At 35.5% G+C, this 139844-nt stretch overlaps 23 protein-coding genes, 4 non-coding genes and 2 pseudogenes across 33 annotated transcripts; 13 read left to right on the top strand and 16 right to left on the bottom strand.

The window, feature by feature from the left end:
• Positions 1–5573: 5573 nt before the first annotated feature.
• LOC18022481 (60S acidic ribosomal protein P2-5) lies at positions 5574–6152 on the top strand. Its single transcript, XM_006405498.2, has one exon. It carries the CDS (start codon positions 5622–5624, stop codon positions 5961–5963), a length of 342 nt encoding a protein of 113 aa, XP_006405561.1. The 5' UTR covers positions 5574–5621; the 3' UTR covers positions 5964–6152.
• Positions 6153–7988: 1836 nt separating this feature from the next.
• LOC18022480 (serine/threonine-protein kinase D6PK) lies at positions 7989–9951 on the bottom strand. The gene is made up of 2 exons (XM_006405497.2): positions 9242–9951; positions 7989–8872 (listed from the first exon to the last, which is right to left on the bottom strand). The coding sequence occupies exons 1-2, from the start codon at positions 9889–9891 to the stop codon at positions 8014–8016; spliced, it is 1509 nt and encodes a 502-aa protein (XP_006405560.1). The 5' UTR covers positions 9892–9951; the 3' UTR covers positions 7989–8013.
• A 5131-nt stretch (positions 9952–15082) lies between these two features.
• LOC18022479 (thaumatin-like protein) lies at positions 15083–17016 on the top strand. Its single transcript, XM_006405496.2, has 4 exons — positions 15083–15166; positions 15244–15471; positions 15604–15830; positions 16639–17016. The coding sequence occupies exons 1-4, from the start codon at positions 15106–15108 to the stop codon at positions 16891–16893; spliced, it is 771 nt and encodes a 256-aa protein (XP_006405559.1). The 5' UTR covers positions 15083–15105; the 3' UTR covers positions 16894–17016.
• Positions 17017–30938: 13922 nt separating this feature from the next.
• Positions 30939–32165, bottom strand: LOC112088365 (protein FAR1-RELATED SEQUENCE 7-like). The gene has a single exon (XM_024158625.1). The coding sequence runs from the start codon at positions 32163–32165 to the stop codon at positions 30939–30941; it is 1227 nt and encodes a 408-aa protein (XP_024014393.1).
• Positions 32166–36249: 4084 nt separating this feature from the next.
• Positions 36250–42961, bottom strand: LOC18022477 (putative F-box protein At5g40050). The gene is given in 6 exon segments (XM_024158624.1): positions 36250–36347; positions 41463–41622; positions 41716–41865; positions 42387–42549; positions 42599–42903; positions 42905–42961. Coding segments are annotated over 6 exon segments (933 nt in total).
• Positions 42962–43446: 485 nt separating this feature from the next.
• LOC18022478 (agamous-like MADS-box protein AGL75) lies at positions 43447–44926 on the top strand. Its single transcript, XM_024158597.1, has one exon. The coding sequence runs from the start codon at positions 43692–43694 to the stop codon at positions 44910–44912; it is 1221 nt and encodes a 406-aa protein (XP_024014365.1). The 5' UTR covers positions 43447–43691; the 3' UTR covers positions 44913–44926.
• On the bottom strand, positions 44518–50183 carry LOC18022476 (annotated as a pseudogene).
• Positions 50184–51390: 1207 nt separating this feature from the next.
• On the top strand, positions 51391–52416 carry LOC112088363. Its single transcript, XM_024158623.1, has one exon. It carries the CDS (start codon positions 51391–51393, stop codon positions 52414–52416), a length of 1026 nt encoding a protein of 341 aa, XP_024014391.1.
• A 9657-nt stretch (positions 52417–62073) lies between these two features.
• On the bottom strand, positions 62074–63710 carry LOC112088362. The gene is made up of 3 exons (XM_024158622.1): positions 63459–63710; positions 62520–63398; positions 62074–62367 (listed from the first exon to the last, which is right to left on the bottom strand). The coding sequence occupies exons 1-3, from the start codon at positions 63708–63710 to the stop codon at positions 62074–62076; spliced, it is 1425 nt and encodes a 474-aa protein (XP_024014390.1).
• A 2228-nt stretch (positions 63711–65938) lies between these two features.
• On the top strand, positions 65939–66546 carry LOC112088361 (uncharacterized protein At1g43920, Chloroplastic-like). Its single transcript, XM_024158621.1, has 2 exons — positions 65939–66192; positions 66301–66546. The coding sequence occupies exons 1-2, from the start codon at positions 66031–66033 to the stop codon at positions 66544–66546; spliced, it is 408 nt and encodes a 135-aa protein (XP_024014389.1). The 5' UTR covers positions 65939–66030.
• Positions 66547–68451: 1905 nt separating this feature from the next.
• Positions 68452–69799, top strand: LOC18022475 (agamous-like MADS-box protein AGL75). The gene has a single exon (XM_024158821.1). The coding sequence runs from the start codon at positions 68487–68489 to the stop codon at positions 69621–69623; it is 1137 nt and encodes a 378-aa protein (XP_024014589.1). The 5' UTR covers positions 68452–68486; the 3' UTR covers positions 69624–69799.
• A 36-nt stretch (positions 69800–69835) lies between these two features.
• LOC18022474 lies at positions 69836–72364 on the bottom strand. Its single transcript, XM_006405491.2, has one exon. It carries the CDS (start codon positions 72329–72331, stop codon positions 69959–69961), a length of 2373 nt encoding a protein of 790 aa, XP_006405554.1. The 5' UTR covers positions 72332–72364; the 3' UTR covers positions 69836–69958.
• Positions 72365–72895: 531 nt separating this feature from the next.
• Positions 72896–75747, bottom strand: LOC18022473 (leucine--tRNA ligase, cytoplasmic). The gene is given in 2 exon segments (XM_024158620.1): positions 72896–73269; positions 73272–75747. Coding segments are annotated over 2 exon segments (2850 nt in total).
• A 654-nt stretch (positions 75748–76401) lies between these two features.
• On the bottom strand, positions 76402–78399 carry LOC18022472 (DNA-directed RNA polymerases II, IV and V subunit 6A). Its single transcript, XM_006405489.2, has 6 exons — positions 78252–78399; positions 77759–77792; positions 77509–77681; positions 76895–76946; positions 76739–76806; positions 76402–76636 (listed from the first exon to the last, which is right to left on the bottom strand). Exons 1-6 carry the CDS (start codon positions 78287–78289, stop codon positions 76567–76569), a joined length of 435 nt encoding a protein of 144 aa, XP_006405552.1. The 5' UTR covers positions 78290–78399; the 3' UTR covers positions 76402–76566.
• A 583-nt stretch (positions 78400–78982) lies between these two features.
• On the bottom strand, positions 78983–81727 carry LOC18022471 (mannose-1-phosphate guanyltransferase alpha). Of its 3 annotated transcripts, none has more exons than XM_006405488.2 (13): positions 81595–81727; positions 81397–81494; positions 81074–81174; positions 80908–80986; positions 80748–80808; positions 80620–80666; positions 80432–80524; positions 80254–80344; positions 79994–80153; positions 79762–79912; positions 79569–79661; positions 79370–79432; positions 78983–79284 (listed from the first exon to the last, which is right to left on the bottom strand). In XM_006405488.2, exons 1-13 carry the CDS (start codon positions 81644–81646, stop codon positions 79273–79275), a joined length of 1101 nt encoding a protein of 366 aa, XP_006405551.1. In that variant the 5' UTR covers positions 81647–81727; the 3' UTR covers positions 78983–79272. The 3 variants fall into 3 exon arrangements, with proteins under 3 accessions (XP_006405551.1, XP_024014566.1, XP_024014565.1); XM_024158798.1 differs by having other exon boundaries at positions 79370–79428; XM_024158797.1 differs by having other exon boundaries at positions 79370–79482; positions 79570–79661.
• Positions 81728–82168: 441 nt separating this feature from the next.
• LOC18022470 (anaphase-promoting complex subunit 2) lies at positions 82169–86738 on the top strand. The gene is made up of 16 exons (XM_006405487.2): positions 82169–82652; positions 82819–82890; positions 82992–83223; positions 83417–83682; positions 83798–83869; positions 83957–84201; positions 84313–84729; positions 84823–85024; positions 85129–85231; positions 85319–85401; positions 85507–85626; positions 85736–85824; positions 85910–85991; positions 86071–86247; positions 86343–86411; positions 86522–86738. Exons 1-16 carry the CDS (start codon positions 82422–82424, stop codon positions 86642–86644), a joined length of 2583 nt encoding a protein of 860 aa, XP_006405550.1. The 5' UTR covers positions 82169–82421; the 3' UTR covers positions 86645–86738.
• Positions 86739–87070: 332 nt separating this feature from the next.
• LOC112088762 lies at positions 87071–87138 on the top strand. The gene has a single exon (XR_002900699.1). It is a non-coding gene; the product is annotated as a small nucleolar RNA U49 (small nucleolar RNA).
• A 324-nt stretch (positions 87139–87462) lies between these two features.
• LOC112088760 lies at positions 87463–87612 on the top strand. Its single transcript, XR_002900697.1, has one exon. It is a non-coding gene; the product is annotated as a small nucleolar RNA snoR2/U65 (small nucleolar RNA).
• Positions 87613–87660: 48 nt separating this feature from the next.
• On the top strand, positions 87661–87741 carry LOC112088756. The gene has a single exon (XR_002900693.1). It is a non-coding gene; the product is annotated as a small nucleolar RNA snoZ7/snoR77 (small nucleolar RNA).
• A 65-nt stretch (positions 87742–87806) lies between these two features.
• LOC112088758 lies at positions 87807–87911 on the top strand. The gene has a single exon (XR_002900695.1). It is a non-coding gene; the product is annotated as a small nucleolar RNA Z43 (small nucleolar RNA).
• Positions 87912–89012: 1101 nt separating this feature from the next.
• Positions 89013–90130, bottom strand: LOC18022469 (putative methylesterase 19). The gene is made up of 3 exons (XM_006405486.2): positions 89745–90130; positions 89537–89674; positions 89013–89409 (listed from the first exon to the last, which is right to left on the bottom strand). Exons 1-3 carry the CDS (start codon positions 90111–90113, stop codon positions 89125–89127), a joined length of 792 nt encoding a protein of 263 aa, XP_006405549.1. The 5' UTR covers positions 90114–90130; the 3' UTR covers positions 89013–89124.
• Positions 90131–95465: 5335 nt separating this feature from the next.
• Positions 95466–96667, bottom strand: LOC112088360. The gene is made up of 5 exons (XM_024158619.1): positions 96530–96667; positions 96340–96413; positions 95774–95898; positions 95600–95690; positions 95466–95508 (listed from the first exon to the last, which is right to left on the bottom strand). The coding sequence occupies exons 1-5, from the start codon at positions 96665–96667 to the stop codon at positions 95466–95468; spliced, it is 471 nt and encodes a 156-aa protein (XP_024014387.1).
• Positions 96668–98906: 2239 nt separating this feature from the next.
• On the bottom strand, positions 98907–101333 carry LOC112088359 (ATP-dependent DNA helicase PIF1-like). Its single transcript, XM_024158618.1, has 4 exons — positions 101102–101333; positions 99620–100684; positions 99442–99540; positions 98907–99328 (listed from the first exon to the last, which is right to left on the bottom strand). Exons 1-4 carry the CDS (start codon positions 101331–101333, stop codon positions 98907–98909), a joined length of 1818 nt encoding a protein of 605 aa, XP_024014386.1.
• Positions 101334–101664: 331 nt separating this feature from the next.
• LOC112088358 lies at positions 101665–103944 on the bottom strand. The gene is made up of 4 exons (XM_024158617.1): positions 103758–103944; positions 103225–103321; positions 102168–103096; positions 101665–101996 (listed from the first exon to the last, which is right to left on the bottom strand). The coding sequence occupies exons 1-4, from the start codon at positions 103942–103944 to the stop codon at positions 101665–101667; spliced, it is 1545 nt and encodes a 514-aa protein (XP_024014385.1).
• Positions 103945–121312: 17368 nt separating this feature from the next.
• On the bottom strand, positions 121313–124915 carry LOC18022468 (CBL-interacting serine/threonine-protein kinase 24). Of its 2 annotated transcripts, none has more exons than XM_006405485.2 (14): positions 124789–124915; positions 124293–124498; positions 124150–124212; positions 123983–124054; positions 123792–123899; positions 123609–123683; positions 123310–123489; positions 123150–123239; positions 122921–123043; positions 122523–122642; positions 122166–122282; positions 121893–121949; positions 121722–121796; positions 121313–121623 (listed from the first exon to the last, which is right to left on the bottom strand). In XM_006405485.2, the coding sequence occupies exons 2-14, from the start codon at positions 124488–124490 to the stop codon at positions 121528–121530; spliced, it is 1374 nt and encodes a 457-aa protein (XP_006405548.1). In that variant the 5' UTR covers positions 124491–124498; positions 124789–124915; the 3' UTR covers positions 121313–121527. The 2 variants fall into 2 exon arrangements, with proteins under 2 accessions (XP_006405548.1, XP_024014795.1); XM_024159027.1 differs by having other exon boundaries at positions 124293–124508; positions 124789–124888.
• Positions 124916–125586: 671 nt separating this feature from the next.
• LOC18022467 lies at positions 125587–126354 on the bottom strand (annotated as a pseudogene).
• Positions 126355–129524: 3170 nt separating this feature from the next.
• Positions 129525–131076, bottom strand: LOC18022466 (putative F-box/LRR-repeat protein 9). Its single transcript, XM_006405483.2, has 2 exons — positions 130712–131076; positions 129525–130087 (listed from the first exon to the last, which is right to left on the bottom strand). The coding sequence occupies exons 1-2, from the start codon at positions 131002–131004 to the stop codon at positions 129661–129663; spliced, it is 720 nt and encodes a 239-aa protein (XP_006405546.1). The 5' UTR covers positions 131005–131076; the 3' UTR covers positions 129525–129660.
• A 123-nt stretch (positions 131077–131199) lies between these two features.
• On the top strand, positions 131200–133302 carry LOC18022407 (protein CREG1). Of its 4 annotated transcripts, none has more exons than XM_024159028.1 (7): positions 131200–131314; positions 131470–131671; positions 132242–132277; positions 132417–132615; positions 132705–132783; positions 132854–132971; positions 133095–133286. In XM_024159028.1, the coding sequence occupies exons 2-7, from the start codon at positions 131502–131504 to the stop codon at positions 133117–133119; spliced, it is 627 nt and encodes a 208-aa protein (XP_024014796.1). In that variant the 5' UTR covers positions 131200–131314; positions 131470–131501; the 3' UTR covers positions 133120–133286. The 4 variants fall into 4 exon arrangements, with proteins under 4 accessions (XP_024014796.1, XP_024014797.1, XP_006405545.1 ...); XM_024159029.1 differs by having other exon boundaries at positions 131228–131314; positions 131460–131671; XM_006405482.2 differs by having other exon boundaries at positions 131237–131671; positions 133095–133299.
• Positions 133303–137387: 4085 nt separating this feature from the next.
• Positions 137388–139316, top strand: LOC18022406 (ferredoxin-thioredoxin reductase catalytic chain, chloroplastic). The gene is made up of 6 exons (XM_006405480.2): positions 137388–137662; positions 137742–137854; positions 138244–138293; positions 138383–138454; positions 138892–138952; positions 139073–139316. Exons 1-6 carry the CDS (start codon positions 137566–137568, stop codon positions 139115–139117), a joined length of 438 nt encoding a protein of 145 aa, XP_006405543.1. The 5' UTR covers positions 137388–137565; the 3' UTR covers positions 139118–139316.
• Positions 139317–139844: the final 528 nt, after the last annotated feature.

Genomic DNA, 139844 nt, shown 5'->3' with positions numbered 1-139844 from the left:
AGTCCTTTATTTTGAGACAGGAGAAATACTTTTTATCTTTAAGTATAGTATGTGTCGTAGGACTATCGACTAGACATGTATCTCCATCCTGAATCTCAAATGATGACATAATCTGAATCAAAATATGCAAGAAAATGCATTAATAAATCAAAACATGGTTTTAAAAGTTATTTATATTAAGAAAAACCTTGTCTTGTTAACAAAAACATATTACATTTTTATTTAAAATTACATAGGGTTTTTCTTGTCTTCTTCGAGAAGATTTTACATTACATCGATATTAATCGCTTTATTTCCGTTGATTCTTCTGGATCAACTAGGAAATCAGCGATATCAAGATGAGTATAATCACTTATGCCATCAAAGGAAGTTCCAGCTTCATCAGAGATGAAATTGGTTTCAAAATTCTTTCCTTTATCATTTTCTTTGGCATCTTGTGATGCTCGATACAGATCGGCTAAATGTCTTGGTGTACGATATGTTTTTACCCAATGATTTTTCATGCCGCATCTGTAACAAGCAGTTTCCTTTTGCTTTCTTGCTTCTCGACCAAAATCATTTTGTCTTCCTCGTCCACGACCTCGTCCGCGACCGCGGTAACGGTTTCGACCGCGCCCGCGTCCGCGTTTGGTTCTATTATTTTGACTGGATGACGCAACATTCGCTTCTGGGAATGGCGATGATCCAGTTGGACGAGTTTGATAGTTTAACATCACGAGCTGATTATTTTGTTCAGCTACAAGGAGGACTTGCATCAACTCCGAGTAAGTGGTGTAACCTTTTGCCCGGTATTGTTGTTGCAGGATTACATTTCCAGGATGAAATGTTTGGAGAGTTTTTTTGATCATGTCGAAATCACTTACCTCCTGTCCACATAACATCATCCTGGAAGTAATTCCGAACATAACGGAATTATATTCACCAACACTTTTGTAATCCTGAAACCGGAGGTTTAACCACTCATGTTTGGCTTTTGGTAAGATCACATATTTCTGGTGATCAAACATATCTTTAAGAGATTGCCAAAGATCTGCAGGATTTTCTTTCATGATGTATTCTTCTTTTAAACTATTACCGATGTGGTGGAGCAAAAATATCATGGCTTTCGCCTTTTCTCATCTGATGTCGTTTCCGACTTATTGATGGTATCGAGAAGCTCGTTTCCTCTTAGATGCATTTTTGCACCTACTGCCCATGACATGTAATTTTTCCCAGACACATCAAGGACAGGGATTTCGAGCTTTGCCAAATTCGACATTATAACTGTATATAATTTTATCAAAAATAAACTTAGCAAACGTTAAGTTTAGAAATTTGTTTTTCGAGAAAAAACATGATAAAAAAAAATAATTCTCACACATAATAAAAGCATGAAATTTAAAATAATATAGGAGGCAGAGTCTTCCATATAATTTGAGGAGGCAGAGCTTACTATATTTTTTGAGGAGGCAGAGCCTACCATATAATTTTTTTTGAGGAAGCATAGCCTACCATATAATTTTGAGGAGGCAGAGCCTTCTACTCCATAAACATAATATCAAGGAGGAGGTTTAACCTTCTACTCCATATATATGATCTGAGGAGACATAGTCTACCATATGATCATATGATCGTGAAGGCATAGCCTATCTCAACGATCGATTCGGGAAAGGCTATCATCCCGTAAACTTTAATATAAATTTAATTAACGGGTTCGGGGAAGGCAGAGTCTATCATCCCGAAAATAATACGTAAACTTAAAATAAACATAAATTTAAATCATACCTCTTTAGGTATAAGAGCGAATCAAGAGACGCTCGTGCTGATAACGTGATAAAAACTTGAGTTTATATATTATATGATGAGATATATATTTTGTATGTATATATATATGTATATGTGTATTAAAGAAAAGAGGAGAGAATGAACAATCTCTTTTAATTATTGATTCCTTTTCACACACACGTTACTACAAGTGAAAGAGGGAGAGGTCTATTTATAACTGCATTGAGTCATTGAGTCGGTAAAACTATGTTGGTAAAAGTATGGATAATTACTACATATTATAATAGAACTATTATTTTAAGGGTTGTATATTATTACGTGACGCGTCGTATACTACTCACACAGCTATTCGACAGAGACAACAAAACATCAGAAGATCTCTGTTTTATAACCAAAAAATAATACGTTATAAAACAAATCATGCATCTCGTGATAGCTGTGAGGAATGTTTGTTTTCCATTAATTCTATTTTCCTAATTCCTGCTTAAATTATTGCCATTTGGCTAATTATTTTACATTTTTTTAAAAATAATTTTTTGAGAAATGAAAGATATTATACAAAAAGGAATAATATGATGGTTTCTTGCTTATCTGATTTATTTCTTCTTTTTTTATCTAATGCTCTTATCTGTTCTGATAAAATAATAAATATTATACGATTTCATTATTTATATAGATTTGATTGGAGGAAAAAAAAATATAGATTTGATTTTTTTAATAGGTTTTTAAAGAATCATTAAAACAAATCATTACAAATGAAGTTTTTGTAAACCTAAACTTAAGAAGTATTATAATCTTCTTGTTTAATATATATATATATATATATATATTTGGTCAATAGCCTCTTCTCCTAGAGCGAATTGGTTAGTCAAATCGGTGGAGAAATCATGTTTTCTGGGTAGACTTTAATGCTTTGTGCTAATGTACCCGCCTTTGTTTAATATAATATCTCAAGAAATTTATTTTAATACTAAATAATAAATACAGTTTGTTATAAGTTGCATTGGTGTAGAAGCTGTGCGATCAAATTCCAAACAAAATAATTCCTTTATTAATAATGGATACAATTTTGTTACAATACATTTCTATGCATTAAAAAAGGTTACTCTTTGTTTTCAGTTGAAATTACAGCTCAAGGTACATTGCAGAAATATAAAACAATTCATTAATCAATTGAATCAAGATAGGTGTATATGATATGGCTTTATGGAAGAGCTAAGGGTTTTCTTAGTCTAGTTTTGAAAGAGGACAAAACAGTCTTCACTGAAAATGGGAATATGTGTCCTGTCTCAGGCAGAACAGTAAAAAAGAGGATTCTTTCAGAATCTTACTTTAGGACCTATAGCTTCTCGATTCAGTAAAAATATTCAAAACTCAGTAAAAGAATGCCAAAAAGAGGGAAAGTGAGGGAACTATACTCTATAGAATATTAGAATCTGACCCTCTCCTTTATTTTTGCATTTCGTTTTCTTTGTTGCTACTATAAGTCTATACCACAAAATCAAGATTACCAAAGCTTAGACAAACAGAAAATGATTATATATATATATATATATACATATATATACATAGATTATTAAATTATTTTGTTTTGCTCCAATTTGTGATTCGGTAAAACAAAAAAAAAAAAATATAATAGAACTGAGACTGACACATGCTAAATATTATAAGCCATCAACAACAACAGCAACAAGTTAAGGAGAATTTGTTTTTGAAAACAGAGCAAACTTAAGTTATTGGTTGCTTTAGCAGAAGGGAACACAATCTCCACACTTTAATAAGTAAATTATAAATCAAACTATAAGAAAAAGACAAAGAATAGATAAACATATTAATTTCTTCATGAGTAAAAAAAAAAAAAGATAAGCATATTAACAAACAAAAAAAGACTAAAAAATTTGATAACGAGTTAACCTATTTAAAAACAAAACCTACGATATTTTCACATTTTACCAAACAAAAAAAAAAAAACCTACGATTCCCTTAGTATCTCTGCGACTCTGCCTCACCTTCATCTTCTTTATTCAGAAACAATATTCTAATTCAAAAACAAAGTGCAAGACTTCCACCTTCCAAAATATAAACTTAAGAATCTCCGGTTTTTCAGCTGTAACAATCATCAGATTGTGTATATGAATCTCTTCATAGCATTTATAGCTTCTCCTCAGAAATATAGCCCCACAATACAAACTCTCAACCGATTTGGGTGGTTTATACTCAATTTTTAGTAGACTTTTGCAGTTTCATCGGTGATCGTCGTGATGTCTCTGCTCTTCTGAAAGAAAACAAAAAAGCTTTTCAGTGAAGCAAACTTATTTCTCTTGCAAAGAAACTTTAACTAAAGTGGTCAAATTCTTTAAAGAGTCTTTACTCATCTAGGCATTAGAGAAAAAAAAATAAAATTTCGAAATAAGCTTTCACGTAAAACTAAAAATAAAATATTTTCTGTTGAAAAGCATTTTAAATATTAACGTACAACGAAGGAATGAAAGAAACAAAAATTATGAATAGATGTTGCAATAAAAATAAAAAATAACAAGAATTATGAGTGAGTAAAACACTACATAAGCCACTTTCAAATCAGATATGCACCTGTTATGAATAGGATCAGGTCCATTAGGAACTTTTCGCTTGCTAACGTGAAATGGATTCACATTTTTGTGAATTTGATGTGTGTTTTTACCGTGAAACCGAAAATTCTTGACCTTTTCCGTTGATAAAACCCTTGATGCAGAGTATGGTAAGATAGCTAAAAGAAGAAACAAAATAACACCCAAAGACACGAGAGCTCTCATTATTCCCATAAAATTTCTTCTTGCTGTTGTGTGTCCTACGAGTTAGTGGTGAACATACCAACCAAACCAAAGACACAAACAGAGCAGAAGATTCATGATGATTTCTGAAGTGTATATTGTCACATATATAGGTAGAGAGAGAGAGAGAGAGAGTTCTCTGGTAAAGAACAAGCACTTAGGTCATGTTTTATACACCTTGGAGAACAAATCTGTGATTGGTTCTATACTTCCATTTAAAGAAGAATCACACAAAGCAAAAGCATTGTCGACTATTTGTCTTAATATATGTACACGTAGACAATGAGAGAGAATGAGAGTAAGAGCTTTACGTGACATATAGGACCCATTAAGTAACTTTTGCTTTGTTTTGATTTGAGAATTTTTGTGCAGCCAAGCCATTGGGAATCTCACAAGCTCACTTAACTAAATTTATCTTAAGCCAACTTTAGAGGCAAAGGACAATATAACCTTTATGTGGCCTGATCTGAATATAATTTATTAACAATAATAAGGCTATTTCTTTGTTTAGCAATCTCTTAGATTGTTTGGAGCTTATCTAAAGTTATAACAATATTAGAAAATGAATTCATAAAACAAACCTGTCAAAAGAACCAATTGGACATTGAGGAGCTACAATAATTTTCTTCCTTGTTAAGTAACTATGTCCTGCTTAAAGCTATAACTAAAAAAACATTAAGTTAAACAAGTAACCAAAAAGTTTCAAACAGAAGTATATGTAAGTTGGAACATTTGTTTATTTGAAAGGCAATGTAAGTTTGAACAACAACACAATAAAAAAATAAAAAATAATGGGGAGATGTGCGTGAGGCCCATCAATAACCAAATGTACACCTATAATTACATGGGCTCTCTTTTTCTTATCTAATGGGCCTATAAACAAATTTAGAAAGGTTTCGTGTAGCCCACGTGATAGTTTTTTTTTGGTACGTGCCAAAACCCTAATCCCCCCTTAAATAGTGAAATTTCACGAAAACCCTAATCGCAGTCGATTTCCTTCTTTCATTTTTTTTGCAGACAGAAAAGAAAGAAGAAAAGAGAACAATGAAGGTTGTTGCGGCGTTCCTCCTTGCGAAACTTGGCGGCAATGAGAATCCATCAGTCGCTGATGTGAAGAAGATCTTGGAATCTGTTGGTGCAGAGATCGAGCAAGAGAAGATAGATCTGTTTTTCTCTCTGATTAAAGATCACGATGTGACTGAGCTGATCGCTGTTGGACGAGAGAAGATGGCTGCTCTTTCTTCCGGTGGTCCTGCGGTTGCGGTTGCGGCCGGAGGAGGCGGTGGCGCTGCTCCCGTGGTTGAGCCTGCGGCGGCTGAAGCTAAGAAGGAGGAGGAGAAGGAGGAGTCCGAAGACGACGGTGCAATGATGAGTCTCTTCGACTGATCATATGGTAGAAGATTTCGATCTTCGTATTATCTTCTCGTTTTTAATTGTTATATCTTCTTTCTTAATAACTTAGGGTTTCTGGATTTGTGTCGGTAATTCTAGAGATTTTGCAAGTGTTAAAGACTTGATTTTGGTGAGAATAATATTTGTTCTCTAGAACATTTATGCGTTTTATCGTGAATGACATATTCTCCAAATCTGCGATCGAAATATTTATTGAATAATGAAATTTTACATGGATTATGGAATTTAAACACTCATTGTTTTTACTTGAAATCGTTTGCACTGAATGGCATATCTTTCAAGTTGAATTTTGCATTGAAGACTTACAATTTCTATGGATCTTTGCTAGTGTTTATGAGGTTCTTCAATCCAAAATTATCCCCATCAACATTCGGAATGTTTGACTTGAAATTGTATGTCAGTGAATGACATATTCTACAAACATGTGATAATGACATTTGATATATGGTCTATCTAGGGATTTGCCTGCTTCCAAGACTTCCAAAGTTGTGTGAATAAACATATTCTTGTTTCTGAGATTCCTCAATCTCTAGTTTATTTCTTTGAACATTCATGCTTTTTACTAGAGATCGTATGCAGTGAATGACATATTGCACAAATAGGCGATTGATTTTTGTATGGAATAAGGACAATTTCTATGGATTATTTAGGTTTCCCCAGTGTTTAAGAGTTATGTGAACGAAGGTGTTTTGTTATGAGATTCTTTCATCCAATCTATACTCCTTTGAACAATCATGATTTTTTAGTTTTTACACTATAAATCTTATGTAGCGAATGACGATTTCTACAAATATGCCATCGAGTTTGTACAATTTCTATGAACTGCTTAGGGATAAGTGTTGTGCTTTTTAGTTCTTATTACTAGAAATTGTATATAGTGAATTACATATTCTACAAATCGGCGGTGGTATATATTTGTATCATATAATAACATTTTCATGGATTATTTAGGGATTTTGCCACTTTTAGAGACTTTAAGTTTAACCATCTTCTGTTTTCTGCATTATTTCTGAATTATGGTGTTCCTCAATCCAATTTCTTCCTTTGAATGCTCATGCTATTGACTAGAGTTCGTATCCGTGAGTTCCTACAAATTTGCGAACGAATTTTGTATTGAATCATGACATTTTCCATGAATTACCAATTATCAGTACTAACTTGCCAGTGTTAATTGTTAAAGGCATTTTTTTGTGCAACTTAGCCTCCTTTATTTCTGATGATGCTTCTCAATCGGTCATTCCAGTTTATTCCTTTGAATATTCATACTTTTTCTTTTACTTGAAATTAGTCGTATAACGTGAAGTACCTTTTCTACAAAATTTTATGATCGAAATTTACATGGAATATTTACATTTTGAATAGTAAATAACTAAATATATATAAGTTTGTGTAGATGCCTTGTGCCTTATCTAAAGCAAAAGCTTTTTCTTTCACCATTAGCGACCATGGCATAAAGAGGTAACGAGTCATTTTCTTTTTTTCTGTGTTGTCTCATTTCAGTTTTCTTTTCAGAAAATTTACATTCTCTGGGAAAAAGATTTTCGCATACGTACATACTCAGAGAATAACTGTAAAAATAAAAGTCGAATTTTGTGTGAAAAAGAATCTTTCATGCAAAAAGGTTTTTGTTTTGTCTTTATAAGAAAGCTTAAAAGCTAAAACATGGTAGAAAAAGATAAAATTTGATGTGGGGACTAAACATACATATCATCTGTAAGATAAAAGTTTGCAACTTTTAATTTTCACTTTTCTCGATTACACCACAAAAACTAATCCTTTTTTTCCCTGCAACAAAAGACTACATAGATTATGCTTTTTTCCTAAACCATTTCCCAAAATTTTGTTTTTCTCCAAAGCTTGAACCTTTATGAACATGAATGGATATAATCCATCAAAATTAATCAAACCATAACCTAACTGCAAATGCAAAATTGTTGCTTAATACAATGACTAAAAACCGAAACAACCTCTAAATAAAACAAATTCTTGGAGAAGCCGAATACATATACCATACATTTCTTCATCAGAAGAATTCAAAGTCTAAATAAGGACCTGATGAAGAATCTGATTGTTTTGAATGCTTGTCTTGTTGTTGAACTGATGATGACTTGAGGGTTTCATTTAGTATCGAAAGATCAATCGGTTTGGGTATTTCTGGTGGATTTGTGCTTCTGATCAGAGCCCAATTGACATTATCAAAGAAAGGATGTTGCTTTATCTCTGTAGCACCTTTCTTGAACCCTAATCTCTTCTTAGGATCTTTAGCAAGCAAACCTCGAATCAAATCCTTAGCTGCAAAACTTATAGACCCATCTGGAAACTTTAGAGGCTGCCCAACAACATTGAAGAGCGTTTCACGGTTTCCGTTTCCTTTAAATGGCGTTTTACCGGTTAACAACTCGTAGAGGAAGATACCAAAAGTCCACCAATCAACAGAGCTTCCATGACCATCTCCTCGTATGATCTCAGGAGCTAAATACTCGTGAGTTCCCACGAATGACATAGACCGAGCATCTGTTGGCTCAGCTATTAACATTGGGAGTGAATCAGAACCACCTTTTTCGGTTTTAGCCTTTCTTGGTTTGTTGTTGTTGAGGAAACGAGGCTTGAAGCATGATGGTTGGATACAGGCTACGGGTAATTTGCAGGATGAATCTACTATGCAAGAGGGTTGGATACAATAGGAAGCAATGTGACAAGAAGGTTGTGAAGTGGACTGAATTAGTGTAGGACTCACAAAACTCTGCAAGGAAAGATCGAAATCCGATAGCATAATGTGACCATCTTCTCTCACCATTACATTCTCTGGCTTCAAGTCTCTGTACACTACACCCATCATATGAAGATACTCTAGCGCAAGAAGTACTTCAGATGCATAAAACCTGCAAATTCAAGAACATAAGAAAACAGACAAAACAGAGGGTCCATTAGAATGTTTTCAGATTCTTAAAAGCTACACACAACAATCAAATCAATTTGATTTCACTATAGCCAAAACCAAAACACTGACATAGAGAGGATGGATTAAAATGCTAACGTTACATAGCACAGTCAAAGCAATTTGATTTCACTCTCAGACAAACCCAAAACATGCATGAAAAGACAAAACAGAGTTCTCATTACAATGTTAGTGTCTTCAGCTACACAGAATAGTCAAAGCTATTTCTGTCCAGATTACACTGACTCAGATTAGTTTCACTCTCAGACAAAAACCAAAAGCATGAAATTGAACGGCTTTAAAGCAAATTAACCTGGCGGCTTGCTCGGAGAAATGTTTTCCGGGCTGTTTTTGCCGGAGAATATGAAGATCTCCGCCGCTACAAAACTCCATAAGAAGACAAGAAAACTTCTCGGTCTCGAAATGCGAGTAAAGCGTTGGCAAGAAAGGATGATCTAGCAAACCAAGAATCTCTCTTTCGGTCTGAGCCCTAACCAATTTCTTCCTTCCGATCAACATTCCTTTGTCCATCACTTTCATGGCGAAAAAACATCCCATCTCTCTAAGCTCAGCTAAATACACACTCCCAATATCTCCACATCCCAATTTCTTCAACAGCCTGAAATGCCCTAAACCCAGATCCTCGTTTTTACTGCATTTCACGCTCTGAATCGCGTCCCATCGAAGATCGTTCCCTTTATGCGGCTTCGACGGAGAAAAGACCCTTTTGAAATTAGCCTCGTTCGCATCGAAAGATCGAGACTTTTCGAGATTAGCTTCACTGCTTACACTGTTACTGCTACAGAAACTTAAGCTGACACTGTTGTTGAGCCTAACGTCTTGAGAGCCATTACTGCTGGTTTTGAAGCTCTCGGATCCAGAAGCTGGGCTCGAATCAGCAGCATTATTGCAATTGGAGGAACAATCAGGTGAAGATTCGAGATTTGGAGTTTGTCTACTCATAACTAGAGAATAAGGTCGATGAATGAGAAGTGAAGAAGTGAGAAGTGTGAAGTGAGGAGAAAGGTGTTTCCTTTTTGAGAATCTATAGGTTTGTGTTGTGTTGTTGATGGTCAAGGCTCTGTGATGTGACTCGAGGTGGTCAAAGAGAGAGAAAGAAAGGATTTTGAAAACATTGAGATTGTTGAAGAAAAATGTGTTTAATTTATTTATCAAGGGGATTTTTCAAAATTTGAAACAGTGGTTTGATAAACTGTGTGTGTTGAGGGTAAAACCGAGATTTTCGTTATTAAGTAAATATAGTAATATACTAATGTGATTAACAAATAATTTTTCTGTTAAACCAATGAAGCCATTAGTGGATAATACTCGTATCGTGTGTCACGGTGAAGATTATGCAAAATAAAATAAGCAATTGCATAGTTCTAATTATATAAAGCATGGTATGGACATTAGAACTAGGAAAATATTCAAAACATAAAAATTTGGATTTTTATAAGTGAACATAACATTCAAAGCATGAGTTGTGGTATGGACATTAGAACTAGGAAAATATTCAAAACATAAAAATTTGGATATAACATTTAAAATTTCAAATACTAAATTTGAATATTTATTGGAAAAAAAAATACAAATACCATAATTTGAAAACATTGGATATTCTACACATATGATGTAAATACCACACGAAAAAAGTAAGTGAAAGTGAGACATGAAATGCAAAGTGATGCAATCTTTTGGTGAGGACAATAATGAAAATATTTTTATAAATAAATACGAAAATTGGAAATTGAAGAGAGAGAGGGTGAAGTTCACGAGGAGAGAACAGAAGTAGTTTTAGATTTTCTATAACATTAATCCAATTTAAACGCACAATTACCAATACCATTTTGGAATTTATTTATATAGATTTTCAACGTTTGTTTATGACGCCTCTATATTTCTTGTAAAAGAAGAAACTATGCAAGAAAGGCAAACAAAATAAACATAAATACATGATGATTATTTCATTTGGAAATTTGATTTAGATAATTTATTTGTAGAGTTATGCACAGATATTTGGTAAAGTTATGAATCAATTCCGTCGGCATAGTGAGTTACTGAGTTACATAGATACATTGTGGTCGTAACAAAAAAAGAAAAAAGATACTCACTGTGGTATCTTAAAGGCCGAAACCATAATCTTGATCAATTCAAAATTCTGAAAATCTGAATATAAAATTTATAGAGAACTTGTGTTTGTCATTTTCTGAGAATCAGGATAACATAGAGATAGGCGAAATAAATGCTTAAACCTAGCTTAGATGATCTAGTTAAGGAATGGATTCATCTTGTTAATTGAAGGACCAGAGTATTCCACCATGATTTCAAAAGGCTACACCTATTTCAGAACTCACTCCTTTATCACCAGAAAGAGAAATAAATACTAACTAGAGATTTAAACCCACGAAAGTAAACTAATGTCCAATTGTCACTCAACCAACTTCGATAACAACATCATAAAATGTCAAGAAACATTATGAATGTAAAATGTGGCTCAAGGCCAACGCCTATGACAAGTACCGTTATGAATTTAGGGATTAAAGTTTAACATTAATAATAGATAATTATGAAATAGCAATGACGCTTAGAAGTTAGTGGTTAAAAGTTGGTTGTTTTTTTTTTTTTTGTAACAAGGATCAGTTGGTTGTTTTATTGAAGGAAAATTTACTTGTTCCTTAAAGCTCATTTATTTGAAGGTCATCATAAAATCTTATAATCATATTATATATTTGTAATTGCAATACTAATACAAAACCATAATATTACTCATCATAATACTATTAACATACATATAAAATCAATTAAATTATTTATATTTATATTATTGAATAAATCAAACCTAAGTATATTTAAATTCGAAATTTTCAAATATCCATGATATTTGTATATGAGTTATACGTACAGCAAGTAAAAATCTAGACGTACAAATATATACATGTATGGGTAATGATTTTTTTTGGTTTGTTTGATTATTCGAATCAGACCTAAAAACATATATTATTAATTTTGTATGAAACCCACACACACCAGCAACCATGAGTCAGAATGTTTTGAGCCTGCCTCCATGAATCAGAATGTTTATTTTATTTCTGGTAATAACAGATTAATTATAATTTTCATGTCTAATTCCAAAAATGTGAAGTAGGAGTGGAAAAATTAGCTTTCTGATTATTTTTTAAAATATTATTAGCTCATAAATAATTAAATCTTTTAACATTTGCATGATTCCATTCAAATGACGCCATTGAAATCCTACAAATGACTCTGAAGATGAATACCTTCAGTTATATTCAGCCAAGTTATTTTTTTTTCTTTTTCTTTGTTTTAATAAATGTATGATGAGGCCATCTTAGAACGCTTCTATTTATTAATTAGTGTTATGTTATTATTTTAAATTTATGGTTAAATTGCTTTAATGCCTTATCTATTTCTCACAACCATTATATAGTTTATACTAAAATCAAATTAATATTTTAAATCTAATGATTTCTCGAAACAAACCTATAAAAAAAAAGTAGACACATCTTATCCTGCGCAGAGCGTGGATTATTACCTAGTTTATGTTTATAATATAAATTCTGGGGGTTTGAATCTAGATATTAACACAAAAATTACACTAATACAAACCACTAAACTATATGTTATGGTCAAATTCAGAGCCGATCCAAAGTTATATAAGCCTTAAGCACAATAAGAAAATGATGCTATTTTATCACAACTAATTGACACACCAAAAAAACTTATCTAACATTGATGCTCTTAAAATTTTTAATAAAATTTAGCTTTTAAAGCTGTTGCTTTGCATACAACCAAATGTTGTTACCTCAACTGAAAAAATATCAGAAACAAAACTTAGAAATTACATAATTGAGTGATACTTCACTATAAGAAAGATGTTGAACCTTTATGTTGTAAATATTTTATATCATATTTATGTCGAATTTACGACATTTTAAATATTCATCATAAATTCAATGTAAATATTAAACGTCGTAAATATGTCGTAACTTTTGAACAACTTTACGATGATTTTACGACGAAATATATATTCATCGTACAATCATTGCTAATGTTACATCGAACTTACGAAAAATTCTGTTTTGTGTTATATCAATGTAAATTCGATAGTATTTTACATCGTACTTACATCAATATGATTTTCATTGTTAAATTGATGTAATACAATTTTTGTTAATAAACCGATGTACAATTTCATTGAAAATGTATTGGTACCCAAAAAAATATTTTAATTGTATGTATGATAACATAATTTTTTTCAAACTACAAGAACACATCACCAGATGATTGAAAGTTTTATGTATGATTGGTTTGTGTATTTGATAAAGAATGGTTTTGTTTAAATTGTATGTATGATAACCTAAAAAAATTTCTTGTCATTTAGAAAAGTTTGATTTTTTAAAAAAGATTTAACTCTTACATCGATTTTACAATGTTCTGGTCAACATCGTCGTAAAATCGACTTAAAAGTCAAATATTCTTATAAAAAATAAAAAAAAAATTTAAACAACAAATAAAAGTTTAAGTTATCATATATACAACTTAAATAAAATCAGTCTTAAATAAATACACAAAGCAATCATATATAAACATTTCAATCAGAATTATCTGATGATATGTTTTTATCGTTTAAAAAAGTTTGACTTTTCTAAGAGGATTTGCATCGATTTTACAATGATCTAGTCAAAATTGTCATAAAATCGACGTAAAATTCAAATATCTTATATATATAATTTGCTCAACTCTATCCAGCTGAATGATACATCAGCAGTGAAGAGAGTGACACATGTCCGTTAAAAATATTAATAAAATAAATAATTAATCAAATTTAAAACAAATATATTAAAGAACATAAGTAAAAAAATGCAATAAAGAATATAAATAAATACTAATATATATATATATATTTATATTAGAATAAAATTTAAATGAAATTTAAATATATAAAAACTTAGAAATATTATACAATACAAGAATTTTTAAATGCACAATTCTATTTTTTTCTTCAAGTGATTTAAACTTCATTTTCAAACTAAAAATATAATTAACTTTTAATGCAAGTGAACAAAAATTATGAGATTGAATAAGTTAAGAAGTTTCAAATAATCTTATATAAATCTCCAACTAATAAAATTATAAAACACAAATAATATTTAATAAATCATCAAAGGGATAAAAGTTATTAAAAAAATAATAGTAAAAAAGAAAGATGTCCACATAAAAATATCATACATGTTTTTTTTTATTAAAAAAAATGAAATCAATATATATATATATATATATATATATATTAGTAAGATTCAAAATGGTAAATTGAGAAAGTTATATTAGTAAGATTTACAAGAATAAAAAGAATATGAAGATCTAGGAACAAATAAATATTCCTCTCTGATATTCAACGTATATTTTAAGTGAACTATTACGTTTTCATATAAAAATTAAAATAGTAGATTTTTAGTCCATTATTATCTTGAGAAAAAAATTAGACTATTTGACACAACTAGTGTAGAAGAGATTACAAATAATGTATCATCAAAAAGAAGTCGAATAAAATATAAATATTTTAAACGCTAAAACATTGATATTAAACATAAAACTTAATACAAATTTTAAAAATATAATATTTAAAATATAAAGTAAATCAAGACCCGCACATACGCGTAGATTCTCTCCTAGTTCTTATAAAAGTCAAATTTTTTGGGTTCTGAACTTGGATTTACAGGAATGCATGAACCTCGACCTATAACCTCTTAATCACAAAAAAAAAAAAGCATAAACAGTAAAACCAATATATAAAACCTTAAACATTTGTTTTTCGTGGCGTGATGTATGCTTGTAAATAAGCGTAGTTGTAAATTTCATAGTAGTTTTTCTATTCCAATTACCCAAAAAATACTCTTGCATTTTCATCGTCCCATTGATTTTCTTAAAAGGAACATTTACTAGTCAAAAGTTCTTTAATTCCATCGTAAGCGACACCAAATCTCTTGTCTTCAAAGATCAAACCTTGGCTCTATACATAATCCAATCTTAAAGCATAATTTAAGATCGATAACAACAAAAATGTTTGTAAGAAAAATCACATCTCTTGTAACTTATAAGTACTCCAAAATATATCATTTAATATGAAACGGTCAAGTTCCAACCAAAGTTCCAATGAGATTCCACTCTAGCTCGCTGTTCCAACTTTGCATTATATGGAGTTATATATTATTCGGTAAATTTTTTTCCTTTCTAAAGCCAAAATGTTGTTATATTTGACCTTATCTAGACTGATCAATATGCTATACATAGGTGAAGTAACATGTCATGGAGTAACATTTTATGTGCAAAATAAATGCTCATTTCCCATTTGGCCTGCTGTTGCACCCAACTCTGGCCATCCAGTTCTAGCATCCGGAGGATTTTACCTGCCATGCGGAGATACCAGACGCATTGATGTTCCTTGGGGTTGGAATGGTCGTGTTTGGGCTAGAACAGGTTGTGATTTTACTTCGAATTGGAATCAAGCTTGCGAAACAGGTAAGAATATTTTCTTCATTTATTCTATGTTTGTCTGAGTAATGACTTACAGAGGGGAATATTAGACTTGTTTTTTTTTAAACCACAAGGTTAGAATTATAGAATTTTGATGGTTTACAATGAATTCTCTAGGTGATTGTGATGGACGTTTGGAGTGTAACGGTTTGATTGGAAAACCTCCAGTGACCCTTATACAAATTGCGGTGCAAGCTGACAAATCCAAACCTAATTTCTATGATGTAAGCCTCGTCGACGGTTATAACCTCCCCGTCGCAGTGAATTCCAAACCCGTATCATCCAAATGCGTGGTCTTAGGTTGTCATAAAGATCTCATAACGACCTGTCCCGAAGAATTACAGGTGACATTTCAACTCTGGCTTTATTTTCAGAACCAGATTTAATTATTTAAATGCTCAAATCTCAAAAGGAATAACATTTTGAGAGTCAATCATTAGGTAGTTCTACTTATTACATCAAAGTGATGACCGTATTACGCAAATAAGACATTGTTTTTGCTAATTTTAATATAATAGATATGTTATGTTTGGGCGTGAAACAGATATCCTATCTTTTGAATTGTTCCATTTTCATTAAATCGATATACAAAATATAGGATATCCATTTTCATTAAACAGATATCCTATCTGATAAATTCTTATTTGCTTCAGATTTAGTAAAGTGTCCATTCTTCGAATATCCGTTAAAGTTTAGTTATCAATATGTTCGGTAATAATTATTAAAAAGATTAATTAGTTAAGATTATTTTTTGTTAAAAAATAGTTAAAAATAAATTACCATATTTATTTCAAATTTTAAGTATTAACGTTTTGTTTCTTTGTTTTATGATAAATGTAATAGTTATACAATTAAAGTAATAAACTTTCTTAAATTTAAAGATATAGAAAAATATGCAATTCATGTATATATGTTTATGCATTGTTTTTTTTTATTATTCATTAAGAAGAAACCATTACAAGCCATGGCTCTAAATGTTTATGCATTGTTTTTATATGTATATCAGTATATGGAACATAGAGGATATCCAAAGTTTAAGCTTTGAACATAGCGGATATCCAGCGTATAATGAATTTAGTGTTTTACTCTCTTTCGTACACTTACGGTCTATCTTATAAGTTTTGCTTAGATTTTTCACATTCATTTGTATAGGTTTTGAACAAAGAGGGACGAGTCGTGGCATGCAAGAGTGCATGCTTAGCGTTTGATAACGACAGGTTTTGCTGTCGGAATGCGTACGGAACGCCGGAAAAATGCAAAAGGACTACGTACTCTATGTTGTTTAAAGAAGCTTGCCCAAATTATTACAGTTATGCCTACGAGACACCTCCTCCTTTGGTCACTTGCTCCGCCAAAGAATATCTTATCACGTTTTGTCCTTCAAATTGGGGTCATAGTTCCACGTAAAACCAAAAAAAAAAAAAAAATCTAAGAAAACATTATTCAAACGAAACTATTTGTACTTGATTTGATCTATCATAAAGTATGATTGCGTACTCATGAACGTAAAAATTATTTATTTGTATAGTTCGCTAGCTTAAGTTTTGTGACTTATGACTTATCTTGTATTGGGCCTTAAACCTTGAATGTCCAAGTGCGTAATAAAGGAATGTGTTATGGACCGTTGATCATATATTTGTAAAATACGTTGTAAAAAATAAAAGTCGGGTTTAGTTAGACAAATTCCATTGCCAAAACAAAGTAAACTAACCCCTAGCAAAGTTAAATAAATCGAACCACACCAGACAAAAAATATACGAAACTCCATACGTTTCATATTTTTCTTTCTGACCGTTTCAAACTAAGTCGAAATCAATTGAAATAGAATATAGTATTGCATCGATTTCAATAAAAGAAGAGCAAAAAGCTCTAAAATAGAAATATGATTTCAGGATATTAAACATGGATATGGTAAAAAGATAACTAATATTATTCTCTTTCATTAACACAATACTGTATATGAAGTGGACACACAGTATACTATTGATTATTACATTAAAAAATAAATGAAGTATATAATGGAATACCCTTTGGTGGTTGATTTGTAATTATTGCATGAACATAAGTCCCTAATAAGGCTTAACATAAGAACTTAAAGGTTGACGTTAGTTAATGATAACTAATATGATGGAGTATACTATTCTAAACTTTATATAGCACTTGTTTTATATAATATACTAAACAGTATCACTTGGACAAGAGATATTAGGAGAGACCCCTTTTTTATTATAGTTTCTGCGTAATTAGAGTAACATCAAGTGTGTTAACCCCTGAAACGAACATATATGTAGACAATAACTACAACAAGAAACATACTGATAGCAACATAAGGAGGAGACATGGGCATAGAAGCTAAATAAGCAGAGATAACTATTAGTAAGAAGGAGAGACGATCTAAAAGGAAAGCCAGAGCTGGGCGTGTTCGGGGAAACACCGCGTTGGCCAAGAGGAAAAGAGAGAAAGCCGCCTGATTAAGGAAGCATTGGATTAGGAAGCTTGTACTAAGGTTTGGGCGTTCATACAACGAAGATGTGTAGCTTAGTCCACCAGCAAAGAAATAGTTTAGGACGCAAAAGCTTAGATTGTCTATCATGTGGAACTCATGTGGAAGTGGACCGTGTGGTGCTGGTTCCATTGCCACAAACTCATTCCTCCGATACCATGGAATCCTAATGGGAGGAGGTGGTGGTGGAAGTGAGTGGTCTGGCGACCGAAAATATCGCTGGATCAACGGAAATGGAATGGCTGGCCCCTGAGGCAGAGGATTCACGTTAAATTGTTGATCTGGTTGGATTGCGTGGTCTGGAGATGGAGGAACCCTCGCCGGAACCGGAGGGTTCACGGGGTTCTGACCCAGTGAAGGGGGGTGACGTGGAGACTGAGACGGAGGGCTCGGGCTACTGTGATGTTCTGGTTGCATTGGGTTGTGATTTGGTGGTGGTGTTGAATGACTCGCTCCGGGAATGGGAGCTAAGGCATTGAGTATCAGAAACATAAACAGAAAAATCATGTTTGAGGAAAATTTTGGAGACGATTAGGTTATGCCAAAATGGAAGGTTTTGGGTCTTCCTTTTCATTTTATTTTATAATTGAGGAAAGGTGTTCTGTAATAAGTGCACATTTCATTTTCTTGTAGACCCACATGCCACATCTCTCACTTTTTTTTTACGTTAAGTTATTCAATGGATATTCAATCTACACTGCCCTACTTAATATCTCTCTCTCTCTCTCTCTCTCTCTCTCATTCACACTTAATCATTGATAATTTTTTTTTGTTTCTGAAGAAAGATATATCAAATAGATTCTGAAGAGATATGGGTCTACGAAAGGATTTAGGGTAAGGAAATAAGGATGTAACACTAGTGTCAATATGAGTATATATATCGATGTTGTCTGTCCCTCGCCCTATATGTATAATCTGTATATAACCTTATTAATATTTTAATCGAAGTTTTCTGTTATCAATATATTTCTCGAAGTGTATATAAGTCTAAAAGTCTCTAAGGTGAGGAGAGACCCTAGTCACACGTGCCAAGTCTTCTGTGTGATAGCTGATGATGTGTAAATGACTAAGATATAATATCTTCTCTTCGATCTCTCCTCTTCTTAATTGCTCAATTAATATTAGTCAAATTGTTGTAACGGATATATTGGACATAGAGGAAGAGATCAAAAGCTCAAGATTCGTTCTGGTTCTCATGGATTCCGGGAAAACTTCCAGCAAAGAGTGTTAGAGACATATAAAGTCTTTCAGCTAGTACCAAAAACATAGTTACAGAACGGACTATGTTTGAAGAAAGTTTGGGTCTATAAGTGAAATTTTTGGGTCTTCCTTCTTCTTATTTTATAAAATGGGGGAAGGATCGATTTATTTGGTTTGGGAACTGGTTTATTCGGTTCGGTTAAGTAGCCATTCAACGCATATTTCACTTTCATGTAGACCCACATTCCCCACCTTGCCTTATGTCTCCAACCCTTTCTTATGTTTGTTTTTCAATACACACGGCCCTACTTGATATGCATGCCTCTTTCTCTCTCTTTCTCTCTCTTTTGTATCATTCTCTGATGGAAAATGAAGGTTATTGGGTCTTCCTTCTCTTTTTATAAAATGGGGGAAAGGATGTGCATGCAAGATTCTTTTTTGATCCTTTTGTCTTTCTAGAATCCGTTTTGACGTTTTTTTTTTTTTAAGATTAATTGTCATTTCTACTCGTCCTCGGATCCGTCCTCTGAAGAAAGACATATAGTCTGGAGAAATATAAGTCTACGATCGAGTGGATAAAGGGTATAAGGTAAGTCGGTGTTGGACCCAAATTATTACAAAGCCCAAAGGCTTTAAAATTTGGTCAAGTGTGAATAAAAATAAAGCCCTTCAAGGCAACTTAAAATGTGAGGAATTTCATTTTGTCCCACATCCAAGGATTGGAAAAATTTAGAGTCATATAAATATAGACACACACATGACATAGTTCAAAGTGTGTGAAGGAGAACCAAAGACCCCTCGCGCGCCGCCGCCGCCGAGCCGGTCTTGGATCTTGGGTCTTGGGTCTTGGGTCTTGGTGAATGTGGGCTTTCGGCTTGGGTCTTGGTGAATGTGGGCTTTCGGCTTGGGTCTTGGTGAATGTGGGCTTTCGGCTTGGGTCTTGGTGAATGTGGGCCTTTGGCCCAAATTGCTAAAGTTTTCGGTTCAAATTCTAAACAGAATCACGACATTAAACTACAGTCAAATGTCTATCCCAAAAATCACGCCAAGATTAACGCCCAAATCGCGTCATTAGCGCAAAATTAATCACGTCATTAACACGCTGATTAAGTGCGACGCTCCTCTCTCCTTCGCTATATATATTGACTTTTCCTCTTCCAATTTCCTCTTCAAAAAGGAAACTCCCAAAACCAAGTTTGTTGGGAAGTGCACCTATTGCAACAAGAAGGGCCACACCTCCAATGAATGTCGAAGCAGGCTGAGGGACAACAAAGGCCAAGCCAACTTGACTCAAGCTGATCTATGTGCAATGGTCACAGAAGTCAACATGGTTGAGCCAAACCCAAAAACGTGGTGGTATGATGCTGGTGCAACCACTCACATCTGCATGGACAAAGACCAGTTCTCAACCTACAAGAAATGCAAGAACAATGCGCACTTGTTGATGGGAAATGAGTCATACTCCAAGATTGAAGGCATAGGCAATGTGGTCTTAAAGATGACTTCGGGAAAAGAAGTCACCCTCACCAATGTGAAGCATGTGCCAAAAATGAGGAAAAACCTGATCTTTGGAACCATGATCAACAAGCACGGATTCGACGTCCGCATTGGATCTAACCAGCTGATTTTAAGGAAACATGGGGTTTTTATTGGGAAGGGTTATGTTAAGGAGGACTTAATCAAAATGTGTGTAATGACTGTCCTCAAAAATGATGTACCTTCTACCAGTTCAATTAATAAGAATGAATCTTCTTACTTGGTTGAGTCTTTTGATTTATGGCATGAACGATTAGGACATGTGAATTATAAATCTATACAAAGATTAATAAATTCGAACTTGATCCCCAAATGCAAAATAAGCAAAAATAAATGTGAGACATGCGTACAAGCAAAACTCACAAAAACTCCATCTCCTCATGTCAATCGAACTACCGAACCTCTAGGCCTCATACACACAAATTTGTGCGACTTAAAGTTAGTACAATCTAGAGGAGGTAAAAAGTATTTTGTAACTTTCATTGATGATTGTACAAGATACTGTTACATCTATTTACTAAGAAGTAAAGATGAAGTCTTGGAGAAATTCAAAGAATATAAAATCGAAGTTGAAAATCAACTCGGTAAAACTATTAAAATTGTTAGGAGTGATAGAGGAGGCGAATATGATGGTCCATTCAATGTTTTCTGTCTAGAAAAAGGCATTATACATCAGACCACCGCTCCCTACTCACCAGAATCTAATGGAATTGCGGAACGCAAAAATCGAACTCTTAAAGAGATGACGAATGCAATGTTGCAGGAATCTGGGCTACCCCAGAATCTGTGGGGGGAAGCAATTCTCACTACAAACTATATCCTCAACAAAATACCGCACAAAGTAACTGGCAAAACGCCATATGAACTATGGACAGGTAGAGTACCTTCGTACAAATACCTGAAAGTGTGGGGGTGCTTAGCAAAGGTCGCTGTGCCACCTCCTAAAAAGGTCACCATAGGACCAAAAACTGTTGATTGTATTTTCATTGGATATGCACGCAACAGTAGTGCTTATCGGTTTCTGGTTCACAAATCAGATGTACCGGATATTCAGGTGAATACAATAATGAAATCACGAAATGTTTCATTTTTTGAACACATTTTCCCGTGCAAGGATAGACAAAATCTAAAACGTCCTCGGGAAGTTGAGGCAACCACATCTGGGGTTCCTGCTTCAGAAGACGAAGAGATAGAACCTAGACGCAGCAAAAGAGCTCGTAAGGAAAAATCCTTCGGTCCTGAGTTCTTGATGGTCTTTCTCACCGAAAACGAACCAAGAACATTTACTGAAGCTATGTCCACTCCCGATGCACCTCTTTGGGAGGAAGCAGCCAATAGTGAGATGGATTCCATTAGACAGAATCATACTTATGAAATCACTGAGTTACCTGAAGGGTTTAAAGCTCTAGGGTGCAAATGGATCTTCAAAACGAAATTGAAGACCGATGGCTCAGTTGATAAATATAAGGCTAGACTTGTAGTGCAAGGATTCCGACAAAAAGAAGGTCTGGATTTCTTTGACACTTATTATCCAGTAACGAGAATAACTTCCATCAGAATGCTGATTGGAATTGCAGCCTTAAGAAATTTGGAAATCCACCAGATGGACGTCAAAACAGCCTGTCTAAACGGTGAATTAGATGAGGAAATCTATATGAAACAACCCGAAGGATTTGTAGTCCCGGGACAAGAACACAAAGTCTGTAGACTTGTGAAGTCGTTGTATGGACTTAAACAAGCACCAACACAATGGCATGCAAAATTTGACAATGCAATGATGTCAGATGGCTTCAGCATAAACGAATGTGATAAATGCATTTACATAAAAACGACCCCTAATGGATATATCCTACTATGTTTATATGTAGATGACATGTTAATTATTGGCAGCAATAATGACATAATCCAACAAACTAAGAATATGCTTAGTGCACAGTTTGACATGAAAGACATGGGTCTAGCAGATGTCATTCTTGGGGTACAAATCACAAGAACTTCTGATGGGATTACCTTGTCTCAAGCACATTATGCTGAAAAGATACTTGAACGGTTTAAAACCTATTCAAATGGAACTGCAAAAACTCCTGTTGACTCTCAACTTCACTTGACCAAAAACTCAGGTGAAGCAGTGTCACAAGTCGAGTATGCAAGAATAATTGGTAGCCTTATGTACTTAACCAATTGTACTAGACCTGATCTAGCACACGCGGTAAATGTACTTAGTCGCTATACAAGTAATCCAGGACACAAACACTGGAAAGCCATAACTAGAGTGTTAAATTACATTCGATACACTAAAAGTTACGGGCTGCACTATGGGAGAGAACCCGCAGTTTTGGAAGGATACAGTGATGCAAACTGGATATCTGACACCAAAAACTCGAAATCCACAAGTGGATATGTCTTTACCCTTGCTGGTGCAGCAGTCTCTTGGAAGTCTTCCAAACAAACTCTACTGGCCCGATCAACCATGGAGTCTTAATTTATAGCTTTAGACAAAGCTGCAGAGGAGGCCGAATGGCTCCGAAATTTCTTGGAAGATATTCCAATGTGGGAGAAACCAGTCCCGGCAATACGTGTACACTGTGATAGTCAATCAGCTATCGCTCGGGCACTGAATAATCTCTATAATGGTAAATCTCGTCACATAAGAAGGCGACATAAAACCATTAGAAGCTTGATCACAACCGGAGTAATCTCACTAGATTACATAAAATCAGCTGATAATCTAGCAGATCCATTCACTAAGGGTCTAGCTCGTGATCAAGTTCTCAAATCGTCAAAGGGAATGGGTTTAAAGCCTATGACTAAAGAGGTTGTTTGATGGAAACCCCACCTACATGACTGGAGATCCCAAGATGTATGGTTCAAAAGGGAAAACAAAATCAAACAAAATCTAACGCACTGAAAGACGTATAGTCTTAACCTAGGTCCCAAGATGATTGACAGTGCTTACATACAATCTTCATTGTATATCTACAAAGGATAAGCATAGCTTTTAATGATAAGACCATAGCTTTGATATATCAGTGAAGTTCAACACTTCTTAAATCAAAGACTACTGGCAAAATCACCTAGTGAGTGTGAAATGGGGCCGTTTCTAGGAGAATGAAAAAACAACAGGCTATATTTTCCAACTTCACTCATGATTAACCAGGCAAGTTCAAGGCCAAAATGAACACAATAGATAACTTCGTTCTACGAGAAAATGAAACTGAGTTGTATTTGTTGTCTCGGTTTACATCAAAATCCGGGTGGTTCAAAATCCGGGTGGTCTTGGGTCTTGGGTCTTGGTGAATGTGGGCCTTCGGCCCACAAAAGATGTTCATTTTGGGCCACGTTTTGGTCAACATTTCTGGCCCAAATTGCTAAAGTTTTCGGTTCAAATTCTTAACAGAATCACGACATTAAACTGCAGTCAAATGTCTATCCCGAAAATCACGCCAAGATTAACGCCCAAATCGCATCATTAGTGCAAAATTAATCACGTCATTAACACGCTGATTAAGTGCGACGCTCCTCTATCCTTCGCTATATATATCGACTTTTCCTCTTCCAATTTTTATCGCTCTCTACAGAAAATTTACTGAGAAAAAATATTCACATTTTCCTTCAAATCTCTCGCGTCTCTTTTCTTCTTTCAAGAGTAAGTGTCCGAGAGTATATCGTAGAATATCAGTTGTCACATTCTATAATCGGGTGCTGCGATTATACGAATACTAGTGGTTGTATCATGGGATTCATTATCTCATCCAACCGCCACACTGCGGGAGATATTTTGAATTAAGGAAAGAGATCATCTCGCCTCCACTTCTCGTTTTTCTTTAATCCGCCTTTATAAAACGTTTTTCTGTATCTCAAATCGTTTTCTTACATTGCAATATTTGTCTCCTCTAAATTTACTTCCTACAGTCGGGTTCCTGTGCTAGACAGATATTTGATTTGACTTTTACGACTTTAGCCAGAATTTTGTGAGAGTTCAATAATGACATCAACCTATAGAGATTTAACGATGGGTCAAAATGCATGATCCGATATCTTTTTTTGATAATACTTGTTTCAAATATTCTACCATAGGTACATTTAATGTATTTATAAATATAACATCTAATATTAAATATACTTTTTTATATAAATTTTCATTACAATAGATTTTGTAATAATTTGTATCCATGAGAAAGTGTAGATAACTCATTTTGATTTGTATATTTATTTTTACGATTTTTTCCTGCAATACAGACTAAATACTTACCATAATAAAATAACTTTCAACTAACTCAAACAAGATGTCGCCGAAGGATTGAATCTTGCACGAAAAAGTTATACTCTCCCGCTGATAGGTTTAGACAAGGGTTTGTTGTTCCCATGGATCTGTTGGACTTTATGGACCTCTAGAAACCAAAAAAATCTTCAATGATCGGACCTTCTCGGAAGCAGAGGTGGTCCTCAAAGCAATTTTGGATGCCCGAGAGTGGCTTGATGCTCAATCAATCATCCAACCTGCAAAGCCGATCACAGATCCGGAAGCCCCACCTAAAATTTAACTTGTACATGAGGGCTTCATCACCTGCTGCACAGACGCCGCTTGGACTCCCCAATCGGAAGCAGTAGGATTAGGCTGGACTTTCTCCGGAAGCCAGCATCCTCAATCGGAACACTCTACATCACTCCTGAATGTAGCTTCTCCTCTCATGGCGGAAGCTCTTGCAATCAGGTCTGCACTGTTCCAAGCAAAATCTTTGTTTTTCAACAGAGTAGTTATCAACTCCGATTCTCAACAGCTCATCAAAGCTATCCGATCTAAGTTAGCGATACCATCGATCCATGGTTTGATCTCTGATATCTTCATTAGCTCTTTAGACTTCGATGCTATCGATTTTCGTTTATTCCCAGAGCAGTAAATGATTTAGCTGACTCTCTGGTGTGATCTCTGATTTAGCTGAATTTGGGCTTTTAAAATTCTATAAGAATGGGTAGCACAAAACAAAAAAAAAATATTGTTTAACTCATTTATTATAATTCAACCCAAAAAATAAAAATGATTCCATATATGGACCAATGTATTTTTAAAAATTCGACCCCAAAAAATATGCAATATATTATCGTAATTTATAACAATAATTATTTTTTACAAAATAACTGCTTTCACAAAATTATTTTACTTAATTGAAGATGAAAAAATTTCTTTTGCGCTGTAGCGTGGTTCCTAAAACTACCATGATAAAATAACTTTAAACAAACTCATCTGTTACTTGTCTGTCTAATAGTCTTAGAATGATTACTATTTCAAGTTTTTAATAAATTATTCAAAAAAAAAATTCATTTTTTTGGTCTATTTATTCTAACTTCTAAGTATAGATTTCTCTAACAGTTTAAATGTTTGAGATCGTATAAAAAAAGTAAAAAAAGGGATAGAAAATTGTAGTAGTATACTAGAAAACTAGAAGAAGAGCTAAATATTGGTACAATGAGTGAAGGTTCGCAATTTTGTGGAAACTACATATAATATGTTTAGAGCATACCTTTTTTTTCTGTTCTATATGTCCACTAGATTTTACCCCGTGCATCCGCACGGGAATTATTTTTAATCAAAATTTGTAATATAAACTATGTTTTCTTTATTGATATAATATTCCTAATAAGTAACAAAATTTTATTTTTGTGTTTAAATATAATTTGTTTTTTTAATTTTTTTATACGATCTCAAACGATGCAGAGGAAAAAGACGAGGAGGAAGCAGATGATGAAGAAGAGGAGGAAGCAGTGGAAGATGAAGAGGAGGAAGCAGATGATGAAGGACAGGAAGCGACAGATGGGATTGCGGCAGAAGAGGTAGGTGAGGACATGAACGATGGGGAAGAAGATGACCAGGTATGTACTGTATTCATGTACTCTTTGGTGTGAATTGACATCCGATCTTGTTTGATTGATCCTGTAGTTTAGTATTTAGGACAACCGGTACAACAGGAACAATAAAACTGTAATTTTGATCAATTAATATTTAGGACAACAGGGACAACTAATGGTAAATGTATTCAAATTGTAGGATCCCATTTCCTCTAGCTTGCCGATGCAACCTGAGAAGCTTTTCTTTAACCCAACCGAGTTAGGCAAAGCTTGCAAGATAGTAACTAGGTGTTCTGTAACGGGTGTTGTTCAGAAGATAGAGACAATGCCAGAAGAGGCAAAATGGTTTAAAACACACCCTCAATTCAGGCACATATTTCATATGCCCAAGGAGCCGAATCACATGACTCAAGGTCTGTGGATGCTCCTCCTCCATACTGCTAAAACCGGGAAGGAAAGTGAGTGCTAGTTTGTTGTAAACGGTGTTCCCATCCGTTACTCATTGAGAGAGCATGCGCTCCTCTGTGGGTTAGACTGCCATGAGTACCCTAGAAAGTATAAGGATTTGGGGGGTTGGAGCTTTGTTGAGAGACAGTTTGGAAGGAAGAAGGCAATAACAGTGAAGGATGTGGAAGAGAGGCTTGAGGCAATGGAGACCTCAGAAGATAAGAAAAAGATGGCAGTACTCTTTTTCTTAAGCAAAGTTGTCAAAGCCAACTCTAAGGCTAATGGTAGCATAGAGTCCTTCTTGCTTCGACTTGTGAATGATCTAAGGCTGTGTAAGAAATTTCCTTGGGGGCGCTACACGTATGATAATTGCATCAAGGAGATACAGCGTGTGATGAGGAAGCTTAAAGGGAGCGTGAAAGCGAAAGGACAATCATACAGCTTTGCGGGTTTCATAGTTCCTTTAGAGGTATGTGTTATTAATGAGTTTTCAGGTATTTGGTATTGTGATATTGAGTTGTTGATACTGTGATTTTCTATGTAGATTATGGCGTTCGAATGTATTCCTGAGCTTCGACGGAGATGCCGAGAAGTTGTGCCTGCAAATGGAGACTGTCCACGCATGTGCAAGGGGAAGTTTTCTGAGATATGCATGAGAGGGTTTCCTTTGGAGGACATTAATGAGGCGATAGGCAATAGTAGCGAGGTAAGTGTTAGTAGTATAATTTGATGAACAATATTATTAGATTGATCTAGGTTGGAAGTAGTAACTAGGGTTTGGTTATTTATGACAGGAAATTATTAGCATTTTGGAACCTGACTCTGAGGAAGAAGCGCTTATAGATCGCATATTGGAACGTGGATACGACGAAGGGATATGGTTTGTTGATCCATTTGTTGAGTCTTGGACTGAGTACCTCACCGTCAAGAAGAAGAAAATATGTTGGAAACAATTGTATGACTTGGAGGTTGATTGTCGAGGTCAGGAACCGGAACATGAACCGGAGCCAGAAGCGTATAAGGGTACAACAGAAGTGGATTTGGAGAAGAGGTTAGAGGATATGGAGGAGAGGCTGAAAGCTGTTGAGAAATACTTGAAAGAGAAGATGGAGTTCACTGGAACAGAAGCGAGGATACCACCATCAGCAGTAGAAGTTCGTTCACCCACACTAGTTCCTACACCTCCACCAGAGTCAGCAGCCATCTCAGCACCATCAGCTGTAGGAGTTCGTTCACCCACAGGAGTTCCTACACCTCAACGAGAATCAGCAGCCATCACACCAACACCAGCGCCGTCAGCAGCCATCTCACCAACACCAGCGCCGTCGACAGCCCCGCCCTCACCACCACCACAAAGACCGAAGAGGCAAGGTGCACCATCCCAGTGGAAGAAACCTCCATTTACAGAAGCAAGAAGACGGAGAAAAGGTGAGAATTCAAAGGTTGCCGTGGAAGAAGGGAAAAAAGCAGAAGAGACAAACCAGGTCGAAACACGGGCTTCGAAGCAAACTAGAAACAAAGAGAAGAAGGCTGCCGGTGAAGAAGTTAAGAATCAGGTGGTGAAAAGGGCCTCGAAAAAGACAAAAGGTTTAGTTTAGAACTTGCTTGGTAAAGACTTGGTACTTGTCTGAATGTTTGGGATTGTTTTTTTTTTGGATTTGGATCTTGTGCCTGAATGGAACTTCTGAAAGTATTGTTTTTGTGACTTTTAGTTTTCTTTTTTTGCAAAAAAGCTTGAATGGTTTGGTTTGTAGTTGCATCAACCGTTTTAAAATTGTAACTTCGGGGACAACATGGTTCAACTAAGACGAAGTGTTTACTAAATAAGAAAGATGGAACAACTAGGTTCAAATGAAAGATGAAAAAGTCTTACATAGAGGAATATAAGATAACTAGGACAACAAACAAGAAGATAGGACAATTAGGACAACAAAGTTCAGGATAAAAGGTAGGACAACTAGGACAACAAAGTTCAGGATAAAAGGTTGGACAACTAGGACACCAAATATAACAGAAAAAAGCTTCAAGCCTCCTTGTTCTTCAAGGCCTCCTGTAGAGCCTCAATCTTCGATTCCAGCTGGTTTAGCTTTGAGACAATCACATCAAACACAGACTTTATGTCCTCTTGAGTTTCTTTTAGCAAACCAATCTCCTCTTCTATAGCGACATCCCACCACTTCTTGAAGCCACAACTTGGAACCTGAAAGACAGAAAAGCATCGGCTTTGTACTTGTAATGGTTTAGTGAAATTATAAAGCAGAGCGACATCTTACTTCCGGGAAGTTTTTCGGTCCACAGCAACCGTAAAAGTAGCCGTAGTACTTCCGGCCTCGGTCTAGCGCAGAGTAGTCAGTTAGGTTCGGCCACGGAGCAATACGAGGAGGACCGCAGTAGCAAAATTGAGGAATTCCGACTTGCTTAGGACATTCAACAATGGTTCGGACTCCATTGACTTCCGGACCCCATCTTGTTGTCATACCGTGATCCTTCTTCGCAAGCTTCGCAAGTGCCTTCTCCATCTCTGCAATTCACAATTAGAATCATAAACCCTAATTTCTAAGGAAATCCCCAAATTTTCAATTATTATCGTAAACCCTAATTTGAATCCCGAAAACTGAAATGCCAAATCAAGAATTAAAATCGCATATCAGATTACCTTTGTCTTCCAATCGCGAAGAGCTTGAGCTTCCCATCTTTTCCTTATTTTTTTTTCTCGGTTCGTCACCAATTTGATATGGGTTTTCTGCGGTTTTCTCTCTTCTGCTTGTGTTAAGTCTCGGAAATGGGAAAATGGGAAAATGTGGATGTAGCTAATATAAAAGACAGTGTGTGGGAAATTGGTGAAATTTAAATTCACTTAAAAAATTTGGTGGGGGGATTTAAATTTTGAAAATTTTGAAAAATTTGCTTAGTGTAAGAAACATGTGCGCCGTCGATCTTGGATATGAAACACGTGCCCTGTCAATCGATGATATAGTTGTCCAAAAATTGTTCCTAGTGTACTAATTTCCGCATAAGTGTACTTTGACGAGTTTTTGTTTTTTGTTGTTGTACCATTGCATACCCTACTATTTTGTAGTTGTCCCCGACATGTTTGAGTATTAGTGGTCATTTACAAGGCGTAGATGCTATTTTTTTTTGCATAATCATTTCCAAAGTTTTTATTCATGATGAGAAACTTACATTTACCAAACTCATCCTTAAACTAGATGATATTGTTTGATGAGAAAAAAAGAAAATGTATAAGGGAATTTTTGTTTTTAGTTTGATTCGTTTTCTTTTACTTTATTATGAGTTTAGAGTTATAAAAAGTCTCCAACTGCTTCAAATTAATGATATATATTATCAAATATTTAGGATATCAAATTTAATGATATTGCTAGTAGTTGAACCACAAGGACCCAGTTGTACCTTGCAAACACAAATAACAAAAGTTGTCTGTAGTCGACCTTGTTGTCCACATAAAAACACAAAGCAAACACTAACACGAAGCAAATAAACCCAAAGAACTCAACAGTTGTCCGTAGTCGATCTGGTTGTCCACATAAAAACAGCACATTACAAAACTCCAATACAAATAACAATAGTTGTCCATAGTCGACCTGGTTGTCCAAATAAAAACACAAAACATTACAAAACTCAAAAACTAAGTTGAAGGACCTTCTGCCTGGGGATGTTGAGAAGACCGGAAACAAGCCTCCAAGTCCAAGTGAGGGTCCGCCTTGTTCCTTGTCCTCCGGCGACGTTTTCCGGGCCCTGGTTTCCGCTTTTCTTGATTTCTACCCACTTTTTTCTTGACATCTGGTGGTAAGACGACCAACTCTTTGATGTTGTCAGGAACACTCCAGTCAGTATGATGAGGAACAGGATAAATTGTTCGATAGTATGCCAATGCCCACGTCTCAATCAAGTAATATTTTTAGCACAAGTCATATACTCCGATACTCGCTGATCTATCTTCCGTGCTCATCAGTTTCTTCGCTGCGGCTATTGCATGTTCACACGGGAACTTATCTATATCAAACCGCCTACAGCAACAGCTTTTCGCTATCAAGTTCACCACGTAAGTTTTCCCGTCCAGTCCATTAACGCTGTATTCAAGCTCGTAGCTGTTTAGTTCCGTCACCACTAAAAGAGACGTGATTGCACATCGACTGTGTATTTCATTCTCCACAACAGGCAACACTCTCTTATTATAAAAAGGACCAGCTGAATCCTTCCTGTATATGTTAAACCATTCAGAAACTTTGGCTACAATCGCATCGATCATATGCAATAAGGCGTACTTCCTCGCAGTCACTAAACAACTATTCATAGACTCTGCCGAGTTACTGGTCTCTATGTTGTACTTATCTCCGAAGAAGCAGCACCTAGCCCATTTTTCCAGCGTCACACTATTATCAAGATACTCAACGGCTTTAGGAAACCTAACTCTAAAATCACCATACTCTCTAATGAACTCAGATTGAGTATAGATATGTGTGCAATCCCGGAATTTCTGTGCAACAAAGTCTTTATTGACATTACTAACTCTATCTCTCACATTCTGTGAAATATGCCAAATACAATATTCATGATGAGCACTCGGATACACCTCGGAGACTGCCTTGATGATGCTTTGATGTCTATCACTCATAAAGACTAACTCATGATCATCTGGAACTACAGTTTTTAACTTTTCGAAAAACCACCGCCAGCTATGATTATTCTCGCCATCAATCACATCAAACGCGACCGGGTAATTGTGCCGATTAGGGTCTTGAGCTGTCGCAAACACTAACATACCACCATAGGAACCCGAGAGAAAAGTTGCGTCCATTACTAACACTTTCCTCATTGTTCTAAAACCTTCAACACAAGCACCTAAAGCAATGAATAAGTATTTGAACTTCTTCTCTGCAGTCAATTCCACACTTGTTACCGTTCCAAGATTTACCTTCTCCAACATGTGCAAATAAGGATACAACATACCATAGCTATCTTCTGGACTGCCTCGTACATAATTAAATGCGAGTTTCTTCCCCCTCAGGGCAGTGGAATAGGATACATTCATACCAATACGCCCTTGAACAACATTGATGTTACTTTTAGCAACTGGGGTGTCGAGCCGACCTGGATAGACATCATGCAGAACCGATGCTACCATTTCTGGTGTACCTTTCAATTTATTGCTGCTTGTACTCTGCGCAGCACGTGAACATCTGTGCATCTTTCTATACACCCTGACACTAAAACGGCTTGAATCCTTAACGCTCGCAGCTCAAAGATAACACTTACAACCTTGTTTCTTCTGATGGCATTCTAGCATAAGTCTGTTTTTATTCGACATGATAGTATTGAACGAAAAACAGTATTTATGTGCAGCTCTCTCAATCATATGTTGCACTGTCGCTTTAGAACTAAACTCTTGACCAACTACAGGACCCGCACCATCTTTCCATTCAGCAACTAACTGACTTTCTTCATCAGCACATGGTGGCTCATAATAGTGAGGCTCCTCCATGCGATCACCTCCTGATACGTCATCATTCAATGCCAAAATTTTGTCACTTGCGTTACCATCATCCCCAGATTCTTTATGCATTCCTTCATCAACATCATCCTCCATCGGCTCTTCAATTATTGGCTCATTGTGTTGCTTTGCTGGTCCCTCTGCTCTGTAGATAGTTAGGATCCCCGCATCAGCACTGACATTTGAACCAAGCTCCCCTTTGTTCAAACCAACTGAGCTACCTTGACCAGCTCTAGACAGTTGCGGAGACAGTTGCGGCTCCATTTGAGTTACTTCCACATCTTTCATTACTTCCACATGCAAAACAGATCTAAATCCCTTTTCGTCCACTGTTGTTAGATACACATAAACATCCTCATCATCATAAATATATGACTGGCTCTGAGGGTTAAATACCAATGGAATGTAGCTCAGTTTCAGTTCCGCTGTTCTTTCATCTATTGCCATCTACCTGCATATCGTCTCTACTAAAACCGAGTAAGTAATCTCCTCCATTGCACGGTATTTCAAAGATATTGCAAACGTGGAACTTCCTGCAATCCATTTAAACACCTCTCCGACTTCTGTATACTTCCCTCCATAATCAAAGTGTATGTTCACGGCCGGACTCATTCTGCCCCACCCTTCCTGTGTATAGGAAACCAAAATACGCGTTTAATTATTACCTAATTTGTCACAGTTGTACCATTGAGTGTCAGTTGTACTCTAACTCAGATCTGTACCATTGTGTACTAGTAGTTCTAAACCCTCATATTCGTACTTTTGTGTACCAGTCGTCCACACTTTATTAGTTGTACTAATTTATACCAATTGTCCTAAATTTGTAGATTTTTCCCCTATTTCGCTACATATTGCGACGTCTACTCTAGCTCAATTTGGACGTCTAATCAACAATCAATCTACCTAATCGACCCAATGTACATACCTCAACATGCATTTCCCCTAATGAAAGATATACCATACCTAATCGGAGAATGAAGATGAGCTAATTGGAGCTGATAGAGGGGAGGATCTCCGACGACGACGAGCTGCACGGGAGGAGATGTCTGTGCTTTTAAATGCAGCGTGTTACCCGCGGCGAAGAACGACGACAGCGGACAATAAAACAAAGAGGATCAAGTTTTCTTTTTCTGGCCACAAAATCGATTTCCCGAGCCCAGATTCCGGCGTGCAACAATTTTTTTTGATTTTCGAAAAATATTGTTACAAAATCGATATTTATCCCTAATATTAGGTAGTATGTGGGTCTCTTTCATTAAAGTTACAATGGTATTTTTCCCAAATTAGTGGCATTGTGATTATCAAATGGCAATTTAGAATGTCACGCACACAAATAATGGCATGCGAGCCATTTCCCCTTTTATGGACCGTTGATCATATTATAAAATACGTTGTGGTGCAAATAAGCAGAGGGGATTAAAATAAAAGTTGGTTTTAGTTAGACAAGATCCATTGCCAAAACAACGTAAACTTAGCCTTAGCAAAGTTAAATAAATCAAACCACACCAGACTTAAGAATATACGAAATTCCTTACGTTTCATATTTTCTTTCTGAACGTTTCAATCTAAATCGAAATCAATTGACATATAGTATTGCATCAATTACACTGTTTGATAATTTTTTTTTTTTAAAAAGAGCAAAAAGCTCTAAATTAGACATATGACTACAAAATTTAAACATGGATATGGTAAAAAGATAACTAAATTATTCTCTTTCTTTGTCCCTATATATCAAATTTTTGTTTCCTTGATGAACAAAATTCAAGAGTGTACAGACAGTATACTATTGATTATTACATTAAAAAAATAAATGAAGTATAGTAATGGAGTACCTTTTGGTTGTTGATTTGTAATTAGTGCATGAACATAAGTCCCTAATAAGGCTTAACGTACGACCTTAAATGTTGACGTCGTTTAGTGATAATTAATATGATAGAGTATACTATTCTAAACTTTATATAGCACTTGTTATAATTTATATACTAAACAGTATCACTTGGCCAAGAGATGTTAGGAGAAACCCCTTTTTTACTATAGTTTCTGCGTAATTAGAGTAATGTCAAGTGTGTTAACCCCTGAAACGAACATATATGTAGACAATAACTACAAGAGGAAACATAATGATAGCAACATGAGGAGGAGACATGAGCATAGAAGCTATTAAATAAGCTGAGATAACAATAAGTAAAAACGAGAGGCGAGACGATCTAAAAGGAAAGCCAGAGCTGGACGTGTTTGGGGAAACACCGCGTTGGCCAAGAGGAAAAGAGAGAAAGCCGCCTGATTAAGGAAGCATTGGATTTGGATGCTTGTACTAAGGTTTGGTCGTTCATACCACGAAGATGTGTAGCTTAGTCCACCAGCAAAGATGAAAGGATGTACTGTAGTAAGTCTCGGTTTGGTTCTTCGAATAGTTCGGTTTGGAAAAATCTGCTGAATAAAACGTCAACAAAATTTTGGTTTGGTTTGGTTTGGGAATCGAGTTTATTCGGTGAGGTTAAATGTTAAATCCATGCGCCACCCACCAAAGCAGATTTCATTTTCTTGTCACCCACATGCCATATCCTACACTTTTCTTATGCTATTCAGTCCACACGGTCTTGTTCACACTTCAATATTGATTTTTTTTTTCTGAAGAAAGATATACCAAATACAGACTGTGAAGAGATGTGGGCCAACGAGAAAGTAAAGGGTTTAGGGGTAAGTAAACTAAGTATGTAATACTCCTGCCAATATGTGAATAATTTTTATATATAGTCGATATTGTCCCTCGCCCTATACGTGTATAATTTATATATACCCTTAGCTAGAGACTAAACTTCGTCCTCGTGTCAATTTCTCTAACCATCTAACGGATCATTGTCCGGGTCACTCGCAAGAATCTATGAGACATAAAGTCTTTAATTACCAAAAACATAAACAGAACAATCATGTTTGAGGAAAGTTTGGGGACGATTAGCTATGCCAAAATGGAATAAAAGTGAAGGTTTTCTGAGTCTTCCTTTTCTCTTTTTATAAAATAGGGCGAAGGATCGGTTTATTCGTGTTTGGGAATCAGTTAATTCGGTTCGCATAACGTACATTTTACTAAACCCTAAATGTACATTTCACTTTCTTGTAGACTCACATCCTCACATCTTATGTCCCCAACCTTTACTTACGTTTGTTTTTCAAAAAACACGACCCTATTTGATATCTCTCTCTCTCTTTTGTATCATTATATTCTCTGATAGAACGGGAAGATTATTGGGTCTTTTCCCTTTTTATAAATTGGGGAACCGGAACGGATTTATAAGATCTTTTCTGATCCTTTTTTTTCTTAGAATTCGTGTTTAAGGTAAGTCGGTTCCTGTGCATGACAGATGTTTGATTTGACCTTTACGGCTTTAGCCAGAATTTTGTGAGAGTTCGATAATGACATCAACCTATAGAAATTTAAAGATGGGTCAAAATGCATGATCTGATATCTTTTGTGATAATAGTTGTTTCAAATGCTACCATAGGTACAGTACATTTAATGTATTTATAAATAAAACTTCTAATATTAAATATACTTTTCATATAAATTTTCATTACACTAGGTTTTATGATTTGTGGATATATTACAGTAGAGTAGTATTGGCTAGATACGACACAGACAAAATAAAGATTTGCAACAAAACAATTTAAGATAGTAATTCCACCAAATCAAAATTGTATTATATCAAGCACCCGATCGTCACAAAACAAGGAGGTTGCATTCCGATGAACGTTTGGGAAGAGCAATAAGATCATTTGTGAGTTGCAATTTGTTATCTATCTCATCACTGTTCTTCACTTTCATCTATGATACCTATGATAGTTTGAAAGTTCTTTATCCTTTCAGATTATGAATTTTATGAGAAGAAGCATATTTTCCTTTTATGGGTTTACCATATTTTATCGAAGTGTTAACAGAAGAAAATATTACTTTTCTACTATTGTTGACATGTCTTTTGAAATGAACGCTAATAATAGAAAAGCCTCTAAATCTACCAACACAATTTTTAAGAGTATATAGCTCAGAAGAATGGTGCAATTAACACTGGGTAATTTAATGAGAGGAAAGAAAATGTAAAATGTGAAAAGACCAAACAGAAAATAAAAAGAAAGACACGTACGTAACTGTGACAATGAGCAGACACAATGGTTTAAATGGAACTTGAATATTATTGGACAAAGAGGGCAATGGAAAACTTTATAGCCAAATCATATCTGAAGTCTGAAGATCAATTCTTAAAAAAGACCTCTACAAACTATTTTCTTAAATTTTTTTTTTTTAATAATCTCATTGGCCTTCAAATTGACCTGCGGCTGATGGACTAAAGATCTAGACCAGACTTATTAAAAGCCATGACTCAGATTAACGAAAAGTAAACTATTTGTTTCCTTGGTAAGAGAATTCACGAATAACAGATTATAATATTAGTTATATATTAAAATAACTGAAGTATGAAAAAACCTTTTTGGTGGACTCTTTCTGGTTGTACCTCAATGGTTGACGCTAGTTAATGATCATTTTATGGAGCATGCTAACTTATTTTATAAATAAATACTTTTATAGGATATGTTCTAAATCAAACAGTATCACTATCGGCAAGATATAATTAGAAACAGAAACTGGAATGTTTATTAAAAAAGAAACCACTATATATGGTTATAGTTTTCTTTGTGTAATTAGGGTAAGAAATGCAGTCTTTAACCCCTGAAACGAGAAAATATGTAGACAATAACTACAACAAGAAACATAAACATAAGGAGGAAACATGGGCATAGAAGCTAAATAAGCTGAGACAACAATAAGTAAGAAGGAGACACGGTCTAAAACGAAAGCTAGAACTGGACGTGTTCGGGCAAACAGCGCGTTGGCCAAGAGGAAGAGAGAGAAAGCCGTTTGGTTAAGGAAGCATTGGATATGGATGCTGGTACTTAGGTTTGGTCGTTGAGACCACGAAGATGTGTGGCTTAGTCCAGAAGCAAAGAAATAGTTTAGGACGCAAAAGCTTAGATTGTCCATCATGTGGAACTCATGTGGAAGTGGACCGTGTGGTGATGCTGGTTCCATTGTCACAAACTCGTTCCCCCGATACCATGGAATCCTAATGGGAGGAGACAATGGTGGAGACGGGTCCGGCGACTGAACAACCCGTCTTCCCTGACTTGGGGCTGACGGCGAAGTTCTCTGGTACCGTGGAATCGAGGTGCTCTGACCCGGTAGAGGTGAGTAGCCTAGCGACTGAGACAAAGGAATCGGGTTACATTGTTGTTGTGGTTGGATTGCATGATCTGGAGACGGAATAACCCTCGCCGGAGATGGAGGGATCGGGTTACTCTGACCAGGTGGAGGAGGGTGCTCTAGCGGCTGAGACAAAGGAGTCGTGTTACATGTTTGGATTTCGTGATCTGGAGACGGAGAAACCATCACCGGATTGGGAAGAATCGGGTAAGTGTGCTGTCCTGGCTGGGTCTGAGACGAAGATGACTGATTGCTCTGACTCGTACTAGGTAAAGTTGAGTGGCCCAGCAACTGAGCATCACATCATTCACGGGAAGTTGAGGAGTCGGGTTGCTCTTGTTTGCTGATTTTGGATGACTCTCACCAAGAATAAGAGGACTTGCTAAAGGTTTAAGTAGCAAAACGAACAAAAAAAAAAAAAAGTGTTGGGGACGAGTAAGTGAATGTGAAATGTAATGCATGTCTGCTTTGTTCTTACTCCGTATTTACAAAGAATTATAGATAGATAGACATATATATATATATATATATAAATCGTCTACCGTTGACAAAAAATAAACATATAAGAAAATATGTATACACTGAAATGAAAGGAAAATTTGTTTAATTTACGCATCGTGTTTTTACGGTGTGTGTATTAAAGTATAAGGTAATCATGCTTTCTTACGTGTCACAGAATCTTTTTCGTTGCTCTTCTTTTTGTTCTTTCTTTCTTCATATAATCAAGAAACATTCAAAAACCAAAATCAAATATTATTTTCAAAAGAACACTAGGGCAAGTTGAATCAATGATTTGGGATGATGTGAACTTCTTCCCAAATCTCCCTGTATTGGATCTAGTATTCACAAAAGTTATTCAAATTAAATCCAAAGTTATTGGATTAGTCATTTGTACAAATTCTTTTAATTTCCTTGTTGAAAATTAGTGAGTTCATTAATAAAATAAATTGGAAATAAATTTGGAATGATTTGGAACATAAATGTATACCACCTCATATGATGGAAGACATATATGCCACAGTGTATCGCTTCAAATATGCCAACTAAATATGACTTCATCGCTGTCAATGGACGATAATCATATACTTCTCTTTTTCTATCGATCATTATATATCAATTTCTTTTTCTTATTGGAAATTCAGTGAATAAACTTCTCTATTGGCACATGCTCAAGTTTACCTCTTTTGTGTCACTTGGTTCATTTTCTTTCTTCTTAGTTACTAAGAAAGGAGATTGTGCAGCAAACATAATTAAAAACAAAACTTTATAAATGACATATGTATCAAGTTCAAAGAATTTTTATTTATTATTTATTTAAATTTTCAGTTTTTCAAATGTCCTAAACTTTCTTTAAATCACCCTAAAATTTTGTAACAATAATTTTGAAAATTTTGCTCAAATCTCAAATTTCTTTCAAGTTTTCTGAAATTTAGTATAGATCTAAATTAATCCAAATAATTACTCCAATATGTTCCTCAGTTCCTCTAAATATGTTAAGGAAATCAATTTTCTCAAAACTTGCAAATCCAACAGGTATAGGATCTCTAGTATAAGTGGGTCGGTGGGGGTACGTGCTTCATAGTCCACACTGATTTTTAAGTTTCTCTTCTTGATCGTTTGGTAATGGGGTCCCTTTGATTGTCATGTTTTTTTGGTCTATATATATTTACTTTTGAGTATTTGCAACGCACAGCAATATTCTGACCCTTAATTAGCAAATCAACAAATTAATTTATGGACTCAAACAAATAAAATATTTCGCCACTATATCTACTATTTCAAACCCCACGCGATTGTGGTTAGGATTTTTCGTTATTTTTTCAAAAATGCATTGATTGCTTATGATTTTCTGTCCTTCGATCTCTTTTTCTCTCGTTCTCCCTAGATTTTGGTGGCCCTCGTAACCCCTGCGGTCTTGCCACATCACATATTCCTTTTGCTATTTTCTAAAAACAAAATAGTCAGTTGACCTTAAAAAAAAAAAACCAATTAAAAAAACCAATACAGTCAGTTGTCAATCACTCTTTGCTTTTCCCTTTCGTCATGTCTTCTTTATTTAGTAGTGACCGTTATTTCTATACTATGTTTTTTTTTTTTGGAAAACTTTATATACTATGTCCATCTTTAGATTTTCAATCTTTTTTTCAGTCAATAAAATACTTATAAATTCTAATATAAAAATACTACGGTAAAAACTCTATAAATTATTTGTTAGAATTTTGATATTTTATTAATTTATAGAGTTATTAATTTAATAATTTTTAGATAAAAATATTAATTATTTCTTATAAATCTTAAAAGATATTTTTTAAAAAATAATCTTTAAAAAAATTCTTTCTAAAATTAAAAATGAGTTTCACAAAAACTTTAATTTAAAATAAATAAAAAATATTAATAAACTTATATTTTAGTAGATTATCTCAGTTAAATGTTTATATCAGATGTTGTTTATGGTAATTATTAATTTATAATATTAATGGAACCATATATTTATATAAGAGTTTTGTCAAAATTATTATCTTATTGGATGTGATATATTTTGAACCGGTTCAATTCAAAATCATAAAATAATATTAATTTATAATATTTATTAATTTATTGAATAATAATTTATAAAATTTTTACTGTATGTTCATCTTTAGATCCCTATATATAACAATAAATAGACAAATTTTATAAAATAGTTAATATGATTATATGTTATGTGATTGTTTTGTATATAAAAAAACTAAAAATGGTGAAGTAGCGGATTAGAAAGTTCTTGCATTTTTTTAACTTTTTATATTTGAATATGAGTGCAACCTCAAAAAGGAGATGCATTTTTGAGGACTTATTATGAATATGAACATGTTGTTGTAAGAATTTGGTGCAATATTGTTTTGGTCTATCTATATTCAGCTCAAGGAATCAAGTTCAATTATCATGCACAGCCATATATATCTAGAAACCAATCTGATCTATTATGATTTTGTTTTCGCTACGCATAATCAACACAAAGAAAAAAAAGAACACACCCTTCTTTCAATTTTTCTGTACATGAATCAGCTCTTAACAATCAGGAGAAACAATCTCTAAAACTCTAACTATTCACTTGTTTGTATAATTGAGAAACATTGAGAAAACTCAAAAGAGCAACACGGTGGTTAAAAAAAAAAAAAAGCAATCAACACCGTCTCTCATCTAGTTGTTTGGTCTCGACCCAATTCAAAGAAAATCTTCTTAAAGCAAACCCAAAACAGCCCAATCTTCTGCAATTCTCTTTAGACCTTAGGTTACAGCCAAAACCAAGATGTTGTCTCAATTAAGAAGAAGTTTCCTTTCAGGTAACCAACAACCAAGATGTCTATGTAGAGTTTAATTAAGCTTTGTAATCTGTAATCACCAACACACTTCTTTCTTACAGATAATAGAATTTGAAGCCTATTTAACAGCTCTAGAAACATCTTGCTGTAAGAATTTGATCTATATTAAAACAATACTGAATCAAGCTCAATCATCATTCACAACTACATAACTAAAAGCCAATCCTTATATTTCTGATATTTTTCACAGCTTTAGTCCATAACATATCACCAAATCGAAACTGGTATTTTCAAGCACACGACCATCACAAGACATGGATGCTGCATTTGGACAAACGTTCAGGAAGAGCAAGAAGAGCAAGAAGATCATATCACTCATCTTCACTTTCATCTCTTCAAGATTTTCCATTTCCCACAAGAAGCACTTGACTTGGTTCAACTCTTCAAGTCTTCCTTCATAGTCTTGAATCTCAACAACCTTCACCACATTTCCACCAATCTTAACAATCTCACAGTTGCTTATACCGCACAAACCCTAGAATATAAAACCATATAACAAAACTTATAGATTGATACATGCGGATTCTCAGACAAAAGTTCCATTCTAAATGGGAAAAATCATATATACCTTAAGAAGCAGAGCTTCTAGCTTTGGAGATTTTTCTATCATATTAGACAGCAATTCCCAATATTTTTTCCTGTTACTACTCTCGAAATGTAAAGTAGTCAGGTTCTTCAAGAAAGGAAACCCATCATGATCAAGGCAATCATGCATCACCTGCAACACATCCACACATCAGTAAACAAGACCAAGAACAAAAAAAAAAGGAAAAGAAAGAGATTGAGAGAGACATAATACCTCAGCAGTATTACAAGCAGTGTGTACGAAGGTTTATAAGGGCTTAAGGAAAACTTAAAAAATGGGGCTTTTTTCGTTTAAAAAAAATAGAGATTTTTAACAAAAAAATATAATATAATTTAAAATCATATAAAATATTCAAAAATAAAATCTTAATCTAAAAAAACTAATTAAAACATAATTTTTTTTCCTTCTTTTTCAATAAAATAATCGAAGTTCCTAATTAGTTCTCTTTCTATAGATATGATAGCTAGGCCATTCAATTTTAAATTTATTTATTTTTTTTTCGTTTTATAAACAAAAATAAAAAAACATCATATGTAAAAAAAAACTCACACCAACTTTAAACCACTTAACTACTTCTTAAGAAAATGGAGGTCCTAAAAAATTTACATATATTGGGGGCTTGAGACGAAAGCCTTTTTCATTACATGGTAAGCACGTCTCTGATTACCAGAGATGTAAAGAATGTGAACCTTGCAGATAAAATTCAAGAGTTTTGAGCAGTTTTTTTGTTCACTGCCGTATCTCCCTCTAGGAGAGAAAGCAAAGTCAAGGCGGGCTTCTAATAGGTCATTGAAGACAGTATGTCGATTTAATATACTCCCAGTTTATGTCATTATAAGTTAGATAATCAGAGTAGTCGAAGTACACGAGACGTGGTGCGTTTAATACCAAATAGCGGTTGCTAGAGAAATAGTCACTGTAGCGAATCGTGAGTTTCTTGATGTTCAAGTGTTCTATATAGACCAGAGGTTTAATGATGTCAAAATAGGGCTTGCGACAGTTAGAAAGCGTGTTATCCACGAAATGTCTGAAGCTATCCTTTTCATGGACATCATCATCAGAGTCGTCGAAATAGAAAGACGCGAAGAGAAGATTCATGACTTGAAATAGATTCCTCCATCTTTTGGAGAGGATCGAGGTCGAAGCAGCTTGTTTAGTAGGAAGACACGACTAAGACCTGAGCAAGTATCTCATCTGGTAATGAACTGATCAAATCTTTCGTCGACATTAACAGATCCAATAATCGGTTAATGAGAAAAACGAAAACTGTAATTTAAGGTTAGAGACGATGAATCACAAACTGAGCTTTGCCTCGATAACACGAAGCTTAGCTTTCGCCGCCGTCTGGTAAGAATTTAGGGTTCTCGAACTCTATACTTTTTTTCTTCAAATTCTCCGGTTTGTCTTATACCGATTTTTTTTATCTTATACCGATTAATCTTCCAGTTATTTTCTGAATAAGGCCGGTACTGCGAACCAAGCCCGAGTGAGTTTTTAAAAAAAAAAAAAAAAAAAATCTGCAAGCCCGAGTATTTGTTGTAGACTTTTAGTTAGCCAGAGAAAATGTATTAAAAAAAAAAAAATCAAATCATGTCGAACGTAATTACACATCACATTACCCTGTCATTAACTACTCTCATAAATGAAGAGTGTTAAAATATGGAAATTTTTTAAGTAAATTTTTCCTTTTTCTAACAATCATCAACGGCTCGATATAGTGATATTAAGGAAATTAAAAGTAAGCGAAAATGGAAATCGAATCATACGCGTTTTTTTTTACCGTTGGGGTCCATCAACGTGTATTTTCATCTCTATCACAGAGTCTCTAATCTCTATAAATACATATCCAACCACAGTTTCTCTCTCAATTTCATTCTTCTGCTTCTTCTTCGTGTGCGAGAGCGAGAAAAACGAAAACCAGTGTGTGTGTTTCGGATTATTTTTCCAAGAGAATCACCATGCGATCATCTCCTTCTTTCTCTTGTTCCAGTTCGTCTTCTTCTTCTACTTCTAATTCACTCGCCGCAACAAGTATGACCAACAGACTCGAGACCATCTTTAAGAAAGCTTACGAGCTTTCCACTCTCTGTGATGTCGAAGTCTGCGTCATCCATTACGGACCAGACGGCGAATTGAAGACATGGCCTGAGGATAGACAGAAAGTGAGAGACATTGCTGGAAGGTTTAGTCAGTTAGACGAAGCCAAGAGACGCAAGAAAAGCGTCGATCTTTATGGGTTCCTCGAGAAGAACAAGACGAAGATGACGAATTTGACGAAGAAGACGAAGAGGGATGAATTAAAGTATCCAATCTCTGATCATTATTCTCCCGACCAAATCTCCCAACTGATTCAGTCCTTGGAACTAAGTTACTCTAAATTGCAAGAAAGGCTTCGTTTTCTCGAGACACAGAACCAGAAAAAGACGAACTTGGAGGATCACAAGGGTTTAAGCCGTCCAATGTCTCTGAACCATCAGGATCATCATCAGACCCAATCCTTAAACCCTAGCAAGTTCTCGCTAGTTATATATAACCATGAAGATGCTCTACTCTCTCAAATCCCACTCTCTGCATCAACTTTCAACCACTCTGTTCCCACTCAATTCACCAATTACACAGGTGATTACTCGATGAATCAAGAGCTTTATGGTTGTGATCAGAATATGTTTATGGGTAACAACTTTCAACATCCTTGCGTCTCCAACACACACGATTACTCTACAGTACAAGAATCTGTGAGTATCTACGGGTTGAATCAATTGATGCAGCATGAGCTTAATGGATATGATCAGAACATGTGTATGAGTGATATTACCAAAGGCAACTACTTTCAGCATCCTTTCGTCTCAAACACACAAGATTACTCATCGGCGTCACAAGAATTTGCAAATAACTACGGGTTGAATCAGTTGATGCCGAAAGAGCTTCATAGTTATGATCAGAACATGTGTATGAATGATATCACCAACAGCAATGTTCAAGATCCTTGTCTCTCAAGCACAGTTTCAGATGCGGTCTGTTCTGATTTTCAGGACCCATATGGTTCTATGGTCGGTAACACTAGCTTTTCTCAAGACCTTTCAGATATGTTTTCAAGCTATGATGTTCAATGTGCTAACACTAGCAGTCTACTTCAGACATCTACTCTACCATCTCTCTACACCATTCCTAACTGCTAGACTCCTCTGATAACAATCTGCCAGAAGAAAGAAAAGTTAGAAGCAATTACCTGACCAAAGAGATTGAAGCTGTTTATGGGTCGGATCCCTGCTATGTCTTTATTTTAAATATATGAATTTTAACTGTAATTCGGATGCATTTGTAGAAGTTTTGTTTTTAGTTTTGAAGTTTGAACATTTTTCCGGTTTAGAACATTATTCACACATGTATGCACAGCCATATCCCATATATATCGTTAACGAAAACTTGTAAAACTTCAATGAAACAAATTATCTAAAAACATTGAAAACAGTTTCAGATGTTTGTGTGTTCATTTATTGAAAAGAAAGGATGTGGAACCAATAAGCAAAGAAACAATTGTAGAGAGTAATAATGTAAACACTTCAATTTAGTACGAGGACATGATAACGTCTGCTTCTTCTTAGAGATTAACAAAGAAAAAGTTAAGAATTATGAAGAAGATTATAAAGTTAACTGTGAAGCTGAAACAAAATGCCTAACTAGAGAGACCTATGAAAAATGCTCGTGTCTTTGAAGCTTCCACAAACAAGATCTTAAAACCGAACATCCATCTTTCGAGTTAAAAATGTATGGAATAATGATTATTAACTGAACCTAACCTGTTTGGCTCTTCCTATAGCATCTTCTTCTTCTCTAGATTTGCAGTGATACTTCTTTGCTTGTGCTTCCAGGAAGGAATCTTACCGGCAAAACCCCACCTGAGCAACCGCTCCCACGAGTAGCAGATGATGAACATGAGCAAAGCCCAGAGGAGAAACTTATCCCTCATACCTTTAGGTAAAGGAACCAGCTTTAGCGAATCGTTCAGGTCCCTGAACATATCAGAGGCAATGACGGTGAAGAACCCTGCTCCAGCAATGAGCGCGTAGAACAACGGTTTGTTTTCCCTGATACTCTGGTTAAAGGGATGTCCCGTATAGTTCACAGCAAAAGTTGCAACCTGAAGCATCATTCTCACCATGTACGACACCGTGTTCACCAGGTTAGGATCGAATGTTGTATCTGGCTCGATGCATTCCTCGGGCATGTGTTTCTCAGCTTCCTTCACAGAGTAGATCAAGAAGGTTATGTTAACAGCAAACTGACCAAGCAGAGAGAGAAAGAGGTACAAGGAAAAGATACTCGGGTGAGGTCGCTCTGCAGAGAGGGTTTGAAGCGGTCGAGCATGAGAAAGGAAGAGGAAAAACGCAGATGCAAATACTCCGCTGATTGTAGCCTGGACATCCCCGAGCTTCACACGTCCAAGTGCATAACACTTAGGACATAAGCTGTGGCAAGACAGTTCAGACCGAGAACTTTGAACATCTGAAGAGTCGTCACAAGTGTACTACGACCCTGTCGGATTATGTCTGTCACTGGGGCAACCGACGCATGTTTAGCTGTGAAGGGAGATGCCATTGATGCATCCCCAAGTTTGACTAAGGGAGCTGACCGGCCATCACCATCGCCATTGTTTAGTTTATCCATCATCTTCTTTAACCTTTGTCTCTGCAATTCCGCAGCAGTAAACTGGCGGTTTTGGGGTGTGATAATCCTCTTTGATGATCCTTCCCCATTCTGAATTGCGGTTTTACTTACTGGTTCTATTGGCACTTGCGAGAAGGGAGGTGTAGCATTCAGTAAGGCCACTCCAACATGAGCCTGCTTCAATGCTCCGGCATCATTTGTCCCGTCTCCACACATCAGAGTTTCCCTTCCTACCGCTTTGAAGGTGGTTAGTATTAGCTCCTTCTGCTGTGGAGCAACTCTCGCAAAGACCTTAACAAACGGAATGACTCGTAAAACAGCAGATGTAGCCTGTAGCATTTCAAAGCTATCACCTCCAATGCATAAATCATGTGTCTCTGCAAGGGATTCGATCTCTTTGTCACTGTATGGTACGATCTCCTTCTCATCAGGTGACACCCACTCGTATTCGTCACCAGTCCTTGATTGACCAAGAATCAAAACCGGGTTTGATACAATATGCACTTGGCTTGCAACATGACAAGCTGTCAAAGCTTGATCACCTGTAATCATCACCAAATCATGAGATGAGTTCTTCAACTCCAAGAGAACGGTGGCTGAATCTGATCTAATGGGGCAGTTAAAGACAGCAAAACCAGCAAAAGTAAGGTCACTCTCAACAGCATCTCTTTCCATGTCTCTAGCTTCACTGGCCATCATATCAGGAAGTCGTTTAAACGCAAGGGCCAGGACTCGAGATCCTTGGCGTGTGTATCTCTTATATGTTTCAATGTATGATGCTTGCTGGCACATCCACAAGCCTATCTTGGATGGTATCTGGTGCACCCTTGGCAAACACAAAATATTCCTGCTGAATACAAACGATAACTGACATTCTCTTCAGATGCGAAGCAAAATGGTATCTCTGCATAATCTGCACCGAGTTGCCATTTTCTCTTCTAGGCAAGGCCTTTTCATCAGATTTGTAACTCCAGTCAATCCCTTTAAGTGCAGCCTTCTCAAGAGGATCACCAACCAGCTTGTTGTCTACAAACACCAACGCATGACATGAAGCCAAAATCTCTAGTGTGCGTAAAGGAACCTTGCTCATATCAGTCTCTGCTTCTTCAGAATCATATAAGCCCGCAACTCCTCGGAACTCTATGTCATCTGACGTGAGTGTACCGGTCTTGTCAAAACAACACAGATCAACCTTCCCGGCATAAGGGATCCTAAAAGGCTCTGTGCAAAATATCCCAAGACGTGACAAAGCAACTAACGACGTATTGACAGCAACGGATAACTCCATAGGGAATTCAGGCGGGATCACTGAGGTGATGATAACTGTACAGCCTAGTAAGAGCTTATATTTGCTCCTTGTAGGATCCTCGAGACCTTTTACAAGAACATAACCCGCAGCTATCACGGCGAAAACAACTAGAAATAGTATGAAGAGACCACTCTCCCAGGTGTTTGCTGTAACCCTCTCCGTGGAAAAACAAGATTGTCCTCATTAGCTTTCCTTGGCTTGTCTCGAATCCAGTTCGGAGAACAACAGCTACACAGCCACCAACAGGGGGTTTCAGAGGGAATGACCTGTCAGGTGAATGTTGCAAGATCTTGGTCCCTCAGAATAAAACATGGTTTTTATCTCTTTTGATTGATAGTTTTTTATCAGATCCTTGGCCAGCAACTGGGACCTTCCATTGGGGAGTTGAATCACCTGTCAAAATGGCTTCATTTACAATAGCACTTCCCGCCAGTAAAAGCATGTCCGCAGGTACAGTCTTATCCTCTCCTCCGGTCTGAGTCAAAGGTCTCCCAATGGACACAACATCTCCTGGCAGCAGATCTGTACCTAAGAGCCTCACCCACCTCTTGCATCGATACGCAATCACAGCCTGACTGTTCACCCTAACTCGTCTTAGTTCGGTTAACATCTTCAAGCGGCCTTTTGACATTGTTGACTCTAAAACCAAAAGCATGAATTTTGTGAAGACACTGTAATACCAGAAGCTATCCAAGCACCAAAGACCTACACTGAAAACCTGCAAAAGGAAAGGAAGAAACAAACTACTTTAGATCAACAATAGCCGTGAAAATATCTAAGAACTCTTAAGGTACATTGCATTAACAAGTTGACAAACACCTGAAATACAAAAAATGGCTCCATGCAGTTTTCTTTCATTAGCTTCCTGAATGTAGGTTGCGGGTAATCAAACCTGCAAGACGCAGAAACAAAGTATCAAACCACACTTTTGATCAAACTTTAAAAAACTGATTGCACAAGTTGAGAGACAATCGAAAAAAGAAATTTTCAATCACATTGAATTTGTGATAGAAAATTCACTAGTCAGACTTACACATTTCTTCCCCACTTCTCAGAGGCAGCTCCAACTTTAGCTTCTGTATCGTGACCAGTACATGTTAGATAATGACCAAATGTTTCCTTTGTGGGGTAAGGAAGCTTGGAAAAGGCATCTAACTCCTTTGAGTAAACAAAACGCTGCTTCCTGAAGTCAAAGAAGATTTCTTGGCTACGAGAATGAAGAGGAACAACTTGTTTAGGACCAGAGAACTTGGCTGGAGTAACTTTACAAGCATCTGCCTGGTTGATACTTGTAACCTTGCTAAACTGGACAAAACACTTGAAATCCACAGACCACGCAGTGAAAAGCAAGACTAAGATGTGAGAAGCAACAACAAGACCACCAAACGCCATGGTTGCATCAGTCAAGTCTGTGATTTTAGTCAGCCAAATAGCATACAGAATCGCAAATGGCCAAATATCTAAGCGACATGCCCATTGTTTCTTCCTACATAAATCGACTTTGTCCACTACCTTTCCTCCAACGCCAAAGCTCGACATCTCAAACCCAAAAACCTAATTCGCCGTCAAACCTAATTCGATCTATCTAAATCTAGGGTTTTTCCAATCAATAAGAACGAATCATAGCGTAATCAAAAGGAATCTCTTTCTCGTTCTTCTTTCACGACTCACGATTGAGGCTTTTGCCCCCAAAGATGCCCAATAAATAAATTTCAAAGCTTTTTATAGTAAATTTGAAGTTTTTGTTTTTGAGTTTTGAAAGTTGAGAACTTTGTTTTACGGTTTAGAACACTAATCATACATTTATGGGCAATTATATACAAGGAAAACTTCAGTAAAACAAATTAGCTAGAAAAGTGGAAAAACAATGGAGATATAAGACGCATATATTCAGCTAATGGAATCAAATCATCATTCATAGCTAAATGCTAAATATCTAGAAACCTATCCTATCTATTATGTTTTTTTTTTCCTCTGCACATAATCAACACAAGACACACACACAAAAACAATCTTCTTCCTATTTTGCTACACATGAATCAGTTCCATAGCCATTCTAATTATCTATCACTTCTTATAACAATCAAAGAACCATCTATTACTATTCAATTTTTTTGTATAACATCGACTCAAAAGAGCAAATCTTTTAACCATCTCTTCTTAACAATCAGGAGAGACCATTCTAACTTTCCCCTAAATCCAAATTAAAATGAGAGAAAAAAAAAGAAATGAATCGAACCCATTTCTGATCTAGTTGCTTGATCTCAACTCCATTCATAAAAGCAAACCAAAATTGGCTTCTGCAATTCTCGTTAGTATATACAGCCAAAAACCCCAACTTTGGAAAGAGAAAGGAGAACAGCGATTCTGAGACTCCGATTAACCATTGGCAGGGACGATCATCGCAGAGCCCGGAATCGGCGGAGGGAAACCGACGGCTCGAGGAGGGAGACGAAAGAGAGAGAAAAATGGCTTGCCGGAGAAATCCAAATAGATAAGACCGGATTAGGATTTTGGGTTTTAAACCGGGATTCTGGTTTTAAACCGGAGATGTGTTTTAAACCGGAATTCTAGTTTTAAACCGGAGATCGGTTTTAAACCGGAATTCTAGGTTTCGCATTATTTCTGAACAGACAGAGATTATTATTATTGTTTTTTTTGGAGCCCGAGGCAAAGATGCCACAAATGGGAAAAAAATGGCTAAAAAGCCATAAGGTGTTAAATAAAGATAATTATCATCATTGTTAATTAATATATTTTACCGACTTAAGTTTGTCGCATGTGGTTTTCACCGCTTCTGCTGCATGTAATATTATATAGTTTCTTACCTCTATAAATAGAAGTTTCACCCTTTGTAATGTGATCGATGATTAAGAGAAAGAAATCACTTCCTTCTTCTCCCTCTCGTACCTCACTACCACTGCCTCTAAAATAATATAATATAAGAATATATATACTTATATATACAAACACATATCCTCACCTATACATTTATATAATATCATATATTATCTAAAACGTTATCAGCACAAGCCGTTCTTATACCGTTCCTATATCGAAAAGGTGAGGTTTAATTTATGTTCAATCCGTCTACTTTTATGTTTATATTCTATGGTCGGGATGATAGGCGCTGCCTTCTCCGAACCGATCATTATGGAGGTTATGCCTTTACGATCATGATCATATGGTAGACTATGTCTCCTCAGATCAAATATATAGTTGGTTTATGATCATATGGTAGTTGACTCCTCTGATCATTACCTCCATATAATAAATGTCCAGAAGACATTTAAGAAAAGTTCCTGAAGAACTAAGAATAACATACTATATGTTCAAAAGACATACTTGAAAGAAAAATATGTCCAGAAGACATATGAAAAAGAATAGTTCCAGAAGAACTATATAAAAAATATATATCCAGAAGATATATAAAAGCGTTCCTGAAGAACTGCATAATTAATTTCGTCTAGAAGACGAATATTTATTTTAATTATTGTTCTTTAAATTCTGTTAATTACTGTTATTTAATTTCTGTTTATTATTACTTTAAATTCAGTATTTTAAATTCAGTTTTTATTACGTTTATGAATTCTAAAATTTTATCATGTTTTATTAAAATCAGAATTTTTGAAACTGAATTATGACCAAATTTATAAATTGTTGTATTGATAACAGTTATCATGTCGAATTTGACAAAACTCGAGATTATTGCCCTTGATATTTCTGGAAGAAATTATATGAGATGGGCAGTAGCTGCAAGGATGCATTTAAAAGGAAATGAGCTCCTTGATACCATCGATAAAACAAAAACAGTTCCTGAAGAGAAAAAGGCGAAAGCCATGATCTTTTTATTCCACCATATCCATGATGGTTTAAAAGATGAATATATCACGAAAGAAGATCCTGCAGATCTTTGGCAATCACTCCAAGATAGGTTTGATCACCAGAAATATGTGATCTTACCAAAGGCTAGACATGAGTGGTTGAACCTCCGGTTCCAAGACTATAAGAGCGTTAGTGAGTATAACTCCGCTCTATTTGGAATCACTTCCAGGATAATGTTGTGTGGAGAAAATATAAGTGATCATGATATGATTGAGAAAACTCTCTCAACATTTCATCCTGGAAACGTAGTCCTGCAGCAACAGTACCGGGCAAACGGATACAAAAAGTATTCGGAGTTAATGCAAGTTCTCTTGGTGGCAGAACAAAATAATGAACTCGTGATTTTAAACCATCAATCTCGTCCAACTGGATCAGCTTCATTCCCAGAAGTGAATGTTGCATCGTCAAGCCATGAAAATTGGCAAAGTGGACGTGGACGCGGTCGTGGAAATGATCGTGGTCGTGGACGAGGTTTTGGACGTGGTCGAGGTCGTGGACGAGGAAGAAGATTCCGTCCTGCTGATTTAAACGATAGAAGAAATAACAAAAAGTTCAAGGGTAATGAAGTTGGTCGCAAGCAACATGAGAGTGCTTGCTACAGATGCGGCATGAAAGGACATTGGGTTCGTACCTGTCGTACACCAAAACATTTAGCCGATCTGTACCAAGAATCGCAAAAGGCGAAAGGAAAAGAAAGTGAAACCAACTTCATCCATGGTGAATCTAGTTTTTCTTTTGATGGTATAAACGATGATACAAATCTCGATATATCTGATTTCATCGTTGATCCCGAAGATATCAACGAAAAACAAAACGAGTAAAATCTTCTTGAAGAAGAAGATGTGACATGATGTATACATAGTGTGAAAAATAAAAATATAAAATATAATGTTTAAAAATGTATCTTTTGTTATAAAAAGGTTTTTATTGTAATATAAACTCTTTTGTTTTGCTATATTAATTTATCTTTTATGAATATCTTGAATTCAGAAAATGTCAAAGATTAAGATCGAGGATGGAGATATATGTCTGGCAGACAGTGCGACAACGCACACAATATTAAAAGATAAAAAGTATTTCTCCTCTCTTAATATGAAAGATTCCGCTGGAAGCATGAATACAATATCTGGTAATGCAAAAATTATTATGGGCTCCGGAAGAGTCAGTTTTTCAATGCCAAGGGGAACAAAGTTTGAAATAAATGATGTGTTATATTCCTCTGGATCTTACAGAAATTTGTTAAGTTTCAAAGATATCCGCAGAAATGGATATCACATAGAAACTATGAATAAGAACGGCATTGAATATCTTTGCATTACTTCAGTTATTTCGGAGAGAAAAGTTGTACTGGAAGTATTACCAGCATTATCCTCCGGAATATATTCCACAAAGATAAATATGACTGAATCATATGTTACTGTAAACCCGAAGTTTACAAGTATATTTAAAATCTGGCATGAACGATTAGGGCACCCTGGTTCAGTCATGATGCGGAGAATTGTGGAAAATTCTAATGGCCATCCGTTGAAAAACCAGAAGATTTTTCAATCGGGAGAATTTATGTGTAATGCTTGTTCTCAAGGAAAACTTATAACTTGGCCATCACTAGCTAAAATCGGGAATGAATCTCCAGTATTCCTAGAGAGAATACATGGTGATATATGTGGGCCTATTCACCCACAATGCGGGCCATTTCGATATTTTATGGTATTAATTGACGCATCCAGTAGATGGTCACATGTGTGTTTATTGACAATACGTAATACAGCTTTCGCAAAATTCATTGCCCAAATAATCAGGTTGAGAACACAGTTCCCTAATTATATGATAAAGAAAGTAAGACTTGATAACGCTGGTGAATTCACTTCCCAAGCTTTTAATGAATATTGTATGTCATTGGGAATTGATGTTGAACATCCTGTTGCACATGTTCACACACAAAACGGCATGGCTGAGTCATTGATTAAACGGTTACAACTCATTGCTAGACCGTTAATATTGAGAACAAAGCTCCCAATTTCAGTATGGGGTCATGCTATCTTGCATGCAGCGGCATTGCTTCAGATAAGACCGAGTTCATATAATAAATATTCCCAATACAATTAGCATCTGGCCAGGAGCCAAATGTATCCCACCTGTGTGTGTTCGGGTGTGCGGTTTATGTTCCGATAGCCCCGCCACAAAGATTAAAAATTGGGCTGCAAAGAAGATTGGGAATATATATCGGTTATACGTCACCGAGTATAATTAGGTATCTTGAACCGCAAACTGGTGATATGTTTATGGCACGTTTTGCCGATTGCCATTTTAATGAAGATGAATTTCCAGCGTTAGGGGGAGGAATTAAAGAAGTTCCAAACGATGTTGCATGGTGCACACCATCTTTGTTGCACCTTGATCCCCCTACGAAACAACGTGAACTCGAAGTTCAGAAAATTGTTCATTTACAAAATATGGCAAATGAAATACCAGATGCGTTCATAGATATAAAAAGGGTGACAAAGTCATATATACCCGCTGCAAATGTTCCATCGAGAATTAATGTTCCGGAAGAACAAAATGATGGAAAAATAGCGAATGAACCCAAAGTTCAGTTGAAGAGGGGGAGGCCGATTGGCTCAAAAGATAAAAATCCCCGAAAGAAAAAGAAATTGGGAAAACAAAATGAAAATGTTCCAGAAGAACTACATACAGAGAAATGTCCTAAGGACGAAAATGACGAAGAAAATCATGAGATTTCCATCAATTATGCCCAAGATGGGATATTATGGGCTAGAAATGAAATAGAAGATAATGATGGAATATTCTCGTTCTCTGTATGTAAAGAAATTGAATATGAAATTGATGATCCAGATCCAAGGTCCATATTAGAATGCCAGAAAAGATCTGATTGGGAGAAATGGAAAATGGCCATAGAAACTGAATTGATCTCCCTTAATAAAAGGAAAGTTTTTGGACCGATTGTTACAACACCTAAAGATGTACAGCCGGTTGGGTACAAATGGGTTTTTGTGAGAAAAAGAAATGAGAAAAATGAGGTGACAAGATATAAAGCCCGACTTGTCGCCCAAGGATTTTCTCAAAGACCGGGAATTGATTATGAAGAAACTTATTCTCCGGTTATGGATGCAATTACATTAAGATTCTTAATGAGTCTTGCGGCATCCAAAAGTTTAGAAATGTATCTTATGGATGTTGTGACAGCATATTTATATGGATCACTTGATAATGATATCTATATGAAAATCCCTGAAGGATTGAAAATGCCTGAAGCATTAAGTTCCAAATCGAAAGAAATATGTTCAGTCAAGTTACAGCGATCACTTTACGGATTAAAACAATCCGGACGCATGTGGTATAATCGCTTAAGCGAATATTTACTAAAGAAAGGGTATGTGAATAATGCAATCTGCCCTTGCGTCTTTATTAAGAAATCTTCGTCAGGATTCGTGATCATTGCTGTTTATGTGGATGACCTGAACATTATTGGAACTCAAAGAGAGATTGATAATGCAAAAACTCATATGAAAGAAGAGTTCGAAATGAAAGATCTCGAAAGACAAAGTTTTTTCTTGGATTACAAATAGAGCATTTCCGAGATGGAGTATTCATACATCAATCAAATTATACTAAAAGGATATTAAAACGCTTTTGTATGGATAAAGCAACTCCTTTGAGTACTCCAATGGTTAATCGATCTCTCGATACGGAAAAAGATCCGTTTCGACCTTGTGAAGATAACGAAGAAATATTAGGTCCTGAAGTACCTTATATGAGCGCTATTGGTGGACTTATGTATCTTGCAAATTGTACCCGACCGGATATAGCATTTGCTACAAATTTACTGGCAAGATATAGTTCATCTCCTACGCGCAGACATTGGAATGGAATAAAACATATATTCCGTTATCTTCAAGGAACAATTGACTTGAGATTGTTTTACCCTAGAAACTCCAAACTTGTTAGTCGGTTTTGCAGATGCAGGTTATTTATCAGATCCTCATAAAGCTAGATCGCAAACTGGATATGTTTTTACGTTTGGAGGAACTGCAATCTCTTGGCGTTCTCAAAAGCAGACATTAGTCGCCACTTCTTCAAATTATGCAGAAACTATTGCGCTTCATGAAGCATGTAGAGAATGTGTATGGCTCAGATCTATGACTCATCATATACAAGATGCAAGTGGAATAGTCATCAACAAAGAGCCGACGAAATTGTTCGAAGATAATGCTGCATGTGTCGCTCAACTAAAAGAAGGCTATATTAAGAGTGACAGAACAAAACATATCCCTCCAAGATTTTTCTCTTATACTCAAGAGCTCGAGATGAATCAAGATGTCGATATCCAGTATGTTCGTTCATGTGAAAATGCGGCGGACCTCTTTACAAAGGCGCTTCCTACTACAGTATTCAGAAAGCATATTCAAAGTATCGGAATGCGTCATTTGCGGGATTTATGAAGAGAACGTTATATCCATCATTCTAGGGGGAGATTACGTTACTGTACTCTTTTTCCCTTGTCATGGTTTTTATCCCATTGAATTTTTCCATGATAAGGTTTTTAACGAGGCAGTACACAATCTATAAACATTGATGGATAATTAAGGGGGAGTGTTAAATAAAGATAATTATCATCATTGTTAATTAATATATTTTACCGACTTAAGTTTGTCGCATGCGGTTTTCACCGCCTCTGCTGCATGTAATATTATATAGTTTCTTACCTCTATAAATAGAGATTTCACCCTTTGTAATGTGATCGATGATTAAGAGAAAGAAATCACTTCCTTCTTCTCCCTCTCGTACCTCACTACCACTGCCTCTAAAATAATATAATATAAGAATATATATACTTATATATACAAACACATATCCTCACCTATACATTTATATAATATCATATATTATCTAAAATAAGAAAAATTGTTTAATATTTTTGATTTTCTTTTTAATACTGAAATCTTGAAAAATCCAAATCAATCCCTGAAAATTCGATTTATTTACAACAAAACTTGGGTCAAACCCAAATAATGACCCGTTTACCCGAGAACCGACCCGTTTATTTTTTTTTTGATATTTAGAATTTTCTTTTTAATACTGAAATCCTGGAAAATCCAAATCAATCTCTGAAAGTTCGATTTATTTACAACAAAACTTAGGTCAAACCCAAATAATGACTCGTTTACCCGAGAACCGACCCGTTTAATTTTTTTTTTGATATTTAGAATTTTCATTTTCTGAAAAACCGTTTTCTTTTATTCTTTCTAATTTCTTTCTTTTTTTCTCATACTCCTTTTTTTGAAACGACTTTCGACTCCTTTCTTCCTTTCTTCAACTTCCCACTCCTTTGAGCGAATCGGTATCTTTTGAATCGGTTTCTTTTTGAAACTACTCCAAGATCTTCACTTTATAACTTCCCCTCCCTTTCTTCCCTTTAATTGTGTTTTCTCAACTTCCCTAAGCGAAAATCGAAAATCGCAACTAGAATCCCGAATCTATGGCGAAGGTGAGAAATAAGGGCAAAGTGTATGACACTGCTTCAGCGGCGAACTCTTCAGCGGCGGATGCCGAAAACCAGCCCGAAAGCGAAAACAAGGAGAAACCAGCGAAAGGAAATCCGCCGGAAATCGAAGAACCTGAAATCGGGAAACCTAAAATTCCGGCGGCAGAAAGGGAAGTAAACTCGGCTGAAATCGAAGAAAGTCCAAACGAGATACATCCTGGATTCGTGAACGACGAACCGAGCATGGCCACGGCGAAGGAAAACGAAGAGGAAGAAGTGCAAGTGCAAGAGAAGGAGAATGATGAGGAAGAGGCTGAAGAGGAAGAGAAGGAAAACGAAGAGGAAGAGGCGGATGGAGGGGAAGAGAAGGAGAACGAAGAGGAAGAGGCTGAAGGAGAGGAAGAGAAGGAGAAGGAAGAGGAAGAAGCGGATGGAGTGGAAGAGAACGAAAATGAAGAGGCGGAAAGAGAGGAAGAGAACGAGAATGAAGAGGAAGAGAACCAAGAGGAAGAGGAGGAAGGAGTGGGAGAGGAAGCGGACCTGGAGAACCAAGAGGAAGAGATGGAAGGTGTGGAAGAGAACCACGAGGAAGATGAGAATGCTGAAGCGGAAGAAGAAATGCGAGAGGACAATTTACAAGAGGTATGTGTGTTTAAGATTTTGGTATGTGGACAACTAGGACAGATATGAAGAAACTTGTTTTTTTGGTCATAGGACAAGTAGGGACAACTATGTTGATTATGAAATATCTGGTATGTGGACAACTGGGACAAGTTAGTTTGTATATAGGATAAGGTACTTGGACAACTGGGACAAGTTCAAATAATTTATATAACATTGTGTTACTCTTTTGAATTTCAGGATGCCGATGATGAAATGATGCCAATGGGGCCTGAGAAGCTTTATTTCGGTCCAACCGAATATAGCAAAGCGTGTAAGATAATTACAAGATGTGCAGTTAAGAGTACCCTTGATGTGATCGGAAATCTGCCTGAAGAGTTGGAGTGGTTCAAATCGCATCCGCAATTCAAGCACCTGTTTCATATGTATAAGGAGCCAAATCATATGAATCAAGGGTTGTGGATGCTTCTTCTGCACACAGCTTATACTGAGAAGCAAAATGAGGCGTGGTTTGTGGTAAATGGAGTGCCTATTCGATAGTCTTTGAGGGAGCATGCACTGCTATGTGGTCTTGACTGCCATGACTACCCTGCGAATTATAAGAAGTTGGGTAAGATGAAATTTGTAAAAAAGCAGTTTGGCAGGGATGACAAAATCAAGATCGGAGAAGTGGAAGCAAAGCTAGCAGAAATGAAGGAATCCTCTTTGGACAGGAAGAGGATGGCACTACTATTGTTTCTATGCAAAGTATTGAAGGCGAAGTCAAAGCTTGATGGATACATCGACCTATTCTTGCTCGCAGCAGCCGGAGATCTGAAGCTGTGCAGAACGTTTCCTTGGGGGCGTTACACGTTTGACGAGACTATAAGGGAGATCAAGCGTGTGGTCTCTAAGTTCAATGACAGCGTAAAGCCTAAAGGAGCTGAATGCACAATCTCTGGTTTCATTCTTCCTCTACAGGTATGTCTTTGATAATAGATTATCTGTTTGGTATAGGACAAATAGGACAACTTTTTAGATTAATATATGTTAGGTCGATGGACAACATGGACAACTATGTGGATTCGTTATATGTTAGGTCGATGGACAACTGGGACAACTAGTTAGTTGTACTTTAATTTGGTCTGTGGACAACTAGGACAACTGGGACAAATATTTAGATTGATTTGTGTTTTGACTTTGTAGATTCTTGCGTTTGAGTGCATTCCAAGTCTGGGAAAGAGGTTTCGTGAAACTGTCCATGCTGAGCCTAACTGTCCAAGGATTTGCAAGCATAGGTTCACTGATGTAGCCATGAGAGGTATTCCTTTGGATGACATCAACCAAGCTATTGACACTAGTGCTGAGGTCAGTGATTTTTGATTATTGCTATTAGCTTGATATTAAACATGGTTGGTGAAGAAATGTAATAAGTGGTATTTGTTGATATTATCAGGACATTTGTAGCATTTTGGAGGCTGACTCGGATGAAGAAGAGCTATTGGCGGCGATCGCAGATCCTGGATTCGATGATGGTATCGGATATATTGACATAATCGTCGAGGGCTGGACGGATCACTTAACCAAGAAGAAGAAAAAGATTGTTTGGAGAGAGCTGTATGAGGCTGATATTGCTTCAGGGGTTCAAGTCCCTGCTATGGAACCAAGGGAAGATGAGCCTGATATTGCTTCAGAGCACTCTCCACTTGTAACAGATCCTCCAGCTGTTGCCACCACACCTCTTGCACCAGGTCCCTCCTTAGACGCAGCAGGTCCCTCCTTATACGCAGCAGGTTCATCGACAGTGGAAGAAGAGAGAGAGGCAATGAGAGCCCTAATATACGAACCTGGCAAAGGACCATTTAAGAGGACGAAGAAAGGATATAAGAAGAAACCGCAACCAAGCGAGCTCCCACCACGCGAGCTCCCACCACGCGAGCTTCCACCACGCCCTAAGAGAACCCATGTAGCATCGAAACATGTGTCATCCCCTTTTACTGAAGAGAGACCTGCTAAGTAGAAGAAGTGAGAAGAAGGGTGAACAATATGTGGGGTTATTTATGGTTTTAGGATAACTTATGCTCTTATGAACTTATGTTTATTTGATAATTTATGCTTTTGGATATTGTTTGTTTGTTGGATATTGCTTGTTTGCTGGATATTGCTTGTTTGCTGGATATTGATTATTTGCTGGATATTTATGGGTTTGTGTATTGACAACTGGGACAACTGTATTAGTTATCGGTAACATATAGGACAACTAGGACAACTTGTATCAGTTATCGGTAACATATAAGACAACTGGGACAACTGTATTAGTTATCGGTAACATATAGGACAACTAGGACAACTTGTATCAGTTATCGATAACATATAAGACAACTCGGACAACTGTATTAGTTATCGGTAACATATAGGATAACTGGGACAATAATTATAATTTTATTTCATATAGAATTTTTTAGAAACGGACAACACGAGACAACAACAAAACTTAAAATGAGGAAATCAAATTCGAAATACAAAGTTTTTACTTAAAAATAAATGAAACCATAGCAAACACCATGAAAAAGGCGATTATCACATATCCATCAACCCTGTTTGCAACCAAGTCCTTCAGTTTTCCCAGCTCTCTTTCCATCCCAGCCATAACCTCTCTGAGTTGCCTGATTTCGGATTCATGTGTGTCAAAGGAGCTATTGTTGTGAATGCAGTTTCTGACAACACCCATGTTTTGCATGCTCTTCAGCCCAGAATTGACATTATCAACTCGAAGTTTCAGCAGTGATAACTCTTCTTGAACAGCATCGTCCCACCACTTCCAAATGTGGTCATGATTGCGATGAGGTCCCTTAGTAACGATGCGATGAACTTCCAATTAGTTAGATTTCCCAAAGCCCTAAACTCGAAATCGCGAGAATTGAAACTAAACCTAAACCAATTCAACCAAGACCTAAACCTAAACCCAGAACTCCAAAAGTTATTACCTCAATCGGCCAATCTGGACAAGTGTACATTTTTCTTCCTCTTGTGGCTTCAGATTTCGATTCCTTGATCACCTTAGGCGGCCACACCAGCACGTTTCTCGCATACCATCTTCTCCATCAGCTCGATAATATGAACTGTCCCATGAGTGCTTCGATTCGGAAGAATCCGAACTGTAACTAGGCATTTTTGGATGCGGCGCGCCTAAGAAGCCGAAACCCTAGATTTCGATTTAGGGGAAAACTTATGAATTTCTCTTTCCCAATATTTTTATAAAGGGGGCTACTTAACAAAACACGGAGTTTTTCTCCCGAAGCAGTATTTAACATATTTAACATATGTGTCGGCGCCGCCATTTTAGTTGACCACGTGTTGCATCATCCCTTAAACAGAAAACAACTGTGCATAGTTGTACCCTTTTGTCCTGTTGTCCAAAATTGCTCATAGTTGTCCATTTTGGTTATTCTAATCGTCCTAGGACATAAATCTATAATTTACAGTTGTCCTTTTAACTATTCACTTATTCTAATCGTTTAGTACTAGATGACAATACAATTTGCCCAAAATCATTTAAATTGTGTTTTTCCCCTTGCAAGATGGTTCTATTATGAAAGAGTTACATGTAGCATATGAGGTTGTTGATGAGAATCCCATACTTTCTTTCACTAAACCAATTTGTAATTATCCATTATCATTATTATTGGTCTCTTATATATTTTAAAGGTTAACTATGTCTTCTTTATGGTTTGTTAGGTTGAATTCGTTATGTTAACCAGAGTTTTGACTTTTCAAAATTAACACGTAGTTGTACCGTGTTGTCCAGTTGTCCCATAAATTAGCCAAATTTATTAACACTTAGTTGTACCGTGTTGTCCAGTTGTCCCATTAATTGGCCAAATTTGATAATACTTAGTTGTACCGTGTTGTCCAGTTGTCCTATTAATTGGCCAAATTTCTTAACACTTAGTTGTACCGTGTTGTCCAGTTGTCCCATTAATTGGCCAAACTGGGACAATTAGTTGTACCGTGTTGTCCAGTTGTCCCAATAATTGGCCAAATTTGATAATACTTAGTTGTACCGTGTTGTCCAGTTGTCCCATTAATTGGCCAAATTTCTTAACACTTAGTTGTACCGTGTTGTCCAGTTGTCCCATTAATTGGCCAAATTTATTAACACTTAGTTGTACCGTGTTGTCCAGTTGTCCCATTAATTGGCCAAATTTATTAACACTTAGTTGTACCGTGTTGTCCAGTTGTCCCATTAATTGGCCAAATTTGATAATACTTAGTTGTACCGTGTTGTCCAGTTGTCCTGCTAAACCCAGAAAATACAAATACCATTTCAACGACCTGTTGTCCCTTACAGAAAGACGAAATACAAATCAAAAATTTAAACTTCACTCGGGTTACCACCTTGGTTATCACCTTGGTTTTCTTCTTCATCTTCATCTGTGTTAAGCGGTTCAAACCAACGACCAAGATGTATGCCTGGATTGGCCTTGTTACTTTGTTTACGGTGAGCTTCTCCGGTTGAAGGGTAGCGCTTGTCTTGCTTTCTCCCTGATTTTTTTGTGTAGTCTGGCGGCAAGATGACTAACTTTTCAATTTCCTCTAGAATAATCCATGTTGACTGATGTGGAACCAAATAAATGGTTCGGTAATAAGCTAACGCCCATGTGTCAATCTGTAATATTTCGAGCACAGTTCATGGAGGTGTATCTCCCTCCTTCTGTTGGGGTTACGCATCAGTGCCATGTCCGCGGCTATTGCATGAACACAGGAAATCTTGTCTATATCAAAGCACCTGCAGGTACAAGTTTTGCTTAACAAATCGACCAAATAACTCTTCCCATCATTCCCAATCACACTGTCTTCAAGCTCAAAATGGTTAAGCTCAGTGACAAATAAGCCATTTGCAATTGCACATAGGTTATGCAGCTGGTTCTCCAAATATGGCACCAATTTCTTCGTGTCTGAAGCAATAGCACTGCCTTTCCTATGCTTGTTGAACCATTCAGACACTTTTTCTATGTATGCATCAATCAAAGGTAGTAAGGCATACTTCCTTGCCTTCTTGAAGACACTGTTCATAGATTCACAAGCATTGCTTGTGTCCAAGTTGTACTTGTCTCCTTTGAAGTAACTTCTTGCCCATTTTTCAAGATGAACACTGTTATCTAAATACTCAGCTGCTTTGGGAAACCACCTCCTAAACTCTGCGTATGCACTTACAAACTCAACTTCTGTGTATTTGTGAGCGCATTCTCTGAATTTTTCTGCACACAAATCCTTACATCCGACCCTAGCCTTCCCTCTCACGTTCTGTGACAAATGCCAAACGCAAAATCCATGCTGAGACAGAGGATACACCTCCTGGACTGCCTTAACAATGCTCTTAGGTCTGTCACTCATAAAAACCAGCTCCTCATCATCAGGTATTACAGTTTTCAGTGTTTCAAAAAACCAAGACCAACTAGCATCTTTCTCCTTATCAATCACACCCATTGCAATGGGGTAATGGTGATGATTTGGGTCCTGACCTGTGGCAAAAACAAGCATACCACCATAAACACTCATCAGAAAAGTTGCATCCACAACAATGACTTTTCTCATTGCTCTAAACCCTTCAATACTAGCGCCCAAAGCGACAAAGAGATATTTGAATTTATTTCTGGCATTCAGTTTCACACTTGTTACTGTCCCAGGATTAACAAGCTGCAACATGTAAAGATAACAATACAATTTGCGATAACTTTCTTCAGGACTGCCCCTCACCTCACTGATAGCTAGTTTTTTCCCTCTCAAAGCAGTAGAATAGGACACATTAACGTGAGCTTCATTTTGAACAACTTTGATCAAAGCTTTAGGCGCAGGGGTGTCTACTTCACCTGGATAGACTCCACGCAAAACATCTGCTACTACTTGTGGTGTGCCTTTCCTTTTATTTCGAATTGTGCTTGCAACAACACTAGAGCATGTATGGTTATTCCTATACACTCTAATACTGAAATAAGTAGAATCATGCATCCTTACAGCATGTAGATACCATGGACAACCATGTTCAGCTTGACGGCATTTGAGTATGAGTCTCCCAGGATCCGACTTTACAGTTTTTATCTCAAAACATCCCTTATGCGAAGCTCTATCTACTAAAACTCGCAAAGCCGCCTTTGAACGAAATTCTTGATGTTTTCAAAACCAGCGTCATCTTCCCATTCTAGAACAAACCGAGTTGGTTCTGCAGGCCGTGGAGGCTCAACATGATCATGTTCATCTGCATATTCATTCATACCTTCCCTGCCGTCCTCGTCCTCGTCCGCCTCATTCTCATCCTGTACCGAATTCTCATCCAGTACAGCAATTTCATGTAATACCCCTAAATCAACACTCTCTATCAGCTTCTCTTTTCCTGGTTGTCCCTCTACTACCAGTTGTCCCTCTGCTTCTCCTGGTTTGTGATCAGTCAATTGGCCCGCACTAACAGCCGCATTCTCTTCCATTACATCAACATCATGTAATACCCCTAAATCAACATACTCTATCATCTTCAGTTGTCCCTGTTGTCCCTCTGCTTCTTCTACAATTTCAGCCACTTTAGGAAGCTCCCCACATAACTCGCCTGTCTTTTCCCTTTCCAAGTCTTCTACTACCTCCACATTCAGAACAGATCTGAGTCCCTCTTTATCCACTTTTGTTAGATAAACATAAACATCACCATCATCGACAATACATGACTCCCTACAAGGCTTAGCTACCAACGGTATATAGGTCAATCTCAGCTTCGTCATACTGTTGTTCAACCCAATCTTCTTGCATATACCATCAACAAGCACTGAATATGTTAAATCGTCCACAGATAAGTCTCTAAATGATATAGCATAGATTGGATTTCTTGAATTCCATTTCAACTCTTCTCCTCCTGCTGAGTAATACCCTCCATAATCAAAATGTATGTTTGTGCGGCTCGTCATCCTCTACTGGAGTTCCTGGAAATACAAAAAAACAGTTCCCAATACTCAGCTTTCTCTCACTTGTACCATTTGTACCAGTTGTCCCACATCTACAATAATAATGTTGTACCAGTTGTCCGATAACTATAATTTGTACTAATTGTCCACCCCTCTTAGTTGTACCACTTGTACCAATTATCTCAACTGTCCTAGTTATACCACTTATCCCAATTCATCATTAACCTAGAACTACAATTCACCTCGATTCAACTATATTCAGCTCGATTCAGCTAGATTGAACAAAAAAAATCAACTAACCGACCCGTATAGGTGTTTAAATTATCCAATGTGCATACTCAAACTCCAAGATTTCACAAATTCTAAATTCTAAATTCCTAAATTTTTTTTTCTTACCTGATAACTCTGGAATCGAGCTTCAAGACGCTAGAAGAAGACGAAGACAAGTGCAGATGAGAACGACGCAGTGGTTACTTCAACCCGGCCAGATATTTCGCTCCAGGATTTCAATGAGCTCAAATCCGAATGATTCAATTCTCGAATCGAGAAAGAGAGGGGAGAGAGGAGAGGAGAGGAGAGGATGAGAGGAGCGGAGGAGAGAGAAGATAAAATAAAAAATTGAAATTCATTTAATAATTAATTTCCATTAAAATAAAACGAAAATTCGAAAAATAGGAAAAATGAGATAAAATCAAAAATGTCACAATCCCTTTTCATTAAGGGTATTTTCGGAATTACACATCACTTATGGCATCTAGATTGAATTATGGCAGCTCAGATCATTGCCTTCCAATTTATGGCAATTTGGCAATTAATTCTTTTTTTTGTTTAAACGATCGAAATAGAATAAAATCAAACCAAAGAGAGAGAGAAAAAAAGTTAAGTAAATCATTTATTTTCTTAGGAATTACGTTCCGAAACGGCTACAAATAATAAAATTAAGGAAATATACACAAAATGGAAATCGAATCTAAAATGGGAAAATTGTCAAAAAAAGCATGAACTTTCAAAAACTGGCCAAAAAAACCATGAACTATGACGAAGACCATTTAAATCATCATATTATGTTGACTGAAAATTTAAAACCTGAACTTATGTTGACTTGGCCAAAACAGACATGTCGTTAAATCCTTAAACGGATTGATTAAACAGAGTTTAACAACCGTTAAAAAACCACGTTTAATTGATACATCGTCGTTTTACTTCTCCTTCTTTAAACCCAAAATCGACCTTCTTCTTCTTTAACTCCAAAATCGACCAAAAATCCCCAATTCTGTTTTTAACCCTAAATCCCCAAATCAATTTTCAAACATTCTCAAGCTCTAAATCTCCACACACACACATCGATTTCTTCTCTGAATTTTCCTTCTCCTATCTCAATGAGTACCAGTTCTGAGCAATGTATTGTTTGTGTCGACCGTGGGTTTCCGTCGAAATGTATGTGTGGATCGGAGGTGACAATATACACATCTAAAACTCAAGAAAATCCAGGACGACCTTTCTTCCGCTGCATAACAAAACGAAAGGTATGTGTTAATTTGGTATGAAGTTGATAATGTGGGTCAACTTTCCCAAGCTTTATCGACATAGAATCGATAACGACAGTTGTTGTGTTCTTGTGTTATTGTGTTGTTTTGTTGTCAAACTAGGGACATTTGTTCAAGTGGGTGGAAGATTCTGTGTATGAGGAGGTTGAAGATGTGAAATCGGTGGTTGTAGAGCTAAAGGATACAATCAAAGAATTGGAGGAAAATGTGATGTGCAGTAAAAAGAAAATCCAGAATGGCAAACTCTTGATCAGATTGTGTTTTGTGTGTCTATTTTTGATGTTCATTGCTGTTGTCTACTTGATGATTGGTAAACCAAAAGACATGAATATTGTTCTTGGTTACTAGTATATTTTCTTTGAGTTAGTGTCGTAGCTTTTCGTGGTTTGTTTATGTATTGTCTTATGCAATGAAACTTTTGTAATCTAATCAACGTCATGTTCTATATTTGGTTTGTTTATAACCCTGCAAGTAAGTTTTTCTAAAAAAATAGGATCTGTAGAGAACAATTCAACACACGCATCATCAAATAGTCATAACATAAAACCTGAAAGTGAGACAACAATTCTAAACTCAAAAAGTAACATCTGAAACTTAGTTCCCTCATTCCGCTGAAAAACCTCAGCTTGATAGTCCCATATACGAGAAAAATGTTTCTCATGACTCGCCTTCCTTTCTCTCATTACTTTTGTCTTTGCCTTTGCACACTGGTCTTCAGTCACTTCTAAATTGTACTGAATCTTAATATCAGCAACCATCTCCTGTTTTGTAAACTTTGGATTCAATCTCAGCCTTTCTGAATATAACCAAGCGATTGTTAATCGCTTCAACATCTTGGAGTAACCTGATCTAACGCATATATGCTCATCCACATACACCTTAATTTGAAATTTATGTCTTCTCCTCTCGTATGAACAATAAACTCTCCACGGACAGTCCATATCAGTGTCAAAACACTTTGCACCGATCCTCTTTGATTGAGATCTGTATAATTTAATGTCGTATCTGGTCTTAAGAGAGTACCTTAGAACTGTAAGCTTGAAATCTTCTGGAGAATTGAAAGTTTTCCCCAATACTAGCAACTCATCTGCATCTTCATTAGCTCTACGCTCTGCTCTACGCTCTGCCTCTTCAGGATCTTCTTCTTCGTCTTCATCATCAGACTTAGGATCAGGAATCTTCTCATCATCCCATATATCATCTCCACTGTCCGCATCACTCTCTGGTTCATCTCTCACAACCTCTCGAAAGTCTTCTTCTAACTCTCCTTCTTCTTCGACGCCTAATCCGTGGTCATCGTTTGCAGCAACTTCTTCATCATCGTTTGCAGCAGCTTCTTCATCATCGTTTGCAGCATCTTCTTCATCATCGTCTGCAGCGGCATCTTCATCACCTGCATCATCAATTGCATCACAATCCTCATCACCAGTAACCCTGCAATCATCTTCACTATCGACCTCTCCTTCGTGTTGGATTCCTTTATCTCCATCATTTTGATCTTCTTCTGCACTTTGATCTTCTTCATCATTAACCGTTTTACTTCGACTCTCTTCAGTATTGACAGGCTCGAGATGTTCAGGAGCTTGAGGGTGCTCTCGAATTCGTATTGTGATGAATTCTTCTTCTTCAGCTCCAATATCACGCGGCTCTTCTTCTGCTCTGCTCGTTGTAGCACGCTTACTCCATCGGGTTGGCAGCTGCTTGTTCTTCCTTTTTTTGGTCATCTCTAAGAGAGAAATCGAGATTTTGAAAGAAATCGATGCGGAGAGTTTGAAAATTGATTTGGGGATTTAGGGTTAGAAGCAGAAATTGAAATTTTTTTTATCGATTTTGGGTTTAAGGAAAGAGAAGTAAAACGACATTGTATCAATTAAACGTGGTTTTTAACGGTTGTTAAATTCTGTTTAATCAATCCGTTTAAATATTTAACGACATGTATGTTTTGGCCAAATCAATATAAGTTCAGGTTTTAAATTTTCAGTCAACACAATATGATGATTTTGACAATTTTCCCAATCTAAAATATCTGATCACTCCAGTTTCTGTGTAATCACTTTAATTAATGATCTCATAATGAATAACGGATGTGTGGGAGAGAGAGAGAGTTAAACGCGTGTTTTTACCGTTGGGGTCAACAAAGAAAATAAAGAATCTATAAATATATCCAATTCACACAGTTTCTTCACCCTCAATTTCATTATTTGTCTTCTGCTTACTCTTCGTGCTTCTCTTGTCCTTGTGCGAGAACGAGAAAAGCCAGAGCGTGTGAAATCAACAAGATAATCACCATGCGATCTTCTCCTTCTTCCTCTTGTTTCAGTTCGTCTTCGTCTTCTAAAATCACCATGCGATCATCTCCTCCTTCCTCTTGTTCCAGTTCTGCTTCTAATTCACTCGCTGCAACAAGTATGACCAAAAGACTCGACACCATCTTCAAGAAAGCTTACGAGCTTTCCACTCTCTGTGATGTCGAAGTCTGCGTCATCCATTACGGACCAGACGGAGAATTGAAGACATGGCCGGAGGATAGACAGAAAGTGAGAGACATTGCCCAGAGGTATAGTCAGTTAGACGAAGACAAGAGACGCAAGAAAAGCGTCGATCTTTATGGGTTTCTCGAGAAGAACAAGACGAAGATGGCGAATTTGACGAAGAAGACGAAGAGGGATGAATTAAAGTATCCAATCTCTGATCATTACTCTCCCGACCAAATCTCCCAACTGATTCAGTCCTTGGAACTAAATTACTCTAAATTGCAAGAAAGGCTTCGTTTTCTCGAGGCACAGAACCAGAAAAAGACGAACTTGGAGGATCACAGGGGTTTAAGAACTCGTCCAATGTCTCTGAACCATCAAGATCATCATCAGACCCAATCCTTGAACCCTAGCAAGTTCTCGCTACTTATATATAACCATGAAGATGCAACTCTCTCTCAAATCCCACTCTCTGCATCAACTCTCAATCAGTTGACCAGTTACACAGGTGATTACTCGGCAGTTCAAGAATCTAGGTTGAAGAATCAAGAGCTTTATGGTTGTGATCAGAACATGTCAATGGGTAACATCAGCAGCAAAGACTTTCCACATCCTTGCGTCTCCAACACACAAGGTTACTCAACAGTACAAGGATTTGCAAATCACTACGGGCTGAATAACTTGATGCGGCAAGAGCCTAATGGTGGCGATCAGAACATGTGTATGAGTGGTGGTAGCACCAGTAACAACGTTCAAGATCCTTGTCTCTCAAACACAGTCTCAGATGCGCTCTGTTCTGGTTCTCAGGACCCTTGTGGTTATATGGTCAGTAACACTAGCTTCTCTCAAGACCTTTCAGATATGTTTTCAAGCTATGGTGTACAATGTGACGCGACCAGTCTACTTCAGACATCTACTCTACCATCTCTCTACACCATTCCTAACTGCTAGATTCCTCTGATAACAAACTGCTATGATTATGAAGCAATTACCTGATGAAGTAGCTGCCCACGTAGATTGAAGTTGTTTATGCGTCTGGATTCCTGCTATCTTTTTTTTTATTATATGGATTTAGCTGCAAAACAGATGCATTTGTAGAGATTTTGTTTTGAGGTTTGAAGTTAGAACTTTTGTTTTCGGTTTAGAATCAGTATTCATACATGTATGCAGAGTCATATCCCATATATATCTTTAACGACTTATAAAGCTTCAATGAAACATATAATCTAAAAACATTGAATAAAAGCTTTTTTGTTCAGTAACAACTCACAAGACTATTTCAATTGCTATGAGTTAACAGATTCCACCTGCAAAGTCAAATCCTTTACTCCTGCATCTTCTAACAAACGCGAGACTTGCAACTTAGTATCCGTCTTGTCTAAATCAGCTGATACAAGGAGATGGAGAGTAGCCACAACGTCTGAGTTTGTGAAGCTCCACACATGTAGTCTTTGGATACTGCAAACTCCTTTAGTCTTAAGGATGCTCTTCATGGCTTCTCTCAGGTCGTGCTCGTGAGCCTTGGGGACTCTCTGCAGTAGGATCTCTGCAGAGTTTCTGAGCAACGGAATGACTGAGGCGATGATGAGTATGGAGATGAAGATTGAGCTGGCTGGATCTGCAACTAACCAGCCCTTGTATTTGATCAAGAGTGTCGATATCACAACTCCAACGCTCCCCATCGTGTCTGCTAAGACATGAAGGAAGATTCCTTCCATGTTATGGTCAATGTGGCGATGCTCCTTGCTTTCGCTTTTTCCGGGTTTGTGATCAGAATGATGCTGATGGTCATGGTTGTGTCCGTGGCTGTGGTTGCCTTCGTGATGCTGATGGTCATGTTCATGGTCGTGGCTATGGTTGCATTCATGATGCTCCTCATGTTTATGGCTATGGGAATGATGATGATGATCGTGCTCATGATGCTCCTCATGTTTATGGCTATGGGACTGGTGCGAGTGAGAATGTGTGCAACCGGATCCGCCATGAGCGTGATGATGCTCCTCATGGAAAAAGATCAACCCGACAACATTCACGAGAAGCCCTCCAACGGAAACAACCAAGAGACTATTCGTAGAGATCTCCTGAGGATCCAAGATTCTTTCAATTGACTCAAGCACAATCAGAGCACCAACAAGAACGAGAAACACGGCATTAACATAACCAGAAAGCACCTCAAATCTTCCTCGGCCATAGTTGAACTGATGGTTTGCAGGAAGACGGGAGATATAAGACGCATAAAGCCCAATTGCCAGAGCAGCACAATCAAACAACATATGACAAGCGTCTGAGATCAATCCAAGACTATTGCTCATGAATCCAGCCACAAACTCTACAACCATATATGCGGTGTTGATCAAGAGAAACAACGCAATCTTCCTGGACTTCTTCTCGCTCAAAACGTGACGGATAGGCTTCATAAACATGGTGGAAAACGACTCGGGTGATTCCATGCCAATCTCCTGATAATCTGAAGACACGGAGTCTAAATCTCTAACAGCAACGTAAAGCAACAAACCACACAACAACAATCCCCAAAGAGAAAGCTCAGGAAAGTAAAAGAGCTCCAATACTATGGTGCATAGAAACGTAACTAAAAACTCCCTCACCGAGTCTTTCTTGGAGCTCGAAGAAAACTTATCATCGTTGTAATTCTCACTCAACAGTACTCCAAATACAACAGTGTTAGCTAAAGGCCAACCCAAATTCCCAATCGAGACACCAACTTCATCACTTCCAGAGAAGAGGAAACTCCAGATAGCAAGTGGGAACAACAATACCGTGGTTAGAAACAATGATATCAATCGAACTCGTTTCTGATCAAGTTGCTTGATCTCGACCCAGTTCATGGAAACTTTCTCATAGCAACCCAAAAACCCAGAAAGAAACGGAAGCAACATAGGCCAAATTCTCAAGCAATTCTCTTTGGGGTAAATCCAAAAACCCCAACTTTCGACAGATGACGAAGAGAAAGGGAAACAATCGATACGATCCCAGCTGATCGATAACAACATCAATCCAGCAAACAAGATGCAAAACCCACGAACCTTAGGTGATCCAGTTCCACCATTATCGCCGGAAAATCGATTCCGAGACTCCAATAAAACCCTGGCGGAGACTGTACCGGAGAGCTCAGCTAAGATCATAGCAGCTGCGCCGCAATAACGGAGAGCCTGGAAACGGAGGAGGAAAACAACGGCTAGAAAAACCGATTTAGCGAGTATGAGCTTGATTTGAGATGAGGAGAGAGATGAAATCGAGAAAACGGCGCGGTTTTGCCGGAGAAATGGGTCTTTTTTGGACGGAGAGAACGCAGAGAAGAGAGTGAAAGCAAGAGATAAAACGAAAGAGAGGAGAGAGACGAGGAATGAGAAAGGGAACAGAGAGAACGAAGGAGAAGAACGAAGGAAAGGTAAGAGCGAGTAGAGAGATCGCAAGGAGAAGAGGATGAGAAAGAGAAAGGAGATTGAAGATTTAGTGGTTCCATGGATCGATCTGAGACGGGTTTTTGAAGGGGTTGGAGTCGGAGTGTAAGGGAAAGAAGGATAAGCTCTTCCGATTGTTGTATTGGTTCTTTGAGGCACTGAAAGACGATTGGGTCGATGCTGTTGATGATGATGATGATGACGATGATGATGATGGTGGTGGTGGTGATCCGCCATTGTTGAAGCCGAAGCTTGACTCTTCTGCTGAGTCGCCGCGAGAATTGTGAAAATACATTTCGTTGTTCGGTGGGAGTGGGTAATCCCAAAATTTAATCCGTTTGGTTTAAGTTAACCGAATTTAACCGGAACCAAATTAATAATCAACCTAAAACCAAAAATCATTTTCGAATTCCAATTATTCTGTTGTTGTAGACCTCAAGATTTCTATAAAAACATTTTAAAATTTCGTTTATTTTCGTCTAAGTTTACATGAAAGAATCATTTTCCTATAATAAAAAGTCACATTATTGATTTACTAAATCATTTTTAATTTACTCTGTATGATTTTTTTTCCCTAATATACAAACACAAATGCCTCTTGTCAAAATGCTAAAATTGTGAATTCATTTAGAAAAAAAAAATATATACAACAAATAAAAACAGAGAGGCCGCAAAAAAGATAACCGAGATGTAAATAGTGTTCCAAAAAAACTAAAATTTTATGTCTGATTCAAACCTCTCTAAGGGTTTAGCTATTAAGTGAAGAAAACAATGCTATTTACAACAGTTTCCTGAGATGATTTAGCTGTTGACAAAGAAGACGGTTGGACTGCCCGGAGATGGAGGATTCTGCGTCAGGAGCAAAGCACGTGGACCAGCTTTAGCAACACCATTAGGGTCACTTGCAGAGTATATTTCAACCTCTTCAAGACGAAGCTGCCGCTTGATCAAGTCCAAGTTACTCTCAAGGACTTGAATCTCTTCAAAAGGTAGCCTCAAGTTTAAAGCCTGGGCGCCAAGAGCTATCGCCTCGTCCTTCTTGTGTTTAAGGAAAGGCATGCAGAGCTTCTGAATCTCCTTGAAGTTTTCTGATTGTCTATCCCAATGCAATACCTCCGCTAGTTCTGCGTGTATCTCTGCATCAGGTGCAAAACAACGTGTTAGCTGGTTCAGAAGACGATAGAATCTTGCAAATATTTGTTAGCAGCTTGCAGAACCAAATCTGGCTCGTTTGATGCTGGCCAGCCTGCCGTTACCACACAGCCTTGTTTCTTCAAAACTTTCCTCCACACATATTCTGCAAACTGGGGACAGATTGGTTCAATGAGGCGTGTTTGCACATCCATAAAGCGCAGTATCAAGTCATGGTTCATGCCGCCACTGCCGCAAGAGAGTTTATACTCATCTCGAGCAGCTTGCAATTCGTAAAACCCATTCTTAAGTGCCTCCTTAAACAAACAATCTTTGTAGGCTTTTTCAGTCAATCTGATAGCAATGTTCATGTCGTTTTCAAACACTTTATCAGCATATGTAGATGGAGGGCCTGTTCTCAGAGAGAATTCACCAGCAGCCATAACTTGTTCCATCCATGTGAGCTCCTTTGTCAGACGCAGAAACGCAGCGTTTGCAGTTTCATATGAGAAATCCGCATCGTCGACGCCACCACCTGCATCAGCCAAAGAAAACCTTGTACCAGTAGCAGAGAATTCTTCCATGGCCTCACGCAGGGTTCTGAAATTGCCGGTTGACTCTGACATTTTCTCAGAGTTGAGGGTAATGTGACCGTTGCATCTGATGCCGCGTGGCCAGTTACGTCTCGCCATTAGTGCAGTGTGGTTGTAGATGAAAAACGTCAAATGGTTCTTGATAAGTTCCTTTCCTGAAACTCGAAGATCCAGCGGGTACCAGTAGTCAAACTCCTGCTTCATCTTACTCAAAACATCAGAAGGAATGTCTGATGATTTTGGGTACTGACCATCACAGAAGAGATACTCCCAAACTTCAGCATTCATCTGCTGAGGGCGGATCAAAGACTTGCTGCCTTCATACATGTCTCCATCGTGGAAGAAATGAGCAACTGTGTAATAGGCCATGTAAAGAGAGGAATCAGATAAGGATTCCACAAGGAACTCTTCATCCCATGGAATAAGAGTTCCAAGACCACAAGACCGTGAGCAAGGCCACTGATTGAGCCAGCTCAAAGTGTGCTCAAAGCCATGCCTTGTTTCTTCAGAGTAGAGATTCATGTTTGATAAGCAATCCTCAGCCATTTTACGCCATTCTGACTCGCCGTACGTTATGTACCACTGATCTGTAAGGGCCACGACACATTCATCACCCGACCTTGACATCACCGGCTTCTCGGGTTCACTGTATATAACTGCCTCGCCAGAGGCTAAGAGCTTTAACTTGATAATGGGCTTGACTTCTTCAACTTTCCTACCAACAAACTCTCCAACAAGCATTGTTCCTTCGGTGAATCCTTTCAGGTTCGTCAACCTCTCAGCCTCTGCGAGCTTTGCCTTGTCCTTTTGACTCTTGATTCTCAGATCCAAGCAGACTTTCTCGGCAGCCTTATCCCCAAACTCCGGAATGTTGATAATCGGCACAACATCAGAGGGTATCCACTCATCTTTCACACCATACTTTGCTCGAAGCTTAGGCTTTGCATTAAGATCATGTAAAGCCATGTAATCATCAGGGGCAACACTAGGCACGCTGGTGACGATGCCAGTACCTTTGTTGGTCAGAATGGTTAACATGGGAAGAGCATAGATGATCTCGTTCACCGCCAGAGGAGACCTCAGAGGGAGGCCAATCAGATCATAACCGGTCAACTCAACCAAGCAGGAAGGCCTCTGAGGGATCTTTGACAAGTTCTGGTAGGAAAGGTTGAGTGCAGCTCTCTCTGTAAGGATGAAGACATCATCACCTGTTTCATTGATTTCATAAGCTCCATATTTCCCATCAGGCAATACCCATGCGTTTGTTTGTCCATACATGGTCTCAGGCCTCAAAGTAGCTGCAGCCAAAAACACTTTCTTCCCTTCCAAAGGACCCAGTTTCAGAGGAAACAGCTTCAATACTTCCATCTTAATAAGAGTATACTCTAGAGGCTCAACACCTTCACCAGTAACACGTTCGTGATCACCACAAGGCTGGTCATCTAAAGGCGAGAAGATCGTGTACCTAAGGTCTTTGACAATCTTTCCCATAGCTTTCAACTTCCTCATCTGCCACCTCACAAAGGAATCGAAAAAGGGATTCACATCAGTTGTAACGAATGACCATCTCCAGTCACAACCCAATCCATATGCCCTGAGGTCTTCAACAGCCAATGGAGGAAACCATTCACGAGACAGCTTATCCGCAGAAGCACCAGTACAGTGGAAACCAAACGGAAGAAGCACGTTAGCACCTCTCAGTCTATGATAAGCAGAAGCAAAATCAACCTTGGAGAGTGAGAAGGCATGCCCAATATGTAGATAACCATTCATATAAGGGAAAGGGAAAGTTGAGAAGAACTTTTCTCCAGGTTTCTTTGCAAGTTCCTTGCGTGATTCAGCCCTGAATACGTCCTCATCTTCCCACCATTTACGTACTTCTACCTCGATCTCGAGAAGACGGTCTCTCCTTGACAGTGACAGTGCCATTCCGTGACAGTGCCTGTCCAAACAGAATCAATTCAAAATCAAACGTACAAATTGAATCACAAAATTGATCGAAACAGCAGAGAACTGAGTCAGAAGTAGCACAGGCAGAGACGATTTGGGAAGAGCAAAAGAGGAAAATTTGAACGCAACCCAGGTGAGAGAATTACACTTGAATCGATTGCTGAGAAATTATGAACTGAATATTATTATTATTGACCATAAGGTCATATATATTTATACATTCATAAGAAGAAGAGGTTTAAACCTAATGTGGTAAGGAAAAGGAATATATACAAATTGGTTTATGTTTATCGAAGAGCTATATATGGAAATATTCCGATGTGATATAGACAGAGCAAGAGCGGGAGACGAGCTAATGAAGATGATGATGCGTAGGGTTTTTCAGAAGAAACCCTAAACCCAACCTTCAATCCCTGGACTTTTACATTTAATTAATTGTCTAACCGGTTCATCACCGCCAAGTATTTCTTGAGTCATAAACAATTGATTTTCCTTGTTAAAAATAAAATAAAATTCGATTATAAAATAATTACAACGGGAATGGGTCTCTTTTGTCAAAATAGAGCATTTTCATATGATTTGACATACTTATTATATATAGCTTTTTACATATATTATAATATGCCAATAGAATGAACCGAATTGGAAAACCATTGATATCAGCTCGAGAGGATTCTGGTTTGCAACATTTACGGACCAAAAACTGAACCGGAAGTAGACGTTACACACCTAAAATTTGACCAAGTTTCAAAAGCACGTATCATCGTTCGGCTTGCAAAATACATGTAAACCAAATTATCAATCACCACCAACTTGACGCTTCCATGAGTCTTCAACGATCAATTCATCCACTCCCCATTCCTCAAAACTGATTCATAATCATTAACAAGACACAACAAACGAAACATGTCAAGTGAGTGAAGAGAATCATCGACAAAGAAATTCCATATGACCTGTAACGCAAACTCACCTCCCATCAGGCAGATAGCGTCTAATAGTGAATGGTATCTTCCTTTGCCTAAGCTCCTTCATAGCAATCTTGGAGCCAATATCGTAAGTTAGCTCAAATATCCAGGAAAGAACAACAAGAAAGGAAAAGTGACTGCAACTATAAGTAGCTTAGTACCTCAAGAGGATCAGTCTCACCCTCTAGCTCGACCATGACAGGAGCATTCATGCTGTATCAGTAAAAAAAAAGCATAAGGAATCAAACTTCTCGAGACAACTTGAAGGTTAGATGAAACAGAACCAGTTAAATTAAGTAAATGAGTTTTCTAACACATGAAGACAAACTTAAAACATATGATGAGAGGATAAGTGAGTGCCAGTAGAAAAATCAAACTTTTCAAGCCAACGTAACAATTATGTGAAAGAGCAAAAAAAACTGTTATAACACAAGATGATAAATTCTCAACAAACATAAGGTGTAAGATGAAAGGATAAGTGAGTGGTAGTAAGAGAATCAAACATTTCGAGATTACTTAATTATTCTATGAAATAGAACAAAGATTTTTCTCAGTTTAATTGAGTAAACTCATCAAGTTATATGACACATGAAAATAGGTTCTTATTAAACTATAAGGTGAGAGTATAATTGACCCGTAAAAGTATCCGTATGGAATAAAACAAACACTGTTCTCAGTAGAACTAACTATTATCGAGTTTTATAAAACGTAAAGATAAATTCTTGACAAACTTAAGAGACATGAATCAATGGTAGACAATGGTGGAGAACCAGACCTAATTTGCAGAGCGCGAGTACCGAGGATACGTGCACGTTCATACTTAGTCATAAACTTGGACGTTTTACGTGGACGCTGTACGGGCTCGGCTTCGACCTTATCATCTGTTTCAAGAGGCTCGCCGTTGATATCCTCGTTCTCCTTCATATCAGCATCTTCCTCAATTCCTTCCTACACATTAAAACTAATCAGAAAACAGAAGATTCTAATAAGCAACATCAATATCTTTTCTACAAAGAAGAACTTACTTCTATTTCAGGCTCCACTGGCTCGTCCTCATAACTGCAGTAGCAAAACAAATTGAATCAACTATATGGCTTAACCATAGAAACAAAACAGCTTCAATTATGTAGTCATTCCAGGAGAAGGAAACCATATTTACCAGCGAGAAAGAAATTGTTTGATGAATGAATATTTAAGCAAAGTTATATAAACTAGCAAACATATTTCTCTTTTTTAACGAACGCTAACATATGGAAAAACTCAGGGGTCACGAAATAAACTCTTTCGCTATAAATCGACCACGAAATTAGGGTTTTTATTTTTGCCGAACATACATTTTTTATCACATAAAGCACAAATTCATCGAAGAAACCATGGATAAACTTTCAATCTCGACAATAACCAATCTAATTAACTCAATCGTTTACGGTTCGTCGAGAAGAAAACAGAATCCTTTGAAAACGAGCGCAAACTGATACAGACATAGGAAACCGAGGGAGAGAGAGAAAGAGAGGATACCCCAGATCATCGACTTCGTTGTAATCGTCGTCCGCCATTAAAGTCGATTTGAGATCGCTCTCTTCCTCTTTGCACAATCAATAAACCCTAAAGAATTGTTGTAGAGAATCAAACGACGAGTTATGCCTGAAAAATATAAGAAGTGGCTATTTTATATCTCGGTTTTACTTTTCCGGCTTTGCGACTCAGCCGTATTTAATTTCAAGCCCAATTTAGGCCCACATAAAAAGAAACAAAAGCTAAGAAGAAGAAACAGTCTTCAAAACGGTCTTGCCTTCATGGATTCTTGTATATAAAACTAGGCCCGGGCACGGACAAGTATTTACCATTTTTGGTATATTTGATACTTGTATTTATTATACTTGATCCGTTAATATTAAATATTTGCAATTTCAAGTATTTATCAAAAAATTTATTATTTGCAAGTTACTTATTTGTCCTGTTATTTGTAAAAATACATGTAAAAATATAAGTAAAATACTAAAAAAATAAAAAAAAATTCGAACCATATAATTGAAGTCGAACTACTTATTTATTTTTTTTATAAGAAGATTCTTCTTTTATTTTTTATGTTATAATCGATGTGGGATAAAATTTTTTTAAAAAAATCAGAGATTAGAAACAAGTAACGAGTCAACAAAATTAAGTAGTAATTCTTTTTTTAATACTTGATACTTGCCTTATACTTGTAAGTAATTTTCTTAAAATACTTGACACTCGACTTGATCAAAACTTGATCAAAACAAGTATTTGGTTTTACGGAGCAAATACGGGTCAAGTAACGAGTAGGGGATAAGTACCAATTAATTGTGCCCAGCCCGATATAAAACCAAAATAACAATGAGAGTTTTACAAATCTTCTAGGTCTGTAACTCTTCTTGTGTTCGGATTATCAAGAAAAAGAAAATCTGAGCTATGATCATCGCGATAGCTCATAAGATTATATCGTCTTGAACACTGACATTAAGAGTCTTATTCTGAAGAACAATGCTTCCTACGACTGCAACTTCATCTTCTACAGTCACAGCCTCGCCTGAAGAAACAACAACATGTATCAGAAAAACTAAGCAAATCGCTAGCTGAATATAAAAGTTTTAATAAGAGGCAATGAACATTACCAAGAATGCTAATCCCAAGCCTCTCATTGTAATCTCCACTAGCTTGAACTCTTGACCATCTACCTATCGAAGATTTCCAACCGATGATTGCGTTTATAACAACAGCATTGTCCGGCATTCAAAACCAGATTAGAACAAAACACACTTCTTTTTGGATTTGTAATCAGACAGAGATTAAAAGCATGTTCAAATATTTTACCTTGATTTCAACATCGTCCAAGATTATGCAGCTAATAAGCCTAACACCAGGTCCAACACGAACGTTTGCTGAGATTGACACGTTTGGACCAATCTTGATGTTCCAAGGAATTAAAGATTTTTAAGAGAGTGTGCCATTTGCAAATTTACATGAGATGATAAAAGAAGATTTATTGATAGTAAAAGAAAGTTACCTTTGCGGTTGGATGTATTTTTACAGATGGGTGAATATAAACATCACCAACTATCATCGGTTTCTTATTAGTACTATCTCCTGAAGCCAAAAGATGAGGCGATGTTTGGTGGAATTGAGAAAGATATAATTCTGAGCATTTCAAAGATTTCCTGTTGTTTTTAAACAATTTGTTAGCACAGGAGTTAAAAGAGAGTTTGAGAGGCTAAACCATTATCAGGAGCAAATCTTACCCTGGAGTCTTAATCTGTTCCCAAAAGTCCTTATTCTCATATGTGTATAGTTGCTTCTTTCCAGCAAGTGGTGACAATATATCTTGATCTAATCTCACAAAATCCGCAGGAACAGACCTTGTAGCAGATAGAAAGTGATTCGATATCTGGTAGTTGCTAGCTGCCAAATTAGTATAAAGTCAAGTGATTATAAAATGAAAAAATCTCTAGTCGAAAATAGTGCAAGAGGTCTCTAACATAGGCCAAAAATGAATACTCACATGTCTCTCTCATTTGTTCGTATACTCCTTCAATGGCTTTGAATATATCTGAAGTAAACACATAGACACCACAGTTTATCAAGTCACTGACCTGCATAGAGTGAAACCTTATAAGCTCAACAAAGTCCAGAACCAGTGAAGCAAATAGGAAAACAAGAAATTTTTAGCAGAAAATTACGAATGTCTCGGGTTTCTCTGTATAATGCAAGAGTTCTTTAGTATCAGGATCAGCTATCAACTCTCCAAATTGGCTCGCTGCTTCTGCAGAAACCTGAAGCAAGAAAATGAAATTCATGAATCCTTTGATCTTGACATTTGTTTCCTTTAAACAAAGTTAAAAAAAAAAAACGATCAAAGACATCGAACCTTGATTACTAGCATAGTTCCAACCCCACCATATCTTCGATGAGCGTCTGCCAAAAAAATGTGAAGTTACATCAAAGTAAGAAAAGAAAAATGATGAAGCAGAATCAAGATTTAAAAGCAAAGATTACCGAGTATGTCTTGAAGAGGGAAAGAACAGCAAACATCACAGTTTAAGAGGAAAACATGTGACTGTTCAAAATGACAAAATAAAAACCAAAGAAGTGTAAGCAGCTGAACACATGAATGAAAACAATAACAAATTTTGGGAATTTTCGTTAGAGATCAAACCGGTTTTTCTTCCATGATCCTATCTCGAAAGTAATAAAGCGCACCAGCCGAACCATGAGGCTTATCTTCTTTCAAGTATCTGCAAAACAAGAACACAAAGATGAGAGGGTTTAAAAACATTGAACACCAAAAACTAAAGAAACACACACAAGTGCTATAAACGTACCGCACTGGTATTTTCAGCTCGCTAGATATCGAAGAAACATACAAAGCGAATTCTCTTTCCTCGTAAAATCCAATCAGAAAAATCTGAGCCAGATTCGATATCTGCCCTCCAAACAATATCAAATGAAAACTTGCTATGAGCAATCAAACATTTTAAAGTTGACAACTTTCCCAACTAAAGTAACAAGAAAATTTCACAACTTGGAGATCACAAATCATTCAATAACAAGCTTTTCCAAATTGCAAACAAACCCAGGTTTTAATTTTCTCAAAGATCAAACATTTCAAAGTTGACAACTTGGAGAAAGAATAAAAAAAACAAACCTTTTTACAAGCAGAAATAGGATGATGAATCATGGGTTGCCCAGCCAAAGGAATCAACGGTTTTGGTGTATTGAACGATAATGGACGAAAACGAGTTCCTAAATCGATCCACATTAACAAAAATACCAAAATCAATCTCATTTGAAAATTAGAAGTCGAGATCCAACAATGAATTGAAATCGAATAGATGTTGTTCACCTTTGGTCGGACCTCCGACCATAATCACAGCGACGACTTTCTCTTCCGACATGTCGATTCAAACCCTAGATTCGATGATCTGATTTTGTGAAAGGTGGTATCTTTGTACTCGGATATTCCCAACTTTTTGAACTATAAAAGTTTTGCTGAGTAGAAAACAGAGAAATGAGAATGGAGCCTACGTTTTAAGCAGCATACGTTTATGAGTTTTGACTTTGATGGTCAATCAAGAGCACGTTGGGTCTTTTTTTTTGTTTTTGTCATCTTTATTACTTCCCTTTAGAAATTGACATTTGTCAAAGCCGAGAAAACTGAGCATGACTTGCAGAGTAATTAATTAGTTTTTGTAAAGTAGATTAGAGCGAACCAAGTTTTATTTACTAAATCGCATTATGCAAATATAATAGAACGAAATGTTATGGTTATGGATACTCAAACAAATGTTAACCGATCCGGTTCTTTCCGGTTTAAAGATAGATTTTTCACTCGTCAGAGGTTTTAGCCAGAAGCTGAAAGTGAAATGAAACAAAGAGAAAATTTTGAAATTCGATCTTCAATTAAAAGCCATATAGAATCGAAATTCAAGGAGAAAGAAAGCAAATTTCGCGTCGTAGCATGAATCCAACGAACGTAACTCCATGAATCTTCAAGTGGTTTTCGGTTTAGGGGTTCACTTTTCTCTCCCAGAACTTCATTTTGTAATTACTAAATCTCAGTCCTGTTCTGTAATGGGTTCCCTTGATTGATTCTTCGTGAAGTGATTGAGATTGGGTTCAGGGCTGTCGTTAAGTTAATTAGGGTTTTAGGAAGTTTTGTAGTGAAAAAAGATGGAATTTTTAGGCTCATCTGAGTGCAATCTAGGGATTCTAGAAACTCTATCAGACGATGCGATTCAGGAAATTACAGAAAGCTACGATGGGTTTTTCACTACTGTGGAGTCTCTCATTGCCGGCGCCGGAGATTCCTCAGTCGAGCAAGAGCTCGTGTCTCATGTATATACTCTTTGCAAACACGGGCTTGATTCTCTTGTTCGTGACCACTTCCTCAGATCACTCGAGGTATTAAAAAACAGAGAACTTTTGACTGTGTTAAGATTTTAGTCTATCTTAACTGATTAGCTTGTTCTAGTTAGTATCTGCTCTGTTGTGAGATATCTGTGAAGTGTAACAGTTGGAGAATGTTTATTTGTCTAATGAGCTTTGTGACAACATTTATTTGTTTCAGCAAGCTTTTGAAAAGAGTGGTGCATCCAGTTTTTGGCATCATTTTGACGCTTACAGCGAGAAGAAACATAATGTAAGTGGACACAACGCTTGGTTGATGCCTCAATATTCTGAATTTGACAGTTTTCGTTTTTCAATTCGTAAGTTTTGACTGAAATGGGTGCTTGTTGACAGGATTATGGAGATGAGATTCAGGAAGTCTTATGCAAGGCTTTGGAAGAGATATCTATAGAGAAGCAGTATCATGAGAAGTGCTTGTCCATAGTGGTTCATGCTATGCAGTCGTTTAAAGAAGAGTCATCAGAGGATACACAGAACGCAGATGCAGAAAGAGTTCAACTTTTTGCGAGATTCCGGTCAATGTTGTCTTCAACTCTGATGACTACTCTTCCTCAGCATTTTCCTGGTATACGCATCTTTGATAGCTTGTTCTTTGTTGGTTTTCGATGTGGTTTGAATCAAGCAACCAATGAGGCAGTAGTCTGTTCAATCACAATGATCAATTCTAACTCTGATTTTTGCTTGGAACTTTGTTTTATATCTTTGCCACTTGTTCAATCATTACTCTCATATATTTCCTCTCTTTACTGTGTTCTTAGAAATACTCCACTGGTATTTTAAGGAAAAGCTGGAGGAGCTAAGTGCAATCATGGATGAAGATGATATCGCAAAACAGGAGAGTGATTGCATGGATTTGGACGAGAAGCTGAGATCTAAAAATGGAGAAATGGATGTTGATGAAGGCTATTCAAGACATGAAGGTTTGGTGAAGAACATTGGGAAGGTGGTCCGTGACCTTAGAAGCATTGGATTCACGTCTATGGCCGAAAATGCTTATGCTTCTGCAATTTTTTTGCTTCTTAAGGTATTTTATGCGTCAGAGATTTCATCTGCTTCACTTAGACTTATAACATAGTAAAATGTAGTTAGTATACATATGATATATAACTCGTACCCTGTTTGGTGGTGTAATACTCCAGGCGAAAGTGCATGATCTAGCTGGTGATGATTACAGGACTTCTGTTTTGGGGTCAATAAAAGAATGGATTCAGGTTTTTTTTTTTCTGCGTAGATTCTCACTGAACCATCAGATTGTTTTGTTGATTTGGATATTCCTGACATTAAAATTCTCTTTCCAGACAGTTCCTCTTCAGTTCCTTAATGCGCTTCTTTCTTATCTTGGTGATTCCGTAAATTACGGTACCACATCGTCTGGACTCACGTCTCCACTGGCTTGTTGTCCATCTCCAAGCTTGTCTAAAGTAGTGACTCCATCCGAAGGAATTGTTAGGTGGAAATTACGGCTTGAATACTTTGCGTATGAGACACTGCAAGATTTAAGGATAGCCAAACTATTTGAGATAATTGTGGATTATCCTGAGAGGTATTTATAGTAGTCTCTTTCTCCCTACATATCTCACTTGAGACCCACTTCAAATGTTGCAAGAAGTTGAAATATCTTGCACCTCTGATAACAGTTTTGTTGATGCAACAGTTCTCCTGCTATTGAAGACTTAAAACAGTGTCTTGAATATACTGGACAGCATTCTAAACTAGTTGAATCTTTCATTTCTTCGCTGAAGTACCGTTTGCTCACTGCCGGTGCCTCAACCATTGATATATTGCATCAGTATGTGTCGACCATTAAAGCCCTTCGAGCAATAGACCCAGCTGGTGTATTTCTGGAAGCAGTGGGTGAGCCAATCAGAGACTATCTGCGTGGCCGGAAAGACACCATCAAATGTATTGTCACTATGCTTACGGATGGAAGCGGAGGGAATGCAAATGGTTCCGGAAACCCTGGGGATAGTCTTCTTGAAGAGTTAATGAGGGATGAAGAAAGTCAAGAGAATGTTGGTTTTGATGATGATTTTCACACTGATGATAAGCAAGCCTGGATCAATGCTTCTCGGTATCCTTTCTGCTGTATATTTTCTTTCTTGTTTTATCATCTTTCATGGCATTGGATTTTTTCTGACACATCTTAATCTGCATTTTTCCTCAGTTGGGAACCTGATCCTGTAGAGGCTGATCCATTAAAAGGTAGCCTCAGTCAGAGAAAAGTAGACATACTCGGAATGCTTGTTGATATAATTGGATCGAAAGAGCAACTAGTAAATGAATATCGTGTTATGCTCGCTGAAAAGCTTCTCAACAAGACTGATTATGACATCGACACTGAGATACGCACTGTCGAACTCCTCAAGGCAATCTCCATTTGTTTCTCTCACTCTAAAGATTATCTTGCCAAACTATTGGATCGTTTCTATATGGTTGAATCTAACTTTACTTTCTTTTATAATGCCAATAGATCCATTTTGGAGAAGCTAGTATGCAAAGATGTGAGATAATGCTGAACGACCTGATTGATTCTAAGAGAGTGAACACTAACATTAAAAAGGCATCTCAAACAGGTTATATTTCTGAACTGTTCTCAATCTTATTGTAAGTTCTTGTCTGAATCTTTTATTTAAGTATCTGTGTCCATTCCTCGTTTTTAGGCGCTGAGTTAGCAGAGAATGAGCTATCTGTTGATATTCTTACCTCGACGATACTTTCAACAAACTTCTGGCCACCAATTCAGGTATTCGGATATGTTCTTCTTTCTTATATATTTCATTCATTATGTCGTAAAGGGTATAGATTATTTTGTTAGTTTCCATTCACTGAATTAGAGGATGAATTTCAGGATGAGCCTCTTGAGTTACCTGGACCTATTGACAAGCTGCTATCAGATTATGCCAATAGATATCATGAAATCAAGACCCCTCGTAAACTACTTTGGAAGAAAAATCTTGGCTCGGTCAAGGTGATTTTTGCGTAAATACTTTAGTTTTAGTAGTGAATGATTCGTGTTTTGTTTGGAGTCTCGGAGTAAGTCTCGGAGTACCTCTTTGAATGGTTTGGATGAATTTCAGTTGGAGTTACAATTTGAAGACAGAGCTATGCAGTTCACAGTCTCCCCTACTCATGCAGCCATTATCATGCAATTTCAAGAAAAGAAAAGGTAACTACAAGAATCAAATCAAATATGGTTATATGGATATATTTTCTGCTTCCTAAGTTTACTGAAATCATGTAAAATCTTTCAGTTGGACCTCTATAGATCTTGCTGCAGCCATTGGGATACCCACTGATGCATTAAACCGAAGAGTAAACTTCTGGATAAGCAAGGTACGTACTGTACTGTAATTGTAGTTATCTGCTTTACGTTTAAACCATTGAGCTAACTTGTAAAGTCTCCTGAACATAGGGAGTTTTAAGAGAATCTAGAGGAACAGACTCAAATGGCAGTGTGTATACGCTTGTTGAATCCATAACTGATTCCGGAAAGAACGAAAGCGAGGAGCTTTTAGCAGGTGATGAAGAGAACGAAGGATCGATTGCCTCTGTGGAAGACCAACTTCGCAAAGAAATGACAATATACGAGGTATGTGATCATGATGCTTTAGTGAAACTTTCATTCCATTTTGCCTCTGGGAAATATAAAAAAATCTAAAACAATTCTCAACAATAATGTTACAGAAATTCATCATGGGAATGCTCACAAATTTCGGCAGCATGGCACTAGAACGAATCCATAACACTCTCAAGGTACAGCCATCAAAGGCATATAAACCCTTTTTTCACACTGATTTTTATAACGTTGTTGTCTTGTCTTGATGATGATCAGTTTTGCTCTGTTTTTTGTTTTGTTTGTGTAGATGTTCTGTGTCGCTGATCCTTCTTACGACAAGTCTCTGCAACAGCTTCAGAGCTTTCTTTCTGGTTTGGTCTCTGAAGAGAAACTAGAGTTTAGAGATGGAATGTATTTGCTAAAGAAATAGATATATTTGTTACATTGTGTGTTAAGACATGAACTAAGTTCTGTCTCTTTGTATCATCACGATTTCGTATTTTTAATGAAATATCTAACATCAAGCCTGAGCCAAAGAAACACAACATCAAATTGAAAACAAATATATTTTACCTTGATTTTTTTATTTTGGTAAAATGGTCATGCTAAATAAAACGACATCGTTCCAATTTAAACCTAAAATCCCAAATCAATTTTCGATTTCTCTCAACTTCTGTATTAGGGTTTTGACTTATGCCGCCTCGTACCTCTCTCTATATATATAAATCGAGCCTCTATTATCTTCTGTAATATCTTCTTCATACACGTCTCTACCTTCGCTAACCTTTTGGTTCTCTCTTTTTCCCATCAAATTTTTTTCTCAATTTGTTTGTTTAGTGTTTCGAAATTTGATTTTGCCTGATGAGGAAGAAATCCCAAAAGATAGGAAGTGCCGTATGACACTCTTTACGCAGCGGCGGACTTAACGTGAGGAATGCATCCGGTTTTTGATTTTCCCAATCCACCGGTATCAGTCGTCTCCACCGTCTTCGGATCCTTAACCCGGATCCGTTTATAGTCGGATTCGGGCTGCCCGGTCGGGTCATATCTTACCGTACTTTTCTACCGTTTCTGTGTCCGCTTCTGTGTGGTTGATTTTAAAAGGGTTCCCTGAAGGGTTTGCAATTTTTTTGTTTTTTTATTGAAAAATTTGTCATAGCCATTGTGTGGTTGATTTTGGTTGATTTTAAAAGGGTTCGCTGATGGGTTTTCGATTATTTTTTTAGTTTTGTCTTTCTGATGAAAATTTGCCCGATGCCACGTCGACGATAGCTTTTTCCGGCTATGATTCATCGATGCTACATTGGGCATAAACAAATTGTTTGTGTTTCGCTTTCTGATAGGAACCTGTGGATCTTTGATTTTGTGACCTACGGAGCCATTTCGGCGATTACATTTTATATAATTTGTGGTTTTAATGTTAATTAGAGTGATTAGAGGGAGGAATCGATGATGATTAATTGCTAAAACATGGAATTACCGTCTGAGTTATATACTTTGGTGAGAAAAACGCTGCTTTAACTGAGACTTCTCCCAAAAATATAAGTTTTGTGCTAATTTTTGGAACAAATCTTTTTATTGTTTGTTTTTCTGGACAGTGACGATTGATATTGAAAGGTCTCGTTCGTCGTAATATAGGCCGTAAAAAAGCTTATTTGCCGACCATTCTGTTATATCACCACCCATATTCTGAGTCCAATTTTTTCTCTTTTTATTTTGTTTTTGGTTTATGTTTTCTCAGAATCGGCCGATGATTAAATCGATTAAGACAAGCATATGTCTGAATTAATCCGTGTTGATAAGCCTAATCTTCTCAATGAGGCCGATCATTTATTATTAATTGTTGTTATTTCTTTGTTATTGAAGTTATTAGGAAGTGTTCCAAGTGAGAGAACAATACAGAGTTCCGATGATATGTTAATCTCAATGATTATAATAACTAGTTTTGGAGATTGGTTTTAGTTCTTAAGAATCCTGGTTTTATCAATTGATAATTGAACCTGGCTATTGAGATTGGTACTGGTTAGAATTTATATCTCAAAGACTCAAACAAACAATAGAAATGACATAATTGGAGGAATAGAACATTTTGATGAATGATGTTGATTCTCAAAATTGAAAGAATTCATTCGGATTTGATGAAGATGTTCTTGGATAACTAGATTTGAAGAAAGTTCCTGTATTGTGCTTCTATTTTCTTCTCGACTTCCAAAACAAAAGCTTCTGTAAAAGATAACAATATATCCTCTGTAGAGAAACTCTGTACAATGAATATATCATCAAACGTTCAATACAAATATTCAAAGTTGAGAATGAAGTTTCTTGCTTTGAAAGTAACATCACAGAAATATGCCTATGATTCTTTTACGATCTTAAGTTTTATTTACTCAAATATGCATATGCCATATCTTCAAGTGAGTATGATAAGAGTTTTTGAGGAATTGGAGAACATGGCCATGTGACCTAAATCTTTGATATCCCATTACTTCTTTTAACCCAAAATGTTCAAAATCCTCATGCACGCTTATCACAATATAATTCTTTGTAACCAATCCATTGCCTTTCTCCGTTAAGCCTGTACCAAGTCCACTAGCCTGAGAAGAGCCCACTTGTGGTTCTTCTAGTACCCTATCTCTTAGACTGACCGTAACTCTCGCAAAAGCAGAGTCTTTTAAGTGTCATACTTTCTGTTGGTATGAATGTGTATAATGAAATCTCGTATGGTTGTTCTTTCTCTTGGTACGAGTTTGATGTAAGCCAAATTGATCTGTTGTTCTCATCTTGCATATAAATTGCTCTGCTAAATTTGCTTGTTTATTATAATTTGCTTATTTCACATACATAAAGAAAGTTCTCTCATATGGCCAACCTTATTGTGGTGGAAGCTGAAGTGTTTGATCTCAGGTTGATTTAAGCATATTTATCTGCGACTTCCAAGAGAAGACCACATAGTTGTTGAGGCTTGGATAACATTGCCATATGATCTGCATCTTTAATCTCCATTACTTCTTTTGGCGGAAAGTTGCTAATTATCAAACTCTGGTATTCCTCACGCACTAGATTATCCTCACCGCACACGATATAAATACGTGTAACCGATCCATAACCTTCCTCAGTAAAGCTTTTTGTCCCTGCAAGATTGTCCGTAGCTAGTGCCGGGTTTGCCCTCACCAACAATTTCGCCAATTCAAGATCCTAACAATAAATTGGATTTCAGGTCTATTACTAACAATCTCATTTGTGCTTGGAATACTGAGGTTTGATAAGACAGTTATTGAAACACAGTGCATTGATTAAGGCAATTCTTGGATCAGAGTCTTACTTGGATAGGGGACAACTGATATAGTTTCTTGGCCATGAACTTTGGTCCGAAAAGAACAGTGTGTACAAGACGATCTGGTGTTCCGTAGCTGCTAAACACTGTGTCCAATAACTCTTCTTGTGGAACGCTCGGGACAAACTGCAGAATTTTCCTCTTTAAGATATCGTTCAAGAATCATTTCAAGAATCAGTGATCAGAAAAAAAATACCTTTTCGAAAGCATAAGCAGGAGGGTTTCTTGTGTCGCGCATGGTAGCTGTCAAGAAGACAATAGCAGCGATCTTACGAGGGAAGATGTCAGCAGCGAGAGCAGCTGGTATGCCTCCCATGCTATGAGCAACAAGTATCACTTTCTCGTCATCATCATCCGAGGAGCTCAGAAACTCAAGCAACGGTTTAGAGTAATCTTCAAGACTCTGAATCTCTTCCAATCTGGTCGTGCTTATACCGGATGCAGCCAGATCCAGTGCACTCACGATGTGACCAGCTGCCTCGAGAACCGGTTTTACCTTGTACCAAGTCCATGCGCCATGGCAGACCCCATGGATAAGCACAAACCGCTTCTTGTTCTTCCCCATTGACTTTCTTGTTCTTGTTAGATGAATATTTGGATAAGCTATAGATATATATATATTTTTTAATTTGTTTCACTATTTGCCAACAAAAAAAAAGAGAAAAAAAACATTTTGTAATGATTCGAGAGCTAGTGGCAGATAGTTTTAAAAAAATTAAAAAAAGTTGGGTCTATACAACGAAATTATTGAACTCTGTAATGTGATGTGCAAATTAGTAGTGTTTTTAACTTCTATTATATTAAAATAGAAGCATTTTTATTGTTTATTTCCAAATACTTTTAAATTTTTTTTAAAAAATATTTTGTTATATATATAAATTAGGTATCTACCCGCGTCGCGCGGACAAAATCATTATATAAACCTTAATATAATTTAATTATCGAGATTCTTGTAACATAAACATCACATTTTTATTTTCAATTTTTGCCAAGCGCGAGCTTTATATATTAAAGAAATCGTATAATATTTTTATATTTGAGTTTATGAATAATAGTTAAATTATATAATATTTTTTTGTTAAAATTTCGGTATATATCATTTTTTAAGATGAACAACACTTATTTACAATATTAAAATAAAATTATACAGTAATATTAATCAAATATAGTAAAAATTGTACTTTATATAATAAACGAAATAAAATCTAATAAATATTCGTTCAGAAAAAAATTCTATGTCTAAGCCTCTAAAAAAGCTAGTATCACAATTATTATCATAATAAAATAAATATTAATAATCATCACAATTATATGTCATTTTATCACCTAGTAATGATTCTGATGAGGTTCTTTCTATTATTGATTTTCATAATTATTAGATTATAATTATAACAAAACATGACATATATATTCAAGTAAATTAGCGGTGGTAAATATGACCGTTATTTCTCAAAACATTGCAAACACTACTATTGGTTGTCGTAACGGTGGTTTTCAATTTAAAGTAGTACCCATTTGTTAATCGTAATCAGATTATATTCATTGTTAAGAATAACTGCATCTATTTTTGAAAAAATGTCTCCTTGCACGATGATTTCTGATTTAGATATAGCATCTGATCGATCTTCTATCTGTGTTCAAGTTATCAAGAGTGTCGAGGAAAGCCTAGGTGTTCATGGTATTCAGCGATCGTTTATATTCGCAGACGAACATGTAAGTATAACTTCAAAAATAACATACTGTCTGAATCTTAATATATTATCAATACCATCATTATTTTTTAACTAAAAATCTAGGGTGATCAAATGCGTACATCGATTCCGAATCGTTTAGTAGACCATTATGAAGGCATGATGTGTGATAAAGATTGGTACTTCATTGGTAACTTCAAAATTACTCCACACATGGGAACTTCGAGGATTACAGTCAATGGTCTCCATATCTGTATCGATGAGGATACTCATGTTGAGAAGACATCGCCTAAATCAGATGACCAGTTGTATTCATTTGCTAATTTTAGAAGTATCCTTGACGAATCTCTGATGGAAAACATAGACGTTGGTATGTTTTCTTAGTATTTTATTATACTCAATTAGATTAATTAATACTCTCTTAATTATATGAATATATTGCTTTATGCTAGTTGATTTGATCGGAGGTATTATTAAAGTTTGTCAATTGGAACGTCAAGACCAATTTTGGATCGGAAATCAGAGAATCAACTCAAGTGTTCTAAAATTTACAATTAGAGATTTCGAGTAAGAATCCATTGATACAAAGACTAATACATATATTAATCTTTACTATCATATTCTCGATGTTAAGGAAAAATTATATATTAATTCTGATTTTTAGGGGTGTCGACATCAGTTGCATAGCGTGGGGAAGAGATGCTGAACATTTTGAGTCCTTATGGAAAAATACTCCTCGTCGCAAAATCGTTTTCTGTGTATTGAGATTTTGGGAGATGTGTCGATATGGAGGTTATTTCTCATTCTATCGACCAACCATATATCAATTTATATTTATATCAATTGTAGCTAATATAATTTTCTATGTTGTACAGATGAAATATGTGTTTGTTCTGGTCGAGAATTCTCTGAAATATTGTTCGATCCACCAATTCCTGAAGTCGAAAATTGTCATTTTATGTAAGCATTGTTCACCGATATCATCTTGTAGATTTACTAAACAAAATTGTTGAATATTCGACTCATTATTTATCTTTTTCTTGCAAGCTTGACTACACAGATGATTTTAACAACATTGAAGATGACTACTTTTTTGATCACTCACCTATTTTCCCTAGCCATTGAATTTACCTATTTCATCTGATGTTTTCATTTATTTTGTCTGACAATTCTATTTGACTTTTTCTCATTATTTTGAATTTTAAAACCCTTTAATTAGATGAAAGAATTATTATACATAATAAATTTAGAAAATATTAAGATAACACATTAACAATATGATTGATATTGAAAACATTATTAATTACTAATAAATTTAATAGATCAGGGCAATAACCGAGATATTCATAAATTAAAGAGCTAACTTCTAAATCATTCAAGACCATCACAATTTATTTGTTAAAGGAAGAGTCCAAATTTGGTTACAACACGGAATTTTTTGGCCCATAAGATGTATACAAATTTTGGGCTCAGATGATATATAATTTAAATGTAACATAATAAATCGTTTATATCAAACAGATTTAGAATCAAATCAGTTATTATATATGTTATTGACATACTTTTTAATAATCCAACACGCGGTATTTTTTGATAGAACATTATTAAGAATAATGACATATGCCTGATTATCCATTCCTTTATTTTTTTTACACTCCAATTGATCAAGACACAATCGTTTATCGTTTACATGCGGTTTAGGCATTAATATTATATATATAATCAAAAATGTTAAGTTTATTGTATATTGGAGATATACATCTACAAAATATTATATATATATATATCAAAAACTATAGATACCCATCTATTCAAATCTATCAGAAGTTGTCAGATATTTGTTCAAAAACGCAATGAATACTTAACCCTTTGAGTAGACTATAGTTTACAAATCAACTTTTCAAATCACCATACATCACCAAAAAAGACAAAACACTTCAAAACCATTGATATACAAATTTATTCTAAACACTAAAGACAATGTAACGATATCATTCATAACATTCATAATATAAATAAGACATAATCATTCATAATATTCATAATATAAATAAGACATAATGCAGTATGCATAGAGTCAAACCGAAATAGTAGATTAATAAACAACCGATATCATTTAATAAGTATCATAATATAATAGTTTTACAAACGTTAAAAAGAAAGATAAGGAATTGACAATCCATCGATGGTACATTAGTTAAGGCGGTATCGCCTACAAAAAAAAAAGAAATCGATATGTTAGATCAATATATCTAAAAATCAACTAACAAAATATGTCAATAAAGAAAAAATAAATTTAATACTTACTTAGCCCTGAAATCGTCAATCTCGTCATCAACAGGATTACACAGGAAATCAGAGCAAGGAGGGTAAGAGCATAGGACAACCGAATTCTTATCAACACCTATCATTAATTTTATGAATCAGAATTAGAAGAATGCAAGATTAGCTATTCTAAAATACTAAAGAAGAGGAATAAAAACCTACCTTGACCATTAGTCATCTTCCAAAACCTCAGCACAAACACCACTGATTCACTTTGATTACGCTGATAAACACTATGCAGATTCTTAGCCACATTCCCACGGGCGATACATGGCAATACACAATCTCTCCTAATTGATTAAAATATAACAAAAAGGTTCTTCCAATTTAGATGGCATAAAACCAAAACGATACATTTTTTTTTTGCATAAACAAACGACATATGGATATAAACTCATAGATCTTACCCTGCATCAAGAAGTTCAAATCGAACATATGTTGCATTGTTCTCATAAGCATCGCTATTGATCTCACAGAGATCACCCATCTTCAACACGGTTCCCATTACATCTATATCAAATACAAAAAAAAGTGATATTAACAAAACGATATATTATACTAAAATTGTCACAAAACTAACAGATGATTACCAATATTACCAATTAAAAACTCAAAATCTAATCCGCGAGTCACGATGTCAAAGAAGCGTGTGCAATTGAGATGCAAGTGCAAATTATGGGTTATTGGAGAGATAGGAATCACGACCGTATGAGATCTGAAAATAAACCGATGCCTGTTTACGGTTATGCATATCGAACCACTGGCCTTCTTAACAACGAATCGACGAACCCTAAACCAGTAACCTTGTTTAAGTACAGGTCCATGCAGAGCGATTTCATCGGGCATGACAGTTGCGCCGATACGATGACCCTAAGATCGATTTCGCATAAATTCAAGTGTAAAATCCAAAAGAAAAATTGCTTTTAAAAACAACCCTATGAAATATATAAAGAAATAACAACTACATAACGAAATACCCGATCGTCAGAGAGAATCATCTCAATTGTATCCCCAAAGAAATTTACATTCTTCCAGAGTCGAACAACTTGCACATGAACTTCACCACCGGTGGTGTAATAATCTAACCTAGAGATATCAACAACATGAGACATTTTTTTTCTCTGTCAAGAACACAAAAGGAAAAGTAAAAAAAAAAAGAAGGAAAGCGAACACATATATATACGCGTTACATTCTAGACAGTTATTTCCTTTTTCAACCCAATAAACTTATGGAAACATACAACATTGAATATATATTATTAAAATAAAGATTAAATTATTTATAGGTTTTATTTTAAATGACAAAAAAATTGTCTGTCAAAGGCGTCTTTTCATCCGTTAATGTACTTTTTCGAGACATTAGCAGCATGCAATATGAGAGAATAAAATCTAATTGCATCTGGTGGACTAAGCATACACGCAACCGAGATAGGCGAGCATACCGAGTCAAAAATAATCAAAAAATACAATAATTTCTTCAGTATACAGTCATTACACCAAGTTAGTGAACGTAATTTTGCTGGACAATGTTTTTATAAAACCAAAGAAACAGTTGGGGGGAAGGGTTACTTTGTTGTTTATTTTTAACAATGTATATGAGAAAATGGGGATATATATAACATCCAAATAACGGTTATGGAAAGTGTCGCGTGTATCAGTGCATTTTCCGTATTTTCCAAAAGAAAAATGTTCCATTTTTGGAAAGTTGCAATTTATGATGAATATTCTAGATAGATTATTGGTTAACACAAATTATTTGTTAAAGGAAGAGTCGAATTTTGGTTATAACACGAAATTTCTTGACCCAAAACAGTCTTGTAAATACAAAAAAAAAGTGTCTAAAAAAAACTAATAATATATATGGATTATCGATTTTGAATCATTCCAATCGGCCCAAACCATTAGACATCATCTGTATCCAGCCCATATAATCTCTCTCTAATCCTGAAATTTCAATAACAAAATCATGTAGATCTAAATATACATATTTTTTTTTTCATAAGTCAATTTTAACAACACATCGAAACATACTTACCTATTGCGCAAGGTCAAAACTTCATCAATAGGTGAATCAGTGATAAAACGGGACACACCATCGTCATCATGATCCTTGATAGACACATTCTCTAAAACATATATATTGGAATATTGTTATGTTATATACAACGTTTTTGTAAATAACATATTGATGTATCATCAGAGAACATACCCCCATCAATTGCTACACACCAATCGGTTAACACACATATAGCAAAGGGACCTTCGTATTCTCTACATTTATCTCTTATTTCAGTTGCCAACTCACCATGTGCATCACATTCTAGCATGTACTCCCTATATTTTGAAAAAGAATGTAGTTAATAATTAATTAGTTAAACTTCAAAAACCTACAGTTTGAGGTATACTTACTCATCATCTATTATATTAAATCGAATTGATGATGTAGTCGTTCCATCCGGGTATGTAATAGTAAAATATCTAGCATTTTCAACGACTCCAATCAAATCTGCGATTGTGATTAGTCAAAATTAAGACATTAGTGCGAACTATAAATTTTGCATTATAAGAAGATACCAAAATATTCTTACCAATTAGATAATAATGAATTCATAAATCGAGAGGAATGATGCAAAATTATAGAATGAATTGTTTGTTAATGGTAAAGCTGGTGAGATCGTTGTTCCATGTGTCAGTGTAATAACGTAATCGTGTTTTGTAATACTTTGGATATTAGTCCAGTTGTAAGGATTCAAAAGAAATCCAGTCAACATAAACCATTGATCTTCTTCGCATATTTGATTGAAATGCTCCATCATCTGATTGTTTACCCGAGCCTGTATTCTACAACCCTAAAAGTTTATACGATAACATTAGATCAACAAAAGAACAAATTATTGTATGTTAAAACAATAAGCAAATTCAATAATAATTATCACAAATAACATTTTAAGTTATTGAAATTTACTCTTTCATCGACCAGAATGAAATTTAGACTTCGATTATCGTCCGAGTAATCCACCACCCATTTTTTGAGTATTTTCACTATAATTCTCCAGTCAGATCTTTGAGAGTCCAATTGACGAACGAAATCATAATCCGCCATTGCGTGATGCCTATCGTTTAGGGTTATGAAATTTAGAGTATAGTTATAAGAAAAAATGTGATTTTATATTAACCTATAACCGAAAATTAAGAATATTAACATTTCAGGATAAATATAGATAAGGAAACAATATTATCTTCGAGTAAAATAAATAGATATATATATATATATATATATTGAGAATTTTCTATTTTAAATTATTGATATTTTTCTATTTTAAATTATGTTAATATTTCAATTCTCATTGTTACTAATTCTTAAGATAGTTTACTATAAAACCATCTATATATGTTAAATGACAATTTTATTGCAATGAAAATTTACATTATACGTTAAATGACAATTTTATTGCAATGAAAATTTACATTAGCTAAATCATAATCATGCACATCGTTTCGTATCTTCACTCAAATCTGAAATTAATATTTAAGCATATATGTAAACAATATAGTATCACAAAAAAACTATATTAAGGGAGTAGGGTTAATGTCAAAATAATTATCTTACTTTGTCCGATATGGTTTTGTCTGAATTATCCTACTTTCTTATAAATTTATTTTCGTTTGAATTAATTTAAAAGAAAAAATTTGAACAGTTACCATTTAAAGCCTCTTTACTGTCAAAACCAACAACAATCCACTAATTTATGTCAAGACACTTCCATATTGATATTGACCGATTTGTTCGTTTCACGTACCAGAGAGAATATATTCCATGTTTTAAGTTTCACCAAATATACACGCAATCTCAATAATACTATTTTACTAAATATAATCTTTTGCTAAATTGCAACACTTTCCATAAAATAATATGATCTCTCTCTATGGCTTATGTTATTTGGACAATTTTATGTTTCAATATTTTAGAAAATGACATATTCATACAACATCATAACAAAAAAATGCCATTTATGTAGACGTTTACGTTATAACTTTATGTATCTACTTGAGCATTTTTCCTTAAAATTATATGAAACAGGAAACCTGGAAAGTCAAACGGTTAGTTACAAACATAAAGTCGCATAATCTTCCCCATAAAAAAATTGAAAAACGTGAAAATTGATTATTATTGCACACCTTATAAATACTGACTTGAGGGTTTCTTTTCAAAAAACTTTAAAATATTTTATAAGTACCATTATCGTTTTCTGAGAGAATTCATAAGAACATGGCGAACACAAACGAAAAAAATTTTGATGAAAATGGCTTGTTGATCATCAATCCCCCACCATTGGTAATGAGATTTGGTGTCGTGGAACCAAAGTCACCACCTTCACCAACAGATTCCGAGATAGAGCAAGAAGAATTATGGGAACAAATACACTTATTCACCGCATCAAATCAGAAAGGCAAACAGAACATTCCTCAGGTAATACATCCTATTCACTAAAGTTTGTTTGAATCATGTCTTACACAATGAATTATAAAATCTGTATATTCTACTTGAGACACCCCAATCAAGTTGCACAAAACGAAAACACGACCTGATTCTAGATCTGGAGATAGGGTTGAAGTGCATGCGTTGCGGTTTTGTGGAGACAGAAATTAGACACATGGACACCGCCGAATGGGTACGTGATCAGAAATATATTTAGATCTAAATTATGAAAAGTTGTCTAAAATCTATGTTATTGAGTCATTATAGTTTGTTATTGATTGCCGATTGAACTGTATGTTGTAGAAACAATTCATGTTTAAATATAATATTGAGTTAGTTCAAAGCTATATAATTTTACAAAAATCTAAATCGGATTGTTTGTGTCTGTGTTTAAAGGGAAAGGAGAAGGAACGTAAAAAGAGGAGATCTGGAGTTTAATCAAGAACAATATCAGTTTCAAACCAATTTCATGTTTTTTTTCTGTTTGCAATGATCACTTTAAAGACTGTATGTACTTGGTTTTATTTTCTAAAAACTATTAAGTTTATTTCGATGACATGATAATTTGGTTTTGAAGCATTCTCGATGAAATGTCAATAGATGCCCAATAATATGCTACAATTAAAGTTTGGTTAAAATATGTTATCGAATAGAGTTTGTCACTGAAATATCCGACTACAGTTAAAAATCAGAGATCAAACCATTAATACATGAGATCCAACTTAGTGAAAAATCGAAAAACGTTAAATCTATTAAAAACTATAAAACCGAATGTAATGGACTTATACAATAAAAAGAACTAACATATTTCGAGATACATAGAGACAACATATCACAAAACAAAACACAGTAAAAAGGAATATCATATCTTGTCAAAAACCTCCTTGTAGACGACATTCAATGTTTTGTTTTGTGGTTTGTTGTCTTTATCGGTGATCAATATCTTCAAACCTTCTCTTGATGTAACCCTCGATACAGCGACATAGAGTTGTCCATGAGTAAGAACCGGTCTTGGAAGATACAAACCAACCTTTTCGAGTGTCTGTCCTTGGCTTTTGTTTATAGTCATTGCAAAAGCTGATGTGATAGGAAACTGCTTGCGTCTCATCCTGAAAGGAAGTTTCATCTCCGAAAGAGAGAGGAATATCCTAGGAATCCGTACCTTTTCACCAACCTTGCTACCTGTTATTATCTGAGCCTGGAGAACATAATTAGCCATCTTAATAATGATGAGTCTTGTGCCATTACACAACCCATTCTTAGGGTCGATATTTCTTAGAAGCACTACAGGAGTACCCTCTCTCAACTTAGGACATGATTAGGGAAACCAGACATCTTGATACTATTTAAAAACTCCTCGGTATAAATCATATTGTTGGAATCACCTTTATTCTTACTGGCTACACTCTCTGAGGGTACTTCAGACGCATCATTGTAATTAACAACTTCTTCAGTCGTATCAATGCTATCACAGCTAAGATAGGTCCTTTCAACACCTGTGATATACAAAACAACCGTTGTATTATATAAATATAAAGAAATAAACTAAGAGGAATTAAAACAAAATAAACATACCCGGTAACTTTGAAAGCATATAATCATTTATCGTATCTACATCATCGTTTCTTGGACTCAGTATGGCACGGTCTTGGAAAAATTTAGGATCAGTCTCATTCGAAAACAAATTCCCATATATTTCTTTGACGATCGTTTTTATAGGATCTTTACAGTCTTTAATCAACAGATCATCAGGAATATCAATCACGGCTTCACCACTACCATCGTCATTTATCGTACCATCACCAATGTCTAAGATCCACTTTGTAAAGGCAGCTCGTTCAAGCATAGCACGACTATTATCTCCAGCTATAAGTCGCATTTTCTGTGTAAGTCTCAACACTCTACATTTGTACCACAGAGGTGACGAATTCAAAGTGGCCATAAGTATCTCTGTCTTCCCGGCATTTGGAATCACTGGCAATATTTGCCTAAAATCCCCTCCTAAAACAATGACCTTATCACCAAAGGGCTTATCAACTTCTAATATATCACGCATCGTTCTATCTAGAGTCTCGAAACAGTCTTTACTCATCATCAACGCCTCGTCCCATATAATGAGTTTAGAAATCCTTATCAAGTCGGCAAGATTCGACTCCTTCTTGATTGAACAGAAGGTAAACTTATTAACCACAATAGGGATTGCAAATCTTGAATGCGCAGTTCGGCCTCCTTCTAATAACAACGCAGCAATCCCGCTCGATGCAACCTTGAGAACAACATCACCTTGGGAACGTAGAGCAGATCCTAATAGACTCCAAAAATAAGTTTTACCAGTACCTCCAGAACCATAAACAAAGAACATACCTCCTCTGTTCTTATTAACTGCTTCTAGTATCTCATCATAAACACTTCTCTGTTCACTGGTTACAGTGGCTAACATCTGCTCGTTTCTTACTCTAAGAGTTTCACGATTGTAATTCCTCTCATCCCGAATAAGAGGATTATCACGTGACTCCAGAGTAATATATTCAGGAAACGGCATAGGTGTGAATTCTTTTAAGGATCTCCCACTTACACGTAAAAGAAGTTCTATTTCGACCAGGGTAAAGTCTTTAACTTGCTCCTGAGATAGACTAACAGCTACACAATTTCAAAAAAATTACAAAAGATAAATTAGCTATCAATATCTTAAATATATATAATAACAACAACGCAAACAACAACTATACGACTTACTTTGGTCCCTGGCAACTTTTCTGTAATTATATATGATGTCATCTGATAATACCTGCCATGTAGCATCCCAAACTCTAGAAGGAATGGATACACTTTGAGTAGTGAGCAGGATCACAAAAAAACGACGGAGATAATTGGCAGAAAGCCACAAGCCGCCCTCATTGATGGCCTCAATATATTCTTTGTCATCATTCAATAATCCATACGCATAGCAAGCTTCTTTGAAGGAAGAATGTAGAACTTTGTTGACCGTTTTTATATCATCAAAACTACGTGGTCCTTTGACTAAATTAAGCAGAAGCCTTAAATAATACGCTTCACCTGCCCCAATGGGTACGTACGTGATTCTACCAAGAGCAACTCTCCTTGATCGTGGCGTCCATATTCTCTTTGTGTTATTCCACACGAATCTCGTAGGAAATTGCGCATAAGTTAACGTCCTCGCCAATTCATACATATCGTTGCACTCCATCCAAGCAATGAATTTTGACGTACCAACTGAGACACGATTAATAACCTCGTCACCTGGATCATCCTCGTTGTATATGACCATTTGCTGATTCGGTAAATGAAAGGGTAGTTTAATTACAGAAACTGTGCGATGGTGAGTATGATTACCGAAAATTCTCCACGTAGACTCCAAAGGTGCTACGTACCTACATAGAAAGACATTATTAAATAATGGAAGATTGGAATTTCAAAGATATAAAATATGTGAACCAAATGTGTAAAACATACCTACAATTGAAGTGTTTCTTAATCTCGTTTTCTTTATCATCATTCTTGACAGTTGCACGAATGTAGTCAGCACCTTTATGAATATATTTGAATAGATACTTTACTGATCGAGATTGTACACACCATTCGAAGTTGATGTGAGCCCTTTAAAGCAGTGTGAGACTCCTATTATAAGGAACCACAAATCCATTATCACATTCAATACCCTTTTTAACGATAACTTTCTTGTCATTACGTCGCCTGTATATAGGATATCCAACATCATCTATTTTAGTGATCGGACTGTAAGGTTTTGGAAAATACTTTGTACATTTTCCTTCAGCCATGCAAACACTATCCTTATTCAAAGCACCACATGGTCCATGCATCATGACATCTCCTACTATCTCATACAGCGCTGGATCAATATCCTTGTCAGGAATCTCAGCACATATTATCTTATCAATGTCATCACCAGTTGGTAGCTTGTGACCAGCTTCTAAAAAAGAACGATGTGTGCATGAGGTAGCCCCCGTTTTTGAAACTCAATCGTGTAGATCGCTGCAACGAATAAATGGTAGTTTTTAAAAGATTAGTTAGCATTCATCTAGCAATGTTATGAACATTATCTTGCTAAACAAAATAAGATACTTAGTTTAATAAAACATACCGGCTTTTACGACACCTAACACATTTTCTTTGGTGAGCCTGTGCATGAGATCATCTAGTTTCATCTTGAACACTCGCGTACATATATCTGGTCTATCCTCTTGCTTCAAGTTATGTCTTTTTAGGTGCCTGGTAATCTCAGGCCATTTGGGATTACACGTAAAGGTTATGAAAAGATCCGGAAAACCAAAATGCTGGCAAGTAGTCATCGCATCTAGGTAATGTTGCACCATATACCTTGTACCACCAGTATAAGAAGAAGGTATAATAATACGTTTACCCTTGTCAGAAAGATCAGTGTCACCTTCATCAACAGTTTTCTTTATTTTGTCATAATTCTCGCAACGAAGTTTAGACTGATTCATTGATATGAAACGTAGTCTATTAGTCTCAATCATCGTGTACGCATCCATCAAAAACTGCTGGAACAATCTTCCAGATAAAGGGATGATTGGTGACTCACCAACCCTCTCTTGTATGCGGTAAGCAAAAAACTCTCTCATAGTAATATGCAACCTTTTCCTCCCTTGAGTATCTACAAAACCAATATCGATACCAAGTCTGAACCCGTCCTCACCATAGGGAAACAATAATGGATATTGCAAAGGCAGATACGCAGGATGTAATTCACTGATCCTTTTGAGATTCCTTGTCTTTTTACACTCGATGATGATATCACGTGCATCTACCTGACCATCGAAATCATTAGGTATCAATGCAGCAACTTCATTATTAGCTGGTAGAATCTCAGTCCTTCCATCGCTATTCCTGTCACACTTTAAAATTATCCTTAACCGGCTTGTATCATCGTTAGGATCAAACCTTTCTCGAACGTTTTGTAATGCATCCACATGTTTGTTATGTTTATCTAGCATATTTTTTATTTTCTCAACAACCTTCACTCGCAATTTATCAGCTGGTCCCGTTTTCCTGTAAAATTTTTAAAATAAATTCTTATAACAGTTAGAACCATATAACATTTAATAACAATACATATATGTTTTAAAATTGATCTCAATGATTAAATTTAATATAAACCAAAAGAATGATAATCATACCCACAAGCAGCTATTCGGTTAGATGTTTCATTTGCGGTATCATATATATATAGCTGTAAAAAGGCTGGTTCTTTTCCAGGAGGTGGTAGCAACTCCCCTATAGAATGGTAGTTCTCCCCACTCATTTGGAATATGTAAGGACCTTTCCCGTCGTTGATTTCTTTATTTATTTTTCCTCCAAGAGAAGTGAAAGAAAACATCATATTATACGCCCGGATAAACTCACGAAAGTGATCACGCAAATCACCATCATTATACATCAATGCTAATAAAGATTTCGGAGGGGTTTTAAGAAGTGGAAGAACGACTTTACCCTGACCACAACACATGGAGAATATAGGCTTTCCACGTCGATATCGTTTACCCAACCTCTCTCCATACCACATATAAGCCTTACAATTACCACATATATATATATGATCACCATCGTCGTAATAACCTAATTAAAATAATATTCATTGCTTAGTATTAATTACACAGTAGTTATATATTATGTATTGAATGAAATATATTAGTTCAATGAAAACCATAACCTCCATCTTTCAGACCAGGACTAACTGATTCCAATAAATCTGTTCTAGTAACAACGGTCTCTGTTGCATCCTCATCACAAAAATCAGAGATTTTAGCACGTTTTTTGGGTCTTCCTTTCTTTTTATTACCAGGCCTCGATTTTTCCACATCCTCACTTTTCGACATAGAGTCTTCATCATTATCCATATCGGACTCAGAATCAGTAGCAATAAAGCAAGCAAACTCTTCGGTGTTGATAGAAGTAGCCAAAAGATCTGTTTGTTTTTTTTACGGAAAAAAATAATAAGTGAAAATCAGGCATATAATTATTAATAAACATTGTAATTACGAAAAAGAAGATCAAACCAATAGCTTCTTTTCTTTTTCTCCTCTCACGCATGATATGAATTCGTCTCTGCTGTGCATTACGAATTCCCGGGGGTGTTAGATCAGGAACTTCATTGATATTGTAACTGAACAAACCTCCATGTTGGTCTATATCGGTTACACTGGTAGGAGCATATCGTGCGTTCTTAACATTACTACCTACAAATTACAATTAATAGTAAGCAAATTTATAACACGTAAATGTCTTAAAAATGTGATTTACTTAAAAAAAACACCTTTATTTGGAGCAATCGACGAAGATGAACCTTTTTTCTGAGGACGCCCAAGCTTACGTTTCATTTTTTCTGGTGAACAGCACGAACAAAAAAAAATAATGTGTGATCTAAATACACAATCATTAACAAACTATATATATGAAATATTATATTGTGCGATAATGCAAAATATACATTTTAACTTCTCATAATAAATTAAGATTTTGGTAATAAAAAGGATTTCAAAATAGAAAACCGCACGATAATGTTAACATTACTTATTCTTCGCGATAATATGCCTATCTTCTCTAATATCGAAAATTTACATTTTTCGTGATAATGTTAAAATACTATTAAAATACTTCTACATTACAATAACGCGGATCTATAAATAATTATTTATTATTCCAAATATGCAGAGTTAATCCTAAAAATATATCTCTACATTACAACAAATATATTATCTTAATGTTTTACGAAAACCGAAAAGACTATCGTTATATTTCTTAGAAATTGAATATTCTCCCAAAATATGGTTATTTAACATATCATCCAATAAATTATATCACATATTTTTTTTTCCTGTGGACAAGTATACTACAATTCGTTACGCAGGCGTTTTGGGGATAACTATGAACATTGAAATCCATACATGAAAATAATAATAAAAAATCTTACTTTCATACACTGCGTCAAAAGTCAAGTTTTTTTCAAATCACATACGATGTTTAACACAAACCACAAAACCTAAAAATAAAAATTGATATAAAATAATTCCTAAAACATTAGCACGGAACTCGTAACATCAGGGTTTAACGACTGGATATCAACTCTCGAAACTGATAGACCTCGAAGCATGGCGAATTTAGAATAACTTGTGTGCAATCATACGACATAGTTGCCAAGAAACACCCTATATTATCGAAGAAACGAAAATCAAATCATATTTATCGCATATACTTTACAACCATCTCATATAAAAAAATAAAAATATACCTCGTCGAACAATTATCTTCGCAAAACGAATGATGCAAATAATGACATCTTGTTTACATCCACCCAACTCACGAAGAAAAGTTTCAGCATAATCACCTTTCAAACAACATGATAAACGTCGGTTCCTAAAGTTTCCCATCAAACAAATAACAGTCTGAGTTAAACTTAAAAATTCGTTTTTTAAATTCTATTAACATAAAATAGATTACCTTTCGTTTTCGAGATCAAATCTTATTATAGGCTGTCTAGAGTATCCTAAGGATCCAATTCTATCGTGAGAGTTTCCAACGTTGACAACCTTACCGATTAGATCTGTTTAAAAAAAAAATGAATATCAAATAATCAATATAGTAACTGCATGAGAAATCGTAATGAAAAATACACAGAATACTCACCCACACAGTAGTTAAAATCAATAGTCCCATTCATAATATCTTCGAAAACAACGAACGAAAAATAACCATTGATATCTAAAGTATAAGAGCTTGCACATGTTGTATCACTGGTAAGTTGAATCATATAAGGATGTGTACTTGGCTTAAATTCACCAGTAAGAGGCAATAGATTAAGATTTATTAGAAGAACCCAATCACCCTCGTTACATATCCTCGAATACTTATCATAAAATTCAATCGGTGCAGTTACATAAATCTTCTGTCCCTGAGAAGTATGAAATTAAACATTCAGACATTTATCATTACAAAAACTAAATTATAATAATGTAATTGATGTGTTATACCTTCCAGTCCCCCATTATAAAGTCTAACGTTCGGTCACATTCAGGAAATCTTTTAAATTTACGTAAGACTTTCAACTTAGTCTTCCATATATGTTTGGTAGGATCGAGTTCGGAAATTCCAAACAGAATTTGATCATTATTTTTATACACGGCGGCGATAGATAGTAAATAAGCCATTTAGGTTAAACGCAAACCCAGAGCCTCAAAACAACTACAACAATTACGTCCAAAGATAACTTAAATAAACATAGCAGAGACAATACTTAAACCAAACATTTGTTTCCTATTTATACAATTTAAAATAAAAGGATATATCGAATATTTTATATTTTTGAGATACCTTAATGCTTATTTTACATTTTTAGGATAACATAGGACCTTGATAGAGAATTTTTCACGATCACAGGGATACCGTTTCCGATTTGTATTAGGGATCTATTATAATATATTATTATAATTATAACAATTTTCCAATTGGTATTCATAATTATAACAATTTTCCAATTGGTATTAGGAATATATCGGAGGTGAGCCATTTACATCGTTATATATAAAAACGATGTATTAGCATTACCGAGTTATATATGACGACTACTTTTTAGGTTTTATAGGCACTACATCATGTCGATCGCTGCTTGTCTTTTAGCAATGAAAAACATGACTTACAACAATGTCTCCGATATAACTCCATCAATTCAACTACGCCGTATTCGTTTGAAAATACTGTGTATGTTCGAGCACATCGGTGAACCTGATAACACTTTAGATTTGGTGTTGGGTGATAAAAAGGTATTCCGGTGACTTTATATTTTTCGTGCATATCACGTCTCTGATATACATATTTTTGTTTTTTTAGGGTGATAAAATACATGGATCAATATCAAAAGGGTTTATAGACAGTTTTACATCAGAAGTGAAGCAAGGAGATTCAATTATTCTGTACCGTTTTGGTGTAGTCCCTGTCATCGGAGACTTGAGACCGACGTTGCACAATTATAAAATAATATGGAATTCTCAAACTTATTTTTCAAAGATCCCTTTCTATGATAACAACAACTACCTAAGTATCGTTGAATTTGGTAACATACACAACAATCTCCGAGACCCATTGTTTTTCGTTGGTATGACTTTAGATAAATTAATAAATAATAACAAAAAATATATGCTATTTTATATCTATAAACTTTCTCAATGACTAACTAATCTTTTTATTATATATAATTGGACACGTCGCGGTGATTGGAACATTTAGTCACAAATCCTCCAAGAGCCAAAGAAAGTGGGGTAATGTTTACGTGGAACTCCGTAACGAATCGTAAGTTTTTTAAATATGTTTCTCAATTGCAATCACTGTAATTATCAATTTTTACTACTTTATATGATTATTATATGCCCAACAGAGATGTTAGATTGCAAGTGTTATTACGGAACGACTATGCACTTGACCTGATGACTGCTTTATCATGGAAAGAACACAAAATTAACATTTGTGTTATACGTTTCGTGCAACTGTTCAAATTTGCACATGCTTGGGCAGCGATAACTGCATACGATTGTACCGAAATTTTACTAAACCCTAACCTACCAGAAGTCGAGAGAATGCAGACCACAATCACGGAATCAGACAATGGTGTTATATTAAATTTTTGAATAGTTTCTTTTTTCGCATGTTTTATTTTCTTTTTTTTTATATGTTTTTATCATTTGATTCAATAAACGATGGTACTATATCAAAAATCTCCTCATATTGTTATTTTCGTATACATTACTTTTTTCAATTTCTAAAATATATGTTTATTATATCTATGCATATTTATTTTCCTAGTAAAATATTATAATACTTTTAAATCAACAACGGTGTCAATGGACTATGAACACAATTTTGCATTGAAAACAAAAAGTGACACTCTTTGTAAATAAATAAAAAACGCTAAAATGAGATGCTTTGCGAAACAGATGAAGTTTATAGATGAAGTTTATAGATATTGAATATTTTATGTATTACAATAAAAATAAAGAATAGCTATGTTGTTCAAATACACAACCTATAAAAAACGAAATAAAAATTTAATATCTCCTACGGAAACTGGTCTTCATATTCATCATCTAAAGGGGTAAAATCAACTGCAATTTCAAGCCTGGTACAATATGACAATATTATAAAATCATAAAATAGATGTCAATAGAATACATAGACAGGATATAACATCAAAATTGGAATCTACATATCTCATCTTTGCTATTGCCACTTCTGGAGTAGGAGGATCCTCGAGAATATCAGATATGAATCTTTCCGATTCAACTATCCACTCATCTAATAACATATACATATTCAGTATGCATGTGGAAACAATAAATCTGTTAAACTTCTGATTAATTGCCATATTGAATAAATATTAATAGTTAATATTTACGTACCCCTCCACCTATTGAAAGAGAAAAATCGCAATACAATAATATGCCTTGAAGACTTATCACGATTCAAAGTTCTTCAAATTTCGTTGCCAAGTTATCCCAAGCAATACATTTCAAGGAATTTCCACTGTATATATTTACACCAACATAGAAGATAATTAACATATTTTAATATATCAAGAAACCCAAGTCTGACACCAGATACTCTGAGGATAAGTTGTACTTACCCGAGATCTTCGAGTACAAAACGAATAAGTGGACGTTCTGTGGGTGTATCCGATGTATCGGACATATGAACTCCTCTTTGAAGTTTCTGAACAAAAGTGACAACCCCGAGAAGATCAACTGCAAAATCAAACAACTAAGTTAGAAAAAATTCATTTCTCAGTTAATGAGATAACCCAAGATAACAACATGCATGTAAGATACTTACCAAGATATCGTTCTGTTTGAATGGATGCAAGCAAAATATCTATGAATGGAGAGAAAGAGTATATTTCTCTGGAAGACTTCGGATCGGTTTTCTCAGTGATCGTACCCTCGTTGATACGTATATGACAGTTGTTTGATGATATACTTGGATGTGGTAATCTGTCTGTAACTGCAAAATTACCAAGAAAATACCACTCTCCTTCGAGCAACACATCCTCGAATTTGTCAATTATTTCAAATGGCATGGTACACAGGATGCGATTGTCCTACACAATTTTAGTAAAAAAGAATCAATAAACGATTACATTTCCAAAACATGAACAGGGATAATCTTTTAAAATCTCATAAACTTACAAATTCATCAGCGAGAACTAACATCCGATTAGGGCAACCAATGAGAGTAAAAGCATAATAATTTCTAACTACTTGGACACAAATACGTTGCTCGCTGTTTGTCTTCTGGAGACATTCGTTGTTTTTATTTGGTTTGGAGATGAAAGATGATAAAAATGAACATTTCTTTTTATAAGACGGAGACAATGAACGGTTATGTTTTAAAAGGCGTGTTTAAAATACTTTAGAAATGACGGTTATGCTTTTAAAGGCGGGTTTTATATACTTAAGCAACGATTCGTCAAAACTAATAAAATTAAATGACAATTTCCAACTAAAATTAAATATTTTTGTTAATAAGAAAATACGATAAATATATATAAGATCCATTTTCACATAAAAGTTTATTTTATTATTTTATGATAAGGTAAATTTCCCTTCAGAGTTACAACGGATCAAATGATGATATATTCGTTGGAAATATTCCAAAAATAAGCTAGGGTTGATCCGTGAGACGAAAGAAAAGAAAAACATCAATTCATAAACATTATAAATATAACATAATTTCAACTCGGAAACCATGTTTTGTTTTTTCTTATGACGGTAAACTATAGGAGACTTTTTGATAAAAAATACGATATTAAAATAAACCTTAATAATTTCTTTAATTATAACGAAAACATTTTAGTAATCGTAATATGCCATATGAAAATATAAAATTAAATAAAAAATAGAAAAATAACTTAAAATCCTAATGCTTAACTTATGAAATTTATAAATTGGCTAGTCCCATCGTATGACATGCATCTTTGAAGGTAGGATACACGATACCAGCAACAGTCCTAATATCCTCATAAGAACATGGGCCCTTTATAACAGCCAACAAAATCCTGAGATAATAAGCCTCGTCAGATCCATCCGAACAATCTGCTATAACACTGACTCCAGGGTCACCAATGACACGTCGTCTCCATAACTTTTGCTTACGATCCCAAACAAATTGACTTGGAATTTCTGAATACGTAAGCGATCCTAGCTTCGGGGTATTTTTTGTTGCAGTTCATCCAAGCCGTGAATTTAGATGTTCGATTAGGACCAAGATTCTCGCCTTCATCAGTCATCACAATCTCAGATTCAGGAAGATGGAAAGGCAAAACATTTAGACGAACACTTCCACGTGTATTTGCACCTACGAAAGCAGAACTTAATAAACACAAAACGATATAAAGTTGGATGTATAGTATACGATATCAAGTTGGATGTATAGTATATATCGCACCTGATGAGTTCATTATAGAGGTATAAAGAAAAAGTACACAGCAAAGAATAGAATAAACCACGATATGACACTACACCTATATATAACCGAGTATTCTAGGGTTTTATTATAATGTTGACATTTTTTCTATTGGAAATTTGACATTTTTGTTTTTATTTGATAAATATTTGACATTTTTGTTTTATTTCATAAATATACGCACACGTAAATATAACAGAATAAATCTTCTCTAGAATCTTCGAGAATCATTAAAACTGAATATATAATTCATTTGTTACATATACTGGATACTTATTCGTACAAATAGTATGATCGTAATATATATATATATCACGATATTTATTTAACTATATCATGATATATATATACATTTTATTAATTTTGATAATTACAACAAAAAAAAAAGGACAGAGTTTAGATTTATATGAATCGGGTCGCAATAGAATCAGTTTTCAAAGTCACGACAGTTTCCAGGACGTTACGTATATGTGTTCAAGGATAAACCTAAATCACAAAACAACGCTTCAAAAGGTTTATTGATTATAACCACACTATCATATCTAAGAGAATAATAAATGAATTATCGACATAATATCAACTTGATAAGCATAACAAAATAAATGGGATAAAAAATGATTTACAAACAGGATGTGAATATGCGATACACGCGATGATTGTAAACATAAAATTGAATAGAAATAAAACAATTTTAGAAAAGAAAAACAACTCTTTCAAATTGAACTCTTTCAAAGTAAATAAAAATTAAGTAAACATAAAATCTAAATCATTAATATTCTCAATAAAAAGGTTCTACCAAAACTCAAAACATAAAATTTAAGATAATATAATAGCGAACGCATTATCACTAAACATCCTATGACATAGAATTCTTCTTCCTTCTAGATCCAGATGTTTTGACAGGAGTAGGAATGACGTCAGGATCCTCACGATCTCTTTTAGAACCCACAGGAGCTGTCTTCTCGAGTGTGACATTTGTACTTAGTTTAACAATGTCATTAGGAGCATCACAGTCACTTTTAGAAGATGCAGGTACAATCTTCTCGATAGAATCTTCTGCATTTACATCGACATTGACATGAGGATCATCACAATCACTTTTAGAACAGGCAGGCAGAGTTTTCTCAACATGTGATCCTCTATCTTCATCGACGAAGGTTTCCAAAAACGGAGGCTAAAAAAAACAAAAAAAAAACATATCAAATAAGTAATCCGTTATGCATAGTTATATATCCAAATATCCAGACAAAATAAGAATCAAAAACATACCTCAGAATAGACCTGACTACAGAACGTCTGAATCAGGTAGTCATCAGATGTAAACCGGTCAACCGAAAACGAATTCTTAACCTTTGTGACATTATCTTCAGTTACAACAACCTTAAAAAGGAACTTTTTTCCTTCTAGATCATGCAGTGATTGAGGCAGTCCAGACGAATTATCCTACAAAATATATTACAAAAATATTTTAATTGAGGTATATAATCATAACGCTTATCAAATAAAACGATAAGTGTACCCCAACAGACTCTTCGAAAACTTCCCCAGCAGTCTTCTTAAACAATTTTTGAGCAATTTTGTCAAACACGACAAAGACTGCCGTCCCTCCAAAACCATCATCCACGTTCAACAACAGAAAGAAACTATAAAAGAATAATTAGACAATTAATTTATAAATATAAAAAAATATAAGACGTAAATATTAGAAAAGTATGTGGACGCCGAATTCAAAGAATAGAGATTGACTACCTAGCAACAACTTCAGACTCATAAACATTACTATTGCAATTAATGCATTTCCAAGACGGCGGCGAAGGAGCATGGTCTCTCTCGGGTATAGGATGAACCTTTTTTTCATACTTCTTGCATGCTATGTAATACCACGAATTACTATTGGCAACCGAGTGTATAGTCGCCAATGTCACATACTTACCAACCTGCTTATTCGAAACGATCAACAACAACCACCGATATACAAAATTTTTTTATAAACATAAATAATAGAGTATCGCATATTCACATACCGTATCGATCGAATGTATAGAACTTAACTTTTGCCTAATATTAGTTCCCAAAAATTCATTGTTTAATGAATCTTTAGAATCTACACCCGAATCATCTTCGTTAGGAATGAGGATATACTTATCTTGAGGCAACCTAAACGGAAAAAATACAGAAACTAATTATAGTAGAACGAACATACGTACAAATAAAACCGTACTGTAATTCCATTGAATAAATCCTTACTCAGATCGGAATTTCGCCACAAGAGGACAAACTGGATCAAACAAAATCTGAGTTGTATTAAAAGCATTTGAGACGCTCATCTCACCTAAAAAGTGTAAATAAATCAATGTATCAGAAATATATATAATCTATGATAAAACTCTTCATAATCGTCACTAAAATTGAATCAGTATAAATCATTAAGTAATATACCTCGATAGTTTTTGATACACGCAAGCCTTATAATAACCACAACGACGGATGCGCAATTACGTTTAACATAATCAGCAACTTCTTTTGCGTAATCAGCCCAAAGAGTACATGGTAATTGTAGATCGCTGTTATAATTAATACATGATCATGAGTTAAATCATATAACTAAAAATAACACAAAATAAAATAAATTTTTAAATTAGAACTAAGTATGTTACCTCTCATCCCTAAGATAAATCTTAAGTCTAGAACGACGTTTTCCTTGAGCCATAACGTCCTCAACATGACCAATTCTTACGATTTGTCCGACCACGTCTTAGCGTTTGTAATAAAATAGGAAGAAACGAAAGAACCAAAACAATTACCGTGTCATAAAAAATACCGTGTCATAAAAATATTTTAAAAAATATGCGTCTCAGTTTAGATATGTTACCGATCAAGTAGCCATTGTCCAAATCAGTTGATAAAATATCTGGAAAACTTTTCATATATTTCTCAGGAACATCTTGAGGAAAATCCAAGCATACAGAGACAGTCGTAGTTGCATAGAACACTATCTTGAAAGGCGTTCGTGTAGTTTGATACTCAGAATTATACTCAACAACCTTAAAAGTATTGATAAGCACCGATCTCCCCTCGATCAAATCTTTACGAAAAGATTTAGCGAAAAACCTTTCAACAGTTGCTTGTATCCTATCACCCAAAGATCCAAAGGACAATAAAAAAAATTAACCAACAAATAATTGGCTAACCGAGATATTCATAAATTATAGGACTAACCTCTTGATCAACCAAGACCATCTCAAGTGAACACCCCCCTCTACCTTTGAATCCATCCCAAATCTTGAGGATATTAACTTTGATAACAAAGTTATCAGAGCCAGGACGTAAATCCCTAACGAAAACATTAGATGCTGATTTTCTTTTAAAAATCGACATAGTTTAGACCAGACGATATTATAACAAAGAGAAAAGATTGGGAGAGATCAAGACGAAGAATGAGAATCTATATATATATTAGGAGACATGATATATATATATATATATATGTAAATTATACTAAATTCGGATATGGTTTACAACTTTTTAGAATATACATATATCGCAACAAAAGGTAAAGACGATCAAATCTTCTATTTTTTTTTTTTATTTTAAAAATGTTAAAAACGATAAAATCTTCTAATTCTCTGTATAAAACAATAAAATAATACTCAGATAATATCGATTTAGATATACTTTAACGGAAAATTAACATAATGAAATTAAATTCAATTTAAAAAATGGCAAACATTACAGTAATTGTATATACAAAGTAGAAAATATATTTAATAGATAAATAATTAGCGATTTAGACAAACAATTTAAGGAATAATTCCTAAACGATGTGTTTAAGTTACTAAAAATGATAATATATATCAATAATTAAGTGTAACAATAAATTAGATAAAATGCGATCAATCAAAATATTTTTACGGTTTATCATTTGTATAATTTATCCTCTGTATATAACATTTATAATTCTTAAATAATATATTGCATGAAAGAACAATTATTAGTCTAAATATAAAATGAACAATTACTATAATATATTGTAAAAATCGCGCACACACGCAGAGATATATAAGATAATTCATATGAGAAGAAAATGAAAAATAACAAACTAAAAACAGCAATGTAGTTTTACACGATATAAAAAAAATTCATAGGCTGTTATTCCAAGATTTATGTATTCGTGGAATGGAAATCAATATTGATCGGTTGATACCAATGCCTCCCGGAGACGTACTACTTCAGGAATAGCTGGTGCCAATATTATCCGTGTGTAATTAGGAGCCGCTACAGCCATCCAATTACCTTAATATCATCAAAAAAAAAATTGAAATAATTAATTACTTAACAAACACTTATAGTTTTAATATAGTTATATATATATATATATTTGAGAAAGTATCATAAATTAAAGCCTTAGAATACCTCGAATGATATCAACTTTTGCAGCCAGAACGATACATATTATCATATCATCATCACAATGCGTCAAACCATCGAGAAAATCTCGACCAAAATTACCAACCAAACGACATGGTAGACGACATCTTCTAATAATTATAAAATAAAGCAATCAGCGGAAAATTGGTTGTAAATAAGTAGCTCTGAATTCTAAACAGTATGATAATACACAATACCTCTGATACTCCAATTCGATATATATCTCGTTCATCATGTAGCTTTCAAAAGGATATTGTGGATCAACGTAGTTTTCAGCAGTCATAACACGTCCAATTAGATCTTAACGATAAAAACATAAAAAGGCAAGTCAACACTATAGCGATTTATAACTTACAAAACATAATATGTGTCATATCACAAGAACATACGTAATACACACAGCTTACCCACACAACTGTTAACGTCGCAGGATCCATCTATTATATACTCGAACTCGGTAAAAGAAAAGCAACGATATGAGTTCCATCACAAATACACCGACCAAAGTTTGCAGTTTACAAAACACCAAAAGAATGATAAACAACTCTATATATACGGCGTATCATATATAGTTATTTTATTTTAATTTGATAAAATATAAGCAACGATAAGATTACGGAAAAGCGGAATAATAATATGTTATAATTAAACTTTATTAGTATAACAAAACTGATATATATAATTATTCTAATATCATTTATTATATATTGAATTTGTTAAAATAATAAATAAGTATACCACGATAAAGAAACTAAAAAAAAATATGGTAAAAAATTACTGTCTTCTGATAATCAACCAACGAACCGTAATGCATGGTATGCACTTCTAAACGAAGGATAAACGACTCCACCAACAGTCCTAATATCATCAAAACTACGTGGACCCCTAACTATGTCCAATAATAGCCTCAGATAATACTCTTCTCCGTACTCAGTCGGCGATTCGTCCACAACACAAGCACCAGAATTTCCTTTTAGTCTTGGCCTCCATGTCCTATTTTTACGATCCCATACAGACATAGAAGGAATCTCCGAGTATAAAAGATTTCTTGCCTCTGGATAAGACTGATTACACCTAAACCAAGCAAGGAATTTAGGTTTTCTAGCCGCAACACGTCTATCTAAATTATTAGAAAACACAATATTTTCCCCCGGGAGATGAAACGGCATAACTTGCCAATTAACACGTGGTCACCTGTGAGCACCTAGACATGTACAATAGAACAACAATCATATATACAATAACAATCAATAGAATACCGTAAAGAAAACTAACGATTAGTAACGTCTTCAAAAACGTAATACAAAACTCATTTACCAAACGCTTTCATCGAAGAACCCGAATGCAAACAATTCTAACAATGCAGACTGATAACCCGTGAAGTCGCGATAGACGCATATATATACCTATACCGAAATATATGCATATATATAGAGATATAAGAATTATGTGGTTTACGCTTTGTTTATTTTTTTCTAGGGTTTCTTAGAATGTTTTCCTTTATTTACATTTTATACACCTCTCAACTACCGAGTTTTTCCTTTTTAATAAGTAATTAATCAATTCATTCAAACACCATGATTTTCATAGCTACTAAATGAAAAAAACAAAAGTTGTGGTATAATCGGGGATATATTCGAATCCTATTAGATATTTCTAAATATGAGCTACTTGGAGACTAAGAAATCAATAAATTAATCCATTCAAACACCATGATTTTCATAGACACTAAATGGAAAAATTAAAAGTTGTGATATGATCGGGTATATATTCGAATCCTCTTAAATATTTATAAATATGAGTTACTTGGAGTCCAAGAAACCAATAAAAACATGCGTTATTTACGTGAATATATAACTTATATTATTTTCTCCGCTTTCTATACTTCAATATCAAACAACAATAATAATTACATTAAAAAAAATATATTTACTGATTGAAATAAAGAGGTCTGAAGAACAAAGAATAATTAAACTATAATTTGTATACATGGTAAATCATTTTTTAAAATGATATTCAATGTAGACGTTATAACACTATTCAATGTAGACGTGCCACACTACCACGCGTGCATGGCCTCTTACGCGGATATCTGCATTGTTATAAAAAAAATTTAAGAGAGAAGGCGACCACAAATTAATAATAAAAAGTCAAAATACAAACATTAAGTATTAGAAACTCACTGTTCCAAAAACTCATCTAACTCAGGAATACGGGGATTGAGTTCGAACTTAGTAGGAGATGTGGAAGATATAGTGATCTTGCCTATGTTGATAAAACAAATACAGAGTCAAAACAATAAAACGAAACGAACATAGAGAATATAAATTAGTATACTAAAAATACCTCCAAAATAATCAATAACAGCCCATCTAAGCACACACACAATGATATCTTGATCACAGTGTCTCCAAGATACAAAAAAGTTTTTCGCCATCTCACCGAACAATTCACAACTCAAATCAACACCACTAAATTAAAACATGCCACACATATTCAGATGGATAGAATAATTAAAACGACATTATACAGTTTAAAACATTCAGCAGACAGTACCGTTTATCTCTAAGACAGAACGTGACGGTTGAATATGAACCCCATATCTCGGAATCACATATATCATTACATAGACTGCCATATGAAGGAAAATAATGCTCTCCAGTCAGTAAACCACAGGACGTTCCAGATAGTCTTACATTTAAGACACGACCTATCAAATCTTCATAGACAACAAAAACTAAACAATGTTAACATCAGTAAGATAATAATAACGAAATTCAATAACTAAATCAAAAATAAACACACCAACTAAATAGTCATCATCATGGGCACGATCCAATATCCTTTGAAAATCAACGAAGTCAAAATAGGCATTTTCACATCTACGTGAAGTCTTGTCAATGATAGTTGATGGTAGGAACAATATTTTGTATCTATGAGAAGTCGGTCTACAACTATCCTCACAATCGATAACAGAAAAACGACTGATAATAATCCAACTACCAACATCTATGCGAGACGATGCAACACTGATCTCACCATCACTAACAGTGGCCTGAATTTTTACACCCTGTGAATAAAACAGTCAATTAGACACCGACAAAAATTTAGAATATTTTTGTGTAATAGTACAATAAATACCTGTTCATCCGACAATATGAGCTCCATAGAAGAACGTTTCGAAATTAGCATATGCACCCACGTTTGTAAAACCTTAACAAAGATAGTACAACCATCTTTGGAAGGACTCAAACGTGAAACACACCTACCAAAACACATTGAACCAAGAGAAACTGTATAAGTACACACCGAATCATGGTGTCCAGATATACTAATATTCTTTTCGATGAGTATATCACTCAGTTCGACGTTTCGCTGATCTTCACTATCATCGTCAATATCAGTATCATCATCCAACATAACATCTTCATCATCATTTTCATTATCATCAGTTGAATCGGCATCGTCACCATCTTCATCTTCGTCATCACCGCTATCATCTTCTGAGCTATCACTTGAACCATCAGATTCTTCACAAGTCTCATCGTCGTCAATAAAATCATCCTCAGAATCATACTCATCTGTTTGGTCCATATCATCAGTATCTTCACCCGTCTCTGAATCAGACCCCATATAATCCTCAAAACCATAATCATCATCAGTACCACGACCCGATAAAACCTCGGTATCATCAGAGTCACTATCTTCTACATAGATAAATATATGTAAAAACGGTGTAATTAGTATTCTAAAAAAAAAAACAGTGTTCAAAACAAAAAACAAAGAATTGAAACCATTAGATTCTTTATTCATAACCCAAGCATTCCTCGCAAAATCTCATAGAAAAGTCTTCTGAGCATGATCACTCGTATTAACACGATCAGAACATAAATGCAAAAAACAAACATTAGAACAAACATAAAGACTTAATATACACCATTAACAAAAATATATTACATTAAGAGCAGAAATACCTCCTTTGATAAAAAGCTCGTGATCAAGAATAGATATATGATAGGAAGAATCAATGTCTACATAAAAATTGAAAACATTCATAGATTAATATATAATAAGGGTATGCATCTGAAAGGCTAAGATATAGCATTACAAAAGGTAAAAACTGTAAGATTAATAGACAGGACTACCTTCGATAACAGGATTATATGTCCGCAAGGTCCATTCATCGATAGTAGAATCGATAAGTAGCTTGCATGGATAACCTACAAATACAAACAACTACTAGTAAGTATTATAAATTGAATCAATAACCTAATGAGGTTCAACAACCTTTTTTTTTGGTGATATCCACGAAAACGTATGGAGTCACGTAACGATAATCAGTCATGTCTTTGTTATCCATATTCTGACGATGCGATTTCAACACAGACTTTAACCCGCGAGCATAAGCTTGGTTATCAAAACCTATAGTCGTATAAATTTTTAGAATTTATCTAAAAAAATTGAGAGCATACATACTATTATTAAATTTGATAATAGTTATACATATATACCAGAATCGGTAGACGGAACTTCCCAAGTGATGATGACTTTAGATGGATGATCAAAGCTGTACTTAGACGAACACATTGTTAGCTTTGCATGCAAATAGACAAACATGCTGAATCTTTTCTAAAGAGATCCAAAAAGTTAATGCTATTATAAAAACCCTAGCAAAATAATCACAGAACCCTAATAGAAAAACTAATGCGTAAATTATGAGAAGTTTGGTTGAAAACGCTCATATTTATACGTCTAAACAATCTAGGATTTATTTTCTTGTGATAAATACAAAAATGTAAGTATTGATCTACATGCGATATTATCTTCCCATGAATTTCGTAGTTATTAATAATAAAAATGTAAAGATTCCATTCTAGATAATAACAAAGAAATTATGGAATATTCCCTTTTACAAAATATTTAATAAATACAAAATCGAGTTAAAATAAAAAAAAAACTAATCACAGGATTCGAACCCGTGAACCTTCGATAAATGGACAAAGCACTTAACCAACACAGCTACCATCTCAATCAGCACAAACGACGTATTGGAAGCTATGTATATTTTTTTTTGGGTTTGAAATTTGAGCCAATTTATTCGAGAGAAGAGATTATGGTCCAGGCCCTTTTTTCTTAAATTTAAAAAGTTTTCCATTTTCAGAGCAACTAATATCGATTTTAATGATTTAAAATTAACTAATTCAACCAATCAAATTATAACAATTATCAACCAATCAAATCATCAAAATTTCATTAATCAAAACGACATCAAAAAGTGTGCGTTAAACCACAGAAGAATTCACTTCGCAATTACTAATATAGATTTAATTCTATAAATATATATAAATTTAGATAACTAAAATTTTCTTAAATATAGGTTAGATTTAATTTAACATTTTAAATTTAAATAAGATTTTCAGAATAACACATGATTAACAAATATTTTAATATATCTTTTTAATCATATTCTATCTGATAAAAATTTCACATATTGAAAATTGATAAATATTAATAGTATATACTAATTTGATATGACAAGTTAATTTTTTTTATTATGCGAATTAGATTATCGAAGCATGTAAGATATTAGGAAAACATTATTTTAAAATTAGTAAATATTTATATTATAAAATAATATAAATAAGCGGGTTAGAATTATGGTTTCATAATCATGATTTTTTTAGATTAATAAAATGAGCAAGTTATAAATATATTTTTATAATAACGGTTATTTTTTTATTAATAAAATAATCGGGTTAAAATTATTTTTATGATCATGGTGGTCATAATAATACTGAAAAAAAATTAAAAAAATTAAATCTTAAACACAAATTTTTTATATCACTTATTAAAAATTTATATTTATAAAGAAAACATAAATTGGTTTATATCACTTATTAAAAATTTTGTTTATAAAGAAAACATAAATTAGATTACAAATTTTGAATAAAAGAAAATTCATGTGCGGATGCACGAGGTAAAATCTAGTTTTTATTTAAAAAAAAATCACAAATTTCATAGAAGTTCGATTACAAAAGAAGAAAATAACAGATGCAATAATTCATTAGCAAGTAAGATTATAAGAAGGCAACCGTCAAATTCCTTCTTAGTTTCTAGAGAAATCGTTTTCAGTATACTGTATAGTGCACATACTGCTTACTATGTAATAAATTTGTTTTCCTTGTTTCTGTAACGATTATGTAAACTCATTTTGATATTAATAGACTTGTTGAACATAATCAAGGAAAAGAGCTTAAGGAATTATTGGCACCAAGCCTTCAACTAAAAAGAAAAATGGGCAAAGCATACTACAAGAGACAATCAGATTTGGAATACTACAATAGAAGCAAATCTTCCGATCTTCGTGAAGAATATATTATTTACGGCATTTACCATAAGAATCTACATTCTTTATTCGAGTTCCATTTCATGTGTTATAAGTTTATTCGAGTATTAGAGCACCTGCTTGATTATCTTTTGCTTCTTCTCTGGTTAGTACTCTCCACATGCATTTACTTACAAGACTGATATGAGAAGCCGAGGATCGATCAAAACGTGATTGTTCTGAAAAGCTCTGATTTTGGCATTCCTTCTGATGCTCTCCATATTATGTTTTCCAGTTTTGCGCATAACTTCTTGTAGAACTGCGAGATACCACAAAATATCAAAGAAAATGATGCACTCTCTTAGATATATAACGAAATTACCTGCTGTTCATTGGATATAAAGTGTATTCACAAACCTTGTGATATTCAAGAGTTTCACCAGCAGCCTTTCTAACGTCTACCATGAAAAGAGATGGTGCCACCTCGTAAATCTACATATTCAAAGGTTAATTTGTAATCTTAATAGAAGCCCTTTCATTGAAGATTCAATATAGACTTGTATTAGAATCACAAGAAGCGTTAACCACCTCTATCACAACAGCGAACGGTCCGGCCTTGATTGAAGACAATCCCTCGAGCCTTGTCTGTTTAGCACATAGAGTGCATGGTTAAGAAACAATTTGCAACAAATCATGAAAATTCCACATTAGATATTCCATTCATGAACGTCAAGAGGTATAAACTAAGTTTCCTTGGGAATATCATATCATATCAATCTATAACATAAGTTTTACAGTTCGGAGTTTGAGAAGAAAAGCATAATAGTAGTTATTCAGTATATATGCTAGGATTTGTGTTACCTTGAAGTTGCGTGTATAAGCCTTAAAACCCATTGAGGTCGCAACAGCCTCAATATTAGCAATTATCACACTAGGCGCCCTTCGAGAAACAAAACGGGTTTGCCTTTTCACAAAATCCTGCGAGATCAACGGATCAGCCACCAATATGCAGGAACATTTCGGATTCCATTTCTATTTAATAATGCCATGCAACTAATGATCTCATGAACTTATAATTATTACAAACTAGAACACAGAATCGAAATTTAACACCATAATATGTACGCCAAAACATTTAGTATGAAGATTAGATGCTACTTAGATTCTTTTATTCAATAAGGAGATCTCTCTGAGCAACAATAGAAAATCAGGTACTACCTGTCGCCGGTCAAATAGTGCTGATAAGTTTAAGCCTTGTGATAGGGTAATCATCTCAAAGGCGTTCATCATCAGGGGTCCCTCTTCTTTTCTCTCTATATTCTCCGCTACATAACTGCCCTGTGAACAAGTGAAACTGACTGGTCAAATCTGTGTTTAAACAAGCAAAAGTAAGAGACACTTGTTGATAAGTCACTGTGTTAATCTGGTTATGCTAACTCTCCCTAAGGTGTAGCTTTTGGTGAAATGAATAAAATCGTAGTTCACAACTTTGGTGCACATGACATGTCTACTAGTTTGTTTATCCTTTAGCAAAGCACTTCTTCCTAAAAGATCCTAACAGTTAAATGGATTTGACCAACAAATAGCATATGATACAATGAAGACGAACGACCAACCTCAATTCCATCAAAAACTGCACGAACATCATCCAAATTCACTTCTTCCTCTTCCTTTGCTCGAGTAGGCACATAATGTAATCTGAACCAAGGGTCTTTCCTAATTCCTTGAATTTGAATACGCTGCTCTAATTGGGAAACAATCGTAGATAAGCAGATAGAATTACTAAAAAAATTTTTAAATAATAGCAAACATGAAAGCTCGGAGACGAAGCAGCAAAGCACTCACTGTTTTGGGATTGGGGTCAAGTATCCTATGTATCAAAGACTTCGCTTCTGTAGAAAACCACGGTGGACAAGAATATTCTGCTGCATTTATCTGTACAGAATTGATCATTAATATCAACATGTATTCAAACAGTAAGTCATGTGGAAAGTGTGTAACATACTTTTCTGTACAATGATGGAAGATCTGTCTCAGAGAAGGGTAAAAATCCAGCCATTATAACGAAAAGAATAACTCCACAAGACCAAATATCTGCTGCTGAACCATCGTAACCTTGGCCACTAAGTACCTCAGGAGCTACATAGTTCGGAGTTCCACATGTGGTGCGCAGAAGTTCTACTCCCTGATTCAGTATATAACAACAAGAAATGAACAAGCTAGAAGAGAGAAACTCTCCACAGATAAAAAGAAATCAAATGAACAAGAGTCTTTAATGCTGAAGCAGAGAATGTGAGGACTTACTTGCTGAGGCAATGCACTGAGACCGAAATCCGAAACCTTGAGATTTCCATTAATATCGAGTAAAAGATTTTCTGGCTGAATATCATAATGACACATAGGCATCAAGTCTGGATTACAACACATGGAAAAAGGAGGAAAACTCTACGGAAAATTAGTCAACAAAGAAGAAATATTTGGCTTCACTTTTAAGTCACGGTGGTAAACACCCTTGCAGTGACAATGAGCAATAGCATCTACAAGCTGTTGAAAGTATTTGCGTGCCTCACTTTCTTCAAGCCTCCCATTATGAACCTGCGCAAACAGAAGATATCCAAGATTGGAAAAAAACCGAAACTAAACCGGAAATACAAGTATACAAGTATGAGATTACTTACAATTCTATCAAAGAGCTCTCCTCCTGTCACAAACTCCAAAACGATATATATTTTTGAAGGACTTGCCAAAACCTACAACAACACAAGAACCAGCTTCAGATGGAAGATGATGCAAGAAATAAACTTATGAGACGAATTTCGCAGATGTTAAGGAACATTATACAAACCTCATACAACCTCACTATGTTAGGGTGTCGAACAATCTTCATTATGGATATCTCTCTTTTTATCTGGACAAGACACAAGTAGTAGAAGAGCTTAAACAAGAGCATGAACAAACGACACACAAGATTAACACTCAAGAACGTACCTGATCAACCATCCTGTGCTTAAGAATTGTACTCTTAGCCATAATTTTGATGGCTACATTTTCTCCAGTGTCTGAGTTCCTCGCAAACTTAACCTTAGCAAAGGTGCCTTCACCTATCGTGCGACCAACCTCATACTTCCCCACTCTCCTCATTTTCTTTGTCATTCTTTGGCAGTTTTTTCTTTTTGTCGGATCCATTACAACACCTACACAAGCCTAAATTTTGTCACCAAAACACAAATAATAAACGGAAAAAAATCAAATTCCTCAAAAAACAGGGCACAATAAAGGTCAACGATCAAGATCATCGCAAGATAACCAATAACAAGTTAGAAAAAAACCCTTCAAATCCAATCAATTCCTCAACGTAACGACAGTGATGTAATTGTAAAGGTCCGATTTTTCAGAATCGTAATTGCGAAATTTATGATCTTTGACTAATCAAAACACCAAATTTCGAAATACCAAATCGCACAAGTAAATTGATGATTCTGACCTTATGGGTGTAGTGAGCGGGTTCCGATCGGAAAGAGAAGGTATACTTCTGATCGGAAATGAAGACGGCGACGGACGGAAAAAAAAAGAAGCTATGGTGGCTGAGGAAAATCGAGTGAACTTGAAGCTTCGTCAGAGAGAAATTTTTCTTTTATGATAAAAAATCACAACCCTTGGATTAATATGAGAATGAATCTGAACCGTTAGATGAATTTTGTTTCTATAAAAAATTGTAACAGGATAAAATATATGCATTAAAAACTATTTTTTATTTGTTTTCATTTCGTTATAATTTTTTTAAAAAAAAAAATAATATGTCAATCTGCTGAGGCTACTAAATTCAGACAAATATAAAATATTTTAACTGATAATTCGGATAAATATGAACAGTATAATTAGATCTTAAATTAAAAGTACCTATAATATAATTATCCAAAAATTACAACCAAATAAATATAAACCATATAATTATTAGATTCCAAATTAAAAATACTGTTTTAGCTATTTAAAAATAACTTTTTGTAATTTGCCATTATAAATTCGAAATTGATCACTATCTACTCAAAAAACTGACAAACATTTCCTCTAGAATAAAGATTCCAAAAAAAATTTTTAAATCTTATGTAAGGTAAAACTTAATTAAATTGATAAAAAAAAAACTTCTTAAAAACAAATTCAATCTTATATAACCAAAGTCTGTCCATTAATATCAAACAACGTCTTCATGATCTTTTATAGAAACAAAAAGCTATGAATGATAGAGCTTGACTAATGGTAGATATGATCATTTGATATAAGATTAGTGGCAAACTTCAACCGAGTGGAACAATGTTGAGAACTTCAACATGGAATTTAACTCTTCCATTACCTTCTTTCCATGTTTACGGCTGCAGCTTGGTTTCATCGAGACTTTAGCTCTCTTTAAACTCTTAAAGTTTGCAAAGATAATGTATCTGACTGAGGAAAGAGATCTCATAAATTTGTCATCAAGATTGATATGAACGTAGATAGTTGCTTTATCAAGATGAAGCTTGTTCACAATCGAGTGGGAGTCAGCCGAAGTATCAAAGATATTGAATTCCTTTAAAAGCACAGAATTTATGATCAGAGATCTTCCAATATCTTGTACATCTTCTCCATTGAGTACTCTTAGTTCCAAATAATCATACACTAAGGTCTCTAGAGATGGCACTTTTACACTAAACGTTGTCACCTTGTCTTGGTGTCGCATCACTTTCAAATATTTGGGAATAGGAACAAGAGAATCTTCATCTTTATATAGCACAGAAACAATGCTAAGATTTTTGAGGAGTGTGAGGCAAACTGGAGAAGAAACATCTACAAAACATTTGTTGGAAAAACACAAACATATTGAAAATATAAAGGCTCTTGGGCAAGCTAGTAGGCTCCCAGACCACATGAGATCGAACTCTAGTTCACTAACCCTATGTTCAACCTCATTTGCAATCCACTTTCCCTCATTAGCATCAATAAGAAGATGTTAACCAAGTTCTATATCTAATCTTTCTAATATAAGTGCTTTGTGGACAAAACTGTTTTTAGCATTTCATAGACCCTAAGTAATCATAATAAAATCTAACTCAAATTAATATTCAACACCACTGTAATTTAAATAATTTTTTTATACATTTTTAGTGCAAAAACAATTTAGTATTATCATATTAGTTAAGAATATTTTGATTATCACTCTCTCTGTTTTACTTTATAAGTCGTTTAGAATTGTTTCACACAATTTTTTTTAAAATAGATATACTTTTATTATATTCTATATTAATTTATAAATTACATAATTTTCTTTCTCCACCTTTGCTAGTGGAGAACGGCTCAAAAAGTGGGATTCTAGTTTCAAGAATTAAGAACATTCGTCTTAATCGACCAAAACTTTTTGAAGTTATCCGAGCCGCAAACTATTTCCATATTGAAGCTTTGACATTGAAAATGATGTACTCCTTAATACGATTAAGTTCGCCAGCACATAATTTCTCCCTATTATTAATATATTACAATAATAAAGTTAAACAAATGAAAATTTGTCTAAAATTTTGCACTGAATATCAAAAACAACACTTAATTGGAATAATAAATTGATTCTGAAATAATCTATAAACTGAATTGGAGTGAGTAATATTTAATTTTGTATAGAGAACAACATGCAAACTTTTTTTTAAAGAAAATGAAAATAGATCCTTTCTTTATTTTTAAGCATCTAACATTATCTGTGTAAAAAGTTCTTCTTGACTGAAAACAAAGTCTCTTATCATACAATATTTTGTTGATAATATTTATTTTCTATTTTTAAGAAATACATTTTGAAAATATTATTATTTTGTTTTGATTTCTTTAATTATGATATACTATTAGAATGAATTATTATAATAAGCTTCACATATAGAGTCACAAAGATCTTCTAATTAACGAAACTTCATTAAAAAAAGCGTGTTTAAAATATGTTGAATTGGATTTATGTCAAATAGTTTAGAATTTCTTTATCACTATAACTAAATTCCGATTTCAAAATATATCCAGAAAAATATATAAAGGCCTGTAGGTGAGTGTTTCCATTTTCTTAACATGGGCAAGGCCTTGCTTGTGGAGTTGCCATGACTCGTTAAGAAACCGCCAAATTGACCATGGTTGCTTACTATTTTAGCCTATTAAACAGCCAAGTAAACCGGCAAGAAATCGTTCGTGAGTACTATTTTTGATCTCTTTGTACTCGAATTGTGGCACCATCATCCAAATATACTGCTTTCGTTTTGACAAAATCATGGTAGCCACTGCATCATTTGTTGGAACCAATGACAAAAATACTGCATCATTTTTTGGAACCAATGACAAAATACTGCACGAGCAAATCGTCTGACAATGCACTGATACTATCTTCAACTCCAATTCTCCGATAGCTTATCCCTCTTTTCTTCTTCACAAATTGTCATCCCAACCATATCCAGCCGATTATAAGCAAAACATGTCTTAACATCTTTTTCTCAATGAAACTACACCAATTCTAATGGTTTTGGTTTAAGTTTTAATTTTTCTCTTATGAATATTTACATTAAACGGTTTCCTAGATTTAAATAGTTGGAAGTTAATTAAATTCTGTACTATTCTTGAAACAAATTGCAACCATAATTTTTTTTTTCTTTTTTATTGATCGAGATATTTGAATATTGACTGAAATCTTGAAAACCAAAAGATATTATTTGATCTCAAATTACTGTCTATACTATTTATAATTAACTTTTGTATGTACGTAAAAATTGTAAGAACTCGATAAAACAACAAGAATCATCATAACACATCCCTACAAGACAGCCGAACCATGAAATCATCAAATATAGCTCGAATCTGCATAGCCATGATGTTACTCATCCCTCTGCATGAATGTAAGTTTAGTCTTTCCTCATGGCTCATACATACATATTACATACACACACATGTAAAAAATTACCCGAACTAAATAAGACAAGAAGAATCTATTAGTGATTCACATGTAAAAAGATGAAGATTTGACTATCGTGAATCATTCCCTGTGATCTCTCTTACTTATTGTATCATATCTCTGTTTCCTTAATTGTGTATTCTCCTCTTGTATATATCTCTTGTATATATCTTGTACTCTTAATCAATAACACACAACACATTACAACCTTTCAGAATCATAACACATCACTACAAGACAGTCGAGCCATGAAATCATCACATATAGTTTTAATCTGCGTAGTCATGATCTCTCTCTTCGCTCTGCATGAATGTACGTATACGTCTTTCCTCATATCTATAAATAAACGTCTCTTTGTTTTTATTTTTCCATCGTCAAAGTTTACTCTGTGTTTCAAATCAATGTGTAGGTCGCATGATCGAGCAAGATCAATCACGCATGAATCCATCGTGTATCCATACCGAATGCAACATTTACTCAACGAGCCCTGACTGTTGGTGCTGCTCCAAGTTAATAGGAGGAAAACAGGGTTTTGTTGGAGAGAAAGCGAACATCCAAAAGGGACAGCCCAAGCGCTTTGCTTTGCATTTTGTCCAAAGGAAATGTAGAACTGTTGATAATCATAAATACACAAAAGTTTAATGTATTTTGTTTATTCAGTTTCAGGCTTTTCTAAAGCATTATTATCGCACAAACATAAATCATTGCATGAGAGATAACTATATATATATTAGAAAAAAAGAGAAGATCGATTCACCATATAACATTTTGTAAGAAAGAATGTAATATCATCAACAAAATGCAAATGTGAAATGAACTAAATAAACAAAATGAACTAGGTTTTACTCTCTTTGCCACCATTTTTATATGTTATATTTAATGTATATATATCTTATGATATACTGTATATAACTCAATAAGAAATTAAGATACATCACACATCTCTACAAAACAGTCGACCCATGACCCATGAAATCAACACATATACGTCTAATCTGCAATTCTGCATAGTCATGCTCTCACTCTTCGCTCTGTATGAATGTACGTTATACGTCTTTCCTCACATCTATAAATAAACGTCTCTTTATTTCAATTTGTTTCCATCGTCAAAGTTTGGTTTGTGTTTCAAATCAATGTGTAGGTGGCATGATCGAGCAAGATCAATCACGCATGCATCCATCGTGTATCCATACCAAATTTAACATTCATTCAACGAGCAAAAGATCATCCAAAAGGGATAGCCCAAGCGCTTTGCTTTGCATTTTGTCCCAAGGACATGTAAAACCTTTGATAATCATTATAAATTCACCAAGAAGAAGTATAATATATGTTGTTTATTCAATTTCAGGCTTCTCTAAAGCATTCTTATAACACAAACATAAATCCTTGCCTGAGAGAGAGAGATATATATTAGAAAACCTTTGATCCTCTCATAACATTTGATTCTGCAGATGCTGGGACAAGGTTGACGAAGATGCATCTGTGTAAATCAAAGCGTTCCAGGCGAGGACAGTTCTCAAGAATGGCGTTAACACCGGCGTTTGATAACCGGTTCTTGGTAAGCTGGAGGTGTCGTAAACCGGGCATTGTTTCAGCGATTGCTAAAGCATCATCGTCACACTCGTTGCTCAAGTTGAAGACGCAACCCATATTGTTTAGCTTCAATGTCTTGAGGTTTGGGCAAGAGAGGCCTAGACCTCTCAAATCCAGTTCTTCCGTATACGGATTCGTAACCTCGAGGTATTCAAGCAATGGTAGTTTCATGGCTGCTTTTGAAATTCCCATTCCCGTTATTTGATTGACGTTTACAAGTCCAAGGCGTTTCAGATTTCTTGATCTACAACACATTTAAAGTTAATGGGTTAATAAGAACAACAACAATAAGATCTGATGACAAAACCCTAGAACTTGCAATTCCTTACAATAATCGAAATCAAGTCCAATGGCGTTTCACATTACTTGATCTACAAACATATACTGTATACTGTAGTTTGCATCTAAAGTTAATAAGGACAACAATAAGATCTGCTGAAAAACCCTAAAAATTGCAATTCCTTACAATAAATCGAAATCAAGTCCAATGGCGTTTCACATTACTTGATCTACAAACAATTAGTTAAGTTATACCACATGTCCACATCATGATCTAGAACCTCTAATTAAGAACCTAGAAATTGCAATTCCTTACAATAATCGAAATTAAGTCGAGGTAATTGCGTGTCTACAAACAAACAGTTTGCATCTAAATCATGAATCAATAGACGTATAAGAATCTGACGAAAACCCTAGAATTAGCAAAATTTCTCGCAATAGTCGAGATCAAAATTCAATAATCTCATACCAAAGACATTCAATAATCGAAATCAAAATTCAATAATCTCAGACCAAAGACATTCAATAATTGCAATTTCCTTATGATAATCGAAATCGAGTGGAGATTTTTTTAGGGTTTAGAGAGAACCTGTCGGCGATGTAGGTGAGGAGAGAATCGGTGCCGAAATCCTCAATGTTGATCTCAAGCAAGCCGCCCTGGCTTAGATCAACGGCGCGACGGCACATGGCTTCATCGATGTTTCTCGGGAATCGAGACACGTCGATTCTCAGCCAAATCGAAGGCTCTTGGCAGGCGCGTCGCCACGATCTGCACACGTTCCCAGCGTTTTGCAGTCTCTCCGCCACGCTAAGACGGACCAGAATCGAAGAGATCAAATCCGACGGCAGCTCCGCCCAGTTAATGAGTTTTCCGTTTTTCATCACGGCGGAGACACGACGGCGAAGAGGAGTAATCAATTTTCGAGGATCAGATTGTGAGAAATCACAAGAGAAAAGAGTTTTTGGACCTTGGGCTGCTTTGCAAATTTATAATCTAAGTCCTCATAATTAACTATATTTACGAAATAAACCCAATATTTTATTAAAATATTGGGCCATGGCCCATAATTTACTCTCTTTTGTTTTGTAATCAATCAATCAAAATATCGGAATTATCTTTCTCCTAAGAGCTTGACAAGATCATCTTCTAATGGCGTATGGAGATTTAGCGTTACAAACTTTTGCTTTATAGATAAGTTCTGCTTCTTCTTTTTTTTTACATACAAGAAGAAAAGATACTCCGAAGAAGATAAGAGATAATAACCAATTTAAAGCGAAATCCCCATCTTGGGACTGGTGAAGTTGACTTTTGTTTTTTTGTTTTCCTATTTGTTTACTCGTCTTTACTCAGTTTGGTCATCATCGCAAAACTCAAAAGCATGGAACTTCAAGTCCGTCTTCGTCAGATCATCATCTTCTTCTTCCTCCTCTTGACAGTTCTTGAAAATTCTTCTGCTGCTCGGATTCTGAGTATCGCCAAGCCTGATAGGCATGACGTTGCCGCAAGCGCTCGTTGGCTTGTCTCTCAGAATATTTGGGGTGTCCTAAGGTATTTTAACTTTTTCGGTTTTGTCTTGAACAGAGCAAGAGCAAGAACTCGTGATTCTAGAGTTTCTTACAGTATAAATTTCAGTTTTTTAGGGTGACGCAGTATTGGGATTTGAGTTTATTGATTTGGGTCTCTTTCAATTATCTATCAGGACTAATTTAGGACTAATTATTACAGAAAGTTCGTTGCTTTGTAGCAGATTGAATCTGTTTGTTGATGATAGTGTCGACGAACGTTGTTGGGTTCCTAATAGCTTTGATCCTTTTGAAAATGAAATTGATTTGGGATCCGACAACAAATCAAGTAGCAGGACGATTTGAATTCAGTCACTGATAATAGATAGCATCGATGAGCGATGTTTTGCTATGGATTAACTTCATCAAGATTGATCCTTTAGGAATTGAAATTGTTTTGGGATTTGATGAGTACAAAAACCAGAAAACTTATCAACTGCTCTCTGTTTGATTCGTCTTTATGAGTGAAAGTGTCTGTGTTATTAAAATTTCTGCAATCTTGTCGACATCAATGGTGGATTACTAATTGGTTTTGGTGATTTTATTCTTCTTGCAGCACATTGTCCATTGAGCATGAAGGAGCACCTTTCGGGTAATCTTGTTTCCATGAATCAAATCACAACTCTTGATCACCAAAATTGCAGTATAGTCCCAAGATATGATCATATAGTCTTCTCCATTATAGCTAAAGATTAACAAGATATTGGTCTCTTTTTTAACTTGCTTTGCAGGAACGTTGTATCATATAGTGATGGTTTGCCCGGGAAAGGCAACGGTGTGCCTTACTTTTACTTGACAACTCTTGATCCAACCTCTAGAAACGCATTAAAAGACTCGAGAGCTTCATTTGCAATCAGTGAATCTCCCATTGGAACTTGTAAGAGAGATCCAATGGACCCTACTTGCTCTAAATTAACCCTCACCGGAAAGGTAAATGTCTTGCAAAAAACCAAGATTTTCTCTTTAAGCTAACAAGATTTTCTTACATATGCTTCGGTCTTTATCTTATAATGTCTCAGTTGTTGCAAGTGAATGAAGGATCTGAGGAAGAAAAAGTGGCCAAAAAAGCTCTTTTCACTAAGCATCCAGAGATGATGGGTACAAAGTTCATGATAATTGTATTACTGTGTATCGTTTATATATATACCGGTTTTTCTTTTTGTTGCAGATTGGCCAAAGGGTCATGATTTCCGCGTCTTCAAACTCGAGATCATCAATATATTTCTGATCAATTGGTATGGTGGAGCTAAACCTATCACTGTAGATGAATACCTTCGTTACAAGGCGTAAGTACCAATGCGTGAACCCTTTTGAAAAAAACATCGGTAACCTCTGAGAAACTGAATATATGTTATAACTAGATTTTGTTTTTAGCAGTTTAATCATATAGTTTTTGAATGATTTTTCAGGATCAAAGTCGCTTCCTTTTTATGAAAATATCATCGGAGTTTGAGCAAACGGTGAAAGCATGAAACTTGTATATTTGCAACACAATAATGTTTGTTCAACTCTTCTGTACATAACTGTTGTTTACCTTTCCTTTGGACATAAAAGTAAAGAACAAAATGTTCATAAATGACCACAAATCATATTCAAGCTTTGATTGATTCATCATTTTATCTGTGAATACTGAAACAAGTTTTAACAGATTCTGATCTTCAGTTATTTTTGGTTTGAGTATGAGCTTATCAGCTAAGTGGTTAACTGTAGGTCTTGGCCAAAGGTGAACTCTAGTCCTGGGCCTTCGGGTCCTTGGTTCGGGTTGGGTCTGATTTTTCGGGTTTCAGGGTTTTTGGGTCTAGAGGAATTGGACCAGTTCGGCTCTAGTGTGTAATTTGGTTCGGTTCGGGTCGGTTCTTTTCGGATTCAGGTCGATTATTGAATTTAAAAAAAAAACCGAACAGGAACCAAAAAAATTTTCGGGTCCGATCGGTTTCGGATTAGACCCGAAAACCCGAAAAAGTGTACTTGAAATGTCAAAATATAAAGAGTAAAACAAAAAACTATGTAGCTTACATTCCAAATGAAAGTGTTTAAGCACAACAAAACCAATATGCAGAGTTTAGAACTTATATAACTCTAACTCCAAAACAAGAGTAGACTTAGACAACAAAATGTTTTGCAGCACATTTCCAAGTTCCAAAAGCAATCCAAAAAACACTTTAGAGGCAAGTAAGAGAGTCTAAATGAACACAAAGAACACAACCAAAAAGAAAACCAGACTCAGTGTCTCACTGTGTGCTCTCAGACTTTCAGCCTCTTCACTCCTTCTCTAAGTTGTCTACTGCTACGCCTACTCCTTGTTCTGCAAAAATCACACGTTCTCAAATCTCATCAGTCAAAACTTGACAAACTCGGAAGCTCAAAACTGAGAAGACTATTACAAGATAGAAATAAGTGGGGATAGTGTCATACATACCTAATCGCAGATGAGGAATTCAGCCTTCAGTTACACGACCAAAGTCGAACTCTAACATAAATTAACGAAGCTAATGTTAAAACGTAAAACCAGAAGCACAAACAACTATAAAAAAACAAACTAGAAGCTAAGGTTTACCTCTCTGTAGTTTATCCTGCATTTCAATCTCAGCAAGCAATTGCTCTTTTGTAATAACAACTCCCTTCTCATTCAAGTGACTATCAGTCTTCATCCATTGCTCAGTGCACATTAAAACTTCTATCATATAGTGTGTTAAGCAACTTCTAGAAGGATTTAAAATTTGGTTACTTGTGCTGAAAGCAGACTCAGAAGCAACCGAAGTAACTTGCATTGCCAGAACGTCCCTTGCAATCTCAGATAAGACTGGATACTTCTGAATGTTGAGACGCCACCAACCTAACACATCATATTCTACACCGGCCATAGTTGTTTTCGGATTCTCTGTTCTCTCCTTCAGATATAACTCCAGCTCGTTACTTGCATCCTGAAACCCGATTTCACTTGCCATCTCTTTGTACAAAGAGTCCATTCTTTCATACCCGAGCTCTTCCTCTAAGTCTAGATCGCCTTCAACCTGCTCTTCAGACTCTTGTGTAGAATGGTTCTGAGTCTGAGACGAAGATGCTACAGACTGAGAAGATGTAGCATTCACAGGTAGGACCATAGCAGAATTATACTCTTCAAATAACCTCTTCATAACCTCTATGACTGCATCATGAAGTCCCTTAGCTTCCATGCTGTCCTTACCGTAAAGCATATCATAGCACATATCCGCAAACTTCATTTTGTTTCTCGAATCCAAAATGCTCGCAACTATCAACAGCCTATTGATTTTCTTGGTTCCTTCCCAATACTTATCAAATTTATATCTCATAGCAGTGGCTTTTTTCCTTAGTGCTTCATCAGTATCAGTACTCAGCTTAATGAGATTTCTTTCAATAGTTACATCTCATTGTAACACTTGTAAGAATTGACAGAAGTAGAAACAGAAACCACCAGAGTAGACTTGTAAAAAATGATGAGAAACCTCACTAACCTTGCCACGGACTCCCAATCAGCTGGTGTAGGTGGCCCAATCCGTTTAGTCCCATCGACCTTTTCTTGAAAATGGTCAGTATACAACTTGTCTTCTTCAGCCATTTTGATGAAAGTAGTCTTGAACTTAGAAGCTCTCAATAGCATCAGGTACGTTGAGTTCCATCTTGTCTTACAGTCCAGACTTAAACTTCCTCTTGTCATCTTCTGTGACTCAACTCTAGAATCAAATGCCTTCACTCTGTTTGTTGATGCTCTTACATAAGACACAGCATTCCGAATAGAAGTCACGGCCTTATCCACTTCATACAAACCATCCTTCACAACTAGATTAATGATATGAGCAGAGCATCGAAGATGCATAAACTCTCCTCCTAAAACCAACTCACCTCCTGCCCGAGTAAATGCCTCTTTGAATCTCCTCAAAGTTGATGTATTAGCAGTGGCATTGTCCACCGTGATGGTGAACAATCTCTTTATATCCCACTCAGCCAAAACCTCCATCAGAACAGCAGATATAGTCTTTCTCTTATGGTCTGTGACATTCCTAAACCCAATAATTAGCTTCCTCAGCTTCCAAAATGCATCAATGTAGTGTGCAGTGATCACCATATAAGATGCAGCCGTCGTTGGAGCAACCCAGATGTCTATTGTCAAGGATAGCCGTTGCTTAGTACCCTTTAGAATCATCATCATCGCAGCTTTTCTCTTGACAAACATTTCCACAATGTCACGAGTTGCTTGTCTTCTAGAATGTGGCTGGTGAAGGTTAAGCCTTGCGCAGAAATGTCTGAAAGCCAAACTCTCTATGAATGCTAGAGGCAATTCTCCCAAAACCAACATCTCGTTACAGGCTTCATGGAAAACTGCTTCAGAAACTTTCGATAGCTTCAACTGCCCTTGCTCCCCTTCCTGATTTAAAGTATGCTGGCATTGAGAGTTGGTCTCATTCCATGTGTTGAATGCCTTGCAACAGCGGAGATGTTTATTCAAGCTTGTAGTCCCAGATGATGTTTTGCAGCACATTTCCTTGCCACAGTAATTGCAGTTGCACTTATCTTCATCCTGTTCAGTTCTCGTGTAGTGTTTCCAGACTACCGACCTTGGGGTCGTGGTTTTCTTCTTCTTCTTTGATGGAAGAGAGCTTCCTTCAGATGCATTTCCTTTCCGCTTTCCAGTTGCAGGTGCAGGAGCAGTAGTCTCGAATTCATCTCCTCCATCTTCAGGTTCGTAATCACTTGGGTGAGGCGATGAAGAACCCATCTGCATTTATAATATCTACTCGGTCAAATCAAACCCTAATCCTCAAATGAAAACGAAAAGATAAAGATGATGATTGTCGATGTGATTGAGTTCTCGATGAACCATACCTGTGATTGATTTCTTGATGAAGTTGTTTCTGGGATTCGCTTTGAAGGTGTCGAAGTCGAAGGTGGTGACCGGCGGCTGAGAAATCGACTTAGGTCTTCCAGCGTTTTTTTTTTGCTATTTACAGGAAAAAATTGAAGAAATGTCAAAAAGTGAGAGAGAGAAAGAAGCATTTTAGATAATATCCGATCCAAAATTGGCAATAATTACATACTTATGTAACAACAATTACATAAACAACATTATACACATAATTAATTCTCTAAAACTTATATTAGCTTGTTAATTTTGGGTTTTCGGGTTCCCAAATGGGTCTCGGGTCCAATCCGACACGAACCGAGAACCGATGCAAATTAAATTTGGAACCATTCGGTTTTAGTGAAGGAACCGAAACCGAACCAAACTGCGTTTTTCGGGTCGGGTCGGTTCGGATCCTCTCGGGTCGGTTTTTAAGCCCAGGCCTAGTGAACTCTACATTTTCTTAACCGTTTCAGGAAAATCCGGTTCAAATTCCGATCTGTTTATTAAAAAACTAATAGTCTTAACCGAATCGAACCGAGGAAATAAATGTCCAGGTTAACACTTCAAACAGGTGTGAACCGGAGCTCTAACTCTAATTCTTTCCGGTTAAATGATCAGATTTAGCAGCAATTGTACCGCTTAGGTTTTGGCCAAAGGTGAACTGTACATTCTCCAGAGTCCTGACCGCTCTTAATCCCTTTTTTTAATTGAATCGAACCGAAAACCAAATGTCCAGGTTAGCTCAAACTCTGGTTATCTCCGGTACGGGATGAGATTTATCAATGGCTGAGAGTCTCTGTCGCAGTTAGAGGTTTATGGCCAAAGGTGAAGTCTAGTGAGTGGCGAGTATTGATTACTGGCAAATATCTGGAAAAAGAACAGAAAAAATCTGAAATTCGATCTAAAGCTAGAATCAGAAGAATTCAAGAAAACAAAAAAAGTAAAGAGTAGAAACTTCGCGTCGTAGATTGAAATCCCACGAAACTCTCGCTTCTGTGTTTTCTCGAACTTTTGCCATGAATCTTCAAGCTGTTTCTTGTAGCTTCGGCTTCGTTTCTGTTCCACTTGTCTCTCCCAGAACTTCGTTTCGGCGATTTGTAATCCGAGCGAAATGTAAAGTTTCAGTCCCCTGATTTGTTCTTCGTGATCTGAGTTTGGTTCCGGATTCATCTTCTTGTTGTTTTTATTGCAGCGGAACCATCGGAGAAATCGGTGGAGATTATGAGGAAATTCTCCGAGCAATATGCTCGTCGCTCAGGGACTTACTTCTGTGTTGATAAAGGAGTTACTTCAGTCGTGATTAAGGTATGATATTAACCAAATTTTTTTTCAAATTTCTGAAAGATTTGTGTTGACTAATGAATATATTGGTGGTCTCTGTTTAAAGATTCTATGTTTCTGGATAAATGATTAAACTTGTGGATAATTTGTGTCTTCTACTTATAGATAATCAATTGAGTAGGTTCAAGTGAACATCTTGAGATTTAGTGCTTTACTAATGAAGTAGCCGAGTCCTTGTACTTGTATAGATAACGAGTCTGCAGAAGAAATTGAATTAAAAATCTTTGAGTTACTTCTACTGTTAAGCTAATGAACTGGCTGAGTCTTCTACGTGTAGATAATGAATCTGCAGAAGAAATTGAGTTACTGCAAGTGAAGATCTAGTGTTAAATTGTGTAACTGTTTTGGAACAGGGTTTGGCTGAGCATAAAGATTCACATGGTGCACCGCTTTGCCCCTGCAGGTGTTCTTCGCTTCCGCGATATCGTTATTTCTAAGAATTATTTGAAATTCTTGTATCAACCCAAAGTCTGATTCTTTTTTTTCGTGCAGACATTATGATGATAAAGCTGCTGAGGTTGGACAGGGCTTTTGGAATTGTCCGTGTGTTCCAATGAGAGAGAGGTAAGAAGTAGCTCCATGTGGCTGCATAAGCATTGTTGTTTGTGTGTGTTGTTATATAAGTAGAACTCGTTCATGTTATTAGCTGGCTTCTCTCCTACTTGGTTATGGTTATTGATTGGATAGTATTTAGCAGCACACGCACGTTATGCTTTCCATAGAGGTTACCGAAGCTCCTCACTGTATCAAGATTGATGCAGAGGATGTATATACCAGATTGCTTCACTCCATAGTTAGCAACAATTTCCAAACAAAAATCTTTAGCTCTCTCTCGTACATTGTTGGCTTATTTGGCTCATTTGACCAAATTCTGGTACATAACTAATTTCAGATGTCCTTGGTGCTTAGATAAGACTTGTTTCGGGTAGTAGAGTCGATAAATTTTGCATCTGCTAACAACTCTTTGTAATAATACCAAAGTTCTATCCTTCGTTCATCAGGAAGGAGTGCCATTGTATGCTGTTCTTGACTCCTGACAATGATTTCGCCGGGAAGGATCAGGTAAACCTGAAATCAATTTACTTTCCCTAATAACAGGCTTGAGGTTCTGTCTTCATTTTCAGCTTACGATTACTGGTTTGAAGCAACTTAGATCTTATTTCTCTTCTCTGTTTCGTGCAGACTATTACATCAGAGGAAATCAAAGAAACCACAGCTAACATGTGAGAACTGATTCAGAGAGAAATGTCTTACCAATGCAGCCTTGTACATTGATACCCGAACATCTTCTTCGTTCTTCTGTACAACTATTTCTCTCTCAGATAAATAGTTTAGATGAATCTTGTTTTTGCAAGTTAATACATAAATATAAAAGGGACTGACTTTGTGCCGAAATCTTCAATAATTTTTCATGCGATATATTTTTGCATATTGTTACTACAAGGTTCTAAGTTCTAACTGATGTTGAAGTAGGAACAGAGTTTTCTCTTTCATATCCTTTGCCATCTCTCGAAGCCAAATATTCCATAAAATTATGATCCAAACTTTGGTTAGAATTTGCAGACTTGGTCTATTTGTTGCAGGCCTGAACATCTTGAAATCTGTGATGTAAGCAGACTTTTGAGTCCACAATTCTTGCGAGTTACCATACTAGACGAATCAGCTTCTTGTTCTTCTTCAAATTTCAATCTCCAGATCTCTCCAATTTCTCAAGCAGAGAATTGACACTGTCTTTATCATAACATGTTTTCTCATTCGCCATTGAACATGTTTGGGCAATCTTGAGATTCATATGATCTGTGCTCCAATCAAAACACCTTCACACAGAGGAGAGGAGATCAGAACTATTCGATTAGGTCGAGACTCGACCTTAAAACTTCAATCTTTGTGGATAAATCAATTAAGCTTTACCAATTTGCAGAATGTCACAAGAGAATGAAGAAAATCGAGCTGT

Source organism: Eutrema salsugineum, unplaced genomic scaffold, assembly GCF_000478725.1.
Source record: "Eutrema salsugineum unplaced genomic scaffold, Eutsalg1_0 scaffold_14, whole genome shotgun sequence".
In the NCBI taxonomy this organism is placed as follows: Eukaryota; Viridiplantae; Streptophyta; class Magnoliopsida; order Brassicales; family Brassicaceae; genus Eutrema; species Eutrema salsugineum.
The sequence above is the reverse complement of the archived record's forward strand: the minus strand, read 5'-3'. Positions and strand labels throughout refer to the sequence as shown.

Excerpts from the sequence above, each read along its gene's own strand:
- LOC18022475 (XM_024158821.1), top strand. The coding sequence starts at position 68,487 with ATGCGATCTTCTCCTTCTTCCTCTTGTTTCAGTTCGTCTTCGTCTTCT.
- LOC18022481 (XM_006405498.2), top strand. The coding sequence starts at position 5,622 with ATGAAGGTTGTTGCGGCGTTCCTCCTTGCGAAACTTGGCGGCAATGAG.
- LOC18022466 (XM_006405483.2), bottom strand. The coding sequence starts at position 131,004 with ATGAAAAACGGAAAACTCATTAACTGGGCGGAGCTGCCGTCGGATTTG. Across the intron at positions 130,088-130,711 it reads CTCACCTACATCGCCGACAG|ATCAAGAAATCTGAAACGCC; the intron begins GTTCTCTCTAAA and ends AATGTGTTGTAG.
- LOC18022406 (XM_006405480.2), top strand. The coding sequence starts at position 137,566 with ATGAATCTTCAAGCTGTTTCTTGTAGCTTCGGCTTCGTTTCTGTTCCA. Across the intron at positions 137,855-138,243 it reads TTACTTCAGTCGTGATTAAG|GGTTTGGCTGAGCATAAAGA; the intron begins GTATGATATTAA and ends GTTTTGGAACAG. Across the intron at positions 138,455-138,891 it reads TGTGTTCCAATGAGAGAGAG|GAAGGAGTGCCATTGTATGC; the intron begins GTAAGAAGTAGC and ends TTCGTTCATCAG.
- LOC112088362 (XM_024158622.1), bottom strand. The coding sequence starts at position 63,710 with ATGCATGATTCTACTTATTTCAGTATTAGAGTGTATAGGAATAACCAT. Across the intron at positions 63,399-63,458 it reads AAAAACTAGCTATCAGTGAG|CTTGTTAATCCTGGGACAGT; the intron begins GTGAGGGGCAGT and ends TACATGTTGCAG. Across the intron at positions 62,368-62,519 it reads ATGATGGGAAGAGTTATTTG|ATTGACACATGGGCGTTAGC; the intron begins GTCGATTTGTTA and ends GAAATATTACAG.
- LOC18022479 (XM_006405496.2), top strand. The coding sequence starts at position 15,106 with ATGAGATTCCACTCTAGCTCGCTGTTCCAACTTTGCATTATATGGAGT. Across the intron at positions 15,167-15,243 it reads ATGGAGTTATATATTATTCG|GTGAAGTAACATGTCATGGA; the intron begins GTAAATTTTTTT and ends TGCTATACATAG. Across the intron at positions 15,472-15,603 it reads GAATCAAGCTTGCGAAACAG|GTGATTGTGATGGACGTTTG; the intron begins GTAAGAATATTT and ends TGAATTCTCTAG.
- LOC18022469 (XM_006405486.2), bottom strand. The coding sequence starts at position 90,113 with ATGGGGAAGAACAAGAAGCGGTTTGTGCTTATCCATGGGGTCTGCCAT. Across the intron at positions 89,675-89,744 it reads CTGCTTATGCTTTCGAAAAG|TTTGTCCCGAGCGTTCCACA; the intron begins GTATTTTTTTTC and ends AAAATTCTGCAG. Across the intron at positions 89,410-89,536 it reads ATCAGTTGTCCCCTATCCAA|GATCTTGAATTGGCGAAATT; the intron begins GTAAGACTCTGA and ends ATTTATTGTTAG.
- LOC112088363 (XM_024158623.1), top strand. The coding sequence starts at position 51,391 with ATGTCGAATTTGACAAAACTCGAGATTATTGCCCTTGATATTTCTGGA.
- LOC112088361 (XM_024158621.1), top strand. The coding sequence starts at position 66,031 with ATGAGTACCAGTTCTGAGCAATGTATTGTTTGTGTCGACCGTGGGTTT. Across the intron at positions 66,193-66,300 it reads GAAAGGTATGTGTTAATTTG|GGACATTTGTTCAAGTGGGT; the intron begins GTATGAAGTTGA and ends TTGTCAAACTAG.
- LOC18022480 (XM_006405497.2), bottom strand. The coding sequence starts at position 9,891 with ATGAGTAGACAAACTCCAAATCTCGAATCTTCACCTGATTGTTCCTCC. Across the intron at positions 8,873-9,241 it reads TTCTCCGAGCAAGCCGCCAG|GTTTTATGCATCTGAAGTAC; the intron begins GTTAATTTGCTT and ends TTGAATTTGCAG.
- LOC18022470 (XM_006405487.2), top strand. The coding sequence starts at position 82,422 with ATGGAATTTTTAGGCTCATCTGAGTGCAATCTAGGGATTCTAGAAACT. Across the intron at positions 85,232-85,318 it reads TAAAAAGGCATCTCAAACAG|GCGCTGAGTTAGCAGAGAAT; the intron begins GTTATATTTCTG and ends CCTCGTTTTTAG. Across the intron at positions 85,402-85,506 it reads ACTTCTGGCCACCAATTCAG|GATGAGCCTCTTGAGTTACC; the intron begins GTATTCGGATAT and ends GATGAATTTCAG.
- LOC18022407 (XM_006405482.2), top strand. The coding sequence starts at position 131,502 with ATGGAACTTCAAGTCCGTCTTCGTCAGATCATCATCTTCTTCTTCCTC. Across the intron at positions 132,784-132,853 it reads TAAGCATCCAGAGATGATGG|ATTGGCCAAAGGGTCATGAT; the intron begins GTACAAAGTTCA and ends TTTTTGTTGCAG. Across the intron at positions 132,972-133,094 it reads GAATACCTTCGTTACAAGGC|GATCAAAGTCGCTTCCTTTT; the intron begins GTAAGTACCAAT and ends ATGATTTTTCAG.
- LOC18022472 (XM_006405489.2), bottom strand. The coding sequence starts at position 78,289 with ATGGCGGACGACGATTACAACGAAGTCGATGATCTGGG. Across the intron at positions 76,807-76,894 it reads GTGAGACTGATCCTCTTGAG|ATTGCTATGAAGGAGCTTAG; the intron begins GTACTAAGCTAC and ends ATTGGCTCCAAG. Across the intron at positions 76,637-76,738 it reads CGCTATCTGCCTGATGGGAG|TTTTGAGGAATGGGGAGTGG; the intron begins GTGAGTTTGCGT and ends ATTATGAATCAG.
- LOC112088358 (XM_024158617.1), bottom strand. The coding sequence starts at position 103,944 with ATGGATAATGATGAAGACTCTATGTCGAAAAGTGAGGATGTGGAAAAA. Across the intron at positions 103,322-103,757 it reads TCCTGGTCTGAAAGATGGAG|GGGAGTTGCTACCACCTCCT; the intron begins GTTATGGTTTTC and ends ACCATTCTATAG. Across the intron at positions 103,097-103,224 it reads AACCGAATAGCTGCTTGTGG|GAAAACGGGACCAGCTGATA; the intron begins GTATGATTATCA and ends AAAATTTTACAG.
- LOC112088359 (XM_024158618.1), bottom strand. The coding sequence starts at position 101,333 with ATGGTCATATACAACGAGGATGATCCAGGTGACGAGGTTATTAATCGT. Across the intron at positions 99,541-99,619 it reads TATGCTTTCAAAGTTACCGG|GTGTTGAAAGGACCTATCTT; the intron begins GTATGTTTATTT and ends TGTATATCACAG. Across the intron at positions 99,329-99,441 it reads ACCCTCAGAGAGTGTAGCCA|TGCTTCTAAGAAATATCGAC; the intron begins GTAAGAATAAAG and ends GTACTCCTGTAG.
- LOC18022474 (XM_006405491.2), bottom strand. The coding sequence starts at position 72,331 with ATGGCGGATCACCACCACCACCATCATCATCATCGTCATCATCATCAT.
- LOC18022471 (XM_024158797.1), bottom strand. The coding sequence starts at position 81,646 with ATGTCGGAAGAGAAAGTCGTCGCTGTGATTATGGTCGGAGGTCCGACC. Across the intron at positions 81,495-81,594 it reads GGTCGGAGGTCCGACCAAAG|GAACTCGTTTTCGTCCATTA; the intron begins GTGAACAACATC and ends GGATCGATTTAG. Across the intron at positions 80,809-80,907 it reads GGATCATGGAAGAAAAACCG|TCACATGTTTTCCTCTTAAA; the intron begins GTTTGATCTCTA and ends CATTTTGAACAG.
- LOC112088365 (XM_024158625.1), bottom strand. The coding sequence starts at position 32,165 with ATGGTAGCATCGGTTCTGCATGATGTCTATCCAGGTCGGCTCGACACC.
- LOC18022468 (XM_006405485.2), bottom strand. The coding sequence starts at position 124,490 with ATGGATCCGACAAAAAGAAAAAACTGCCAAAGAATGACAAAGAAAATG. Across the intron at positions 123,684-123,791 it reads TTTACCACCGTGACTTAAAA|CCAGAAAATCTTTTACTCGA; the intron begins GTGAAGCCAAAT and ends TATGATATTCAG. Across the intron at positions 123,044-123,149 it reads TTGACCCCAATCCCAAAACA|CGTATTCAAATTCAAGGAAT; the intron begins GTGAGTGCTTTG and ends CAATTAGAGCAG.
- LOC18022478 (XM_024158597.1), top strand. The coding sequence starts at position 43,692 with ATGCGATCATCTCCTTCTTTCTCTTGTTCCAGTTCGTCTTCTTCTTCT.
- LOC112088360 (XM_024158619.1), bottom strand. The coding sequence starts at position 96,667 with ATGGCGGATTATGATTTCGTTCGTCAATTGGACTCTCAAAGATCTGAC. Across the intron at positions 95,691-95,773 it reads GTGTGTAGCAATTGATGGGG|AGAATGTGTCTATCAAGGAT; the intron begins GTATGTTCTCTG and ends TATATGTTTTAG. Across the intron at positions 95,509-95,599 it reads GTTTTGACCTTGCGCAATAG|GATTAGAGAGAGATTATATG; the intron begins GTAAGTATGTTT and ends TTGAAATTTCAG.